The following is a 144,179-nucleotide window of genomic DNA, read 5'->3' on the forward strand; positions in this document are numbered from 1 at the left end:
TCAGTCGTTTAAAAGTTATTTGCCTAAATTATCCAACAACATACATTATCTTTTAGAGCAAACTAAACAATAATACTCCTATTTTCCTCTTATTAATATACTAAGGCTTAACTGTATCTTAACAATTTGTAGCAGTAAGGTAAACAATCTGTCCCAGAAAACCTGAGACATCAACAACAATATGTGGCTAATTTAAATATCAGCCATCAGAATGCAAACAATAGTATATTAGTAATACATGATTGGATAGATATGACAGAAATTCATAGTTATTCTCATGGTTTGTAGTTTATTCCATTACAGGCAGGGCAGTGAGGGGGAGGGTTTAAATACATTCTCATTGTGGGGCAGGAAAGGAGGGGAAGCAAACCAGGTAAACATGGACAAGACATAGTTGAATTATTCTTCTTTCAATATAGACCAATTTTTAAATCTGCCAATAGTTTGAATAAATAACTTTCAGATCAAGTCAATACTGATATCTTTTAATATAGTCATCATCTCCTTATGGTTATATAGTTGTTTTCTAAGTGACTCTATTTGAATTCATCTTTTTTTTTTAGACATCTGCATACATAATTACACATAGAACATGGTGCTGTACACATCATGGTAGAAAGTATTATAGTGCTTTCTTTCAGCAGTGTTTTTAATGTATGACCGGTTTGCAAGCAAAGTAACCGAAAGTAGGAAATTGCTGGCCCAACCTTACAGTGTCTTGTGAGAGTCTACTGGGACTGGCAGCATGACTTGAGTAGTGTCAGACTGTAAACTGGCTGGAACTGTCTGCTCTGAGTAATCACATCAAATCTTAATCCAAATACAGAGACTGTGCAGATCACTATGGTGACTCCAGGCTTGACGGTGGCGCAGCACCAGAGGTCACTGTGGGCAGGCTGTCACTCTGCAGCATGTCTCACCGCCATGAAACATTTGTAAAAAGAGCATATTGTCACCATGCAATGGCAGAATGTCAAGTACTTTTCAACTCGGACAGAAAAAAAGCTGGAATATAGAACTCCTTACATTTGGGGAAAGTTTAAAAAGTTCCCCAAACTGTCCCCAAAAAACTGAGATAAAAACCACTAACATCAAACCAATCTGTTGCAAGAGCAATAAGGATAATAATACCATCAAATATAGCAATAAAAGTGATAACAACAGTAACGGTAATAAATAATGCAAATTGTGAGCCATCTGTTACACCCATTCATTCATTCAGTCAGTCCAACATCAAGGATTTTTTAGATGAACCACATTAAAGGGAAGCAAACACCCTGACGTCCAAGATGACTGAGAGCACCTTGAGAACAAGAGAGCTGAAATCCTGTGACATTTTTAGAATAAACAGTTTGGTCCTGTCTGGTGACCGAGGCGTTTTTATAAGCCTCTATAGAGTTTACATATATTAAAATTTAGATCTTATTTACTGCGACTCAGTAACAAGACATTTTCTATACCAGCCATGCTACTCTGAAATGCATAAATCATGCTTACTCTGACCTGGGCACATTACTAAGAGCTCCCCAAAGAGAAAGGTACAGTAGTTATGAGACTAGGACGACTATTAGCTAGTTATTATTATTATCACTGGTTGAAACCCAAGGTACAGAGGTTGTGGTCTCCAAATGAAAGCCATGGCAGTGTGTTTCTAGGTCAGGATAGCATCTTTTCCGCGGTGTTGCTGTGTAACAGTCTACATGGGAACCAATAGAATGGGAAGGAGATAATGAACTTAGCTTGTGTTTAAATAAAGCAATACCCATATACATATACAAAACTACATCTCATAAATACATTTGGCAATACAATGTATTACATTTTTTGGCAAATATTTTGGGGGTAAATTGAGCAATATGATGTGTGCAAGAGTATCCAAATGTCAATCTAAGTGTCTTCTTGACATTTCTCTTTAAAAATATAGACAAAAAAAACCTTCATGCACTATAAAGAGTAACCAAAAGACTCAAAAAACATCCATAGGCGTCTGTAATAACTTTGTCACAATCACTACATTTTTAAGACACATGAACTCTCACCAATGTAACACACTTACTCTCTTTCTCAAAGTCATTTCTTTGTAGACCTGAGGAACATTTCATAATGTCTTCTCACTTCTATTGATTGATGAATATGTCCATCTTCACATTCCTGATTTAAAAAAAAAAAAAAGAAAGAAAATGAAATAAACGCTGGACAAAATTTCCGGAGCTGCTGAGGGTGCAGGAAGTTGTACAGGACACCAACCCAGATGATGTGCCTATGCTAACCTCTTCTACAGTGTTAGTTTTTGATTCCCTGCTCAGTTAAGTAATCTCCCTTAGATTTTTGTTACGTTGGGGAACTGATGTAATGCTGACGCGTCCCTACGTGGGTGAGACAACATTGTTTTGGAATGGCATTGTGAAGCTACAGTTATTTATATTCACCCAAAAGCAGTACAGCCCCCTGGCATGCAGAGAGAGGTATCTTTTCTTTTTCTTAGTCATTGCAATAGTGTGAAAATGCTATAAACAGCGTTCACTGGGGACACCTGAAGAATGGAAACAGTTTGTGAGTTGGTCCGTCAAGTTCTGTCATCGGATCTCTGATGAGTGACTGCATTCCGTCGCATGCACGTACTGTGATATGTTTTACATTTGAAATGACTGCACCTGTCAATCTAGAGCAGAGGACACTGGAGTCTTGGGAGAATGCTACACCATAGATGACAGTGTGTTCTCTTCAGGACAGTGGCAAGGGCTAGATGTTCGTAGGGAGTGCATGGCTGGCAGTACGCCCTCGCCGGGGGAAAGGTCGTTGAGCTCCTCAGACGACGAGAGCGGGAAAGAGGGCGACAAAGAGATGCCTGAAGAGGGGTCAGCGGATCCAGCAAAAGTGCGTGGGGGCTTGGGGACTAGGTTAGGCTCCAGTGTCGCTCTGGCCAGGAGTTGTTTGTCATCCAACGGCTGTCCGTCTGCCAGACACTCTCCCTGTCCGACGGAGCCCCGGCCCGACTCGGACTCCCCGTCAGACAGCTCCAGAGGCGGTGAGCTGCTGCCGTCCAGTCTGAATAGAGAGTCTAAGTACTGGGCGAACTCCAGCACCGCCTGGCTGGGGTTTCCATTGGAAAGTTGGGGTGGAGGAGTAGAAGCTGCCGGTCTGGTCTCTGCACTGAACTGTTTCTCTGCTGTCTCCAGCTCCCACTCTTCATGATCTCCATCCATTGGTCTAGAACCAATCTGTGGGCTGAGTGGAGAATTAGGAGTGCTCCTTGGGCTGTAGACACCAGGCATCTGTTGTTGATCCCCGTCAGGAAGCACTTTTCGGGTGGCGTTAGGCTCCGGCTTTAAAGGCTGAGCCAAGACGCTCTGATTTAGCACAGCTGGGGAATGGTTTCCACTGTAGCGAGGGGTGGCAGGAGACAGCCCCATGGGGTAATCCGGGGTGGATCTGGATTCCAGTGGGGTAAAGAAGGGCCCAACCTCACCCAGGTGCTCTGGCGTGTCCTGGCAGAGGCAGTCAGCAGCCAGTAGTTCAGTGCGGGAGCTGAGAGACGGGTTCTCCTCGGGGATCGGGGCATCCAAAGGGAACGGGAGGCAACTCAGCATCGGGGAACCCCTTAGCGCAGCTGAGGAGCGTCGAGAATCCAGACTATAGAGGGATTCGGCGTCTGAGAGACTCTCCATGACAGCCAGCGGTGCTTTGCGGTCCCTCAGCTCCACTGTCAGGCGCTCCCGTGCTCCACGCAGAACTACAGGCACTGGAGGAGGAGGGCACTCAGAGAAACCATCCAGAGATATTTCAGACTGGGCACACGAACTAGAGGAGAGGAGAAGAAGGGGTTGGAGAGTAGTGACAGGGAGAGGAAGGGAGAGGGGATCCAAAATACAAGACAGATGTGAATAATGGGTCAAAACAACTTACGGAGGGTTAAAGAAGAGAAAAACAGGAAGGTGTTAGTATGTAAATCATATCTAGATTCTACAGACTAGGTGGGACACCAGCAAAACATTACATAGATGGAAGGAAGAAGGAGAGGAAAGGAGAAACTGGGAGGCCAAGAGTGTGTCCTAGTGCTCTTGTATTAGTGTGTAATACAGGAGAGGAAACATCGCAAGTCAACCATTAGTAGGAGGAGTTCACACTGACTTTGGACAGGGGCTAAACCAGAGCGGGCGAGGTGGGAACTGAATACTACCATACGTTGCAACTGCTCTGTGGTCAGACAGCGTGCATGCGTGCATGAGAGAAGGGAGCACATTATGCAAAATTAGTATTAGCATGTAAAACGCTGGCCCCAGCCCCACCTTCTGGCGGTTAGGATTTAATTTTAATTGGATATACATTCCCAACTTCACTGTAAGATGAATTTAAAGCTTTAGTTAATAAAATGATCAAATGAATTCAGTGGCTCTCATAATCTGTCTTTTTTGCCGGGAAAAAATGTGGCTAGTGGAAATTCTGATTGGCTGGTAACTGTACCAGCCACAAGATGTTAATTTAGCCCTGGTTGCAACTGCTCTGTGGTTGACAGTGCATGAGAGAAGGGAGCACATTATGCAAAATTAGTATTAGCATGCATTGCTTACCGTAACAATGGTTTTTGTCTTGTTTTTTTTAAACCAAAAGGAACAGACAGAAACGATGATTTTGAGAAAACAATAAAGTAGCAGTTAGTAGCAGTAGTATTGTTTAGTATTGGCTAGAAAGTTAAATTGAAATCAGACATATCCCCATGATTATCCCTACAGTTTAGGAAGAGGTTTTAGAGAGGCTCTATTCTTTATCATGTTATAGGGGAAACTAAGTATAGAGAGGATCAAACAAAGTGTTTTATATATGTATTTTTTAAGGCTGCAACACACCCACAGTGGTGCCTGGTGTACTAACCGAACACTGCTGTTCCTGCGGTGGTGGGTTGTAGGCGTCGGCTGCTGAGTTGTTGATGTATCCACGAACATGCTCTCTGGGTTCAAGTCCACTTCTGTGGGGCTCACCATGATCTTGGCTGCTGAAAGCAAAGCTGTTTTCCCTTTGTTGTAGTTCTCCAGCACCTGTCACAAGCACAACGGTGAACAGACAGGTTACTTAAAGATAAAGGCACGATGGAAGCAGGAGAGCAGGGAGGAATGGAATTGAGAATCAAGTTAAAATGAGTTAACTGCTAAAATGAATGAAACACATTAAAAAATATTTAGCTTGCTTGCTTAGTTCTGCAGACCAAACCAATATTTTTTCTATGCTGTTCTCAAAAAAACTGGATGAAGAGGAATGTCAATTTACAGACAGGAGTAAGATTTTTCAAAGATCTTTAAAAAAAAACCACATTGCTCTTCTAGGTATAACAGGTGGGATTTAAAAAAAAAAAAAAAAAAGGTTTGTGTAAATTATTAGATTGATGTATAATCTTCTGGCCATTAATAGTTTGGAAAAAACACACACACGCACGCATGCACACAGACAGTCAGTTCTACTAAATCTATATTTAACTGCAGATATGATTACATATATTATCATAGTGTTAAAGAAGCACAGTGTAGTTCAGATAAATGTAAGTGCAATCGAATAGTGAGCTAACACCTACTCCAACTGACATTAAACACCCACAATGGAGTCATGACGCCTGAGCAAGAACGATGCAAGACCTACAATATGATAAACGGATAGTAAACCATTGGCCAACTGTATATGCAACTTCAAAAACATACAAGAAAACTCTGTCCCACAAAATATTAATGGTTTGTGATAATAATAGTTAAAAATGAGATGAGAACAAACACTAACAGCAAATCACATCAACACACGATTACTTTGGTTAACTTTAATGAGTTTAAACACTTGGTGGAAGCACATCATGGTATAAAAACAAGTTGACCAGTGAGAGGACATGAAAACACACAAAAAAAACGTACAATTAATGTGACAATGGCAGATAAAGTGGCTAAACTAAATGGAAATGAATGTAAACAAAGACTGAAAACAATTGGGACAGAAGCCCTTTAAGTTGAAAATGCCACTAAAACAAACATGTTTATAATGTTTGGGTTATGCAGATGGTTATAGATCACACAAAACATGACAATGTTACATGGGTGAGTTTGTCAGATGATACACGAGGACAAGACTGCTGTGAGTGATAAACTGCAGCAAATATTTGGCACCAACAATATCAAAACATCACCTGCACTTGACTTAACAAAAAACAAAGCATGAGACTGCAGATTAAGTACCCGGAGACATAAATCTATACTTACAGCTTATACTTGGAGTTTTGCATTATGCAATAATGTACTGCGACCCTGCCATAGATTCATACGACATATATAATTTATGCAAGAACATTTTGACTTGGCATTATAAAATGCACAATGGAGAACATTTAAATGTATTTACAGTTTTCAGTCTCGTTAATAAAAGCCCTCCACTGTACCAAGTCAGTAATAAGAGAAAATTATGAATTTCTTAGATTCGTTGAGCAGCAATTTTACAGCAGGGCAGTGGAGATGAGCAGAATACTCCATATTGACACATTTGTCCCCCCTTGTTACTCCATCTGCTGCTGATGAGTAATTGACAATTTCTTGAAGGGATTTTTGAGAAGAGGCTAAATATGTGCTTTCAAAAGGCAAAAAGGGAAAAGAAGAGAAGAGCTGTAGCTACTGAAAAACCCCAGCCAAGAAGGAAGAAAGAGCAGTTAGGTTACCATGGAAACTTTGTGCATACAAAGAAAAACTTGTTAGCTTGAGGAACAGGGTTAGCAGGTTCATGCCACAGTACTTGACCAAATGTACCGTAGCTGTGAGAGGAAAGGAAAAGAATGAAGGGTTGATATAAGGGGGGATGAAAGGGATTTCCTATTCTTGTACCATTATATGCACCATAGACCTGTGATGCATTCCAGGGGCTACGTAGTGATGACGTCATCACATTCTCATGTACACACAGTCCTTGCCTCAACTTGCTTTGTGAAAGCTTCTGGACTACTTGCCTGGACTTTTGGCACACAGTCACCAGTTTTAATGTGTAAGTGGAAACAGCAAAATTAAGTCTTAATGCAGCAAGAGAGAACAATTTTCCAGTTTTGTTGAACTGTTGATATCAGTTGAGCTGCTGTGCATCAGTTTTTTGTGACTTCATATAGTGGAGGAACTGGCAGGCTCTCTCCACCTCATCTTTTGTCACTTATTTAAATATAAGTTCCAGTCTTTTAGGAATGCCTTTCTCTAAGAACCAACACTAAACCCTGAGTTTTAACATCAGGCTAAATGTTTCTCCTATTAAACCTCATGGGCAAGAGGTCACGTCATCAGTCTGGCCAGTCACAGTATTAAAAGTATCACTGACAGTTTTCAAACGTTCCACCATAAATAATTCCTTTTACAGACTCGACTACATTGTTAATGTTTTGTGCTGAGAAGCTAATGAAGGTCAAGTGTAATACCGTAAATCCATTAAGTCTATACAAGAGTATCACAAGGTCGGTTTGGCACTTGTAAACTACAGACTTCTTGTTTTTGCGAAGAGCTATGCGATATTACTATCTTGCGGGGAGAATTTTCTATCTGATCACTGTTAGACTCATCAGATGGGATTTCAGAAACAGGAGCAGCAATCACATCTACGCTAAGGTGAGAATCCGGTGGCTCGGATTGGATTTGTGGTTGAATGCATGAATCATTTTCATCTAAGGGCGAGTGAAGCGGAGGGACAGACATCGAACACGGCTCTGAGGCAGAAGTACCGTCCGACAGAGGAGGAGGAGGCAGAACAGACTCGGATTCTGAAAAAGAGGAAGGAGCAAGTACAGACAGAGGGACGGGAACAGCCTCAGTCCCTGTGAGGGAGGCATTTAAAGACACATCTGTGTTGGTTTGAAGGGAGGATTGCGAGGGTAGAGGAATAAAGTTTAGTTCTGTTTGCGAGGTTATGAACACAGTGGTATTGTTGGTGGGTTGATTGACTTCCAGTTCCTCCGGTCCTGAGTTTTCCTGCTCAGACACGAGACAAAATGGTTCCAGTACCTGCAGAAACACCAGAGGTATCATACGACAGACTAGGCACAGCAGACGTTAACACACACACACACACACACACACACACACACACACACACACACACACACACACACACACACACACACACACACACACTCACACACACACACACACACACACAGCACTGATAATCATCCACCCAGAGACATACTGACCCAAGGCTGATCAACAAATGCAAATGCAAAACAAAGTAAGAAACCCAAGAAAGAGAACTCCCCACACTGGATCCGTCACATGCAAACATACAGGTCAATACCCTGTTATCAGATGTTCAATGCCTGTGAAGATAACGCTAATAAAGACCACCATTAAACCAGGAGAGAGCAGTCCCCATGCTTTGCAACTGGAAGAAAAAAAAGCTGAGGTGAGTTATACCTTCATGGAGAGATGCATGCATAAATTGGCCATAAAGTAGGATTCATTTTCCAACACCCTCAAAAAGATTTATTAACTGAACACTTAAGGGGCATACCATTGGAAATAGCATCACTGGAAACCTATGATTTCCTTCTGTCTTTGAAATAGTGCGTTTTTTGTATTATTTTTTTTTAAATCGCTGCGATGTTGAAATATGAGATGGGGAGATTTAAAGGCTTAAGAGAGGATAAATGTATCGCCCATCTTGAAATGAGTTTTCTTTAGTAATCTCAAAGCTCTTGTCAGATGACAGAAAGCTTTCACTTCTATTACTGATGATAACTGAAACCCAATGAAGAAAAAACATATGCATAACTTCATTACATTTATAGTGGTGTGTGGCTAGATGACCACTGGATGTTGTAGTTCAGTGGATCCATATTCAATTTCTAAAATGAATGTCCATCTATGACTCCAAATGTTTCTGTTTCTTTTACTACTCTAGTCAAACCTGTTAGCCTCAGGAGCTACTGGCATTTACTGCTGGCACAATTACACTGTAAAAGCAGTAACTTTGTAAAACAATTATTGAATTTAACACGATTTAATAAATCTATTATATTTCAGCTGAACAGCAGCAAAACTCCGTTTCAGGTCTCTAGCTTTACTCAAAAAATGTAATTTTTAAAAAGTGGTATCCCCCTTTATGAACAATCGTTAAAAGATTTCGAGAGACGATTCACAGCCACTCAACATCCACCAATTAAATTATCCAGTGTTGGAAATCATGAACAAGCTTTAAAATTCATTTCACCACCATTTCAAACACCACCTGCCAAACCCATTTGCATCCACACAGATCAAACAGACCTTGTTTAGGCCCTCCATCACCATGTGGGGCATGTGCTCGTTAAGCATGGCGGGTGATATGATGACCTCATCGAAGGCCTTGTTGTCACCCCACAGAGCTGAGTAGGTCGGCTCCTCCTGGCCACAACTACAGTGAAAGAAAGAGTCTGTCAATCACGGTACAAAGTGAACACACATGTTGATTTAGCAACAGCATGCCTCAGTATCCATGTGGGAGAAGCATGATCCAGGCTATGACACCACTGAGTGGAATATCTTGTGACAGGCTTTGGAAATGAGCTCATTTTAGAACCAGAAAAGACACAAGTCTGAGCAAAAAGATCACTAGCTACATATGGCAAAATATAAAATGACTCAAAGTAGAGCAAGAAGATAAAGAAGAATAGGAAGAGGAGCCAAAGATGGCAATGAAGAACTAACCAATAGCTTCATTGCAGTGTTTTTTTTAATTCCACTATCAGACATAATGGATCATTGTTAGGATAAACTGGCCGAACCACTTCTGCCCCATGTTTTGCACCGGCTTGCAGAAGGTGGTTAAAGATTTCAAGGCTACTTGCTTCCGTCTTATGGCCAGACAAACACAGCATCACTGCAGTAGTGGTGAACTGCTTCATGCCAGAGATCAGATTGTTGCAAACCAATGAACTTCCTTTAAATGAAATGGCTTCCTGTGGTGGTTTGCAATGCAACCATCAGTGACCTCTGATTGTGTTATAGAAGCCACAAACACTTCAACCCAACCAGAAAGCGTTATCTAACTCGACTTGAAGTGAATAAAGATAACAAGATATTCAGAATCAACATTTCATTAACTCTAAACATTATTGATCAAATATTTACATTTTCCCCTATAAATATACTCCACACAGTACAACATTAAACACACTAGGTATTAAGAAATGTGTTTAAGAGACAGGAAGATTATGAAATAAAATACATTATTAGACTGCACAGCAGCGAGTGCAGATAGAGGAGTAGGGGAGCACCATGTGACAATCTGTAAACACACACTGTCCCCAGTATGCAACGTACAGCGTTTCCCACTGAGCTGCCAGTTCTTTTGTGTGACAGGGGTGAAACAATGTACACTAAGACTGGCTTTGAATTAACGTTTTCCACGCATCAGTTATACAACCACTTCACCATTTGTGCGGTGGAGTTGTGTGGTAAAAGTGTATGTTTTGTTCAAAGACAAGCTTTAAGGGCCAATACCAGTCAACTGATGACTGATCTCGCTGCTGGAATCTAACACAGGTAAAACAGTGACAGTAGAAAGCATTTGGGGGATTTAGTTGCTGTAATCTACTGACAGCTTTAGAATAAATTCTCTCACCATGTCTCTGGAGGATGGTTGTGCACCACATGGATGATCCTGCCAGGAGGGTAGAGGGGGGTGGAGGCTGAAAGGGCAATGCTGAGGTCACTGGGGTGGAGCCACAGGCGACTGCTGGGGGGCGCTGCCGGCTGAGTCTGAGGATCATCGTTCTCCACTGGAAGCTCTGATTTGGGGATGCATTTGGTGCCTCCCGCTATGATCCTCCACTGTTGCAAAGAAAAAAAAAATATTTTAGTTATGTAACATGACTTCTGAATCTAAATATATCTCCTGCACATTGTATGTGTTACTGCAGCAGCCAGGGGTTAACTCCATGAAGCTTTAATTACAGCAGAGATTTTGTGTTGTGAGAGGTTGTGTGGAAGCCTGCAGTTTATTTCAATCAAGTGTGATGCTACTTGTAGTTGATTTGGTTGGGTGAAAATGCAAATATGTTGTCATCTGATGACTATTTAATCATTCATTCGTTTTTGTATGGTAGAAATGTTTTTTGTCAATAGTTCTTGGCAAGACCAGCTGGTATCCTACTGTATCAGTTTCCTACTTTTTTCTTTGATGCTTACATAGTACAACAGGTCTACTAGTCTATTTGTCATCTTCTACTAGTCATCTTCTACAGTGTCAAGAGATCAAGTCACCTTTGGCTTGTTACTTTTCTGCAAGACTTCCAGAAGGTGGCGTCGGAAACCCTCCAGTTGTGACAGGCCGAGCCTACAAGAGACCAGCAGCAGATATGTCTAATGTGGTAATACTGCAGCAAAGTGAAGCTTACCTCAGTATACAGGAGATAGTAGGAGACATACCTTGGTACCAGGTCTTTTCCTAATACCACCGATGTGACAAACTCTTTGGAGTACTCCATGGCATCAGCACTGGGTAAATAAAAGAAAGAAGCTGATAAATAATGTGAACCGGACATGTGGATAGAGTTAAGGGTGTGAACTGAGAGGAAACTAAGTTCTCTGGACACACTTCAAACAATTGATTAAAGTTCTTCAAATATTGGAATATGACGCACAGTACACTCTTCTTCATCAAGTATTTAGGTAAAGCATTATAACATTATATTTTAAATAAAATCAGAAACCAAATAACAGAGTAGACCCTCCTTTCCTATGTGACGCACAATAAACAAGTGTAAACAAAACACTTCCACATACAAACAGGTTGATGCCTTTTGAATGGGTATTGGCAACCAATAAGACTGAACACAAGAAAACCATTTCATTTTGTTAGGTGAGCAATAGCTTTTGATTGATCAAGCCAAAATAAGTCTACAACACAAGAGTAAACAGCATAGTGCAAAAGTGTGTCACAGTTACAGATTTTGGTAAAAGAAAACATCTCGCCTTTGATCTAATAGTTTAGAACTGTCGTTGACTGGAAAAAGGTTTCCTGGTGTAATTAATCAAGGCTGAATCTATAATGACTTTTTCTGCGTACTGAACATCTGGTGACTTGAAGGCCAGAGCATAAGGTTTGGATCATTATCATACTCAAATCATTCAGTGACATCTGTATGGAGGCCCCTGAATTTGTTAGGTTTTATTCCATTTTTCCCTATATTTAGTCACTTTTTGTATCTTGTGAATAAAGTCTGACAGATTAACTCCTCTTGACTTCAATAAAAACACCAGAAGTGCACTGCAGCATTTAGTTATCTCTTGGGACAGAGTCTGTTCCTGCATGATTTGCATATCAAACACATTTAACACTGCAGCCAGCTGTATGGCAAGGTGTTAGCTAGTGCTCAAGTGTAGACAGGCAAAATGTAATATTTAAACCACTGGACTAAAAATGAACTATACTGTTAAGGAAAAGAAGACAAATGAAAGCACAACAACAGCCTGTGGGTAAATGCGCAAAAAACGTTTCGGGTCTCTGTACTTCACCGTTTTTTTTTTTTATAAGCATACCATGCATTTTGCAAAACAATTCTGTGTGACGTGTAAGGATATACTTTTCAGACTAATTATGTGGGTAAAAAAAATAGAATGATTGTTTCAAATAAATGTACATATTTTTAGTCTTTTAGCTCCTCACCTGGGCTCATGGCAGGTCTACCACTGCTCTGCTTTGTTATACACAGGTGTACACATATTTATATAATAATTAATTAATTAATTTAATAATAATAATAATAATAATAATAATCAATCCTTTATTAGTCCCACAATGGGGAAATTATTTCTCTGCATTTAACCCATCCCGGAGGAGCAGTGGGCTGCAATGAAGCGCCCGGGGAGCAACTTGGGGTTAGGTGTCTTGCTCAAGGACACCTCGGCATGTTGCCGGTAGAGGGGCTTGAACCACCAACCTTGTGGTTACGGGACAAGCGCTCTACCTCATGTGCCACAGCCGCCCCGTGAATGAACTGTTCAATTAAATAATTGATTAAGGCGCATAAAACAAAACTGGTGTGATTGCAGGGGACCTTTGTTGCAGGTCAAAATATTTATATTAGGAGTGTTATAATGCTGAAGTTTACCAGTGCAGTGTACTGAACAGCAGCTACAGACCCTTCAGGGCTTCAGTAAACAGTGATCACCAGGGTATAACCTGCGCCAGTGGTCTGGTATGAAACAGTCAAACTTGGGTTAAACATTTGTGGGATTTATACACATTAACATGGGATTTATGCATTAAAGTGGCAAAACAGGTTTTTACTGACTTCCTGCACAATGTAGTCAAACTGAGCGACTGATCTTCTCTTGAATAGCCTTTTGTACATCCTGTAAACACACAGATGGACTCACCTAAAAAGGCCACCAGGTGGAGAGTAAGAGTAGCAGTGAAGTGTTGGGTACTGAGGTCTCAGCAGGAAGGAGAGGATAGCAGCAGTGCCTGCACCAAGAGAATGCCCGACTATCACCAGCCCATAGTGCATGGTGCCCTTGTTCTGTGAGAGACAGCCAGAGTCATTACACTCACAACAGCACACTTTTGTAACCACAGTGAAGATAATCGCTTAAACAAATTGCCTCTGTTGCTATTCGCACACTGCTTTCTATAGAGTAGGGTTAGTTAGGGTTAGTGTACTGTTGCACAGCTGGCGTAGCCTTGAATAAAGCACTACAGTGGTGTTAACACACATTCAGAGTGAAAATTATGCAAAATGTTCATAATCGATTGCAATTCTTTATAAAGTATACGGAGTTGTGTACCAAGTCTCTTCCAAAGGCTTGTGACAAGATCATTTCCTGCTCCAGTTTCTTCTTAATGTATTCTGCTGAGTAAACCATCCCCTTAGAGTGGAAAGAAAGAGAGACAGACATATTAACAGGAAGTCTGCGTCATTAATCTCTTATTAGAATATTCATAGCAATTGTTTTACTATTAACAACTGAAATGACTTCTGGAGTCTGGGATAATGGAGAACAGAAACACAAAGAGGTAAAGTCTCATAGGAGACTGTACAGAGGAGTATACTCAGTGTATTAATGTATTGTAGGAGAGGGTTTTAAAACATCAATCTCTCTGACCTTGTGGCCAAGCCAAGTCCCGTGCTGCTCCTCTACAGGCAAACGTTCAGAATCCCCCGTCAGATCAGTCAAGGCGTCCTGATACACACAAGACAAATTAAAAAAAATTCTACAAAAGACAGCATAAAGCAGAGAACAAGAGTGGATGAAGTGAAACAGGGGGATTAAGACCGAGAAATCGAAAAGAACATCTTACTAATTAAAGCGCACCTATCAGGCAAAGCGATTAAATATACCATTCATAACCATTCATAATATCATGGTTATACTGTATTTACTGTGGCAAGAGCTATACAACTACAGATAATGTTATATGCTCATATACTCCATACATCATCCTTACTTTAATGCTTTTTTCACCAAGCAAGGTTTTCCTTTGCTCCAGATTAGGCTACAGTGGTACCTAGTGTGTGGAGAACCACCTTCTTGGAAAAGGTATTTCTTATCCTGATAATGCATGTCAGAAGTTTGATGTTTACCCTGAGAGCAGTGAGAGCTAAACACTTATTTACTTAGAGTTACATATTCAGAAAAAACTTGCAAATGCTTCTTTAAATTTCTACTGTAATTGTCATCAGAGATTATTGTAATATGGCCATCATTAAGCCCTCAGCCTTCAGGACTTAAAACACTACAGGAATTCTCAAATACTCATGGAAAAGAAATAAAAAACAAAAGGACATTTATTTCTTAAAGAGGACAGTCACGTTTATTTAAGCGTGAAGGGTGTAGGAGTTTGAGAACACTGCACTAAGCTATGAGGACTTCACCTGCTCTGGAGGTGTTGGTGTTGTGAAGTACTTAAGGGAACATGGTGCACGAATGTTTAGAGGGATCTGAAGATATATTACTGCTAAAGCAGGCAAAGAACAATAAAATTCACCTTTGGCGATAGTGTTCCTCGGATACTGATGACAACCTTCTTTTTCCCATGATCCACTGCCACAAAAAACGGGGTCTCATAAACCTGTGTGTAAGATGAAGACAGGAAAGAAAAAAAGGTGAGAAAGTGAGAGGAACTGGCAACGGACAAAGTGAGAAGGGGAGACAAATACTTGTTCGTTCTCTTTCCGTCCCAACAAGCAGAGCAGTCTTTGTCGTCAAATATTTCTCCACTTGGCACCGCACACATAAGTCATATTCAGTCCCTGGCAGTGATTTATAGTTGGAAACTCAGCGCTTACCTCACCAAGAAGTGCTCTGCTTTAGAAATCATGTGGCTCAAGTGCTAGTGTGAATGCTTTGGAAATTCCACGTATCGATAGAATTAGGTAATTGTCTAATAATCTGATGGAATCAGGAAACTATTTAACAACTATTTAACGGGAAAGTAGTAGTTTAAGTGGGAAAGTGATTGGAGTTATGCATGTCTGGAGTGAAATGATTTTGACTTTTAAAACTACACGAAATTAGTGTGGTTAAACAGTTTTTCTTTTTGTGTGTTTTAACTTTGGCCAATACATTTTAAAAGTTACTGATATTTTATCTAATATTTGATCAGCTTGGGACTCATTTTTGTAGTAGTGACCATCATACCAATCAGTTTGAACAGCCATTTTTACTCACCAAACTAATAGAGACAGACCACAGCAAGGGAAAAAACAATTAATCGCTCCCCATTAACTTTTATTGCTCCAAGGTCCCTCCTTCGCGCAATAAAACTAAATTCTGTCTGCTAGCAAACAACAGAAAATGGCCTTAAAGCTTCTGAGTGGTGGGAGGCACTTCCAACAAGGTAAAGTACCCAGAACTTAGTGTTTACCCTCTGCCCCCAAAAAACTGAGGATACAGGCAATAAAACGAGAGGTATAGGAAGGAAGAAGCTGTGGGATCCTTACGCTCAGTTTCCATCAGGTTACGTAAGCAGCAAGTATTTTGTCCAAATGACGATGGTAGAGTGCAACTGTTAAAGTAGAATGTTGTGCTTGCATGATGGGACATGTTACCTGTGGCTTGCTAACAGCTAACATGTCCTATCATGATTTTAGCTGTTAAATGCACCCCTTCGGATGCAATAATAATCCTTTGACATGCTGAAATCTGGTGTTTTTAAGCAACCCTCCGGCGGACGTTTTTGTCATAGTTTGAGACGTTGCGCTCTGTCTCTGTTGCCTTAACATGGGGATACAGCAGCTTTACTAGATACAGCTTTATAACAGAGTTGTATAGGCAACTACCAAGTAATGACGTGATGATTACCGACTGTTACCACTCACCAGGAAGTGAAATCAAAAAGTGAATAAAAAATGTTTCCCCCCCCGATTTCTCCACAGGGGAGGAATCTCCCTCCAAATCATTTCAACCTGATCGAATTTGACAAAGTGAAATGTAAATGAGTCAGTATAACACTCTTGAGACAATGCACCGAAAGCCTGAAAGACTGTATCATCTGTTAGGAGCGGAAATGCAATTCTGAGGCCACCAAAGTGGACCCTCTCCCCTCTTCGGCCGCACCTTAAGAATCTGTCCATGCTGGTCACAAACAGCCTTGGCGGAGTCCAACACCTACTGAGAACACACTGGACTTGCTGCGGAGGATGTGGACACAGCAACTCAACTCCCCATATCTCAGCAACTACACTGGTGAGTAAAGTGTTATCAAAACATTTACAAATGATGGCCAAAACTACAAAATAAAGCGACTAAATGATCAGACTGGCTGCCAGTTTGTGGATGTGCAGCAGTGCACAGCGGCTCTGCGTTATGTGAGGTTTGTTTGACAAGATTACCGCGTGGTTCGCAATCATAACAATGAATGCAGGCCTCTTTTTGAGGAACAATTTCAAAAAGGACTACAATAATTCACCTCAACAGTGTATTTTGCAAAAAGTATTAACATCGAAACAAAAGCATGGACAGATGAAAAGAAAATCCTGACGCTGTTCCCGATGCTTCTCCACACAACCCATCCATTGTCTAATTTAGGAAGGGAAGGCCAAACACCTCTGACTGCTCGTAAGCCAGTTGTCTGGTTACTCACAGCATCGTGGCAGGATGTGTAGACAATCTGAACCTGCTTGAGGTCCCTGTCCAGGAAGTGTCTCCGTATGGCCAGGACATTACAGCCGCAACAATTGTCCTCCTCCACTGTCACAGAATGAGACAATCGAGAGCCAGATACTGAAGTACAGCTGGGGTGAGAGGGAAAGATAAGAAAACAGGAGGACGTGAATAGAACAAGACAGATGAATTCAAGATAAAACAGTAAACCGCTAAAATGAGATTTAATCAAGTATCACAGTGTAGGCGATGTGAAAAGGAGAATGTGATTAATTCAACAATCGGCTTGTGTCGGTGAGTGAGTATAACTGGAGTGGTATTGTCTCAGTGGATTACCACTTTGCAAGTGTTGATGCATGTGAAATTTGATCCGCACCGGAGAGGCTCAAGAGACACAGAAGCCAAATAGATCAAAACTGTGCAGGTGTATGTGTGTCAGTGCTTACGGGCAGGAGCTGGCAAGTCGGCACAGCCCACAGGCAGGCTTCCTCATTAGGTACATGGGCCAGCCGTACGCAGCCAGGGCAAAGAGCATGTAATAGCACACATCCTTGTACATGTTCATCTCGGTCTGGGCACACACACACACACACACACACACACACACACACACACACACACACACACACACACACACACACACACACACACACACACACACACACACACACACACACACACACACACACACACACACACACACACAGAACAACACAGGTGAGGAATCAGAGCAATAACACATTCAGAAATCTTGAGATATTCAAATATGCAGATGTCATTTTAGATTACTACATACAGGTGCACACAAACAGATAATAATTGCATAGGAATTAATTGCGCACACCTGCCGAAAAACAGATTTTTAAAGACGGCATCGTCAAATCAACTGGTGGTGTGGTTTAGTACCACCGTTTTGTTTTTATGGTGTGAAATATACACATAACAGCTTTGTATGGAGCTAAAAAGCAGAGGGTACCCTGGGAAGTTCTTTAAGTCTTTAAGAATGAGTTCAAATGCATGTTGTATTTTAATGATCCAGTGTTTTACTTTGTCAATTCATCACACAGATAGAAACTTACGGAGTTCTTAAGGTCCAGGTATCGAGTATTACGAGTGACAGGCATTCCAGATAAGAAGGCTAAGATGTCATTGTTTGCCTTAGGAAGAGAAAACAGAATAGAAAAGTTGTTTTCATTACAGCACATGTCTACGGAAACTCAAAAAACATGGACATTCATGTGTTATTAAAGACAGTGATACCTGGTCCAGGATGGCAGATCTCTTAGACCTCTGCCTCTGGCGGAGAAGTACCAGGCCAGCAATAATATCGCTAGGCACAATGTCCAGGTCTCTGAAGAACTCTGCAAAAAGGCTGGCCACTTCTGAATACGCATCCTGGACAGGAGAGCAGCCGATATTAAGACATGTCGGCAAATCACAGTGAAATCAAAGAGGAACTGTTTCATTTAATTATGCAACCTCTAAACTGTCTGACCTTCTGCTTTTTGTGCTCTGATCAAGTGAATGAGAAAATGGAAATATGTTTATTCTTCACCCCACTTGTATTTTTGTTGGCTTATAGGTAACAGCTTTAGCAACAAGGTGAGGCAACTTTGGCCTCTCAAATTCACAAGCAATGCTGATTAATGTAATCACATACTTGGACATCACCAAGTATGTATTCATGTGTGTAATGTAAGGCGCTATAGTATGACTGCCTGGATATTTATAACGCTTCAAAGCATGCTAACCTGAGGGTTAGTCAATTTGTACCAATAGTCAGAGAGGAGAATGCTTTGGAATGCTGGCTATGAACTAATGGTAATCCTTCTGTGTTATATGACTTTTATATTACTATTATATGACTGCAGTTTTTAGGACTTTTTTGCAGACAGCTTCTAAATTGATTTAGACTGAAATTAAATAATTTTACATTCATGTTTTATACGAAAAGCTTAATGTTTCCGGTAAGTAGCTGAGAAGTGAGCTCCTTTGTGTCACAGTCGTGACTCAGGGATTATTTTAATGACTGCCTCCCTAGACGTTATGCCTGACATATTTATGGTTTCATTCCTCTCTGTTTTACTTTAACCGCAGAGAGGAAACGGATAAATGTGTTGTGACTCACTGATTGTGTATCCTGGGCTCTCGTGCAGCACATGAAGAACTTGAGTCTCCTGCTCCAGCTGCTGGCTTGGCCTTCCTCTAGCCGGTGTCTTATGGAGAGAAAATGGAGAGGGATACTATCAAGTTTGAATTTTTGTGGAAAAACAGATAAGATGTGCACGCCTAGCTGCTGCGTCAAGACAAAACAAGATAAAAAAGAAACTAAGCGGCTGTTAATACCTGAGTGTGTACGTAGTGAGGTTGCGCTGACGCCGACGGGTGGCCTTCAGTTTGACAAAAGTCCGACCCGTAGGATCAAAGGTGCACGTGAGGGTAATGCAAACGCTGAAAATGACTAGCCAGTTGCATGCAACGATTCCTGCAGAGAACATTAAAACATCATTCACATCCAAGCATGACAAACCACTTTTAACTTGAAATGTCCATTCTCCTTTGCATGCTCTTTTCTCTCACCCAAAGCCAGGTTTTTGGCAGTGACATCAGAGCATGGCTGATAATACTGGACCAGCCAGGCAATTCCCACCACAGCGTATACTAGCTCCACCAACAGAATAGCTTGAGAGAGAAAAAAAAGAGAAAGAATGTGGTGAATAATGATCAATATCTGTCCAATCACAACCACAAGTGATCCTCACAACCACATCCTCCAAACTTCACAGGCATAAAGAGGTAATCTTGTTTAAAGTGAGCCTCAGAAGAAGAGGTGAGTGTGCCCGTGTGTCTCACCTAGCCGTATATAGATGACATACTGCACAGCTTCCCTGGGCTGTGTGTACAGAATGCTGCCTCTCATGCTCAACCACATAATGGCGCTCTCACAGATGAGGCAGCTGACCAGGATGCCCAGGTAGCCTCGGCCATGGTCCACCAGCGTTACAGAACAGGACTGTTCGGAGCCATACGGGAGGCCGAACAGCACCACGGACAGAACCACCAGCCTGAACATGAAGTAGATAAGGGTGAGGAATAAATATACGCTGATATGTTAAAAATGAAATATACAGTATATGCGAAAATATAAAAACGGTGACTCACCAGATGCAGTGCAATAGAAAGAGGAAGAGGGCGGGCAGCACCAGGTCATCACTGCCTACTGACCAGCGCCGCCGAAACATCACCATGCCAGGCATCACTGCCCTGTGGGGAGACAGAGGGGAGAGGGACAACTTTAGGGACAATGGACGTCATTTTCAAACTGGCGTCTTTGTCTAAATAGTCATTATGCTTCAATTCTGTCTTCTCAATTCTCCACAGCTATTTTTGAAAAGGTTTGAAAAGTGTCCTACATACTGTACATCATAATCTCACATGAAGAATTTCCAACAACTAAAGAGGGGAAACAGAGGACAGTTGAACGAACACAGTGCAAGTTTATACTGGCGTGGATTTCTCAACAGGTCAAGTATTGCTTAAAGCTCGACGACATGATTGGGCCAGTGATTTTTACTTCCTGTTTATCAAACTCTCCTTACTGAAACTGAGAGAGGGCTGCAGGGATTATAACAGAAATAGACTTGCACAAGAGGAGAGGAGTGAAAGATAATGGAATGTGAAGAAGATGAGACTAAGTGGGTGAAGGGATGCAGAGAAAATGCACCACTTAATGAAGAAAAGAAAGAGAACCAGCTTTGATATACGATGGAACCAGGCTGGTTACGGCCACGTGAAAAAGCTTCCTCCAACGTCACTCTGTCCATTCTCTTCGTTGGAAAAGCATTGTCAGTTTACTCAAGTGGCCTCTGGGCTTTACGGAAATGAACTGTAAAAGGCCTGGAAGGGAGGAAATAGTAGGGAGAAAAAGAGCCACAGAGAGGCTGATGTAGGCCTTATGGTGCTGATACAGGCTGATACAGCCTTTTATTGTACACTGCTCCTGTATATTTTCTGAAAGCTAAAGGACAGATTTTACAGTTTTGTCCAAAAAGTATGCCATCCATCATACTTGCCAAAACCGTCAACCATAAAAGATAAAGCTAGTTAGTTTTAACATTTATTGTTGATCGCTATCCAGCACTCCTCTGCGTTTTAGTATTGTTTCAGAACATTTTTTCACATTTTTTAGTGATTGAGGCACTGGCAGCACCCTCCTCGTTTCACCCTTAAATACCACAGTCATCACAGTTGTTAAAGTCTCACTTCTCACATCGTGCCTGCATGAAATAGCCAACAAGGGAAAGTTGCATCATATCCTGTTCAAAAGGTATCTGTGGTATTATACAAGATCTTCCTGTTTGAAATTGACAAATATCGCTGCAAAGATGCAGTGATCTACATTTGTACAATCGGTGCAACTGCATAGGCATGAGGGCCGGTGTCTGAGAGGACATGGGAGATAACAAGTGTCCTCATTTTCCTGCACTAACATGAGTAATTTAAATAAAAAAGCATCTCTAATACTAATTAAAAAATGTAAAAGATCAGACCCTGGACAGACTGCTAGGAGTTTCCTCTTTAGACAATTGCAGAAGACGTGCCTCCAACCAAACCATTCCAATGCTCTACAGTGAACAAACCATGTATGACATGTATTCATTATACTAGCTCAGCACATGAAGAGGCTTGAAATGAGGTCTATAGTTTGATTAAGACAGAGGAAAGGACATCATCAGCAAAGCTAACCCTGAGAAATAACCTTAAATTCTGAACAAAACATTCTTCTGCAGAAAATCTACTGTTGTTTGTACATAAGTTCGTAATTACCTCTGAAGGAAGGAATCAGGCAAAGAAAAAAAACATTCATTGAGGCATTTGTGCTACCACCTACATAGCTCTCAGTAGGGACGTGTGGAGTAATACAGAAAAACACTGGCATTTCCTCTGAGCTGATCTGGAGGAGAAATACCTGTTCACAAACCCTTTTTCTTTTTTCATTACTGAACACACAGGAACACTGAAGACATTGCTCTCAACATGGATCCTCATTCCCCACAGGTTTACTTTAATTTTGAGGTTTATTCAATATCCACAGTCCAAGAGCTTTGCATTTGCAACATATACTTTAAGTTATATCATGTCTTCATGACAACTCTGGACAGATTTAAAATCTTAAAATATGTCTGACTTTGCGGCGCCTTTTTGTCACCAATGTTTAGCTGTGTGCCGGTTCCCTCTTTTATTTCTGTGCTTGTGGAGCGCAAAGAACTGCGCTGATTTGAATTTTGTCTGAATACTGACCAGTAGCTTTGCATAATTCCACTTATCTACTGATTTATCTGCTAAAGTTTAAAGATTAAAAAATGTATTCAGCATGTTTTTCAGGTCTTAAATATAAACATAACGTGTTCTGGTGAGCACATTGAATGTAAACATATAAAATATCAACATTATATTACCTGGCTCTATTGTTGAGTTGGAAATGAGCATCATGGACATTTGCATTATGACGGGTGTCAGGATTTGTATAATGACAAATAGAAACTTTAAAGCTTCAGCTAAAAGTGGATCACTTCTAAAAGGGTGACAGGACATGGCAATAATTAACTTCTTCTCTCTTCTATTGAGAGAAATAAATGACTGGTGAGGTAGTCTGGCCTTTTGAATGACAATAATCAAGCAGACACCCACTATTCACCGGACTGTGAAATGCTTTGCCTGGTTGAAATTGTACAGCAAAGAAAATTAACTGCTGACCTCCAAACAGTGGTCACAATGATTAGACCCTCACCTGATACCAACACTGACTGAAAGACACTTAATACTATGTTTTCTTAACAGCACTAAACTACAGGCTCAAAACACAGCTATGCAGTGCAATCTACACCGTGAACAGTGTTACGAGATTTATGAAACTGGTATTCCCTGTAGGACTGCTACATAACATTTTAAGATGCTTCTGTTATCTCATGCATCCCTGTTTTAAAACCCTGACATGTTTGCCATACGAGTCACATTCATATAGTAGAAGCACAAGAGTAATAGGAAATATGAAACTCTTATACTTCTTTGTATAATAATAATAATAATAATAATAATAATACAAAGTACAGATAAAACAACACACCAAGAAACTATGATTTCATGGAGTGGGCACAAATATTACAAAACGATTTATGCCCAGTAACAATTTATCCCTTCAGTGTTTTAGTGACACGAAAATTGTTTTCACAGCAACTAAACCCGAGTTGTGTTGGCAAGTGATTGCAATTGGCCAACTGTAGGGTCAAACCATGAACAGTGGAGTGACAGTGTGAAGGTTTTCTGTCCAATCAAAGCACTACAGCAGGTGGTTTCACTGATTGGCAGACTTCCAACCAAAGAAGAAGGAAGTCACGGGTTGAAATCAGCTGGAAGACAACACTCCTAAGCTTTGCTACTCGCTGTGATTGTTTGTAAAAAGCCAAAATCGCCAGAGGAGACTTGAGTAATATATCGTACATTAGGTGTGGCACGACTCTTGACCCACAGATTACAGTTCTTAGTTTCAGTGTATTATGTGGCTCCTCAGCTTTGAGGTAATGCCAGAGAGTGGAGGAAACAAGGGCATGTGAATGGGTTCATGTGACTGAAGTCACCTCACAGCTACTTGTAAAACTCTATCTGGGTTTGAGTAACATTAAAGAGGACAGTGGGAGGAGGGAGGGAGGGAGGAAAGCAAGAGGGGAAAAGAAGTAAGGGAACATCTGAACTCCCCCCCAAAATCTCATTAAGGCCAAAACAATCAGGACGGTGAAATCAAGCAGATCTCTTTAATGCAGAAGGCACTCACTTGACCTCCAGGGACGCTGTTATCAGCCCTCTCCTCCAGGCCTGTTGTTAAGATTTGGCTCAATCTCCCAGCAGACATCTCAACAGTGGAAAATAACATTATGACATAATTATAAATTAAATGGGATTACAGCAGAGAGTGACAGTGTGACCTTGTAGAAGTGTTAACCATTAAAAATCCCAGGTCAAGAGGATGCAGCCTATCCCATCAAGCACTGGGTGATTTATGGTTTCCAAGTTAGGGATTTTTGTGGCCTGCAAACGGCCTTGTGGATAACCATTGCCTTAATCCCTCATTTAAAACATTGTTAATCTTGCATTTCTTTGATTTATTTTTGACTGTTTGTTCCTAACTTATTCCTTTTTTTGTAAGTGCCTATTGTGTTTTGGGTCTATCTGGTCATGATAAGGGCTGCATATAAGTATTATTTTCAAAATTGATTATTTTATTAAAATCTGTGAAACGTTTAAAAAAAATAATCATCAAAATGCTCATCACTATTACCCAGAGTGTGGTGAAGTGGTGCCTTTAAATTGTTGGTTTTGTCCAAGCTGTCCAAAGATAAGTCTTTTACATCGATGTGAACAAACAGAAGCAGCAAAACCTCAGTGTAGTCTCATAAATCATCTGTAATACAACCATGAGCATGCCGGACAATGTTACACGTATACAATCTGTATTCAGGTTGTATTCTCACTTCTGAAGCCTCTGTAAGGCAGCAACTCTAACCACAGATTCTGAGGTCAGTCAATATTTCCGATTGATCTCCATTGAACCTTGGGAGTGATCAATGTGCCAAGAACACTTCAGAAAAATGTCCCTTTAAGGACGTGGAAGAACACAGCTGTGACTAGTCTTCAAGATCAGACTCCTCCCCTAAGTCAACCTTGTCTTTTTTGTAGAGTCAAACCCTTACAGTAGAGAGAACAGTAGCCTCATAATCTTACTATAGGTAATCTATCAAACTTCAGTGTGACAGACACAAATCAGTTCTGTGTACAACTAATTAGCTCTGACCTCTGGCGAGAGGGCTATGCAAGCTTCATTTCATGGAGGAGGAGTCTGGTCATCAGTCCGTGTCTCAACCCCTCATCCACACCAGTTGCCTCTTAAAGGGCTCTCCCATCCATCACCCAGGGGATGTTAGCCTATTAGTGCTGCTGTAGAGCTTCTACTGTAGACATTAGGGGATGCATTTAGGCGGTTTTCCCCACAGTGATCATTACACTTTAAATTCGACATTTGGAATTGCATACTTACATAGTCAAGATATGCGTGATAAGGGGGTTGTTAAGAGTGTGAAATACAACATTCCTGTGAAAATGACGGCTACATAAAAAAAAATACACACAAATGCTTACAAGTCCTATCCAAAAAGGATAACAGAATATTTATTCTGTGCAATAATTAATTATCTTATAAAAAATAAACTTAACAAATGTTGCATTGTCAAGGCCTCATGGAACACAGTTGTTCTGAAGGAATTTTGACTGTTTCAAACCGGCACAGAGCAAAAATAGACTACAAGCATAGCTGACTAATTCAAATTTCACTGCATACAACCACTAGCTCAAGCCACACATGAACATTTCCTTTTACTGTGATGAGACCCTTGCAAATCCAATCGACGTGACAAGTAGCTGGCCAAAAAGAAAATAATTAACACTATCAGGACTCGTCATCAGTTGGATCCTACCGAGCTCATTATTAGCAAAGTTTAAATATAAATTGGTAAGGCATGTCATCTCTGCCTATGTTTCATGCAACCCTTTCCTTTCTGTGTAAATATACAACATTTCAGCTCCGACACAATCTGGATTTATGTTTTCATATACACTAAATGGACATCTGCACTCATTCATGTCTATCGTTTGGATCAACTGTGGGTGGAATGCTTCATCTCAACCGTTTTAATAACTATGAAACTGATCAGTGAGAAACTTTCTTGCCTGCATAATAACAATTCGATTTTTAAGTCTAAGACAGCATATTGATGCAACCAGCTAAGAAAGTCTTCCTAACCTGCATGACTATTTATTGAAATTTAAGATATGACCACAAATGTGTTATTCCACTATCCAAGTAGACTTTTTAATATCACTGTGAATATTGATTCAACAAACATATACTCATTTAATGTAAATTATAGCCCGATGCAGAGTCAGGATAAAAGCAAACACTGAGCCAATCGCTTATTAATGTTGAGGGAATAGCAGAAACTTCCTGATGTTGTTATGAGGTTGAAATTTCAAACAAGTTTGTATTTTTAAACCTCCTCGAGCAATATATACGTTCAGTTCTAGCACCTGAAGCTGGCAGACACCAAACACACCCTGTGGTGTTTGTAACCTGAGATCAAACGAACATTCAAATGTCTAAAAAACCTGACCTTTAGGGCAACTCTACTACACAGGCCACTCCAGGCTGAGCTGCAGTCCCTCTGTTTACTGCATTCGACATGAGTCATGCCAACTCTCGACTCTCCTCCCAACCCTAGTGACTCCTTCTGAATCCAAATGACATGTGTTTTGTGAAAAGACTGTGACATATTCCTGCATGCGAGCAATGCCTTTGTGCTCCGCGCAGCGTGCTACTGTGTGCCAGGCCCAGGCACGTACCCACGTGATGCACCAACAATGATGTAACAACAATGACAGCGCTCCCCGTCCGTCATTATGGCTTTGTGCTTGACATGGACGTGAAACAAACAAGGCACAGGCATGCAGAACAGCATCAGAACTGTTTTACTGAGAGGGATTGCTTTTGGATGGTCTGATGGATCCCCTACACATGCTGTAGCTTAGTCAGATACACTTACTTGTCTTTTACAACTGTAATTCTAAATGTAAATCTAGCTATCTTGTTATGTCTTCGTTGGCACACACACACACACACACACACACACACACACACACACACACACACACACACACACACACACACACACACACACACACACACACACACACACACACACACACACACACACACACACACACACCTTTGCTAACAAAATGTAAAAGTTAAAACTCACCTGGTCCCACTGCTCAAAGGATAACACAGAACACTGTCAATATATCAACACATCATTGAGTCCCATCTGATCTCAACATTGGTTGTAGATTCCTTGTTTCACAGACAGCAGGTTGATCTGGTATGACTAGCAGCAGGTGTTTTCATATCCTACTCTTCCATCTCACTCAGTGAGTCTGCTGCAGCAACAGCAGCATCGAGCCAAACTGTGGCACACAGCCTGTTGGTTGCAGACTCTTTATTTTCTATCACATTCTCTCCCTGAGAAACACATCTACATCTATCAACACTGAACCGAGCTCAAAAGGAACTTATTTTGTCTGTCTCCACACACACACATACACACACACACATACATAGACACACACACACACACACACACAAGACAGGGCAGCTATTACAAACTGGTTTGAAGACAAACAAAAGTTGGGGAATTTGAATCCAATTACAAACTTCAGGTGTTTAAACATTAACATCATGAGATACAAAAAATGTGTCCAGCCATAATTTGCAGTATAGTTTGAGTTACAGAAAAACACTCTCTGTTGGCTTAAAAGTTCATTGTGCAACGTTTTTCTTTTTCTCATCCACAACTTGCCTTTTGACGTTTCAGGTATCCAGTTTTTCAGGTTGCAAAAAAAGGAACCTTCCAAATGTGCACATAAACCCGAAGCTGCAAAGCATTCAGCCATTTACAAACACCATGAGCAAACGCATGCACAGCAGAGAATTGGATTATGCTGCTAGGGTGGTTTAGGAAGTTTCTACGGACGCTTTGCTTTGAAAATGTGTAATCTGGGGGATACCATTTAACTTACAGGCGAATCCAAGGCCTACAGAGGGTGTTTGTATTCAACAATTACAGTTTGAACAGATATATGGTGGTACAGCCACAAACAAACAATAGATGGGTTTTTTTTGCAGGTGAGCACCTTTGGTCTGACACTAAAAAATTCAGGATGCCCAGTTGCTTAGAAATAGGGAAGCTGTGCCAGTGTAGCAATGTGTTGTATATCATGCAGCACTTGATTTAATACAGGTGAAACATCGTTCCGCGGTTGCGTTGTCAAGTGGGTGATAGTACTACTGGATGCTGTTATGGAACTGTGAGTGCTTTTGTGGGTGTCCATCCAAAGTCGGGGTGATCTGCTCTGATGTTTCTTGTCAAACTTAAGCCAACTGATACTAAGCACTTTTGGACGTGCTTCAATAATCCGTAGGGGTGTGATTCTTTATTTGTCTCTTGTCATACGGTACATCTACCACTCTTCACACACTGGTAAAGTCAGCTTCAAATACAGGAGTTTTCACTAACGTACTGGAGGTAAAGAGAGTTATGTAAACTAAGGCGTATCCAACAGGACTCCTACTTTCGCTTCATCATCTGAAAACATGCTGAATGTATCTGACATCCAATGCAGCACATTTAGTTTCTGCAGCAAGTATGGCTGTCCTGTGCCGATCCATGGGATGTAAATATACTCAGATGGTACTTTTATTTGGTGAAAGAAAAATGTGTATATTTCAAAAAAAGCTGGGAGTATTTACTTTTTACATTCACAGACCAATATCTTAAATTTTATGTATGCGGTCTTTACACACAAAATGTAAGGATGCAGCTCTGGCAACAAAGCCACATCATATCAATATCATGCTATAACTATCGGGGTTATGTATGTTAAATGGTTTTACAACTATTGCACATTTAGTTGGTGAACAAACATTAAAGGGATGCTCTGTTGGCACACAAGTCTGCAGCATCTCCTATGTCCTGCAGGAAGCTGGTTGTGGTGTCAGAGTCAATAGGAATCAACGAAAAGGAACAGTATTAGCTCAGGGGTGTGGGGGCAGTTAAGGCAAGCTGAAGAGGAGTTGGCACACGGTGAGGTGTTGGGTACAATGTCTAAAGAAAATGCTGCGGTTATGCCCGGTTGGCATGATGGTTCGACTGCAGCACAGCCCTAAAATCTCTCCGTTTCCTCTGCCCTCTGTCACACGTCCATCTGCTCCAGTCTCTCTCTTTTCCTGCCTGGGTCACTGTTACACTCTGCTCAGATCAAGATTCTCTCCAGCATGTGTCACATCCCTGGCTCTGCTCCTGATGTCTCTAATGATCCTGTCTCTTCCCATTCTGTCACACTACAGCAGTACTGTGTCCATCCTAGACAATCTCGTCCATCTCGCCCTTTGCCTTTCTCATCTTCTGCCTTCCCATCCTCCTGTACTCTCCTCCTACCCACACACTCATTCAGTATTCATATTTTAGAGGACATTTATGAGCATGAAACCGAGCGTGTGCATCAGCACCATTTTCGGTGCAGAGGAAACCTACATTTTCTCCTCGAGCCTTCCCCTGTCCCCCCCTCCTTTTCCTTATCTAGCTAATCCAGATTCTGGTTTTGGTTTCGTGTTGCTCATCTTTTTTTAGACTGAAAGCCATGTGCCACTCACTCCTACTCTCCCTCTGCCTCTTTCTCCATCTTTTTCTCCCACTGCCACCCACTCAATCCCTTTCACCTCTTCCCACTCCATTTTCTCTTCGTTCAGTCGATGTGATAGTATGTGCACTGCACATTGCATGTGTGTGTTTGTGTAAAGATGAATGTTTTTTGTGTGTTGGGGTGGTGACATATGTGCTCTGCCAACCTGTCTGTGGCACGCTGCCACAAACCATGTACCGATCTGTTTGTCATTGCTGTGTCAGACACTGAAAATAAATGCAGCAGTTTTGTCCATGCAGCACACTCCTGCAGCCATAGGTTGTCAGCAGTGTGCTGAATGTATTGTGGTACTTTAAATTGGTGTTTTTTCACACATTGGTATTTTTCACACTTGCTGCAGAATCACTTAATATTAGGTCTGCAGCTTATAGATTTCGCAATATACACATATACACATCTGCCTGACAGCACCTTCCAGATCATCAATGCTGCCTCTCTGGGTATTATCACAGAGTGATGCCCTTTTCTATATGGCTTATTTGGATCACATGTCCAATGATGCACTTGAAAATGTTAATGGCCTGGTTATCTCTCATTAACTTACATTTCAAGCTCTATGTTTAACAACTGAATACAAAGAGGTAACTGGTATTCTTATTTTCCAAGAATCAAATTCATACCTGAGCTGAATATTTGAGGTTTAAAAGGTTTCACTCAAATTACTTCTCCCAGTTGGGCTGATAAATGTAAACATATCAATTAATGGAAGGTAGTTTCTCCTAAATGAGTACAACATCTGTTCAAAATAGAATTGCCTTTCTTCTCACACAAGCACTCATCTACACCTCATCTCTGCTGTACAGGCGGGCTGCTGAGATTTTAAAGTCCTATAACTACATACAGCTTTTGCTACCAAACTTATCCCCGTCGTTAGTTTAGGACTGCTGCTTATTTATACCCGTTACATGGTAACTGTAACTACATAGAAGTACATATATTTTACCCCATCCTGTAGACAAACTCCCTATTCTTGATCTGAACTCTAACCATTCCTGATTTACACATGCAACGGGACTTCATACATTCATTTAAGGCTGTTGTCCGAATTATAGGAGAAGTAATTTAATACTGAAAAAGGCTATACTTTTCTGCGCCTTCATTCCAACGCTGTGTTATACCTTGACTACCTGTTAACGCCCAAAACACCAGAAATGGGCCCCGTTCAATCAAATACTCTAAAATAATGAGTAAATATTAGAGAAGAGGAGCATGTTTTCTGGCACGAGGAAAGGTCACACATTGTGTGTGCGTTTTGGAAAACGAAGAGACAACATACTGTATCTGCCAGGACTCCCTGGAGGCACTTGGTTTCCACTAGGGTTGAAGCCTACAGGGATGCCAGGGAACAAAGCGTAAACACTGGTGTTGATGCAGCCTTACATGGATGGGCTTGGGTCGGTTTCTTATTTTAAAATGATTCTTGTGTAAGCTTTTCTATACCCAATAGACTTAAGGTCAAAGGCAGGACGCAGAGTAGAAATGAGAATAAAATAAGATGTAAATGATAAAAGCTGAAATATAGTCCAGAACTCATCTGTGTGCCATGAACCCTCTGTGCTTCTGCCCCCCAAAAAACTCATCTGGTACCTTAAGCATAAACAGGACACGACTTAAGGTCTAAACTAGAGCATGTGTCACTTTAAGTGTAACAACTAATCCTTCATTATCATCTCTTGTTTTGCTCAAAAACTGTACAACTATCTTGGACTGTATTATGACATTATTAAATTACAAAGCACTTAGAGCTGTCCATTATTCTCGTTGGGACAGCTTGGCACCTCATTTATGCTGAAACGTTGCTCGATTGCACTTGCACGGACATAGAAAAAAACAAAAACGATATCAACAACTGTAAGTCACGAGGAAAGCAGAGCCCTAATTATCAGCCAAATATTCTCAGTGTGAGTGATAAACAGGTGTGACATTCCCCTTACTGTTGCTGTGCCTGGTCCTTTTCTTAAATAGAAAACATGTCATCTACTCACCAACCAAGAGCATATATGGTCTGCATAGTATATGCTTTAAGTCTGCTTAGTCAAGTCTCATTCTAGTAATGGAAAGAAAACAGCAGTGGAGTGATTATATAGCTACCAAATAAGAATAAGCAATATGCGTAATGGGGTCCTGTCATTGTACTTACTTCAACTGAGTACTTAGGAGAACTGGCTGTACTTTACACCAACACAAACTGTCACATCACTTTAGACTCTTGCAGCTTGTGATTGGCATAAAAACAAGGGAAAATACACTACACCTGAAGCACTGAACTACAGTTAGCTGCTCCCTAAGTGTTTATGTGTGCAAAAGCGTGATACCAGAAAGTGGATCAGCAGCAGCAGCAGCAGCAGTGGGTAGTAGAGTCTAATCTCTGTTGATCAGCACGGCTGCCTTAAAGGAGGAATCTCTGCGGGCCTAGTTAAAGGAGATGTGGCCTAAGAAATGTGCATCAAACCAACCAGGCACCTCAGCGAGGACTGAAAAGCCGGGTCCCACTGCTCGTGCCGCGGCGGACTGTGTGAGCTGCGTGTGCGCACAGATACAGGCAGCTCATCAGTCAGTCAGTCAGTCAGTCAGTCCCGCTGCTCACCTGTATTTTCACGGTGCCTTGCCAAGACCCACTGCATCGGCTCTGCTCTCTCTCCCATATCCTCCCGACGGCCGAGCAGCGTCTCTCTCCCCGACACCGACCCCGGTCTGAAGGAGGAGGAGGGCGGATGGATTCACACAGAAACCTCACCGATAAGATCTTACAATAACCGTGCGGACGTCATTGCACCGGGAGGATGAATGGACCCGGAGCTTCCCTCGGGGTGTCAGGCGGACCCGCTGCATGCCATCTGAAGAGCGTCTTTACTCCGCCGCCCGCTGCAGCTTGACGCCGTCTTGGTTTCTCCGCTGAGCCGCAGCACGTCGTCGGCTGTGGCGGCTCACTGAGTGCGGCTCGTTCTCCACGTCAGTCCGCCGGAGCTCCGCATGATTGATTGATGTAGAGTATTTGCTCCTCTCACGGTGTGTGTGTGTGTGTGTGTGTGTGTGTGTGTGTGTGTGTGTGTGTGTGTGTGTGTGTGTGTGTGTGTGTGTGTGTGTGTGTGTGTGTGTGTGTGTGTGTGTGTGTGTGGACCGGACTACTCCCGGACCCCGGAGCGGGCAGCGGCTAAGCGGAGGCAGCGTTTCCACAGGAGGTCTGGCCCAACCCCTCGGACATTTCTCCCACGGAGAAAAAAAAAAAAAAAATACGTACGAATAGGCTATTCCCGTACGTTGTGTTTGTACGCACACCTGACAGGTTTTTTTGGTTTTTTTGTTGTAAATGGCAGCCCGCAGCCACTCCGGAGATCCTGCGGAGAAAGAGCGCCACCGGTGGTTTCTGAATATCAGGCAACCTGCCTCTGAATCCAAGAGGGCGGTGTTCTCCAAGAGGACGACGCTCCGTCTTTGTGGACTAAGTCACACGGAGAGTGCCCCGAGGGGACTTGACACTCTTGTTTGTTAGTTAGTTAGTTATTCGTTTTAAAAAGGAGGGGCGGGGCTGTCTGTTTGTTATATAAAAAATAAAACATTGGACTCCCTTACTGCTTAAAAAATGTGAAACGGTGTATTTGACTTGTATTTGTCCTGTTTCGTCTCAACGCAATGAGCAGTTTAGAACTTACGTAAATCACTGTTCCAGATCGTTGTAACCATAGCTACAGCGATGCAGCCGCAAGATTGACTTGTGGTCTAAATACGAATATATAGCAACATTTTAAACTATCACAAAATCATGTTCTGATTTGGCCCCTAAGCATAGGCCCTGTAGTCATAGTTTAAGTGTATGCCCATAGTAAGCAGTTGCTTCATATCTCCCATCTTAAAACATTAAATTGTGGTTTTGAATGCATCAGGGGTATTTCAAATACATTTGGTGAGAATAAAGTTGTTGACATAAAAAGGGGTAGGCGGACTGGTTGAATGTTTGATTTTCGAGTTTGAGTTGTTTTTGACAAATTTGGGTACAAATCCGATCCGTCTTTCCCGTCAACCAGTGTCCATGTCACCGACGTCTCCGTACTTTACAGATTACCATCTTGACACACTACGATCTTCTTACGACGTGTACTGGGCGTGGACCAGCGTCATCTCATAACATGCACACATGAAAGTAGGTATTTGTCATCTGTCAAAAATGCAGGCGGAAAAGCGAAAGTTATGCCAACAAGATTTTAAAAAAAGAGATCAAGTTCGTGTTGAAAAACCTAATCAGAACATGTCCTCGTCCAGTCACAGAGACTTCTCACTTTCACACAGACTGCTGACCTCAGGCCTTCAGGTTATATGTCTGAAAATAGATGTCTGTCATTGGCGTGTCAATTGCAATGGACTACACCTAGTTACCTAGTTATTATTATTATTTTAATTTATTTTTTGTTTTATAATACTGCTCACATTATATAGCACATTTGTATAGACAATGGCAAACGTGGTGCAGGGTTACTCCCCTTCATAGAGAAGAAAGCGTCATGACTCACAACAGGGCTGGTTTAGTGTCCAACCCTCTTATGGGAACTGACAGAAGAGAAGATGATGGAGGGTGCTGTCACTGGAGAATGTGCTGGTGGGGAAAATGGGTCTGTTTCATCAGTTTAACTCTGCCCCAATTATTTAACAAGAATCTGTCCTTGTACCGCATCTGTGACCTCTATGTGTGAGTGCAAGTGTTGTCAATAAATGTCCCTCTGACATGTTTTTTTTCTTCCAGTTAGATTAAAGAGAGCTATCACTCAATGTTGATCCCTCTGCACAGGACATGCATGTATAGGCCTATGAATAGAGGGAGAGAGCTTAGCTTATGTGGTTAACCACAGCATATGTACATTTAACGTTTTGTTACTGTAATCACTGAAAAGAAACTCAACAAATTAATAAGTATTTATCAGAATTATTCTCTGAATAGTGCAGACTGTATTGTGCTCTTGCTCCGTCAGTTGTGATTCCTACACAAACCAGAAGCATCAAAGTCAGAAACAGGTTTTTGCCAAGTTGGTTCTCACACACAAGGAATTTGCCTTGGTATTTTGATGCAAATATCTGGGTTAAGTTATTGAAAAGAGCTTTACAGTGTTTAAATGGAAGATGATGCGATGTGTAAAACACCGACTGTCAATACTATGGACATAAACACCCTCAAACACACCCAAAGGTTAAAGTCAGCATTTTAATCTCAGTTATTGTTGAATCTGAATTTAAATGTGCCTAAATACAGAGCCAAAACAATGAAATGATCTCTTTCCTACTGCATCATACCTCAGAAATGACCAGATTCTATTATTTTTCAGGAGGTCCAAAGTGTCCCGCATATTCCATCTGTAGATATAATCCAACACTAAGATTTGCCAAATTGAAGTACATTTATTCTAGCCATACAAACTCACTGGAATAAAAATATTCTTTTTTTAAAAAGCTCTTAAACCCAGGATGTGATTTGATTACATCCTGGGTTTTAGACTAGTAGAATAGAAACCCCCTGTTTTTAAGGACTAGATGGTACATCCCAGTCTCTCCTTCACTCCCTCTCTATTTCTCCTCCCTCCTGCTTTCAGTGTCCTCCATCTCTCATTTTCTTATATTAAGGACATTCTCACATCCAGAGACTGTTGCAGTTCCTCCTCCATCTGTTATTCTTGAAATCTCGACTGAGCAGCTGGAGAGGTATGTAATGTCCTTATTTCATCTCATCACATCAGTGCCGGATTTAATTGGAAGCATTTTTTTTTTTACATGTCTAGCCTACATTCTGTAAAGAACGAGCTGCTTTGATGTAGATGCTTTGTGCAGTGTTTATTGGTCTTCATTTTCTTCCCCTCATTTGCATTGCACTGATTTCCTCGCAGTCATGGTGGTCCTTATTTCTTTCCTCCATCTTGTCCTCCATTTATAGCACATATGATTTATGCAGTTTTACAGAGAGAGCTAAGGGCGAGATGGGGGAAAAGATTAAATCCACACATTATTGCATCTAGATAAGACTCTTGTTGGGGTCAAAGAAATAGAGATTCAGTCCTAGACTCTGAATAAGCTCTGCAGCTGCAGTACTGTCTTCAGCCATTACAAAACTGATAGATTTAACAAGGAAAAAGCCTTACTCAGGAAGCTGCTGTAACATTATTTTTTCAGTGGAAGGTTATGTCACAGCTGCGTAGACCAAAATAAACTATTCCCTGTCCTCTGTGCGTCAGCGTGTTCCCATCAATGTCATCTTTTCCCAAGGTCACATATAAGGCCCCACCACCACATGACTGCTTCACCGCTGTACAGTGAATACTTCGATTTTAGAGGCCTCCTTCGTGTGCCAGTGTATCTAGATAGAGCAGAGCAGATAACATGCTGTCGAAGCCTATTTCAGAGGGATAATCTTGCTGTGTCTGTTTGCTGTGTTTCCTCAGTGAAGCAGCACAGAGCTGACCTAATAAAGACTCCTCCTGACCAGACCACACCTCTGTCCCTGAGTCGATGGAAGCCAAGGCCAAGACCGGGGCTCCGGCACCCAAGGCGGCACCTAAAGTGGAGAAGAAGGAGCCGGCAGCCCCACGCAAGGCTGAGCCTGCACCTGCAGCCCCTGAGCCCGAGCTTCCCCCTCCCCAGGACGGGGCAGCAGAAGCTGAAGCAGCGGTGGCAGATGAAGAGGCTGCAGCCTCCGCCACAGACTCTCTTGAACACCTGAAACCCTTTCTCATTGGTGGTGCCGTTATTGCTGCAGGAGCCATCTTGCTGGGAGTGTTGCTACTGGCGAGGAGAAATTAAGACCAAATCATTATCTCAAATTAAAGTATGTATTGGGTGATGAGTTAGAGTTGTGCTGCTGGATGGTTTACAGACTATTATGGTACTGATGGGGGAAGGGGAGCCATTTATTCTTTTAGTCTGCTTTCACTTGTAGTGAATCCAACCATTCAAGTTTTGATAAAGGCTGTATATGGGGCATAATTACACATACTTTATGCATGAAGTTGCATCAATACCGCATCTGAACTGTATTAATTCATTTCATAAAACAAGTCAGACTAGTAGTGAGCTAAAAGCCTAAACTCTCTAAAGGTAGCTACTTCAACTGCTCTTTCTTGTTTAAACACGTTTGCACAAATATTAACGAAAGCTTGCAATATATGTAAATTCTTGCTTCGGAAATCAGCCTGGTTCACTTTGCTAAAAGATAATGATTGATAAAGTTGAAACGTGTATTAATACTGACTTTCAAAGTTGTTCTAGGGTTCATTTTAATTTTTAAATAAGACAATTGAAAGAGTAGGTTTGAAAACAGATGGAAATATGCTTTATGACGTTTTGCACATATAAAATAAAGTCAAATAGAACAGCACAGTGCAATTTAAAAAACAAACAACAAAAAAACATGCAGTGGTAGGAATGGGATGTAGCAGATTGTAACAGATGAAACCTGTACAGTATGTGTCAGAGAATTATATAGTGAAGTTACCTCTTGCTGTAGAATAAGAAAGAGTTTTATTTTACTGTCAAAATGATGTCACAAATCAATAACCTTTCATGTATCACACAACATCCACAGCTGTGCTGGTCCGATCTTACAGTAGATAGCTGTAGAAGGCTGAACAGCCATTAGTGTTGCATTATCCGGTTTAAAGCCTGCTACCAGAACATGGGAGTTGTTAATGTCTTCACTGTGATCCACTTATGTTGTGTAGGAAAAAAATGTGATAACTTCATTCAGAACCATGTACAACTTTACTGTAAAGAGAGCAATGTCTGAAAGTGGGGTGTAGATGAACTACTGTTGTAAACTTAAAAAAGTCACAATTTTGTTTCAGCAAGCTCTCACCTGTACAGCTGTACACAATAGAGTCCACTCATATGTAAAGGTCATGGGGATGTCCCTGTTGCATAAGTAGATGGCAGAAAGACAGTTCTGGCCAATATTTGATTTTATTTGTAAGGGCACTTATGAATTTTACAACACATTGCTGGCAAGAAACTATTGTAAGGACATATGCCATTCCTCACAGTCAACACCCCAAACACATCAAAAAGATGGTATGCCAACACCTAAACAAACTTCACATTACATTGTACAAGGCAGTGTACCAAAAAAAAGAGAAATCCTATTTTCATAATTTCAACAGCGTATAAATGCAATAATTCAGATAGGACTCCTCATTTAGCACATGTGCTGTAGCAAGTTAAATTACATAAATGATGATGTAACAATATTGTTGGTGATGATGATGTATGAAGTTAGTGATGGCAATGACGGTGATGTTACAAATGATGATGATGATGATGATGGCAATGATTTCCTTTTTCATGGTGACTGTGATGATGATGACGGTGGTTATGATATATTTTTGATATATTTCTAACATATTTTCCCTTATGCACACTCCCCTCTGCCTCCAAACTCCTAAATGTAAAAAAGAACAGGTCGTAATCCAACCTTTATTAAAGACAGTGAACCAGCTCAAGTGAATTTTTCTTCATTCGCATTTATTCAGAATCAGGGATCATATCTTTGCAGACTTTGTCAGCTTGGTGAGTTTAATGTTTCAAATTTTATGAAGGGGTACTATGGCCCTTAGCAAATTCTACAAGCAAACAAATGGAGTAACATGAACAAAAAAAGCAAAACACTCAAAGCTGTTTTTTAAAAATGTTTTGAAGTTAATCATTTTGAAGTACAGACTTTGCATTTGACAACAGCAGCAAATAACCTGAAAAATATCCACTAACAAATTAAATATTTTATGTTCATGAACACTGAAACAACATAGTTTGACTACTTATATTCTGGGTGTGAACTACTGTATTTTGTTTTCTTTGACAACATCTATGGTTTAATTGTAAAATATCTTGCATCAGCAGTCGGTACACATCATTAGTCACTCTTTAATTTAAGGTATACCTGCTAAAATATTTGAGTGTGTTGTAATGTTGTGGTTAACTTCACTCAATTATCAATCTCTCTCATTATGGGTTGCACTCTACCTGCACACCCACAGATATGTTTCATTGGACCTCTACTCAGGTAGGGGCTGTGTGGGCTATGCTTGGAGTTCGCTAGGGTCAACAAAAGATATAGGCTATTACTTGGCAAAACAGGTGCAACAAAACTCACAAGAATGAGGGAGTCAATGATGATTTAGGAACAGGATGTTATTAAAATATGTAATAAAGCAGGCACGGTGCGTCTGCTCAGCCAAAATGAATGAAAGTGTCACTGCACAGAATGGTTTGATTTAGGGCGAGTCATTCTACACATTAATAGAGTAGCAGCTTTTGAAATTTACAGTTGCATTTTATTAGGTACACCTAGATAAATGTAGTGCAGTCTAATACAGCAACCTTGAAAGGAATCCTGCCTTCATGGAGGATATGTTTGTAAATGTAAACTGTTTTAGAGTGGTGATGAATCTTGATTGTCTTTTTAAGAGACTTTAGTGTGTGGTGTTGTGGATATTCACGTTATACTGTGAGATACTTCAAATACTTTTAGGCTTCCTATTTATATCAATGAGTTTGTATGGTTTGTATCCAATAAGCCTTTGAGTAAGTTAAGCTTTTATTTTGAAGGACCGGGCCGGAAACGTTGCTTCTGTTTCTTCTGGAGAGAACGAGGGAAGCGACATCACTGTCTCTACTAGTTCACCTCACACTAACACAACATTAAAGCTTTTGGGTAAACTAGATAGGTGACGGTGAGTAAATACGAGTTGACATTTGTATTCTTTGTTTTGACTTGTAAATCACTAACATTGATGTGCATTGGTGGCAGCGTGCTATTGGCGGCTAACGTTAGCTAACAGTGGACTGTTGTGCTAATCGCGTGGCTACAGCTAACACCAGGATGTGGATCGAGTTTATCCTCCATCCTAAACTAACCACAGTGCCTCTGTCCTCAGGGCTCTCACAATGATCATCCCTGTCCGGTGCTTCACGTGCGGGAAGATCGTGGGTAACAAGTGGGAGGCATACCTTGGCCTACTTCAAGCAGAGTACACTGAGGGGTGAGACACACACACACACACACACACACACACACACACACACACACACACACACACACACACACACACACACACACACACACACACACACACACACACACACACGTGGGCTTAAGTATGAAACAAAGTACATGTGCAACTTGCAACAAACGCATCAAACCTTTGAGCCTTTTCATCTATTTTGTTAATTTGCTCCATGGTTTCGAGTTGTCTTCATTCAGACTTATTATTAGTTAAATCATAGCAATTATCTGAGATCATTTAGGATGCTGTCCTGACTGTTGTCTGCTGTGAATGTTGTTCATTCAGGGATCTGTATGCATGCATTAGGACTAACATTACCTCCTCTCTCCCTCTTAAAGTGATGCCCTTGATGCCCTGGGCCTGAAGAGATACTGTTGTCGGCGGATGCTTCTTTCTCATGTGGATCTTATTGAGAAATTATTGAATTATGCTCCATTGGAGAAGTGATTGTAACTGGCTACCTTCAAGAATGACATGGACATTTAGGGGCTGTGGCGTGGACTGATTGAGTGTCCATGCCACAGCCCTGTTAAAATATTTATGTGATAACAAATGGCAACTCAAGTAGACTTCTGGAACATTAGTTTGTGCACCTTTTTTGATAAAAAAAGTTTTTTTCTAAATAAAGCTGTTGAATGAAATTGTTACCAGTATTACTGTTTTATCCAGTTACCACAATCTTGCTGTCAGAACTATATGGTGAAAATGAGTTCTCACACGGGTGTTGTTAGTGCGTGGCGCATTAAAGCAAAGCAAAGAAACACCTAAAGTCTTGTAGAAAATGACTGCTGGTAATTTGACTTAACTTCTGCTCTTTATCTAAGTATTAAAAGGACCCAGTACAGACTTTCGGAAAATTGGGTTAACCAAAAAGTGTTTTTCAGTCTAGATGAATCACCGTCTTAGATTCTACGGTACAGGTGTCAGAATGATACATCAATAGAAACATAAGTATTCAGTTACTAAGGTGTGCTGACTGCTTCAAGTCCAAAGTTTTTACTGTCATACTGGTAAATAAAAAATACAAATATAGGTTGCTATCATTAGATATTTGTGTTCCTCAGTGAGCAGGTGAAATACGACCTAAATGTCAGAGGAAATAAGACACGGATAACATTTTCAGGGAATGTGATTTTAATCTATAGATTTAATACAAAAGAAAATGATAACAGTACACTGTATTTCATAAGTTATTAAGAGGCGTTCCTGCACATGCAAGCATTGGAATCTGATGTTCCAGCAGCAAATCTACAACCACATTTTTTTCTTAAAACAGGTAAAAGTCCCAGTATGTACAGACAACGGGTGAAAAAAAAAAAAAGTACATTTTAGACTTTTGGAGAAACAACTTCAGTCTCACCTTCGAGTCCTCAAGATTTTTATGCCACAGCAGAAACAAAAAATTGTGTCTTCAATCGGCTTCACACTTAAACAGTCTGGGGAGAAAAAAAGGCATAATTTTCAGGATGTTTTTTAGAAATGAATCACATGCCTAAAATAACTATTGGCCTGAAGCATTTCTTTTACCAAATGAGACAATACGGACATCCATAAAAAAGTTGAGCAAAGAAAAATAATATGCATGTGATTTTATAAATTATTCTATGTTAACAAAATGTATTCAATCACAATAACTAATATTTTAACCTCTTTTAAATTTGCTATCAGTCATATTCCAATGATTTCTTAATTCTCTACCTTAAAGACTAAAATTAAAGCACATTTTGAATCGTGTTTGTTGAAGCTTTTTACAAATATAGACATTTTTTCAATCAGGTAGTCTCATTGAGATCAAAATCTGTTTTGCAAGAGAGACCCGAGTACAGCAGAATAAATAGAACAGAGCTAAGACACAACAGGAACACAAGCTCATACAAATAGCATCAAAAACAATGATAGACATCGATTAAAAAGGCCCAAAATAGCTTGGTTTAATAAATAGCTGTGTTTAAATTATTTCAATGTGGTGACACTTTCAAGTTTAAGTCTTTTCAAGTTAATTTTATTCATATGTGGCAAATTACTCGAGGCAGTCTGCTCAAGTTCAGTTTCAAGAGTTAGTCAGTCCTTTGAACATTCATTTTACATTTGAACTGAGACCCGATATACTGAGGCAGCCTAGGTAGGAGACATTTATAAACAAAAATGATGGGTTTACGTGACGCTGTAAGATCATGATTAAAGTCCAGAAGGTTGAGCATGGTGACCTTTGAAGAGATACAAAATCTGTATGAAGTAGAGCTACTCAATAACTGTTTTAACTATATGGTATGACAATTCTACATTATTGTGGTCACTAAGCAAGCCAGCTACATGATGTCTTATGAGAAAAACTAACAAACACTGTATGGCTCTGTGATATTAAACCCCGTTACATTTGGTCATTTTTGGGCAGTCTTCTCTGTTGTGGTCTGGATGTACTTCAATATGATACAATATACTAAGAAACCCAACAGTGGAACTAATATTGAAACATGCACCAAATAATGAAACAGTCTGTTGGATATAAAAGTACTAGCATATTAATCAGAGGGAGGCTTACCAGGTTAGCGGTATCTGTCTCTGTACTCTCTGTGCCTTTCCCGTTCTCTGGAGCGTTCCTTGTCCCTCTCCCCGCTCCGGGAGCGTTGTCTGTGTCTCCGGGACATTCCTGCACCTTCCCAACCAGAAGAGTCTTCTCTGTCACGTTCTCTTTCACGATCACGCTCTCGGTCTCTGTCGCGACCCCTGTCCCGGTCTCGTTCTTCTTCCCCAGAACGACTGCTACTCCTGCAGAGAAACGTGCATTTGTGACTGACTGATCCTCAGCGTCGGTCTCTGAATGGAGAACGAGATGTCTGAGAGTCCTGATGCATAATTATACAAACCTGTAGCCATAGTTGCCCTGGATGGAGACTAGACAGTCCTTCAAAGAGGTGACCAGGGCTTGGCAGCGTTCATCTCCATACACTCTGGACTGCTTAATGATGGCAATGGCAGTTAATAGAGTCTCCATGGCAACCCGCAAGTCTCCTGAATTAGCATTGGAGAAGTGAGAGATTAGAGACAGTCAAGTAGTTAAGCACTTCCAACACTCTTTGGGTTAGGTTTGCCAAAAACAGATTAAAATGGGATGACATTTACCCTCCACACGAAGTTACACTTAGTTACACTCACAGATTCTGATCAGTTGTACTTACCAGCTGTGGCTCCAGACACAGCCTTGCTGATGGCACTGCTGGCAACGGCTTTATTTCTGTTCATCAGCTCCTCAAAATCTCTATCTGTATTTCGTGGTGTGTGTCTGAAAAATGTAGATTGTTGACAGAATTATTAACCATCAACAGAAGTAATTACTAAAAAATAACTTTTGCCAGAAAAGATATTTCCATAATTGCTGTGACAAAAGATGCTGAATCGCAATCTGTTGTATTATCCTGAATATGTTCCCTGTGCTTTATTATCTTAATATGTTATATTGTTTTGCATTCTTCTCTGCATCCTGGTCTTTTGCTGCATAAAGATTCACTTTCCACAACAGTATTATTATCTTATCACATTGTGAAACAGAACATATTACAGTTTATGGTTTGCTATAGCTTTAAATATAAAACAGTTTGTGCTCTCACTTTTGTTGGCTGTAGGCTTGGCTGCTGTGCCCGTCTGGTGCCGGGTTGAAAAATGCCGGATTTACATGCAGACTGGGCAATGGTTGGCTGGGAACATGGATTGGATGAGGAGGGAACAAAGGGGGTGGCATGGGTGGAGGGATGTTTGGTGGCATATGTGGGAAAGGAGGAGGTGGATGATTTAAGTAAGGGCCGGGAAATGAGGGAAACCTGTTTGCAAGTGGATGTGATGGAAAAAGAGGAGGTAAAGGGGGAGGACTGGGCTCCTGTGATAATAAAGAGGGAATCTTATCCGAAGAATCTGACTCCTTAGGATCTTTGGAATTAACACGCAGTGGTATACCTACAGAGAACACAATGTTTTTGTGAAAAATGACAGCAATTCTTTCATTTTGAAATATATTGTGAATTCAATAGTGTTTTAAAGATTTGTGGTGATCTTACGTTTATTTGCTATGTCCTCAAACACACCGAGGTTCTGGCGAGTAGCAAAGCGACAGTCTACCTTATCCCCATTGAGCTCACAGTGGGGTATTTTTTCCAACAATATTTTCAATGACTCTTCCGAGGTTACCACCACTTCTGCAAAGCTGTGATACACAGAAGAAACAACACATGTATGGCTATCAACACCAAGTCAAAGATATCCACATTTTTTATAAATCGAAAAAAAAACATGCTTATATATATATTCACAGGAAATGCTTTTATTTTTTTATAAACATTAGATCTGCAACCACTCACCCTCTTGACTGGCCATTAATTTTGTTCTCAGCAAATTTAATCTCTTTGATGTCCTTCACACCCAATGTTTGAGCCATGTACGTGATGTCCTTATCAGATGTCCACTGGACATAGTAGCAGGTAACAGAAGAGAAAATTATAGAAGGGTATAGATAGTTACTTGTGATCCTAATTGTGATAAGGGAATTTATTTCTCAGTTCCGTTTCATGTTATCATTACTCTGCAAACCAATGTGGACAAAACAACAGAAATGGTATTAGACAGTACCATAAAAATGTAATGAATATTAACACAAAGTGGGTGTTACTCACCCAGGGGAAATTTCCAATATATAAAGACAGTCTCCTTAGAGTGCATCTTCCTTGTTGGCTTTTCACTGTTGTTGCTTTTGACTCCTCTTTAGGTAGTGTCTTGTTAGGAGGCACCACATTTGAATTTACTTTTTTGTCCCGATCGACTGAGCCAGTTAGAACAGCATCAAAAAGTTCATTTGCTTCAGCAATTCTGTCCAAATCCTGTGTGGGATAGAAAAAAGGCAACAATATAACATTATTTACTGTTAACCTCAATCCTAAATGTAAAGCCCATAAATAAACTGTATACTGCCAGAGGAAATACAAATCCCCTGTCTCTTCAGCAGATGCAGGAAATGTGGAGTAACATGGGATTATTTCGGTATTTTCTGACATTGCCTGTACTACAGGGAGCTTGGCAGAACATAAAGGTTACAGAAACGGTACTTGATTCAGTGCCTTTTCTTTACTCTGGGGAGGAAAACACACAATATAGCATCACAACCCACAATGGAGACTTTTCTAAGAAGATGGACCTTGCATTGACACCTGAGGCAATGGATGCCTGAATAAGAAGTGAAAAGTAGTGTTTTTATGTTTGACTGCAAATAAGCGCGTGCAGACTCAACGTTTAGGATCAGTTCACACGGATGCCAAACGCAAAACAAATAGTTAAATTCCACCAAAGCAAGGTGCTGACAACTTACATCTCGTGTTACTCTCCTATGCAACTCTCACTTATGCATTTGCTTCTATAAAAAAAAAAAAAAAAAGGCGAGACTCACCTCGTCGTTTTGATTGAGGTCACCGTAAAGATCTAGGAGGTCCGTGTTGGAGGTGCTTGGTCCGGCTGCAGGTCTAGCAGCCATCCCGTGGGCCTAAGATGAGCCAATTGATTCAACTGCAGCAATATAGTTACGGGTTGTTTGTTTTCAGTGTGGTTCGCACATGCACACGTAGCAAAGTATCAGTGCATACCGACAACAGGTGCACAATCACTATTCAGGGTTTGTTGTTCACGTTAACCAGCGCTCCGCTCCGGTCCGCACACAAATGAAAACCTCACGTTAACGTTAGCAGAAACCAGATATGAGGGTGAACCGAGAGTACGACACGCGAACATTAGTCAAGAAATAATGTTTTAATTAACACTTTCAAAATGCATGGCCGGTCTTTCATGTACGAGTTAAAAAACAAACAGTTTCAGGCTACTGCAGGCTCGCTCTCTTAACAGCTAATGCTAGTGATGCTAGTGCTATGGTGCTAACGCTAATCGTTCGGTACGTGAACATTTGAGTGCATCAGGAAAATGTCCCCGGTTACCAACAACAACAAACAACATGTGGTTCCGTCTGCACGTTTCTTTAAATTCCAACTACACTGACTATCACAAAAATACTGAAAATACACAAACTAGGTTACAGACTTTAGCAGAATGTATTTCTGGGGCCAATTATGGATATTTAGCCAAGTATGGATAAACATTATTCGTTACCTTAGCGCTATGACGTCATGTGCGCTCTGTATCCGGCCCCCCCCGCGATAGTTCCCCGTGTGCTGCTGTAACGTGAAACCTGCTTGTGTAATTCTACTGTTTTGTGACTTTGAGACATTCATCTGCAACGTTTTCAAGGAGGAGAAGCAGTTCACCGAGACGTCTCTAGACGGTTATTATAATGCTCTCTTCTGTTGTTGCGAAAAGGGTGAGTTATCTAATACACCTTGTGACTAGTTTACACTCCTCATTTGCAAGAAAGATTAGAAATGTAACAACACGATGCAGCAGCATTGTATACGTGGTGTTGTTAAATAACCAGCTTAGATTGTTGAGTTCAGTCTTTTGATATATTGTAGCATTATAATTGTGTCCTGCTGGAGGACAATTGTACAATACTGGGGTAAGGAGTTGTACAACAGGGCAGCTTGGGGTATTATGTCATTCCCCTCTGCTTCGCTCCCTTCTACGGTGTAATGTTATTGATGTTAAGTTTAACTCAACTTCAGGTTCTTTATCTACTACAAGCCACTGAAGCCGCATTAATGAATTGAAGAATCAAAGAGTAATTGTTTATTTTTAAGCCTACTTGTGCATGGTTTTACATTGTTACAATTGTATTGGTATCATTACCTTAAGCTCCTTTTCTAGACATTTCGTTATTCCACTGTGTCTTTGCACAATCAGCCAATACATCTAACTCCCAACAATTTCTTGTTGTTAAAAAAACACATTCTCTAAAACACAAAAAACTAAGTAATGAGAGTTTGAAGACAGAGAGGACCAAAAACACCACACAAGAGATGTAAGGGGGGATTTCTACCAAAATATCTGAGTAAATGGCTGGATAAATAAATATATATCGAAATAAAAGAGCAACCCTGAATAAAATAATTTGCTCTGTGTGGCTCACATTTTCTCTATGTAATCTACATAAAGCCCCATTGAGACATGCACCTCGTTACGTTAATATGTGAGCAAGGACAAAGAAGGGAGATATGTCAGCTCAAAAACATTACTGCCTTCTTCAAAATATGTTGTACTGATTACACAGTCAAATATTTTAACCCCTCACATTATATTGATGAAACTATACAATTCAGTGTACTAGTATTTGCTCAAACCTGTGTGTTTTGTTGCCTGTCAGCTGGTGACAGGTATTTGCCAGGCAGCATGGAAACCAGCAGCCACAGGCTTGGTATCATCTCGTAGTTACCGTGGAGATACGGCTGATGACACCAGGGGAGACCTGATTGAGATCCCTTTGCCCCCTTGGGAGGCGAGGCCTGATGAGCCCACTGACATCAAGAAGCGACGTCTGCTGTACGAGAGTCGCAAGAGGGGCATGTTGGAGAACTGCATTCTGCTCAGGTTGGTAAACCTATCATGGTCTCTCTAATCTGTCTGTCATCCAGATACACTGGTGACACACTTTAGAGCACTTTTATAGTACAGGTGTGTTTACATTTCATTTGAATCTTTTTGATATACTTTACAGTTTACCAATTTTCTCATTTAAATTCAGAGTGTAGATTAGGGTGAGGGGCGTGAGAAGTAGGGGTCAAATGTAGGAACATTTCATTGTCAGCAGTGTCAGGAGGCAGAGATAGTAAAACATATATTTATATCTTGTAGGAACTCTACATTAAAAAGACGTTACAGAGATTAGGGTTATTAGAGATCAGTGTCAAAAGTATTTAGGGGAATAGCGTAAAGATGACTGCTTACTGGATACATTGACGAGGACTAAAACCAGAAGGAGGCAGTAATGCAACGATAGGGAACCCTAAGAAGAATTTATTACCAGGGAGCAGTCCATTCACCAGCCGCTCAGATAATTAACAGCAACCATGACTTTTCATTTTTTGAAAAGACTCAAATGAACTCTCCATCTCTCTTCCAGCCTTTTTGCCAAGCGATACCTGAACACAATGAATGAGAACCAGCTGCTGCAGTATGACCGACTGATTAATGAACCAAGCAATGACTGGGACATCTACTACTGGGCAACAGGTGAGAGAATAGCTTATAGTTTCTCCAAAGAGATTTTACATTGCCTCTCATTCAGTACAGTAGAGATAATGCATTAGAATCATTAGATAGAGAGCTGGCAACATATTTCAGACACTGAAGAGAACTTGGATATACTTTAGATTCTCAGTGCAAAACACTTTAATATTTAATGACAAAAAACATTTTGGCTTTGCAATATTAATGTTTACACAGATTGCAAATAACAACTAAAGACCATCTTGCTAAGGGATCACACCAGCCATGATGCAAAATCAGGCCAGGGGTGTAAAGATCGTGCATCTTGCATGGTCTTGACGTTGCCGGAGACAAATTCTGTCCACAGACGGACAGAAAGATAAACAACAAGTGCTCAAATCCACTTCTGTATTAGTTCCTGCTACAGTAGGTGTCTCCAGGACAACAATAATGACACACATACACAGACTCACAAGGTGAAAACAATTTCCAGAGTTGCTGGTAAACATTGGCTGTCACTTGGGGTTTTGTGTTTACAGCGACAAAGAAAGCAGACTTGCTCCTTTTTCAATTTAGTCTGTCACAAAACCAAATATAGAAAACTCCAGTGGGGAATAATAGTGCCTTGTCTAATATCCTTTTTTTTTTTTTTTTTTTACTGTTAGTCATTCATGGTTAATGATGCCAAAATAATTAAAACATTGCTCTGCTACAAATGAACATCAATTCTGTTGCTGTTTTTCACCACTCCTTTTGGCTCGGACTTCATCCTGGGAGCTCATTCACTGTCCCAATATAACTAACCACTTTATTCTTGAGATTTTCCTCTAATTTGATTCAATTATGTGTCTGCTTTGTTGTGCAGACCCTACAAACAACATAATCAGTGTGAGAATAGAGACAAGCGCATACAATTGGCACCACCGCTCTGGAAAACCAAACAAAAACTGTTGCAGGCAGGCTTACTTCACTGAATCTAATTCTGCAAGAATACTTTTATACTCTGAAATTATTAGCTGAAATAGTTTCCATCTTGAAATAATAGAAAAAAGCTTGTAATGAGCCCTGTACGAGGCATTCAAATGATCAGATGAGACCTGAGAATCAAGAATCTTCTGCAGAGACGCTGTTGTTGCTTGTGGGGAGGATTGTAATTGTGCTTTCTCATTACTACATCACAACAAATATAAATGCTCAGGTGGATTTTCTTCTTAATTATTCATAATCAGGAGTATAAAATCATGTTGAATATGTTCTCAGCTGGTCCTAAAATAAATCAAGGTGATGTCAGAAGGGCTCCCCTCTGTGTGCTCATTGTTCCTCAGCCATCTGTCATAGTTAAACCAGTTCTCTTTGTGCTTGCAGAAGCTCAGCCCACCCCTGACGTTTACCAAGGGGAGATCATGGATATGCTGAAGGAGTTCACGAAGAACCGCAACCAAGAACAGAGGTTGGATGCACCCAGCTTGGAGTACCTGGAAAAGGAAAGCCAGTGAGGTCCTCAGCCCTTTGGACCTTCTCAGAGACTCATTTTGGGTGGGGGCACGAGGTGAAATATCAGTGTCATAACCCACCAGATAAAATCTTCAGAGCCCGCTGTCTTTTTAAAGTTATTCACAGAAGAATGAATAAAATATTGTGGCATGAAAAATATTTACTCTCCATGAAATATTCTTGCCAAAAAAGCCTCCATTCTGTATTTCCTCTGCCAACTCCAGTCAGTCATTATAGGGGGAAGAAGATTTATGCAAGCTCAGGGAAGTTGGTGGATTGTGCGAACATTGACGCAACACAATATTGTCAAGGTGCTCTGAATATTTTACATGAAGTGTAATGTAAATTTCTGATTCAAGACTGTACATTACAACTGATGAATGTGTGAGATGCATACTCTGAAAGATAGATACCAGCTAATAATCTGTTTCTACACCAGACAGTTAAACAGAGACATGGACTCACACATTAGTGTAGCTTGTTGAATTGTCATGGTTGTGTTCAATAATTTTACTTTGCCTATAACAGAAATTATGGATTATTTAATAAATGTTGATGCTTTACTGTCTTCTTCGTCTTCCATTTACTATTTTCACATACCAGAGGGTTAAATAACATACTGATGGTATGAATGGTATTTGTTGCATAATGAAGGTTGCCTGCAGTATCAGTACATGGACACATGGTGGAAGCAGATAACCTTACTTTCAGTGACGGTCAAACTAAAATACCTGCTGATCTTGGTATCATCTTGTGGAAAATGGGTCACATGCAAAACACACAAGTCTCACATACCTTATCATTCACGCAGGATACAATGTGAATACATCATTCCATAGTTGCCATATTTGTAGGAATACTTAGAGCCTTTAGGCAGACTTAAAAATAAACCTGCTGCAACTAGGCTGCTGCATTTAAGGATGAAAATGGCTTTCACGAAGCAAAGCATCAGTGAGTTTCCAAATTCAGCACATATATTTTTGCTTAAAGCCATGTAAACAACAAGGTTATAATTCTCACCTCCACCACTGGATCAGTGTGTGTTGGCTGTGGGGGAAATTTCTTCCCCGGCTGTGTGTCATGTTGGTTCAGTGGGACCTTGTACTGAGAGCAGGAGGGAAATGCCCTCTGGCCAGGAGATGTGCACAGAATCTCAAAACAGATGACAAGCCTGCTTGTGTACGCCCAGAGAATCATAATGTGCACATGGTCCACCGCCTAGGTGTTACATAAACAAGGAAACCGTACAGATATGAGACAAATGTTAGCTTGTATTTTCTTTCTTTCTCATCACTTCTAAAGGAAAAAACATGTTGAGTAAGCATCACCACCTTAAATTTGTATGTTCTCAGCTTTTCCTAAAATAGACTATGGTGATGTAAGAGGGGTTCCCCTCTGTGTGCTCTTTGCTCCTCTGCCATCTGCCTCACCATATATCTTAATCAGTGGTGGAAAGAACATTTACTCAAGTGGAATATGCTGGTACTGATTTCCATTTCGGTGACTTTATACCTGTACTCCATCACATTTCAGAGGGAAATATTGTACTTTTTAGTCTACATATGTTTTATACTACATATTTTGAAAACTGTAGTAACTTGCTACTTTTAAGTTTAAGATTTTGCATTAAAAGAATATGATACAGTGATGAAATACAATACAAGATTAACTCAGTTCTTTCTCTAAAAGGTAAAAATATCAAATATTTCACAAAAAATAGTAAAAAGTTTAGGGGAAAGTCAAAACAGTGAATACAAACTTTTTCTCTTTTTTTTCTCTCATTAATCATCTCAAGACCTCTCAGATTTACATTGAGACCCTTTGGAAGAGGCCAGACCTATAGGTTGGGAATCAATTCCTAACCTAATAATGTCGTTGAAACAAGCTCCATCTCAACCACCCACAATAGTAAAGCTGCTTACACATGGATGCTTTATTGTTATACATAATGTGCACAAGATGTCATATAATTGATTAAGTAAACTCTACTGCTAATACTTATGTTCTTGTATTTGAGTAGGCATTTGAATGCACGACTTTCACCTGTAATGTAGTCATTTAAATGCTTGTATTGGTACTTCTACTTGTATGTAAATTATCTGTATACCTCCTCCACCACTAATCTCAGTGCATAAAATAAAACAGTTTGAAACAGAATCTGTCACCTAATTGTTGCTGTGTGAATGTCCTGCACTACACACTACTATTCATTTGACAGTAGCTAAATCTGAGTTACTGTCACAATTCCCTGCTGTCAAGAAAAAAGGATGCCACCTGTGGATCCCACATGCAGGGCAGCACAAATCATGTCTTTATTGCTCTGAGTGTATGTTCATTTGTTGCCCACGCACACCCACAGTGCCTCTCTGCAGCCAGGCGCTCCTGTCATCCTACACTGCTGTTTCCTGTGTCGTGACAGCTCTCTGTTTTATCCTCAGCCCCGCCGTCTTCCTCTGCTCCCCTGGAATTTCACTCCATCTCATGTTCTCTTGTTTCTTCTTTCCACCTCCAGCTTCTCCCGCCTTCATCCTGTCTTCACATGTCTGCTGGAGAGTCGTGACCAGAGGAGCGCAAACACAAAATGCTCTCACTGGTAAGAATTACTATATCTGCAAGGTTCAACTTTGGGCATAGAGGTGTAAGATAGGTGGAAAATGAACACACAACATGTCTTAACATAACGTACACACAGTTTATCTGTTAGATGTTATCTTGTGTTGAATTTGCAGTGAAATGTAGTGTTGTGTAGGAGGCACAGCAGGCAATTTCCTTTATTCTAGACATCAGCACCAATTCCAAAGATCCTTGTTAATTACCCTAAAAATCTAGGCCCAAACTTGAAGAGAGGAGGAAATAGAGAGAAAACTTGTGTTTCCTGCTGTAACTTTATCACTTGAACCATGTATTTGCAATTAAACTTCAACAAAGGGAGTGGATGATATCAACACCTGAAATCAGACTGAACTGAGACAGTGAGTTAGCAGCACGTCTCTGTGAAATTAGTTACTTTGATGAAACTGCACTTAAAGTCTCCAAGTTTATACTCAGATCTTTAAGGTTTTAGATTTAGCATTCTAGGGTTGTAAGTTGGGTTCAACCAATCAGTGGAAAGTAATTACATTTACTCAGGTATAGTTTTACCTCATTTTGCTACATTTCAGTGGGATTATTAAACTTTTTACTCCACCAGATTTACTTGACAGTTGTAGCTACAGTATTTGTAACTTTTCAGGTTAGGATTTTACGTTAGAGAAAAGCATATCATAAACTTATAAATTATGTATTCTTTGATATTAAACCACAGGTTTACCTTACAAAAATCAGGGTCTCATTGAGACCCCTTGGTTATAATTGATTCGTATGTACTTTTCTTGAGTAAGATTTTGATTACAAGACTTTCACTTGTAATGGAGTATTTATATTTACGTATGGTACTCTTAGTTAAGTAAAGGATCTGATCTATGCCTTCCAGTAGAACATATTGCACAGAAAAAAACTTTTTGTTGTAATATAATCGAAATAATAAAAACAAGCTTTTGAAAAACTCATAACAATACCAGAAGTATCTTTGTTTTATATACACATCTATATTTTTATATACACTGTACAGATTTCAAAAAAATAAATGGTTGATATTTAACATTGTGCACCCCACAGATGTGTAACTACAAAGAGAAAAGGGTGTGAAAGAGGGGGCTGAGTGATACCAAGGACAGACAGATATCAACAACCCCAGTAAATACTGATGATTTTTTTTTTTCATACAGGACACTTCACAATCATTTGTACAGTATATAAATTAAAATGTTGCTGGTTAACCTCTCTTTGTCTCAAGCAGTCCCCCAAGAGAGTGCCCTAAACCGTATGGCCAGTGAGGGGTGTAGACATCCAAAATGCAGCTCGATTTCATAAAACTAAAATATACCAAACCCTGACTGTTATTTAACCAATATTTAAGTTGCATTGATTAAAGTGACTTTCACAAAGCCTTTGGAATGTAATGCTTTGTCAGCAGCACTGATAGTAATGCCTTGATTCTCACACAGGGCCATCAGGACAGACAGATGACTGTGTTCCTGGTTATTTTGGGAAGCTCTGATGCTCTGCTCTGACCTGAGACGTAGCTAACAGTGATGCAAAGAGGTGATGATTATCTACCGTCTCACCTTTTTTTCCTCCTCCCCCCTTCCTGACACTTGGAGAGGGGGAGCACATATGGTGAGGAGCAAGGCGTGGCAGGGTTTATAAGGCACACACAGAACACTTTGTGCCAGAAAGCATGTGTGCACGACGGGGGTGTTTTGGGGGGGACGTCAGCTGTGATGGTGCCACCCTACATTTATTGGATCGGAAGGACATAAAGGACAAAATGTTAGTAGCTGCTTCTGTCTGAACTAAACACTATTAATGATGGTCAAAGAACACAGGTTTTATCTGTTGTAAAGCTTGTTTGTGACATTTGTCCTTTTTCAGCTCACGTATAACAGATTTGTCTTCCTTCCGAAAACCATACGCCCCTTTGAACCACACACCAGGAAAATAACCCTGCTATGAAGAGAGGTTTGTTCCAGCATCGTCAACAAGTGCAGTGATTCTTAAAGAAGTGACAACTTTAAAAAAACAAAAACATATTTCTTTGTACATCTGGTTTGTTTCATACAGAATAAAAACGGTAAACAATGTTCTGTATTAAACTGGCAAAATAGAACTCAGTGCAGATATATATATACACACACAGAGGGACTCACAGTAAATACAATCACACATACTGAAGTTCAAATATCAACACTCACACACATACACACACACATCCAGTAGACAAAAAACGAACAGTGGAATGTAAAGACTTTTTTCCTCTCTATTTTGTTTCATAAATGTCTCTATGGGACTTGGGGGAGGTCACATTCAGGCAATGAAGCAAGCAACTGGAAGACTGACTTGTTATTGGTTCAAATCCCCAAAAAACAACACAAATAATACTGTCCTTAGACTCATAGGGCTCTGTAAAAATGAAAAAGAAAATGGTTGATAGTGTTATGTAATGGCTATTCCAGGTTTAAAGCTCAGATAGGTTGTTTTGAATTATTTATTTATTATTATCCGATTTCAACAACATATTCAACATTAACATATTTAACATATTATCCTCTGTTACCCTAACATAGTCATTTATTGCCTGCATACATAAATTGTCAGTTCACCCAAATCATAAAATATTGATTATATCAAAACTAAAAGGCCAATTTCTAGCTTTTCTCTCCTCAGTGGTTGCGTTATTTCCGTTGAATCCAAGATCTCACGATAAAAGAATCACAAGCTGTTCAATACCTGGTTTGCACAGAGTGGCAATGCTTAAAAACAAACCAATGGTGGGGGTGTTGCTGGGCTGCCCTGGCTTCCAATGATTTTCTTTTGGTCTTCCTCAGGGTGTTTTGGTGCCCTCACCAATGTCTTGGCTTTGGCACGTATTGGTTCAATGCCACTGTGTGCAAGTGGGGGGCTGAGCAGTCTGCTTACCATCCAGGTGATCCTGGACTCAACTGAGTGAACTCCATCTGCTGAAGAAACTCTGAGTTGTGGTTGAAAACATAAGCAGCAAAAAGCATGTAAGGGGACCTTGAGTTAAGATTTTGAATCAAAACGAGGAACATGTTTTGCAGACTAGTTAGATCAAGCCATGCAGGACGTTTCCAGATTTAGATTCCATGATGGAGGTTGTGTTCAAATAATTTAGGGATAGATGTTGTTGTCAGCTGTTTTCACAGTAAAAAACATTCAGTGAGGGGTTTGGGAAAGAAAAGCTGGTACAGCTGTTGAATTTTTCAAAAGCTATATAGAAATCCTTTTTATCTTCTTTGTATTTGAGGTGGCAGCAGTGATTTTAGGGGATCAAACTGCAACAGATACATCTGAAACTATCCTTCTGGCTAAATACTACTATATGCATACGTCAGAAAATACTATATGTGTGTCTGTGTTTTGGGTGGACTGACCCTTTAACCTCAGTGACCTCCCCACGCCTCCGCTAACTTCAACACGACAAATTCTAACAATACCTTATTTTCATCATCATTATCAGGAGCTGTTTTCAACGACATCTTATCTAAATTTAGCTGTTCAAGCCCAAAATACTCCCTCATTCACTCACTCACTCACACACACACACACACACACACACACACACACACACACACACACACACACACACACACACACACACACACACACACACACACACACACACACACACACACACACACACACACACACAGACGCATTAACCCACACTTCCCATGGAAGCTGGCTTTTTAGATTATTTTCAGTGTCTGGAAGAACAAGTTGATTCTCTAAGTTCTTTTGAAAAACAAAACACAACATTAATCACTTGACTCTTTTTTTCCTGTCCATCGGGATTTCTTTTCCAAAGAAAACGTTTTGTTTTTTTTGGGACACTTGCCCTATTGGACTAGCCATAAATGTTCATATCCTTTTTTTTGTTGAAGAACTTCATTTTGGGGTTACAGCACATCACCCACAGCACGCACATACAACGAAGGGTTCCCGCCAAGGGATAATTATTACAGTGGTGCCAGAGAAAGAGTGAAAAAGATCAAACATGAGCAGAGTGACAAGAGTCCAATTCCAGTCCATTTCCTTTTTAAATAAAGCTCATTACTCTTCCATTGCCTGTGTCGGTTTTCCTGGTTTTTCAGGCATTTTAATTGTTATGGAGGAATCGTTACAGTAAGAGGACTTGAACCAAGGTGGAGAAGGAGAGTGGAAGATTCCTCACCGCGACACCGAAGGAAGGTGGTAAATGAGTCGCACAGCCCAGGTGCATGTTTGAACGCAGCCCGTCTTGCCGCCACAGAGGATGGTTGGAATGTTAGTTTGATCCATTTTTGGTTGGTAGTTTGTATTCATGGGTGGCAAGAGGTGCTGCTCTGATGTTAAACACTGGGAATGGTCGACACGGTGGAGTAAAAGACTGAGGAGTTTAAAAAAAAAGAAGAAATCTAATAGAAAGAGGTCACGAGGAGGAGGTGAGTAAAGACATCCAAGACATGTTTAAGTTCAGATAAAGAGATGAGACGGGGGGTCAGGTGGGAATCGGAACTTGACAAGGGTGAAATTTAAGGATGGTGTCACGAGGACTGAGGGCGGAGGATATCAAAGAAGCCTGAGAACAAAGAGATGACACACATTGCCTGCAGCCCGAGACTACAGTTAGAGGGTAGAGGGGATATGTGCTGAGGGCAGGGATTGAGAGGCTGATGTTGAATTCTGAGGGGGGAAACTCTGCAGGCAGGTTGGTTGCTGGGTCCCCTCAGGCCTTAAGAGCATGCCACTGGGACACTGGATTACGAGGACGACCCATCATGTCTTTCCAGTGTTTTACCTCCGCAGGGCCGCTCTTCCATGAAAGGTAAATCTGTGAGAAAGAGAGAGTCAATGTAAGCCAGGTACATAGATTGATTTTTATTTGTAAAGAGCCTCCGCCTACAAAAACATACAGGTAAGTATTAAGTAAAAAACATCACTGTGAGTCTTAGGTCTAGCCCTGCTTTTACCGCTAAGCCTGCCACTCTAATTGGAATTTAACTCAAATCCGGGGCAGAAAAAGAGCCATAACAGGAAGAGATTTCACTCTCTACAATACTCTGAGAAAGGCTAATGCTGCTGCTAATGAAGATCAAACGCTGAGTCTTTAAGTAATTCCTAATGTAGAAAGAATATCCTGAGCCGTACATGCTGCAGGAAATACTGTTCAAGTTTTCATTGTCCTCCGACCGGTTGCACGTTATTTATGAGTGCGGTTATAATCGGCAACATATTATTACTGCTGTGTGTAGGCAGATAATATATGTGGTTAGGATGGCAATTACTGGAGATGTGTATGAATGACAGCACAGTGGTTCATCCATGCTGTACACGGCTCAGAGATGATTATTATTACAGTGTCTGAAGGAACAAGGATTTGATTTGAGCTTTGGGTTCCTTCAAATAATTTAGACAGAAATGATTTATGATTGGTGTTAGAGCTCTATTCTCCAGTTGAGTTGAATACTGATATGAATCAGTAACAGGGTAAAATAATGGAATAGCAGAAACTAAGACAATGCTTTATTTTAGGAATGTTTAAATTCTTAATAATTTCCTAAGACGTTTCCTGAAAAGAACTGTCTTTTGGTAATAATTTTAGCTGGAGCAGAGAGTTAAACTGGTACACTTTCAATTAATTAATTTAAATGAACTGTTGAGCAAGCATAGCGGAGACTGTCTCTCAGTCAGTGAACAGCAGGTCAGCTGAACTTGGAAAAATGAGACTTTGTCTACAGACAACTATACAGTTGAGCATGTATAAAGAATTATGTTTCCTATGATGAATGAGTAATTAATGAATATTTAAAACGGAGCAGTTCTTTCTGGGAAATTCTTCCGGAAAACCAGTAACTAACCAATTGACCATAACCATCTAAACACGATGTTCTCCATTATTAGCACAAGGAAACATTCTGAAAATGTTTGGGGGAAATAACAGACTTTATCCAACCAATAAAAATACAACAACACACATATATTATTAACACTGAAATCTAAACATTTACAGGTTCATTCTTAATCTTGGTGTGTGCAACTTCAATAAATTGAAGTTGCTGATTTTCTCAATTGTTGTGTTTTTCTTAGAAGCAAACACATAATTTGCAGATTAATCATGACGAACATATTCATTGTATATTCATGTGACTCATAGTTTGGACACTCCTTCTACATCTAGTGAAAATGAAAAACATTCATTTTAAGGACTGTATTTACAAAGAAGAACATGAACCTGTATTTGCATGCATGTCATGCTTATTTGTTGTGGGTGGAAGACCAAATGAAATAAACTGATGAACACTCAAAAGGAAGTGGTTTCAGTTCTTCTCATTTATTCATTTACAACACACAAGATGGGTCTGCGTGTTCCAGCAGGGGTCAGTAGAGACTGGCTCAGTGATCAGCTGCTGATGGTCTGTCACAGAGTCAGGAGAGCACAGAGAAAGAGTAGAAGAAGAAGAAGAAGAAGAAGAAGAAGAAGAAGAAGAAGAAGAAGAAGAAGAAGAAGAAGAAGAAGAAGAAGAAGAAGAAGAAGAAGAAGAAAGCAGTTACCTTTCCAATGACATCATTGCGACTGAGCCTGTCCTTGTCCATGACGGTGATAATTATGGTGGTCTCCCTCAGCACGTGGGCAGGCACGTCAAATGGGAAAGACTCGTTGAAAACAGGGTTCAGGCAGCGCTTCATCACCACTGTCTTCTTCTTCTCCACGCGCTTGTCCTTGTGCATCAACCACAGTTTTACATAGGGGTCTGAGGAGAGGGAATGTGCCATTTGCTTACAATATCTCATTCTTGTGTTACCATAGTTGAACGCCATGTTAGTTTATGTGCTGTCATGGATGTGATATCAAAAAACAAAATTTTCTTATTTTTTTAGTTTTAAGCAGCAAATGATGTAGAAGGGCAACAATAACAGGTCAAGTGAGATGAAGGAGCATCTATACCAGAAGTGCCTCCGATGTCCATGGCTTTGAGGTTGCGGGCTTTGATGATGCTCACAGTGATGGTGTTGGCTGTGGGGTTGTAGCACAGAGACACCAGCAGATCCCCTCGACTCCCCTGGAGAAATCACACACAACAACAGCGCATCGTTTACTTTTTCATCCCCTTTTTCACATTGTTGTACCTTCTGTTGCTCACTGTGTATTTCTGTTTTCTCCCTCTGGCTGTCTGTGTTGTCTCTGTCTACCTGTCAGCATCTCCATATTCCCTTCTTTCTCCCACCAGCACGCTGCCACATTTCCCCTGAGAGCATCACGGCAGCCAGGAATGACGTCACTCGTTACATTCTGTCCCATCCTCCCTCTCCTCCCTGTTCCTCCCCCTCCTTCCCTCCTCCCCCATTTTCCCGTGTTACTCACGCTGCCATCGCTACATGGTTTAAGCTCCTTCCAGAAAGTCTGCATGTTGGCCAGGTCCAGTTTGTTGAGGGGGACGGACACTTCTCCTATGGGGTCGTTCCTGCTGAAGCGGTCGTAGTCCAGAACCTGCAGGTAAAGAGTCCTCTGGACCACCTTCTCATAGGGGAACCCTGATAAAACAACACAGTCCTGATAAGTCACAGCGATGCACATATAAAAGAGACAGCTAGAGAGAGTGCCTGCATGTGCTGTGGATTGTTAAGTTCATGTATTATGTATGTGTTAGGAAAGCTTTCTCTGTCGAACCTTCAAACAAGAAGGTCTCATTCCAGTGGGGGTTCAGATTCTTCCTCTTGACTTTGGTCTCCAGCTTGTGCTTCTTGTCTGGCAGCAGGTAGAGTTTGACAAATGGATCAGAGGTGCCGGAAAAGTCCTTAGCAGGCAAATCCTGGCCCTTGAGAATTTTGACAGTGAGGGTGGAGTCCTGAAAACTGTATCCAACACTGAACTGAACACGACCCAGCTTCTCACACACTGGACCCTCATGGTCATCTTCCTCTGAACCTGGAGACAACTAGAGAAGACACAGGAGGAAGAGGAGATTAATGTGATGTTATTTTTTTTATTCAACTCCAGGTGGTTGATACCTTGTAGCTTCATGAAGCAGTATTTACTGGTTCATTATTCTATTTTGAAACAAGATATTACAAGATATAAATTTAGTGCTGCTCATAAGATATGCACATTCAATTTTCAGGAGCAGCTAAATCCTCAGAGGAGAAAACGATCCTTTCTTACAAAGAACATCTCTCAGAGATTCATGACAAGGTAAGACCAAATAATTTCACTTGAGATTAGTTTGCTCTAAAGATGATAAGTATTATTTATTCATGAAGTAAACCAGGAGAGAAACACTCCCCAGTCACTACCTTATTGATTATCTTCTATGATACTTAATGATGTGAACAAAACATTAAAAACACCTCTCAGCATAACACTACGAAATCAACAGCCTCACGTACACTTCTTTCCCCCACATTGCAATTTAGGGCCTGTTATGTGATAAATTACAGTCGAGCAACAATACATCTGTCTGTGATGACAGCGCAAAATGATGATGTTTCTTAAGAGTCTGAAACGTTGATTTACTGCTCACTATAGAGTAAACTACTAGTGTCTATACTATGTTTAATAATGAGAAATGGATGAGTGAATGGGGCAGTGATTTGGCATTCAGCAATGTACAAACCCAATTTCTTCACGAGGGCCGTGTGATACAGTCGAAAGCTCAAGAAAAACACAACTGAGAGCACCTTGAGTTTCAAAGCTCATCCCTGAAGTTGGATCATCACCTCTAACAGTAAACAGACGATGTATTAGCTTCATGAGGAGGATTTATTGTACGTTTGATGTATTAATCTGTGGTAGTTTTAACCAGGATTAACTAATGAACTAACAGTGGATTGTATAAATGTAAATACAAAATGTAACACCATGAGAACTGCACCTCTATCAATAGACCGCTGGGCCACATTCACAGCATGTTCACAGATTAAACACTCCAGTCCACAGGGGGCACTAATTCTGCCCTTCAACATTGAAAAGTCAGCTCCCAACTGGATATAACTAGCATAATGTTTTGTCACATGGCTGCCTTCTACTGTGCCATAAAGGCAGAAATCGTCCACGGCTGTGTGGAGATGAGAGGCAGATTATCTGTTGGTAGACAGACCCTTTGACTGATGGTGGCTTGGCCCGGGGGAAGGGAGAGAAATCCGGTTTAAAACGTGCTATCTGATGAGGGAAGAGCTGGAGGCATTACTCAAGGAGCAGTTCTAGAAATGTAATATCCAATTCTGTATTCTCCCACATATTTCTGATGGTGCTGCTCAGTCCCTTATTCTCTATGATGCATATGATCACTTTTCATTATGCAATCCTCCACCCAACAGCTGGCCTAAATTGCTTTTCCCCATTTTCTATGTTGGGCTCTTTTTCTGTTTTTTACCCAGAGTCCTCCATTCTCTTTCAATTCTTCAATTCTCCTCTCTAATTTATTTTCTCTGAAACCCAAACATCCAACGTGCAGTAGACGCTAACAAATATTGTTTGTCTTGCAAAAGCCGTTGTTGACCAAAAAGTACAAAGATGAGCCACATGTTGCATTGTCTGAATTTTGCCTCCATTACAAGAAACATGGGCACTTTAAGTCAAGACCACATACGCTGTCCTGCTGCTGCAAATACTCACTAGTCCACACAAACTCTGTATCAATCAGCAGCTGAAAATAGTCCTCTTGAAAAGCATCTACTATTGTTTGAGTAACATTTGTTAAAAGCTACAGTGCACTGCTGTTTTAGGAACTTAGTTTGCCTTTTTAAAAGATGAAAGTATATATCCGTGACTCATTTTTAAAACATTTTTGTTTTCTGTAAGAATAAATGTGCTTGGTACTGAGTCCCACAGATACTGTAAGCGGGTAAAGTCAAAAAATATTGAGCGAAAGATTAACACATTGCTGGTTTTGGTCTTTTTATGGGCTTTGTTGACAAATCCCAAATGAAAAAACTAGACTATCTCCAGCCTCATCCTTTGAACAAATAAAGCACATAAAAATCTCTGCCAATGTGTGGATGTGTGTTGACACAGAGGCAAAGACACGTTCACACCACACTGTCTGACGCTCTGAGAGCAGCTCAAAAAATGAAAGCAGTGTCAGAGTACATCTTGATAAGAACCATGTGATGCTGACAGGACCCCCACCCATCCTCCCCCAACCCCTATCACCTGAGACGCTTCAGGGGGATGGATGTATATATACTCTAATGTTCAATGCCATCTCTCTGCATCCCTTTCTCCTCAGTTACAGTCTGTGAAATAATGACTGTACATACTGCCACTTCTTTTTTTCTAAAGCAACACAAGTGGCTTAAAAGTGCAGGATGGATATTTTCAGCATGAAAGGAGGGTTGTGTAATATATAGGCGCCGTTGGCAAAACTGCCCAGAATGAGTATTATCATTAAGCACCGCCACTGTGAATTCCTCAGACACACCACGAGAACCACATAATTACACACTGCTCATACCCATCTCTGCCATACTCCTGCAGCACCCACAGCACTGCGTGTTCTTTCACAGCTAATTACCGAACCCCGCTGAAAAAGGCTCACGTTCCCTCCCCTCCCAGTGTGTCACTGCGGGGTGATGAGTACTGTATGTTTCAGTTAGATGAGATACTGTACGGCAATAACTAGCAGCGATGCTCTACAGGTGGGTGAGCTGAGTGGGATGAAGACACTGCTTTTTCTGAGTGATGAAAGACTTGTGAGGAGGAAACACTTCTCATAGGACTTTGCTCAATTGAACTGAAGTGTGTAGGCTTTCTTTTCTCGCTTTCTTCTCCAGAGCTGACACAGTGTGTTTTTTACAGTAGGTGGCGGACAGATAAATGCAAACACCTCATGCAAAAAAACTTTGAAGGGTGATGATGGTTTTTATTAAAACTTATTTTTGTAGCAATGGCCATCATTTCACTTTCACAAATGAAAACATTGCACTCACCAAAGTAACTACTGTGATCTGGCAGGCAAAGTTAAACCAGGAGGTCATTAAGTAAACAGTAATAGATGATTACAACAGACAATTTTTAGGTTTTCTTCTGAATATGTTGGCTTACTACCCACATGATGGTCTGAATGCTTGTGTTTTCTCGCCCCAAAGGAGATCTCTTGAGCAATACTGCCATGTTCACAGATCACAGCAATTAATATGAGAATTAAAATTACATTATTGCTGACAGAAGTGACGGCCAAAACTACAAAAAATAGACCAGTGTTGTAAAACAGTGGACTTGCAACACTGAACTCCAACTTAATCACATATTGTTTGAGAGAGCTCTCAAAGATTAAGAACATAAATATTAGCTAAATTAAAAATACTAAAATATACCATATCAGGAGGAGCTTATCTGAAAGTTAAAAACAAAGCTGATGGACATAAAAAATACAAAGTAGGCTTGTTTGTAAGCTAATAAAAACCTGCTTTTATTATAGTGTTTACAACGGTGATTAATTACTATTAATTCATATTTTGAGTGTTTTACATTGTTTTTTCAACACCCCTGATTTATCGTCCGTCCCAGGGCCCTAATGTAACTTTCATCTAAGATTAGGAAATATGATCATGAAGCACCACTCAAGTCTCTCAGCCGTCTCATTTATTATGATTTAAAAGGATTTGCTGACAGCAGTCCCCCCCCGTTTTAATATAAATGAGGACGGCAATGTAGAAAACACACCACGGATGAGTTAGTGGTGAATCATTAAAACGTATCTCATGGGGCTTCAGATATACCGTGTTGATATTGCGTGTTACCATGAGCATGTCACTGGTGACTGAGTTGGCCAAGTCAGAAACAGAGGAGTTGGCATCGTGTCGGCGTCCGCTCTCGTCTGGGGTCTGACCTCTGGGGCTGCTGCCTGCTTTGTTACCTGGAGTCCTGTTAAAACAGACACAAACACGCACATATTCACATAAACATGCACATATGTAAGGGTCTTTTGCTGTCGCATAATTATATTTTCTCTGTGAACAAAAAAGAGGTCCATAAACATTCCCCAGGGTTGGTGTGGGAGAACTTGACCTTGAGCCCATCCAACACCAAATGTAAGCTAGGTTTAACGACCCGTCATCTATAACACTCTCATAGCTGAAAAGAAGCAACAAGGTTCAAAATGGTTGAGGAAGCCTTTGCAAGAAAATCTTCGGAGGGGAACGCAAAAATTAAAATGGAAAACATGGAAAAAAAAGATTTCATAGTCTCCTGGAAACTGCTGTTTTCTCACTGTTTTGGATTGAGTTGAATGAGTGTAATGTTCAAATGCCAACATACTACCATCTGTAGGAGCCAAAAAAGGACAATTAAATTTTGTGTTGTGACGAGAGATTCTGTTGGGCTGTGGTTGGTATTTCTGCTCCGTGTGGCCAACCATGGCATCGAAATGTTGATAAATTGGCACCCGTTAATGGCATCCCTCTCTTTTGTTATAGTACCAGCTGTGCACAAGGCATGCGGCGTAAAGGAAATATTTTTTTAACGGCTTCATATAGGTTAAATAAGTTATTGTTCATGTAAGCGAAAGGTTTATGATATCCTGTTTGGTTTTTTTGCTTTAGGTTGCTGCGGTATGTCCTTTATTTTTATTGTTGTAGCGTAGTTTAACACTCACATAAACATTAACCCACACACACACACACGTTGTCCTTCTATTCATTCATCCGCTTCGTCCACATGACTACCCCTGGACAACAAACCGTGAGTAACCTAAATGGACATAGCTAGCGAAACCTTTTTGAGCATGTTTCTTGGTTATAGAAATATGGCTTATTAGAAACAGGTAAGGAAGCCATCACACCATCTATCGCTCCAGGGTCAGAGGCTGTGGTGAGCCTCACTGCTTTGGACTGCAAAAGTGTTCAACAAACAATGTCTTGGTGTATTACTATAATTAAAACAAAACATATATACCAATATGAAACTATCTCCATCACCACCTGTCACTTCACATACAGGCCATCAACCAAAACCAAATTTACAGTACAAGACTTGTAAAAATAAACAACAATATATCTGACTGATAATCTTTATAACACAAAAAGGAAGAAAAAAAAGATAATACTAAATTTAGTAAAGGGAAAACATGGCTCCTGGCTTATATTATGTAACAATTTGGTAGACGGGTAAATTATAAAGATCTGGTACCAATCGAGGCATATTGACAAAAAAGACTAATGAGCACTTATCGCTGTGAGAGAGACGACCCAGAAAGAACAAAACTGAAGGAGTCAGAGAGACAGAGATAGTGAACGAGGGAGCCGGTGAGCTGTAAAACACAAAGGTAATAGCAGAAGTGAGATTAGAAGACGGTATTGTTGTAAATATCTGAGAAGGAAAGACGTATCTCTGCACAGAGGCTGAGAAAAAGTGAAGGAGAGGATTCGCGATTGTTAAGATTAAGAGGATTAATAGAATGAACAAAGGGAGGTTACAGACAAATTATTGTGAGACACACAATGACTCACACACAAGCTGAGAGAGAAGTCGAAGCAAGGAGGCAAAACAGATCTGATTTGGGTAAAAGAGTCAGATGAGCTAAAGTAGAGGAAAAGGAAGCAAACTGACATGTTACATGAGCAAGAAAAATGGAAGGAGGCTGTATGTGAGGAGGGGTGAGAGATGGACAGGGTTTGAACAGCAAAGAGACAAGTAAAAGCAGAGCGGGGGAGAGGGGGAGGAGAGGATACGGTGTGGAAGAGAAAAGAACGGATTCGTCACTCTGCGTTTATTTCCTGTGATCTGCAGGTCAGAGCACTAACAATGCAGCCAGGCTTTATTCAAAATGTGAAAGTTTGCCGTTTCGGAAGCCTTCTATTTCAAACTGATGAACGCAGGGAAAGCTGAAAATGTTCAATTACAGCTTCTAACATCAACCTCTAACACATCAGGGAACAATGTGTTACCTTCAAAATATTACTTAACACCTGGTCTCGCTTTTCCAACGAGTTGACTCCCTCCTCTACTGTGTTGCTCAGTGTTCAAGGACCGTCTTTTAAGCCTTTTCACAAAAAAATTGTGTTCATGCACAAACTTTTGAGATCATTTGTCATTGCTTTCAGGCAGCCTTCAAGAACCACCATTGAAAAATGAAATAAGTTTGTTGTTATCATCATCTGTTAAAAAATATTATTATTATTGTGTGCTTGTGATTGTGCCATGATTATGTATTATTGCACAGATACTAACAGTGTTGCTTAATTTGCCCACATTATTGCAAAGATGATCTTAAGCCCATAGAAAGATCATCTTACAATGCTTTTGGGAATTTGGGTGGTGATGAACTGGTTAAAAGAGTGGAAAAGAGATGTTTTTTGACCATTATGTATAACAGATACAGAAACAGAGGAAAAGAGAAGTTTGTTTTTTCTTTTCTAAATGTGCTTTGCAGAGAAAATCTCTGAGGGGATTTACTTTTTTGGAAGAAAATGTAGGATTTGAATGGATATGGAGGATAGCTAATAATACAATCTGATCGCCATCCTTCCCCCAACCCAGCTTGTATCTTCAATATATTTACATCAAAATGAAAATCAATGTGCAGATGTTTAAACCGTGCTTCCAATCAATGAGTGTTTTGTCACCAAACATTAATTTACCATGTGTGGGGAATAGTTAGGACTGGTCTGAATACTGTTTGAGTGTCTGCTGCCAATGCAAAAATCTCAGCAGCGCTTTTATGATAAATTTACATTATCCTTTTCACAATGGTTGTTTATCTTCTAGGTAGAATTTATTGCACAACAGTAGCCACCAGAAGTTTTTAAGATGAGGATCTTTTTTTATCACTTCCATCACCTTCTCCCATACAGTTCAATTACAGCTCAGATACATAGACAAGCCTTTAAAGGCATTCCCCACACTGACTATAGAGCACATAATATATATGTCAGCTGGGTCTCTACCCAAAGACTCTATAAAAACGTACTTAAAGGAGGATTTGGCTCATTGACAGCCAATTGAGCCGTCCTTATTCAACACCCAGCAGACAAGACAGAGGCCACATGAATCTTGAACAATCAACCCAACATAAACACAGCCGGGAACTGTCTTCGTTATATTCTACTGTGAATATCTGGCTATAAATCATCTCAGCCATACAGAGCACATGCTTTACTTTAATGCAGTGCATATATAACCGTTGTAGTTAATACTGGCCTGCATATATCATGCAGTGTCTGTAAACATATACACTGCTCTGTATATTCCAGTTCATAGAAGGGGGCACTGAGCCTACCAAAAAGTCTGACTGATATAGAGTTTATATAGATTTGATGCAAAGTCTACTATGAAGCAGCCACAAGAAACCACATTATGTAATGTGCGAATACATCTTATCTTGTGTAACAGTGATGTCATCCATGTGTGTGTATCTTGAGAGAGGTAATGAGTTAGGAAGCAGGTGCACTGATTTTTGTTGGTTTCTCTGCCTTAAAAAATGACAACAATATGTTTCTTTTATTTTATTGTCTATTTTCTCCTGCATTGTGGAACTTTTTGCAGGTGTACAAGTGCAATTGTTTACTTATTGTTTACTTAAGACAAAGGTCTCATGTCACATTGTGTTATTATGTTATTTTTTCTCTTTTCTTTTTCCTAACTGGAGTTCCTGCCTTTATTGTTTGATTTAGTTTTGGGGATACAGACACATTTAATGAAGATGAATCAGATTGATAATAACACACTTGTTGCATCAAAACCCTGCATTCTCAGAGGATTTGTATCAGGCAAGTAGAGTTGTGGCGTCTGCTTTTCATAGTCACCAAAGATTAACATTTTTTGACATGAAAGGCAAATAAAGACCTGCTGCTGCTGGACAGAGTGTCCTCGAATCATGACTGTTGACACGGCAACGGCCTGCGGGACGTGAAGCAATTGGGTGTGGTAGTGAGGTGAGTCCATCCATGCGTGTAAATATACACTTTTACTCACCGTCAAACACACACACGGACACACACACACACACACACACATACACACAGGATGCAGAGCACTATTCTTGCACATTTCTAAACCAGTTATGATAACCTTTTAAATTTAGTCAGATTAAAAGAAAATAATAAGACATTTTGTAGAAATAGTCGTGTGTGACACTGAGGAATTAAAAAAAAAGAAAGTCACTAAAAACAACTTAATTATTCTCACTGCAGTTATTTTTTGATTCACTGTCAAACAAGACATAATGTCAACATTTTTGTAATTATTAGAAAGCAAAAATTGAGTCTATATATACTGTATCATGCTGCGGTGGTGAACTTATGAAAATGTTTTCTGCCTGCTGGTGACTATCTCTTCTAAAACACCAGTTACATAATTCATACTTTAGAGGTTGTTGTAACCATGACTACTGAAATGTGTGCTCCCACTTTAGGTTGTACTCGCTACCATCATGGATTTTGCACAGGGTTGCAGTAACCATGGTAACAGGAGCCTTCAAAAGAGGGTAGTAAAAAATCCAAGGAATTTCCACAGAGAGGGGCATATATTAAAAATAGCTAAAAAGGCTGAGGGGCAAAGGGACCACACTTTTAGAAAGCCTTTGAAACGCACTCCTGGAACACACTCTTCCCTCATAGCTACACTTCTCCAATCCCCTGTGACCCTGCGGAAAAACTCCACAACACACACCACTGGGTATGTGTGAGCTCATGTCGAAAATGGCTGATTCATAAATGATACTCAAAACAACAGGCAGCGACAGAAATGAGCAATTATGGAGTAACCTTTTTCCCCTGCTAATAAAAGAGTTTGGATCATTAGACTGAAACCAGCTCTAATCTAACTCTGCACCTCGCTTTTTCGATGGGAAATGCAAATTATCTGCCAGCAAGTCGATTACAAAACAAATGAGCACACACACACTCAATCCTGCCGGAGGTCGAAGGGAATGTCCCTGTAGAACAACCACTCCATTCTGACACTTTTTAACTCAAACCCTGACATTTGACCTTAAGGCCTCAATCTGGGACTGAGATGTAAGCCATCTTTGGTGTAATTGGACAAAGCAGGTCATTACATCCCAGGGGACAATGCAGAGACACCTTATCTCCTCCTGTGTCAAACGTATACAGGCTGTTGGAAAGTCTGTTTCAACATTGATTAAGAAAGACTGAATATATGAAAAGAACATGCTTCATTCACCCAGCTTTGATAAAGGTATATCATGTAAGTCATTTCAGAGGGAGCGACGGGATCAGAATGAAAAAAAAAGGAAAATTCAAGCAGAGGTCTGGCAGCAAGGAATATGAGCGACAACGTCGTTACAGAAGATTCAGAGCAGGGAAAGCAACGTGCAAGAATTGTAATCATCGCGTTTGTGTTTTCACAAGTCATAACCAAATCTTTGCCACCATATTGTCCTGCTGCATGCCTCCTCATAGCTGGAACACAAGAAACTCTAGCTGCCATCTGTTTGCTTAGAAATGGCAGTTAAGTATCTATGCACATTTAATGAAACAAGCGTGGAGTTTTTTATTTTCTAAATATAACCAGACTGAGGGGCGAGAAGAACCGATAGGAATAAAAACTTTATAACATGCTGAGTAGAGGAAACATTCATCTTGAATGATCCATTCCAAGTGCTTCACTACATAAATGTGCTTATGTGTGTGTTTGTTTCACTTACTGATCTAATAACTAATAACATATTAAAGGAAGGAGATTTTTTCGTGATTTGTCTTGACCTGTTTGTAATTTGAAATGAGACAACCATTTGTCTTATAATTATGTTTCTATACACCTATTAACAAGAACAAATTATTTAGATTATTTAATTAACATTATTAGCACACGTTGGTGTGCTAATTATGTCTCAGTCTCAAAATGTCATAGCAGCTGAAGCAGGATGAAGCTTTTCTTGGTTATGTTGAGGCACTGCAGCATTTGTTTGAGCTTAGGGACAGATTTTGGTCTTTAATTCAGAAAATCAAAAGTGACTTGAACCATGTGACAGAATGTGTTTACTTAATTAACATTTAACTGAGACCACCAGGTTTCCCCAACCCTTGTGTGCTTTTGTGGCCTGAACCAAACCACATTAGACTCAGGGAATAAGACGCAGGGGATGGTTTGACAAATATTGTAGCCAGGTCTGTAGTCTTAGGCCAGTCTTAATTTTGCTCTTATTTAAGTCTGATACAAGTCAGGCAGTTTCACAAAAATAAACACAGACACAGGCTTTAGTAACTCGTTGGAAGTCTACAGCAGTGAGGACATCGTCAGTGGGTTTCGTTTGCCTAAAGATACTAAATATGTGCCTGACTGATGGGATGGCAGAAGTAATGAGTCCTGTCACATTGGGAAGCCACAGCATCTCAGCTCTGCAAAATTTTATGATAATGGGAGTTTTATTTTGGTATTGTTCCACCCTTCACTGAATTTTAACAGTAAAATGTCCTCATACTTGTTGAAATTCTGCAGAAGGCGAACATTTTTCTGCTGGAGTGAACAGAGAGCCGAAGGGTTTGATGTGGGGAGCTCGGTTCATATATTTTAAGTTTGGAAAATAATTCATAGCAACTACTTAGTCAAAGTTAGATAGCTTTGTGCAATGGATGAATTTAGACTATTGGTTTAATCCAGGCTATAGTCAAAAGTCTCCAGTATCAAAGTCCTGTGCTTTAAACACCAACCATCCACCCTGACTTCCTCTCCATGACTTATGTGTAACAATGTAATGGGTTGCCGGTGAACATAATCTCATAATGTTTCTTATCAAAATGTTATTGCCAAAACAATTTAGTTTAGAACAGTAATTTCGAGGAAATAGGGTGGAATGAGAAGATTCTTCTCTATTTCATACATGTCAATGAAATTAATAAATATTTGTTTAGTCCACTGTACACTGACTGGATACAGATAGCAGAGATGAACTGTTGGTTTTTTACCCTCTATCATCTTTGGTTATCATTCTCTAGAAGTCATGCAAAAATAATTATGATAATGCGCCTTCGGATATGAGATAAGCTATATAGTGACAAAGATTGATTGCGCTTATTTTGATAGCAGGCTTCATGTGGGAAAACAATATGAAATAATCTTATTTTTTATCATTTAGGCGAATTAAACCAGCCAGAAATAGAGATGGGATTGGGTATATAACTGTGTTGTGTTTCTATATTTAGGAGCTAAATATTATCACATGCAACTAGCACAGACATCTAAAGGTGATACAAGGATGTTACAGAAAGCTCATGGGCGTGTGAGCAAACATTCTGTATACCAATGCATGAAAACTGCCCACATGGAGCAGATTTATCAGAGTCTGGCCGAGCTGACAGTCATCTACGCTGACAGAGGAGCGTACCGTGACATCATCCCGTCACAAATCCAGTCAACACCCTCGGGAAAGGGGGTATCAGGTGAAAAAAGGAGATAGTGGAATGGAAAAGGAGAAAGAGAGAGAGAGACAAACTGGCATGAGAACAAAAATATAGGTTTAATAGATGCAATTAAATAAAGCGTGAAAGGGAAATAGAGAGAGAAGGCAAAGGTGGAGAGCGGGAATGAAGGAGAGATGAGGAGACAACGTCTTATTGAGAAACAAAATGAGGGCTGGGGAGGAGAGAGGAAATTGATGAGGGGATGGGGAGAGGAATGGGAAGCGGAGGGGGGAGGGAGGGAGAGTGGATGGACGGGTGAGAACATGAGGGATGAGGTTTACCAGCGGGGCCCTGGATAGGAAGTGTGTCTCCATAAACATTACGGCATCTGGGTCTTGCTGATCATACACTAGCCCTAGGAGACCATGAAACACAATATAGGTCCCACGTCCCATGATGGATGAGACCAAGGCTCTAGTGTCAGCCCACTCAGCGCTCCACACCAACAGGGACAAATCACCCGGCCTCCGCCCCCCTCAACACGCAGGCTAATACAACTAATGGAGCCATCTACAGGGTTCGACAGACTTGATGCTCTTCGAATAGACTTCTGCGGCCTTATTCTTGAGATTTATCCACTGGGGAGTTGCTGTTTTTGTAAATAACGTGTTGCGTGCATAAATAACCTGCAGTGATGACATATCTGTTTCAGAATTTGAGATAAAAGTCAACAAAATGTGTTAAATTACTTCAAGAACACAGTTTTTTTTCCTTCTTTTTCCACTACTCACTGTCACCTTCGCCGTGACGTCCCCCCTCAGTTTCCTTTCATGGGCTCTCTTAAATCAGCTCCCTGCTCGTAGCCACAAACAGGAACCAGGGAAATGGTGAATGAGCTCCAGACTGAGATCTGACAGGTTTTTTTAAAAAGATGCCTCGTTTGTGCTGACCTACATCGCTTTTTCTTTCCAATCATCTTTCCTCCCGGGGCCACTGCCGGCTCCAGAGGCTGCCATGGGGACCAGAGGCCGGCCTGGAGACTCATTGGGAGGCTTGACTCTCTGTGATTGCTGGCTCAGACACACAATGAAAAGAGTCAGCTATGTCAGCTGATAAAGGGTGGCAACAACTTCTTGCTTGATTAATACTGTACAGCCTGGCGTTGTGCAACTCAGCAGGATGACGATATACCTCTGCCAAGATTAGAGCTCTGATTCCCACTGAGACTCGACCAACAATGGACACACCCACAGTTTGAATTACAGCGCCCATTCAATGCAACGTACTGTTGATCAGTATTAAAATGAGACAGTTTCATACAAGTTAAAAGTTCCTCATCGTAACTTTAAAGGTGATCAACATGGAGTTCAGATCTATGGCCTCCACGCGGCTCTCAACATGGCGAGAGCTGCGTTATTGTTTTTCTCTAAGAGTGATCCGCTTAGTCGAGGGACGCTACAATTCCATGACAGCGTTGTGGGTCGATACAGCGACACAACAGATAGACTCACATGCACCAAAATGCTGGCACAAACCGGCTCGGTTCTGTAAAGAAACCACGGAGAAGTCCGGATCACAAAACAAAGAGGGAGAGTGACTTCATTGTCATCTGAGGTAGACCCTAACCCTGGATGGATACTGGACTATATCTTATTAAGTTCTTAATGTTGTATGGAGAACCTTTCAGTGTTTATTCTCATCTTTTTTATTCTCTAACCAAATAAAAATCTATCAAAAATGTTTCTGTTTAGACTTTGGCTGAGAATATAAATAATAAGCCTTTCAATAGCAAAGTGGGTTTCTGTTCATACAGCGAATGTATGTTACTATAATATATAGGTGTACTATATGCTAAACTGTTATGTTTGAGTCTGTTGAACATAGTGCTAAGCTGCACTATGTTCAACAGACTAGTTTTAAATGCAGAAAAGACAGAGTACATGGTATTCTCCACCTCCATCATGACACTGACTTTCCTGCCATTTAAACTTTAAATGGCACTCACATTACTATTGATGAGTCATACAAATTCTCACTTGACAGCAGACTGTCAATCAAATTTCATATTTACCATTTGACTCAAAAAAATGTAATCACACTCTTGTATAGAATTGAAGGATGTCTGTCTTCTTCCAACCCTAAAGTGTTGTGCAGTCAACCTTCATGTCTGTCCTTGTCTATGGAGATATTCTGTATTCTCATCAACACTTCAGCTGTGAAATCCTGAGTATCGTTGTACATTACACTTTATCACAAATGACAAATTTCAGACTCATCGTTGTTCTCTGGATCAAACGGTTGAATGGACTTCCTTGCAGCCATCTCATGTTGTATATTTATAACGCTCTGCTGTTGAAGCATCTAAACTACATCACATCTCTTCTGTCATTCAAATATAGCAACCACACACTCCAGTAACTACTTAACATTAGATATCCTTCATGTACGCGATCATGTTGGCAGATCCGGAGTTTCAAACTGCTCCTCCATTCCCCTTGGAGACTTTAAAGCTTTAATATCTGATGTCTTTCTTGTGATTATTGTAATTCTTGTAATTCTTGTGTATAGTTTCTGTTCTGCTGATTGTATTCTTATAAGTGTTTCTTGTTTTCAGGTCTATTTTGAAAAAGAGATCTTAATCTCAGTGAGACTGCCTAATTAAAAATTAAAACAATTATTTTTCAAACAGCTGAAATTAGGGCAATGAGAGTGAAGCAAAACAATGTTGTGAGGCGTAAAACCAAAACAATGAGCTGAAAGAGGGCTAGAGAATATACAGCTGACGGGAACTGCAGTTATAGTGAAAAACCCTGACTAAGGATGTTAAGGAAAACATAGTCTAAGTGTTGACAGTGTGCGGGAGCTTCTTCTTTTTACTCATAACGTATTCTATATAAATGCTGTTTGGAAACAGTGTGAAAAGCTTACTCTTCATTCTTACTGCCAAGACATTTATCCAAACGATGATGTCTGTGTGGTTTGTCTCTTTCTTCCCCACGAGAATTTCCAGATTCTCTCAAGCGTACATTTTTTAGTGGTAACTTGGTTTATGTTTCTCATTTAAAAGTTATAAATGGTCAATCACACTGAAAGCACTTACTGTATCATACCACACCAGGAGTTTCAGCAGTGTTTAAAATACAACAAATATCTAAGTATCAGTGATTTATTGTAGAAGGACATGAGTATCAACTGTGAAAGCAACAAATGCATAAATATATTATTATATTCTAGACTTCATTCAGAGTGGTCCAGCATCGATATTTGAACGTCACATCATTCTGCATGGATACAATGTATTCTTGTGTTACATTGAAAGGAAGCAGACTTTGAAATGCTCCATTTCAGAAAGCTATGCGCATTTTACAGCTTTTACAAACTCAGTGTTCAGAGTGGAGGTTTTCTAGGGACAATAAGCTCTTTTGGGTTTATTCACATTTATTTCCCTTTTGCGTCTCTGTGTGTGGCGAACCTCTGAGCTCATTAAGATTCAGCTCTGCCGTGCAACAGCAGCTTCAGAGCTTCCATCATGGTTATCTGCAGGTGGGTGATTATGTCCAGTCCACCGCAGGGCTTTGACCGGCCTACCACAGTGACCCAAACCGACTTACATAACAAGACGCACATAGGAGATTAGAGGACCTTTCACTTAGCGCAGAGCCAGAAAAACACTGGCTTTGTCTGTAGATAACAGATCAGCGAGAAACCAAATGTGTCCTTTGAGAATAATATAATTAACTGTAATCACAGCTGCATGGGTATCTTCTGGGATTTCATCTCTAAGATGTAATAAGTACAAGACAGCTTCTGTAGACAGCAGCTTGGACTATTTCTGCATCCCAAATTGCAGATTAACGTTAAACTTCGCACACAAACGCAACACACTGATGATAATGAACTCAGTAAATTTGTTCAGGGATGATTTTTACTCAGCAATCTGCATGTGTGTTCAGCTGTTATAGATTAAAATGATTATTCTGCAAGTGCACTGAACAAAAAAAAGCAACACTTTTGTTTTGCTCACAAGTTTCAAAAGTTGAAATAAAATATCTAAGACTCACAAAAGGCTTATTTCTTTAAAACTTTGTTTTAGTTAGCAACAGGATAATCCATCCACCGGACAGGTGTCGCTTATCAAGATGCTGATTTAACAGCATCGTTAGCATACATGTGTGTCTCCGGCTGGTAACAATACAAAGCCAGTCTAAGATTTGCAGGTTTATTTTGAGGAAAAAAGACGTTTATTTGGATTTAACATGACTAGGGCTAAAGAAATGCACTTTTTTGTCACATATGCCCCCTAAATCAGTAAGTATCTAATGTGGCCACCAATCACCTCATGCAGTGGGACACATCTCGTTTGCGTGGAGTCTATCAGGTTGTTGATTGTGGAATGAGGCACCCTGCTCTTGAATGATCGTGAGAAGTTGTTGGATTTTGTCAGAAATTGAAACATGCTGTCAGACACACAGATCTAATTTGCGAACAAAATTTTAGAGAATTAAGTCTTCTGGCTGCATAAAAATAAAAAATAAAAGATAAAGGAGAGCAGAAAACAAAAGGGTTGTGTTTATATTTTTGTTTCTTGCATTTGGTTTCAGGCTGTAAATTAGTTACAGGTAATGAAAACAGATGATATCTTAGTACTTTGCAAGCTTTAAAGAACATTTCTCAGATTCTAAGGGCACACCACTACAGGGTCTGCCCTCATATCACCACTGATTTACAAACTCACAATACCGTACAAGTCATACACATCTACACCTATTTAATCATATTTTACTTTGAAGAAGGGATACAAAACCGCTTTTTTATGAGGTAATTATGATTCCTTACAACAAGTTTCCTGGCACCTGTGATTAGTGATGACTGTGTGGATTCCATAAAAACATTCAAGCTGCATTAATCAACATTTTAATGACAATAATGGAGTAATGGTTGAAATGTGAAAGAGATTGCTGGTAGTGATGAACAAAGAACGATCACCAACTAGTTCCTTTTATAGCCTCTTTTAGCTCATTGTGTTGAGTTTACAGCCCCAAATATGTTATGTTCTGTTTCAGTCTCACTGCTTTCATCAACTTTGTTTCCAGCGGCAGCATACAGCTGTTTTCTGTGAAAAGGCTACGATTACCCTCCGCACATTATTTGCCCAGCACCAAACCAAAGCTGGTGAACATAGTGGAGCATTTAGCACCTAAATACCTAAATATTTCTCTCAGGTGTTCATGGAGACGAAAAAAAGCTACTGTTTGCTAACATGTTCACCATAACAACGTCAATTTTGTGTTAACAGCTTGTTCTGCGGCCACCAAGTGGCCAAAATAAGATCAGTTAAAGGTCCCATATGTTATAAAGCAGGTTTAGGTACTATATAAATACTGTGAAAGTATTAAAATACTTATTCCACAGAGAAATGCTCACAGCCCATAAAGTCAAAACTACACAGTCAACGAAGCCCACTAAACTGTGTCCTCTGTGAGATGTCTCATGGCTAAATAAATCTATACTAGAGAAATGTATACTGGCAGACAGATATTATGAGAAAAATTAAGTTTTTCTACATAATGAATTTAAACATGTCCAAGTAGAAACTTAAAATACAAGTATGAACCTGAAAATGAGTCATGACATGACCTTTAATGCAGCTTTAATTACAAATGTCTAAACATCCAAGCAAGAGTTCTACTTGGTCTGCTTGGTTACTGTCCATATTTAGACCTAACACAATACAAAGCGCACACGGCTTTTATCAAATCATATCTCCAGAATCACATTTGGTGTTTGTAGATATTTGTGCTGTGAGCTGTATTTGATTTCATTAATAAACCAACAGAATCCAAAACCTCTATGGGACTGTCTATTTTTATCTCGTTGCATATTTCTCTAGAAAGCTGAGAGCAAAGGTGTCCCACTCTTTCTGTCTCTCTCTCTCACTGTCTGACAGCGTCTTGTCTCATCACATATATTCTTGACCGGATCATCCTGTTACATCGTTCTCAGTCTGCTGGGCTCCACGAAAACGGCCGGGAGCAAGAAAGCAGAGGGGCCCAGTGAGCTTACTGCCTAACTACAGAGACACAGAGATGAGAGGGACGGACAGAGATGATGATGGAGAGCTCTTATTAGTTGTGGAAGGACACTAGACGACTTGGCCCACGCGACCCCTCGGGGTAGAGGCTCGCTGGCTGGCTGTGAATACAGTTAGGTGCTTGACAGACCTCCAGACAGAGAGCGGCAGAGAGGATGATGGGAGGGACAAGAGGTAGCTGGTCCTCATCCCCTGACTGACCCTTTGACATTTTAAATTAAATTTCAAAAGCATAAAAAAAGATCATAATTGTTGCAATAACATCAATAACAAGACAAATACTATTTTCTTCCAAGACAGAGTGCTGTTTTCCTCAACAAAAAAAAAAATCTGAGTTGACCTAGTTAGAACTTGGGCGCACTGCAGAGAGGTTTTGGAGAAAACTTGTGATGTGGGACTACACCCAGGTTTATCCTCAGCCTACTAGTGTGAAAACAGCGGGTTAAGCACTTTATCCCTATAACACTCTGATATGATAAGAGGGCAGCCGGTTTAGTCCTTTGTTCACCAGCTGAGAGATCGTGTTAGTCTCTGACAGCTGCTCTGAGATCGCTGGGAGATGAGAGGTTAGCATATTTTTAGACGAGTGTTTCATGTGAGGAACCTCACTACTAAATAATGAGGGTGCCCTTCTCCCGTGCCGCCGACTCACAGTATCAAAACAGTAGAGAGCTGGAGATAAGCCCTTCAAAAGGTCTGGATGAAGAACACAGATAGAGAACATGAAAAAAAGTTGATCTAAAATGTGGGGCACATGAAGCTGAACATAATATCAAAAAGGAAAACAAACAGAAAGAAAAGGAGTCTTTAGTTAAGAAAACATTTGTAATTAGAGGAAGAGAAAACCAACTAATATAACGGTTTCAAGCTGTGCGACCAGAATACCAAGGTCATGTGTGGTTTTAATGGTCGGAGGACTGGTTTGCAAATAATTGCATCAACAGAAGATTACATATGGTAAAAAGTCCACCAGAATTATATTTCTGGCAGTGTAGAAAAGGCTTTAAAACATAAATAAAATCTGAGGGGAAATTGGAGGCTAGTTAGGACTTCAGTATTTCTAAAATCCTGGCTAAAGCAGCCCTGGTATCAAGCCATGTTGATCTTAATGGAAATAAAAAAAATTCTATCACATTCAACTTCTTAATTGCCAAAAAAAGATATTGAGCACAGGTGAACAAGAGACAAATTTTTCAAATCATATTTTTGGAATATTCTTCAATTTTGAAAAATGTGGTCAAAATTGCTTTTCATAATAATCCTATAAGTAGAAAAAAACAGCAATTTAAGCAGCTAAAATATTTATTTTGTTTTGAAGGACAACTTGAAAATGACTTCATCATTTCAGATTATGAAACTTTTATCTTTCTAGTCACCCTGGACCACTACATCAACACAACAGGGATAAATAGTCCTGCAAACACTTTCAAATACATCAATGCGTACCTCATCTACTTTTCCTAACCAATCACATTCCTCAACTTCTCTCTCTTTCTCTCGTTACCTCTTTTCTGGTGTGGTTTCGTTTTCTTTGCTTGCTGGCGCTTCCTGCAGGTCTGGGAGGTTGGCAAAGTCATCCTGTTCAGCTAGCCCGATCGCTAGAGACAGAACAACCATCTTCCCCTCACTGAACACACAGACAAACGAGACGTCACAAGACCACACAGGTGTGTAGACAAATCGGCACAGGGACACACACACACAAATACACACATACTCCAACATAAACAAAGAAACAAGCAGGCAGTGACAGAAAACACACACAGAGCACACATTCATTTCACGTACACAGAGAGAGTGGGAGAAAGGTGGTAGACTGTTGTGAGGACACTATTTCATTTGAACAAACACTAAATCCAGACCTAACACTGCAGTGCATCTCAACTACAGTTGTGTTCTATGGAGTAAATTTAGATTACAATAGAGACTTCTCAACACTTTAGTAACACTTTAGTAACACTTTACCGCATGCATGGTTTGTCATTGTGTGTACTAATGTATACTACAACGATACGAACATTAAACTTTCAAGTCGTCCAAAATGAATTTGGCTTTATCTGCGACAGGTTTTCAAATCAAACATTATCTGCGATCGTCATCATCAGTAACGGCCCACAAATCATTAATGCAGCTGTCTCTTTTCTCTCTTCTTGCATTAGCGAGTTCGACTGCATTTCTGTACCACTCCCTTAACCAACTCTGTGAGGTTGAGGGTGTGCTATGAAAAGCCATCCAGCCTTTAAATGACTACAAAGTCTCACTCTCACATTTTGGATGATGTGTAGTGCATATGATTACTTAATGTGCCGACTGCTGTAACATTAGTTTGAGAAACAGGAGATTTTGCTGCATTGATTCATTCTTTAGTTTTTTTTTACACTGACATGATGTTGTATTGGTCATATAGTACCCCATGCATTTCTAGAATGTATTGTCTTATAGCAAAATACCGTTTCTAATTGAAATACATTGGAAGATACCAGGGATATTCATCATGGGCCAACATGTGCTTTATAACCTGTTAGAAACAAGGTTCATTCTGGTATAATTCATCATTATAATATATGAGGTTGTAAAATGCACCAGTGAACTGTGTGTGTTCTGACAAGAAACAATTTCTCAGTTTTGTTTTCTAAATCCACTGCCGATATGGTATTCATTGATTGTGTTTGGCTGAAATGAGCGTCATTAGCAGAGAGGCTTAGAACCACTGATGCCTTCATGGCTTTATCATCCTCTGTTATCTGTTTCCTAGAATAATACATGAGTAAAAATAGAAAAACAGAAATCCAAAAAAGGGCTTGGATTGAGTCAGAGAGAAAAAATAGAGGCAATGAAATGACATGCTGAAAAAAACTGAAGGAAAAGCGAAAGAAATCCATGAAAATTGAGGTTGCCTTAACAAAAACCTGCAACAAAGAAACATATCAAGTTGTTTTTCAGCTGTTATTCCCCTCTTAACATGCCTGAGGTCATTTAAATTACATCTTACTGAAGTATGCTGCACCGTGAATTCGAGAGGTCATGCAAACAATGACCTAAACAAATAAACAATTGCCCACAGCTAACCTTGTAATTCACAGTCCTAAAATACCAACCCATATGTAAGCACATATTTACACTATTTTGGCTTCTCATACTTTCCTCTCTGTCTCTGACATTCTCTTTTCCTCTTTATACAGCCTCTAACAAAGCATGCTGATCCAAGGACAACCTTTATGAAATTACTTTACCGCATTTCTTAAAGGGCAATTTTGATGATTTTGTTCATCTTTAAACATCGCCTGATGGACAATTTTAAGACATAATTATAAAACATTTAGTGCAATTCTCTACTTTTATTTTGCGGATAAGCAGCAGTCTCGGAAGGTTGATAATTACTCTATGTTTTATTTTAGAAGAAAACTAATTGAGAAATGACTCTCGATGTTCAAAACTTCTATCATCATGTTTAAATTCTGCAAAGATGAGACAGAAGCGATGGCAGGAATGAATGCGTAATGTGTCATTTTGCACATAGCCATGAAGTCCAATCAAATAGCAATAAAATCAACAGATTATGTCATCCTTATTAGCCTTTGACAGATTGTCAGTTTCATCAGTTTCTCCTAATTTTTCTTCTGATCTTCTTCCTCTCATCTCTCCATATGTCACACTTCTGATCTAATTTTCCAGCCTGTATGTGCTTTCTGTAGTGCATTCCCCCCTTAACAAGAGGCTGTTTGTTGGAGCAATATCGACAACAAGAGGAGCGCATTAGCACTTGAGAGACCACTGGGGACGTGTAAACAGTACCAACATGGCGCCCGTCGATAAGGTGAATGGATTTGTATAGATGTCCAAAAAAGACATGCGCACTCCAACCAAAGGGGCTCTGGAATCATTACCACCTACACCGGCTCTATTGATCTGAAATGTAAGCGAGGAGGTTCAGCTGTCACACGGTGTGGCAGACATGGACACACGTGGAAGGTGAAACTGATGGATGCGGTTGTTCATACCCGACTGACCACATGACATTCCCACTCCCCACAGTGTGTTTCCGCCCCTCAGGGTCAATGGCTGACGTGTTTGGTCTAGTGAGATTCATGAGGGCAGGGAAGATGGGTGATTTCACCTCCCCATATATGTGCCCGGCCTTATTTGAATGATGATTCACATAGGCAGGGAGGTCACTGGCCTGGAGACACTGCTAATGGGAAGACACGCAAAAAGTACAGGGGTGTAGAGCTGTGTGTGTGTGTGTGTGTGTGTGTGTGTGTGTGTGTGTGTGTGTGTGTGTGTGTGTGTGTGTGTGTGTGTGTGTGTGTGTGTGTGTGTGTGTGTGTGTGGATGAGTGTGAGTGTCTGTGTTCATGGGCGGGATGGGAGATGGGGGGGGGGGGGGGATGTATACGTGATGCTGCTTTGTGGAGCACATCATCTGTAATGTATCATTCAAGTCAAGCGGAGGAGGAGAGCTGTCCATGCTCGCTGTCCATGCTCTGTATCGCAAACAGTGAGTAGCCTTGGCACACCAGCAGCCGTCCAACTCAGGAGTGAATGGATCGGAAAATCGTTGGCGTCGTAAAAAACGAAATGATCTTTGCTAACTGTAGGGTCAGGGGATACTTCTATCGTTTTTTTTTTCTAATTGTTGTTAGCTTATGGATCAAGTCCACAGTATGTAGACAGTGACAGTACATTATTTAAGATGTTTAGGAATTAGTATTTTGACAACTTTCCAATGCGACCCAGCTGTTTACACAACTTCATACATCCTCCACTGTAGAGTAGAATACAGCTGTGCATTTTATGTATGTTGTGATGATGCACACATGAGAATGATAGAGAAGACCATTCTCTAAAGCTTGGTTTCATGAAACGTTTTGAAATCCAGTTGAATTCTTATATGCACTTTGGACAAGTTGGAAATAAGTTTGATTGTCTTAAGATCTAGGTTTTTGCAATATATACCAGACACTTGTTAAATATAGGATAATAATTACATGTTACAGTAAACCTCTACATTCAGCGGTCTGTTTTCAATTAACAGTGCACACAAACAGAAACAAACATACAGACTCCACTCAACCACACAATGACAAACAAACAAAGGACTGGATGGCCTTCCAAAAATCACTATGCAGCATACTCACAGAGATGAAACTGTGTCTGAGAAAAGACAATATGATATACTGATGGTGGACACATTGACATGACTAGCTATTAATGTGCATAATGAAGTCAAATCTGTAACATCTGACACGAACATCAACAGACTACACCCTGAAAAATGACCACAGTTGACTTGAATCAGTATCTCTTGCAAAGCCTCAACGACATTTCAACGTTTTAAGTTTTGCAAATGAAGCAACATTTGCCAGAGTAGAAAACCTCAAGACACTCACAAGAACGACTTGACGTCCAGCCCTCTGTGGCGGATCTGCTCCATCATGTGATCCCAGCTGCCAGGGTTTGACCTCGATCGACCTGCCCCTCCACCTCTGTACCGGGAGGCTCCAGCCGGACTTCCCCGGACCCCGCGCGGGCCCCCACGGTTGCCCCCGCCGCCTGGGCCTGTGTGCAGCTGGCCCAGACTCTGTGAGGTGACTGGGGGGTCGTTTGGGCCCGGAGGGGGCTGGTGAGTGAGGGGCTGTTGTAGGCTCTGCTGCCGGACCAAGGGCCGTGGGCGTGCCACGGCTGAGGACGGGATGTGCTCCAGGGTGGAAGCAGACGAGAGAGAAGCGTCCCCGAAACTGAGCACACACATGGGAGCACCGAGGACAGAGACGGATACAACAAGGAAGACATCGGAGTTAGAGATAAAATGAGACGTACAGGACAGGGAAGGTAGTTTTTAAAAGGATTTAGAAGAGATGAAATGAAAAATCAAAAGATATGATAAAATATCCAATAGATGATGCAGAAGATAAGATTGTAAAAACATACAGCACAGATTGGAATGTGGGAACGCAGTGTTTCGCAGTGAACATCAAGGGAGATGGGATCAAGAGAGAACAAACAACAAAGAAGATCAGTGAAATAGGGAGAGAGAGGAGGGAGAGAAAGAACAGAGTTGTCAAAAAGCTAAAGATTACTGTTTAACAGCTGTATAAAAACAACTGTGTAGGATTTCAAGCTTATGCCGCATGACAGTGGATGAGTTGGCATGCGATATGCAAACACTCAATTATATTTCCTCAAACTGGTGTCAAAACAAACCCCAGCACTGGAAGTGGAATTGAACTCAATCTGAAGTTAAAGTATCATTAACACTTAACTTGAGTCTCTGTTCTCCATCTGCAGCTCTAAATTCTTTCTGTACGTTACCCTTTCCCTTAATTAGCCTTGACCTACTTCTAGCTTCTTTCCTTTTGCTTCCACCGTCTCTCCCTAAGGTCCTGTCTGCTCCTGCTCTGTTTTCCCTTCCCACTCTTCCCTTTACCTTCCTGCTTCTGAGCTCAACTGCTCTCCATCTCCTCTGTCCATTCATCTTTTTCTCCACCCTCAGCCCTCACATCAATCCATCTCAACACCACCTACAATCACTGTTCTTTAAGCCGGCTCTCTAATTACCGGTCTGCTGCTCTTACAATCACGTAATAATGCTTCTCCACTTATCCTCCTTTCAATCACTGCCCTGCCTGATAGCTGTAAGCTTGTGCTAAACAGCTCTGTCTGGAGCTAATGCTGTGAGGGAGGATTTACTGCCTTGACTTGAGTTGTGTTAGCGCTCGTTCTTCAGTATTAACTTGGCTCTAACTCTGCTGGAGAGCCAGGAGACAAGCCCCCTGAGGAGCGGAGCAATGCTGGATCAAGTAAATACAAGCCAGAGCTCATATACATGCGGCCATGCATGCAGGCTTCCTCTCATAAACACACACACTCACTCAAATATTGCACGCCATTAAGTCTTTCCTGAGGACAGGCTTTGATGGGAATGTTTATTTACTTGTGCATAATATTGTATCTGAATAAATGTGAATTAATGTATAAAAGTAATTTGCTGCATTTCTGTTGGGCAGACATGTCGTAGAGTTTTGAGGTGGGAGAGGAGATTTTAGGGCTCCAGAGGTAAAAGCGTGGTTTATTTTCTGCAAAGACAACATTGGGCAGCTGTTTGTTGGAAAACTTCCAAAGATGCAACTCCAAGTTGAATCATGAGAACAAAAGATGAGCAACTTGTTTCTATGATAACAAGATGATAGCCTGTGTACATAAAAAGCTAACTAGAGAAGTCAACTATGATTCCTTAGATGTATTTTGTTAAGTAATATTTACAATCAAGTAGCTAACAATATTTTTCATTTTTACATCCACTCATTTTGGGATTCTTTGCCAATTTTGGCACTTTGTTTTGTTCCCAAAGGCAACAAAGAAAGTGTTTTGAATTTGCTACAGCTCTGATTTGCACCTCTGACTGGTTTCTTCCCTATAGCTACTGCAGCTGAGGCTCATGGGTATCGTTGTTTTCCGAGGCCGCCGGCGTACTAAACTGACACGGAAACGACACACTGGGCATAACATAAACCTATGTGATTGTAAAATGATCCATTAGACTCTGTTTAAAAGTGATGAGGAAAACTGAAACATTTCTTACAGCGGCTCCTCACACTTTTCACTCTGTATGAACGATGTCACAATGTTTTTCAAATATTTGTTGTCTATCACTGAAGGCTGTGTGCACATACATTTGGAGTTGACTCTATCATCTTCATGCTCATTCATCCTAAAATAAGTTGAAACGCTATATATAGTTTCATGTCATTAATCTTATCTGAACTTATTATTTGAGTGTCAGTGAACTCCAGATCTGAGACAGTTGAAATGAAATGAAAAACAAAAGGAAAGGAGTTAACATCCGAGCACATAAACCAAACAAAGCAGCTGCTGTATGACAGAGTCAAGTGTAAGTGTTTAAATGCAAGTGTGTTTGCAGGTTAAATAGAAAGCATTCAGTGGCACACGTAGAGAGATTATTTATGCGTCCGACAAACATGTTATCATAACTGACATCATGATGAATCAATACATCTGGCTGGATTTATGGTGGCATTCGGCCAGACAGCTGGAAGCGGGTCCATGTTCTAATTCAGCCTGTGCAGTGTCACAGATTTGGCAAAGAATTTACTCATTTAAAAAATGTGAAGTCAGTACAACAGTTGTCCTTTCATCAATTTGTATATCTACTCGTGCTTTCAGGTGCTGCACATCTGTATTGTCCTCCGTATATGTCTGTAAAGCACAAGCACCAGTCATTCATATTCTCTGAGCATGAGCCCTCTTTATCTGCTGTATTCTATTACTGACTTAGAGGGTTATTTTCACATTTCTTCTTGCTTGAAAGTCAATTAAGATGACTATAAACCTTGAATGATTTTGTAATTAGAGAAAATTGAGGAGGGTGAAGAACAAGGAGAGAGGAGTTAAAGCGAGAGAGAAAAAAACTAACAGATTGAATGAGGGAGAGAGAGAGAGAGAGAGAGAGAGAGAGAGAGAGAGAGAGAGAGAGGGTGGAGAGGTAAATGCCCCAAAATAGAAACCAATTCCAGAGGAGGTATTGAAATACAGATAGATCTGAGAGAAGGAGTGACAGGACAGAAGAATAATGCATTTCAAATTCTAGTCGAATAATTATTTTGCAAGTCTAATTGTCATGTTGTTAAAAAGCCACAAAATGTACATGATTTATTTAACTTTGTGAAAATCAGTCAAATATGAAGAATGATTCATTCATTATGCATAGAAGCAATTTATAATGTCTATAAATACCAATTCTGATGGCAGAGTTTTGCTCTCTTGTTTTTAATCAAGCTACTATATCATTACAAAGACACAGTATTATAGATACAAAGTTGGCTAAAGATGAATGAATGAATGAATGGAGGATGACTTTTACTGTAAACCCACTGTAAATCTGCATGCTTCACTTGTTTATTAATCTATTCAACAATATTTTGCTCTAGATTCACTGAATGAACTTTAGGCGATACAGTACAAGAGTGTTTGATTATCTGGGCTACGATTTACATACAGAGAGATCTTACAATTATTATTCATTATCTCCTCAATGTGCAAAAATATGCAGCTTTTACCAACCACCATTTGTTTTTCCACATACAACTCACATATGTAATATGGAACAGATTATTATTTGAATACAGAGCAAATTCTGCACAGCTGGAGATCAGTAGGTCATATAAAAATAAAAAAATAATTGGGTTATTCTTGCTAAATGTTTGTCTACAGCCACTTAACTCTGGGAAGCTGGTGTAACTGATTGTGTGATTTGTGTTCTGGGATCAGCTGAACCATATGGAGCACAGCAGTGGCAAAAAAATCTACTTGGTTAGGTTTAGGAAAAGACCTTGGTTTGGGTTAAATTAGCACATTTTTTCACAGGGAATGAGAACAGGCTGGTTCCCCAGCTCTATATAGCACATAACGGGAAACTGAAAAAGATATTCCCTAGCTCTATTTGCGTAATATGACATGGGCTATTATTATAACTCATCAAAGGAGTTCCATGGAGTTGAACACAGGGAAAATGAGTCTCTAACAACATAAAACCTTTTGAAAAGTTTACTTATTGTGTGTTAACTGAAAATTTAACTGGGGAACACAGGACACTGGGAACAAAGATACAGTCCCCACAAAACTATTTGTCAGTCATTTCTACAATAATTGTTAATCCTTTTGTGAAATATTAAATACTTTTACCTTTTTATGGATCTAAGAATTACAGTCTAAGTGCAAACAATCACTCATTAAATACTGCTTTAAATCTAGGATGAGGGGTCACTTGTGAATATTATTTTGATTTGAGTATCAACAGTGACAGAAGTTGTGAAGTTGGAGGAGTTGCTGGTTCAAGAGAAATTATTTTTGCTAATTCCCTATTCCCATTCTGGATTATGTAACAAATTTATATTTCTACAAGTTTTAATCATTTCAACTTTGTTTTGAAATATCATGCTTGGGCCGTAATCTTAGCGAACACGTTGCTATCCTACAGTCTTTGTTGACGCCTTCCTCAAAATGTTTTTACATTTGCAGGCTTATCCCTTTGCCTTTTAATCAAACCACACGAACCTGAACCATCTTAATCTTTTCTACTGATGATTTAATCAGGAGAGTTTCATGCAGTTCCAAGCTGAATTGCTCCAACAATAATATAGTCATGGGAAAATTGAATGGGACTTTTACTTCATGAACCAAGGATGCCTAAAATATCTCCTCCCACTTTGCAACTCAGTTATTAGTTGTTTTGGTTTACTCTATCAGCTGATCATGTTGAATATTAGCAGATTAGCTGGTGTACACACCTACTGAGCCGTTTGCAGAGGTTAATACACAGTGAACGTTGATAAAATTAAGAAGCATTGAACCCTGTTTTTGGAAAGGGTTTCTTTTTCTCTCAGTGGCCTAATAAAACTGCTCTCCCGCTGTTTGTGCAACCCACTCTGAATTTAAAAAGCTGTTACTTCAGATGAACAAGCATGCCATCTTTGAAGTTTTTCTGTGAGCATCTGTTTTGTTTGAGATTCTTGAAACTGTCACAGCCTTCAGTAAATTGGAGGCTGCAGAGGAGCAGCATTGTCTGAGGCTGCCCTGACATCAGCTGGTGGAGGTTTGGCAACTGACAACTGAAAATAGCATTTCTTTATGAGTGACGAAGCTCTCTGTAGTCGAGAGACTTCAACCGACAGTTACTCATGCATCCCAGGTACACTCTGCAAAGCAGCTGGCATCTCTTCCAGCCTGTCCTTACATTATCTTCATCTGCGTGGTGTCAGAAATAGCTTCTGTTGATGTCCATCTTTCAGTGTACATGCAACAAGGCCAGTCACTGTTTTGACAAACTCACACTCTTCCTTCCTATCCACACCATGCTGTTGTGGTGCCCCCTGTGGCCCCTCATGCGTGCCCCCTGTCACCATGCGCCACTCACTTGCCAAACCGTAGACCTCCGGCATGCATGTGGCTCTGGACCGTCTGCCAGCGCCCGGCCTTGCTGCCCCCCATCAGCATACTTCGAACGCTGTCACTGCGACTGGGCCCAGCCCCAGAGCAAGCACCAACCCCGCTGTCACTGGCCCCCGGCGAGGGTCCAGCACCTCCCTGCCCACCCTTATCCACGGCCCCGCTGGGAGGAGACACGGACAGACAGAAAGAACGAACCAAGGTACAAAGAGAGAGAGAGAGAGAGAGAGACGGACAGACGAGAGACAGACGCACAGACGTACAGGGCCGGAGAGCAAAAGATTCATCAGTACAGTTAGTCAAACTGGTGAGTGAGACACTTTGTGAGCAACAAGTGTCCAGTATACAACAACAACTCTGAGGAGCCACTACTAGTCAGTCAGTCAAAATCAGTGAAGAGGTTTTGAGCTGAGAGCCTTTTCTGTTGACACTTGACTGAGACACATATCTTCCAAAGTACAATAGCTCTATTCAAAGCTGCAGAGCATTGATGGCCAACGGATTACTTGATCCGTTTGTATTAAGACGATTTGTGATGCCAAATTCACTTGTATAGTGCGAAATGCAAATCAAAGTAAAAAGCTTTAGCCTTAAGGGAGCTGTTTCTTATTGCAGCTTCTCACTTTGCTAAAATATTTTGTTTAAGTAATTCTATTTGGAAATAGGCCAAAGACTTTTAGGAGTGTGGGGATGCAGCAGTTCGGCCTCATTTCACACTGCACAGGGGACAGTAATGACCAATCTGCTGGCTCTGTGAATTAGGAATAATAGTTGGGTAACATGACAGATGCATCTTCAGATTTTTTAAGATGCAGATGATGATAACAGAACAATAGTGTCACTGATCTCCCAGCAGCTCACCTGCAGCTCACAATAAGAAAACAAAAGCCTGTTTATTTAATGAGTTTGTGCAAAACATTTTCATAGTAAAATGGCGCCACCTAACCCACCCCTGACCTCGACTTGAGATGTCACAGAGACGAGACAGAACGTCGACTTCAGTACAGGGACCTTCTACTGAGTGAGGACAAACCACACAACACACAGCTGCACAACATTTAGACACTGAGTGTATCCTAATGGTAAAATGAATGACTTTCCTCTGAACAATGAGATATTGTTGTGGGCTACTCTCATATACGATATATCAGCACCATAAAAGCTCTCCTGTGCATATGAACAATTTCTCTACAGCCCTTTTATTTTTCTTTGGGTGAAATATTACTGCAATGCAACTACCCCATAACTGTAATATTTGTCTTTTTTTTGCAATTGTATTTTATTTCATTTTATTTATCGGATTTTGTTCAACGTTTTTATTTTTTCATTTACCTTTGATTGTGTTTTTAAATGTTGATCTAATGCATTTCTTCACCTTATGTAAAGCACTTTGAATGGCCTCTGAGCTTGAAAGGTGATAAACAAACAAACCTGCCTAAAAGCATCATTATCTCTACAGTAGGGAGTAAAAAAGGGTTGACTCAGAAACGCCACTATCATCAGCTGATTAAATGCCGCTCAAATATTAATAATTATCTCAATAACATAATGCAATGCAATCACAACAGTCGCTGCTGCTCACTGATTCTAACAATAGTTTCAACATCACTGCACAGATACAGAGTAATTGATCACCCTGTGGTAAGTCAAGTAAGCTGTGATTAGATTGAGAATGAACAGGTTCACTTAAAGCCTCAGTGACGTGTGAGATGCATCTAAATGATGCAATGGAGGTTGATAAGAAACAGATGATTTAGCGCCTAAACTCCTAATTGCCGTACTGTACACAGCAGAGACAGTGTCTCTATTTTTAGAACAGGGCTCAGGAGACCAGACTCAGGAGAGCTATCAGGCAGCCTTAAAGCACTTACAGTACTATGAGTGATAGTAGTGGGAGTAGTGACAACAAATGAGCAGAAAACACAGAGTGAGTGGAGGAAGAAGTGAGAGGAGTAAGAATGCACATATGACTTTACACAAACACAAAAAACAACAGTTAAAAAAAGGAGAACAGGAGCCAACCCATTAAAGGAAGAGTTAAACATTTGGGGAAATAAGCATAGTAGCTTTCTGGCGGAGAGTTAGATGATAAATCACACACCACTCGCACACCTGTCTGCTAAATGTGAAGCTATCTGCCGGTTAACTTAACTGAGCACAAAGACTAGATAAATGGAAAGAGGTATTCCAAGGTCTACCAACACCTCTTAACCTCCCTAATTAACATGTTAAAAAACTAAGTGTAAAAACAAATATTCACCATCTTACAGGGTTGGTTTTGTGCTGGACTATTTCTTGGCCAGGGGCAGTAACTTTCTGGCATCTCAGCAAGTTGCCTGGCAACAAGAAATAGTCCGGTACATAATCAAACTTGTAAACCAGTAAATTTCGTTTTAATACACTTTTTGAACGGATTAAAGAAACCAGATATGATTGGTGGATTTTGTTACCTTTGTTTGGACAGACTTGCTGTTCCCCGTGCTCTAAGCCTTTATGCTAAGCTATCTGCCATATTATATACCTTATATTTTAAAATACAGTATAAGAAACAGCCAGTGGTGTTGATCTTCTAGTCTTACTCTGTCTCCTTATGATTCATGTCTTTGTGCTAAAATAAGCTAACCGGCAGCTGGCTGTAGCTTCACAGATATGAGAGTGGCATCCTTCTTCTCATCTAACTCCCAAAAATGTCACACTATTACTTCAAACTAACCCACTCAGTGATACATCAACAACAGTCACTCCTGATGGTTTAGGCAAGTATACGTTTAAGTAAATACTGCTACAGCAAACTAAAGAAGCAGATTTGAATACGAGGGGTGGAGAAGCTGGGCGGTATAAAAGGGAAAAAGGTTCAATTGAAACAGTGAGATCTGCTCTCTGAGGGTTGTCCGTCTCCATGGTAACACTCTATGGGCTGCAGGTGAGAGGTAACGAGGGTCTGATGAGGCCAGCAGGGCTGTAGGGAATGGGGCTATCAAACATTTCACTTGTACACCCTGTACACTGTGCAAGAGAACAACTAAAATGTTATTTCCCAGATTTGATGTTCTGTGTTTTGAGATTTGACTGTTGCAACCAAATGGGATTCAAAAAGGAGGGTCTCCGTCATATTCTCTGTAATCCTCTATCTGATAAACATTTATTATTTAGAGCCTGTTATCAGATATATCCATTAACTCAGTACGGCTGTCCGCAGACAGAAACCCTGTCATTCTACCAAAAAGCGATCATTTGGAAAATGGTCGTAATTTCTGTCAATGTTAAGGCAGTCCTAGGAATCACAGCAATATTGAGGGATGGTGCTGCACATCTCTATCAGGTGCTGCATGGCCAGCAGTGCATACTAAACACCACCCAGCTGTCGACATGCCTGGAAGCAAGAACACAAGGATTACCAGGGATGAGAGGAGACTTCTGTTAAAAAGACTATGCCAGGTAGCATTACAAAATGAGGCTTTCTGACCCCCTTCAGGCTTTTAAATGTGACCTTTTCAGTGCTCAGGGTGATTTATTGATCAACCTTGGCCTTTGATTCAGAGTATATTTTGTGTTATTTGTCAGATACTTAAGCACACAAATAGCTGAACACAGGCCTTTATTTAATTTTTGATTTAGTGTTCCAGACACATCTTTACTGTGCTAATATTGCTTAATTTGTTTTATGTCAAACATCTTTGGGGGATTTTTTCAAGGTGCACACAAGCCCCTGTTCATTACAGCCCTGCCCAGATTGAGGGTCCCTTACCAGCCATGACTGAGACTCACTTGGGCGTGAGGCGAGGGTCTCCGTAGGGAGCATATGGAGACATGTTTAAGAGGAACTCCTTGGGCGGGTAGGAGCTCCACCTCTGCTGCACGTTGCTGCTGTCATTGTTATTCCAAAAGTCTCTGTCCAGATCATTGTGGCTAGAGAGAGAGAGAGAGGGGGAGAGAGGTGAGACAGGTGAGAGCCCAGAGCAATCAAAGACAGTTACAGAGAAGAGAAACATGACAGATGAGAGAAGTGATGAGGGGGAAAAAAACATAAAAAGAGCAAAGTTAGAATACTGTCTTATAAATCTAAAGGTGAAGGAGAGAGTGTTAATAAATAGGAAAAATGTGATAATGTCAATGGCTGTCAGGTTACATCCTAAAACAGGTGCAAGATTTACTTTTTTTCCACTTTAAACAGAGGTACTGAATACATTATTCATAATACAAGGTGATTATAACATTAAGTTCATTATACGGTTCCACAGGATGAAAGGGAGACAAGTCTGTTGTAGTTATCATGTCAAAATAGTGGAGAAACAAGAAGTGACCTGCACGCTTTATAACTCTGTCAGAGATGAGGAAACAAATAAAACAGAGGAGGAAGAAAAGTCAGTAAACAACAAAAACAACAGCTCATTGAAAAAACACACATTGGATATAAAATGAATTAAAATAGTAACAAATTAGTGATTTAAATGACAAATTGTCATTCAATTAGTAGTTATAATAACAACATGAATTCTCAAGTTAATTTTCAATGTTAATATTACAGTCCAAAATAATAAAACTACAGCTATGCAAGATGGCAGCACAGTTCACGTTCACAGTCATTCAAAAGAGTTGTGCATGTTCTGATTCTAGCAATTTCTTGAGTATAATGTTTTCAACTGCACAGTAAATAAAAGTGTTTTAGTGTTGTGTAATAATGTGTGACTAATGCATTTACATATTTGCGCAAGTTTATATTCCAAATTGATTAAAAGAAATGTCATTTGGAGGTAAAGCTTTTTTATCAGAAACCCAACCTTTGATTTATACAAACAGAATATACAAGTAACTTTCCTCCGCTGTGTTCTGAAGAGGCTGCATAATTCAACCTCTTTGATAGATGAGAAGTACACACATATAACACTGTCTTCAGGGCATCATTTCATAGTGGACATTTCAGACCGTGGAGGGGGGCGGGGGCTACAACATTAGCTTTCCAATCAGAGAAGGCGGCTGTTAAAACGCGATACTATCACCACATCATAGATAATTTCCATACGCTTCCATCTAAACCCTCCCTGACACCTACTTGATGGCTTTATTTTCCCCTCGACCTCTCACAGATTCTGGAGAGCTGGCAGCCTCCATCCCGGGCTTATTCCTCTTCCCCTGCAACGAGACAAGAGGGAGACAGAGACGGATCTTAGAGCTGTGCTTTGATCATTCTTTACAAAAGCATTTTTTTGCAAGTGAAGTGCACATTACAGAGGCTTTGGAACCGCATCAGGTCCCGAACATGTTGACAAAGATGATGAATGACGGAAAAGCAGAATTTGGTGTGATGCCAGGACTACAGCCTGCTTCTGAGGATCACAACATGACCAGGGACCACTTAACTACAATGAGATACCAAAACACACTCTCACATGCACGGACACGTCTTCACACACAAGCAAAGGAAATGTACATGCTTACTACACAACAAAATCAGACACAGAACACATGTAATAATAATTTAAAACAGGAAGACGTGTAAACAGGAAGACGTGTGGACATTTAGAATCCTTTCTATCACAATGGTTGAATAGCAGCTGACATAGCATGGTGTATTACACTTGTAAAAACAAAGTTACAGCATAGCTACAGAGGATAACACCATCACAACATAGCTGGGCTCGCTTGAGGGGAGGAAGGCAAGGGAGAAAACAGAACCATGGGCGGGGCAGATTGTCAGACCCCGCTGCAGTAAAGCGAGAGGTTTTCTAAAGGGACTCTGGTGCTCGAAAACAATACTACTTTCTTCCACAGGGACTGCAAAAATCAACACAAAACAAAAGTACCTTGTTGTAGCTGTAAATTGAAGATAGTTTCAGTAGTCCTCTTCTTTTAAGGAAAACACATTCAAAAAGGCAATTTCTACTTCAAATCTTCTGCTCAACACAATCGCTGCTCTCTATCACGGTGAACAATTTGTGGGGTGCAGTACTGAAGCAGTACACAGTCTGATCATGTATGATACATCAAACGTATAGCGGTGTTGTTATCTACGGGTGAAATCTGACGCTGAACTTTATAGCACAAAACTGTGGATATCTGCAGCTGGACTAACATTTAACCATGGCATCAGTAACATTACATTACATTACATTACATTACAGTCATTTAGCAGACGCTTTTATCAGATACTTTACAAATCACAATCCCAAAATTAGACACAATTCTTTCCAGAGCTCTTTTAGGCAGAAACATGATCATTTGGCGGGTGAAAAAATTCTAGCTAGGCAGCAAACAATGCATACATTTATATTGTAATATATTATACAGCTCACTTTACTTGTTCTCTGCACATTTTAGGTCGTGCTTTCAGCAGAGCAATATATCCATAGTTATGGGGCTTCACGTTATATTGAACTCTGTATTTATTGAACTCTTGAGGGTGATAACACGGAGCTCTCCACAGCTGAGTCACACAGACCCTCTACTCTTACATAATGTTTTTCCATGGTAACCTGACAACAAGCACATAAAGAGCACATATGCCATAAAATGTCCACTAAATAGGAAAGATCTCTCTTCATTTCTCATCGTGAAGTTTTGTCCGTATTCAAGGAAGAAACATTTTGGATTCTACCCTCCTTGGAGATCTCAGCTACATTACCATCTGTTGCTGTGGATAATTATCATCATCAACTTGACTGAGTTTTAATCAGATATGCCACATTTTGATAAAATATGCAGAACATCTCAAATGACTCCTCTAGCTTTTTAAACAAAATATGACGTTGTGCCAGACGGATGAAAATAAGATCGAAACTCATGACTTTTATCAGCACACTTGTCCGAATGACAAACTACGTTATGAGTATTATTTGCTTGCATTAGGAAGAGTTTTATATAACAATAATTTCAAGTCCTGCAGATGAGAAACCATTATTGTTTTTGCACCCATAGAGGCCTGCTCATCCTGCTTGGTGATGAAGGTGTGTCCTGTTTCTCTCCTACACTCTTGCTCCTTCGGATTGGTTCACTTTGCTCTTTGAAGTGTCGATCTAACTCCTTCCTTCTTCCTCAAAACTGAGATTTTTCAGCAACACACTCTGCAGCAGCAGCCACAAATACACCCCATGCAAGCAGCTCAAAAGAAGGCGTGTTGTAGGAGGCATGTTGATGCTAAATAAGTGATGCGATCTGCCATGAAATGTTAATTGTGAAAATGAAATGACACAAGAAGAAGATGATTTGTCTTTTATTGTTAGTGGTTTCTTTTCTGCTGTCTGCTGTCAGCATCTGCTGGTGTGTATTATTCACAGGTGGCCATTTTATGGTGGAGTTACTTTAACAATCCCCCTTTTTTTCACAACACAGTGTCTTGTGCAGGTCCTAATGGTTTTCCAGCAGTGTGGGGGGGTTTAGCCTCTGATTCAGTAACACCAAGTACTGTAGACATTGGTTTGCAGTCACATCTCCGACAGTATATCTGCTTCACGTCACATGCTATAACTGTTTAATATTCACACCTAAAGGCTATTTTTAGTTTTCCGTTTCACATGACCTGCATGTCTTAGGGCTGTTGGAATACACTGGAGAGACCAATACACATACAAAGAGAGTATATTGATCGAAAAAACACAGTTGCTGTGTTTAGATTTGCTAATAAACAAGTATAAACCCAATCTTGATATTATGACACTTTATAGGAATATGAGTGAAAACCATATTATATGAATGTGACAAAACTGACAAGACTCCACAGAAAGACAAAATTTGAGGGGAATGTCGAATTGAAGACTCTGGGTGGAATGAGGTATGTATGGATGGATTTTAAAGCAACCTTATAAATATTTAAGAGCTGTCTGAAAAACCTCAGAACAGATGGTTCCGCCAGATGCAGACAAAGACCACCTCGAGTTTCTAATTTAAAGACAGACAAAACCTGTTGTCACTGTTGTCAACAATGTTCTGGCGTTAAATTTTGGTCCAGTTTAAACATTCACATTTTAACGAATATAAATGTCTGCTGTTGCTAGGGGATAGTTTTTCCTCTCACCACCAGCAATAGATTGCTTGTCAGGAAAACATTCAAATACAGTAGATTGTTTTAAGTTGACAAACTACCAATGCTGTGGGTTTTTCTGATGAGGACATCTATTTTCCATGACTTCTATCATTTTCAGTTCCTGCAATTTCCTTCTACTTTCAGTATATTTGGAGTCTTGGAATGCTTATTGCTGCTGTTTATTTTTTAGGTGACTGACTTTCTTATCAGACTTTGATGGAGGATTTCTTTGCTTTTCTTTGGTTGAGAGATTTGTTGCAAAATTTTAAACTCAATGATGAATGCAATACTTGATCTCAATGAAGGATTTTAAGCAGCCTGCAGGCTTTCAGACACAGCAGAGTGCTGAATGTTTATCTGAATGCAGCTTTCAATGTCCCGCAGACAGGTGGCCTCTTTATGTATTCTACTGTATCTCCCTCTAATGCATCCACAATACACTCTATTATTTATCATGTCACATCTCATGTGTCCACCTCGGCAGAAACATTTTCAATAGAGAGCCAAGCCTTGGGGTCTGACCTAATCTGTACCTACAATCATCTACTACACTGTAAACACACACATATACACACGGTTCTGCATACACACAGCACAGAATAATATTAGATTTGGGGACTCAGGGAAGCATGGATTTCTAGAAGTCAAGAATATGCTATCAAGTGCAGCTCATCAATCATTTAGCAGAATCATAAAATCTGAAGGAGGCTGGAGAGGAGAGGGTGGAGAAGGTAGAAATGTTGAGAGAGTGTGGGCGGATGTGAGAAACAGAAGGGAAGACAGAGAAGAGGAACGGGAGTACGACGACAGAGAAGAGGGGCAAGTGAGAAATGCGAAGGGACAGCACAGAGGAGCTTTGAAACAGACTCCAGAATAATGAAGGTGCCCAGCTGTGCAGAGGACACACACCTGGATGTTCAACACCGACCCGCATTGCCTTCTCTTCCCGCCTGTTTGTATGCCTCTGTGGCTGTTTCTGCCTCTGCCTCTCCCTTCCCTCCTCCTCCCACTCTCCTCCCACTTCCACTCCCATTAAACAACCAATGGCATGAGACCAGATCCAACGGTTTCATCTCTCCCAGAGCAAATGTATTCATAAGGATGTTTATTTTTTCATGGCTTGAAATGTATCATTCATGTTGAAGTGATTCATCAGATGAATAAGAAAACAAACAAGTTAAACCTGACTTTAACTATCTCCTAGAAATGATGTTTATATGCTTCTAATTTGTTTTTCAAATTACTTTTAGCATGAAATACAGTCGCTGCCAGCTGGATAATGTTCAGTGGAAACATTTAGTAAACAAAAGCACTTTGGCTTAGGTTTGGGAAAGATCGTGGTTTTGGTTAAATGATAAGTAAACCATGGGCGTCATCATCAAAGGGGACAGGAGTTGGGATCAGAAGTTGGTGACTATACAGATACAACACTAAAAAGTCCAAATGTTACTGCTGTTGTTGAAGAATACGTCTGGTCGAGTGTTTTTCAGCAGTTACCTCAGTTACCTTTTTTAAAACTGGGACAGAAAATTAATCAACGACTATTTTGATAATTTATTAATTGTGTATTTTAACAATGCAAAACATTTGCTGGTTCCAGCCTCTCAAATGTGAAGATTTATTTTTCTTATTGTATGATAAATTTGAGATCCTTGCAATTTGGACTATTGGTTGGACAAAACAAGTTGAAGTAAAATTGTGACATGTTTCGCTATTATCTGACATTTTCCGGCCCAAATGATTCATCAAGAAAATCATCAGTAGATTAATACATGATAAAATGTGCTGAAACCCTGTTACTGACCTTTTTAAATTCTTACTTCTTGCACATTCTCTATTTCACCTGTAGGTGTATATATATTTAACCTTTAGGAGCGTTACACGCAAAACAAACAAAACACAATATGTAAAAAGGAGACAGGACTTTGGTGAACCACAGAGGCAACAGAGACGAGAGGAGAGCGGAACAATCCTGGAAAACTAAATCATTGACATTCTTACAAGGACATGTAGATAAAGTGACGAAAGGACAAATACAAACCAGACTATTCGGTTTAAAAGGAGAAGGAGGGTGACACAAAAACAAAGACAGAGACAAAGATAACATGAGGGTAAACAAAGATAAGGAATGGGTTTGTTTGTCAGGTTCAATTTTGTTTTGTTTCTCCAAAGCAATGATAGCTATTTAGATTTTAAGGAGCACTTATCATAGTTTATAACTCTAGTAAGTGATCATAAATGTTAACTGGAGAATTATGTCATTTAGCTCAGCTGTTACTTCTGAAAAGCCCAGTTAACTCTCAGCTTGTGTATGTTCGATCAACTGCTGTTCTGCAGTCACTCCTCAAACTGAGAGACAGAGATGAGGGAGCGGGACAAAAGGGAGGCAGGGGGGGAGGAAAGCATGACAGAGTGTAGCAAATGGCAGCAGATCAGAATGTATAGGAGGAATTACAGTTGCTCCAGCAGCAGCCAATAGCTCAGAGTGATGCTCATTAGCATATGAATCATTAGCATGGCGCTGGAGGCTAAAGGCAAGCAGCCATGATGCACAAAGCCGTGTTTACAGAGAGCACAAGGTCTCTGATCTTGTTTGCTGTCATGGCCAAACATACAGCCTCTCTCTGGTTCCCATTCCACAGAGCACAGAAAGCAAAACACTATTCAACAACAACAACACAGCAGGCAAATCGGTGTATACATTCAGTTCAAGGTCATCAAAAGAAAAACCTGACTGCCCACACCACTGCATGACATCTTCAGTAGCTTTGTGTTGTACAGAAACATGGTAGACTATAACATTTAAAGGACCATGCGTGTACAGGAGAGCCATTTGGCCTCAGTCAATAGGCTGGGTATTGACCCTCAACTGTAACAAGTAACAAGGAGCATCAAAACCTTAAATATACAGAAAGATGACAGTGAATGATGAATTATATTTTGATCAAACAGGTCCTGATTTAAATCACAGTATTTCTAGATTAAAACAATTTTTAATTTGGGCAAAGTTCTGATTATGTTTGATTAAGACATCATGATGAGTTTGGATTATTTTGTTGACTAAAAATGACGTTTTGCATTTATAAAGAAAGGCACCACAAAATGTTTTGTTATGGAATAGGATGGAATTATTTTCATTTTCAATCAGTGATTATTTAATTAATCATTTTCAATAACTCAGTGTGATGTCTTTAAACTTCTTGTTCGTTTCTGATTAACAGTCCAAAACCCAGTTTACAATGATATAAATCACAACAAAAGCAACAAATCTTCACACTGGAGAGCCTTGGCGTGTTTGGCATCACTTAAATGATGAATCAATTATAAAATCAGTTTGACTAATCAATTAATCAACTTATCGTTGAAGCGTTATTTTGGTATCAATATCAAAACTCAAATATTATATGAGCACTAATATTTAAAAAAAGCTTCAAACACTACCCAGCCCTCCTCAGTGGCTTATTCCATCTGCATTACTTCTTATTCACGACTAATTGTCCCATAAAAGAAAAAGAAAAGATTAGTAAAAGAATAAAAGATTGCATCATTATTATTTAGTAGTATTTGTTAAGTAATAGCAATTATTAAGAATTATCATACCTAACACAAACATTTTGATGTAAATGTGCATGGAAGACACTGAGAAAACTAGGTTGAAGTATTTTATTTTAGAATTGATAGTTAATAATAACTGATTTAACTGAACCAGTGCCCCTTAATGCTACTTTTTCCCAGTTACAAGAAGAATTAAGCCAATAAAGAAAACAATGAGCATTACATGATAAACTGAACCAATGTCAGATGTAAAAGACTTTGCTCCTCTTTATTAAGTGCAGCTGTGTTGTATGAACTGTTTCTGTTCCTATCCATCCCCAAAAAACAGAATCAAACCTGGTCACAAAAAAAACAACCAACAAAGTGTTGTGATTCACAGAGGGCCTCAGCTCAGTTGAAATAACCTACTCCCAATCATTTTAAATAAATGTCATTATCGAAATGTGACTAATATGAACTGTAACTTACCAGTTTACGTTGACACCAGGTGCAGACGCCACATAGAGCTACCAGCCAAACGGCACATACTACGGACGCAACAGACACCAGGAATACACTGAGAGACACCGAGCCTGAGGGAGAGAGACAAAGACACGTATTAGTGCATTTAATATGACATTTGCACATTAGGTTTGAAGTCTTAGTCCAGTGTTGAAACCCCACACAAGTTAATGTTGGAGTTAAAGTACAGATCGTGACTAAAACGCCCCATTTTGGGGGAACATGTAGGTATAATAAGGAGCAATGCCTTGTAATGTGCCTTCCTTCCTTTCCCCATTCATCCTTGTCATCTAGCATCTGTCATCTGTAAGACACAAAGAGAAATGCAACAGGAGTGCGAGGGAAATGACATAGAGCCACTGAAACGGCTTCATGCTCATGTTGCTTCATGTATCAATAGGAGACGCGCACATGTCAGGGGGAGATAATATCATGGGGCCAGAAGCCATGCAATTACCAGCTTCCGTTTTCTCTCTTCTATCTCGTAAATCCTTCAACAACTTTGTTCCCGTCTTGCTCCCGACAGATGAAAAACTTCTTCCAGCGCCTTCTATTCCTCATCTCTACGTCTTTGAATTACTGTTTCTCAGCGATGCCGCTCATTTCAGATGTCTGCCAACTTATCTGCCAAGTGATTCAAAATGCAACGGCACGTTGGCAAAACAATGTCTGCAAACAATGAGCTCATAACTGTGCTATATCCTTTCTCTCAGCAATACAGGAGATTTTTTTTCTGAGTCTCTCTCTACCTGAAAAATTCATCTGCAGTTCTTTATTCCCTTTATCCCTCCATTTCACTTTTCATCCCTGCCTGAGCATGTTCTACATTTAAAGTTTTTTTCGGGCCAGCAAACAGGGGAAGTGGATTAGCTAAACCGATTTAATCATCCCTATCCATCCTCTGCCTTCACATTTTATTAGCTTCCTCTCTGCGTCTCCTTCAGGTGTATTTTGCATCTACTGAACAAAGTTATGTTCCCTGTTATTCTCTGGTACCATTGCTTTTCCTACATTTCTTCAGTGGCAAATAAATATCAATAAATATATGAAAAAGCTCACAAACATTTCTAGCATACCTTTTATTATATGGTATTATTGTTTATTTGTTTGTTGTATGTTATTCCCCATCTCTCTTCCTCCCCTCACTTTCATCTCTACTACTCCTACTACTGCTGCTATTACTACCAACTAAAGACACATAATGCCCAACAACACTAAAAAAGGAAAAATCTGTGCTGACTGCCTTTTTCCTAACCTTTTAAAATAAAAGAAAGATAAATAGAAAGTAAAACCTGAAAACAAGGTTACCTGAAGAAAAGTTTCAAATTCACTGCTTGAGGTACATGACATTGAATAAATATAATTTATCAGAATGGTTAAAAATGTGATTTGTTTTTGTTCACAAAAACGACTAACTGCAAGGCCGGGTGGTACAACACAACATTGAATCTATCCTTGTTTTCTCCAACAGGCTCCAGCTAACATTTATGCAGAGGTTTGAATCATTTAGCAGTTTGAATGCCTCCAATTATTAAAGTGTCAGCTCCTTTTTACCCACCAGCCTAACCCAAATTAAATACTATTCGCCTCTTTGATAAGGTATCAGATTTTCTTTCTGAAAAATTAGTCATGGCAGAATATGGTGGCTATTAAGATCACAGGGTTGAATTTGTTCTTGCTCTGAGCCTTTCAGTCTGGCAGCAGAGAATGTTTAGTGGTAATATCACTTTCAAAAGTGTTTCAGTGCTTAACAGATAAGTGGTTTCAATCTTACAAGTGTTTCCTTGCCAGTTGAGAGAAAAACATAGAGAAAAACCCAAAGCTACCTCTGTTAAAACAGCAAAAAAAGCTGATATACTGTGCAGCTGGAGGGAACAAAAGCATAGGAAAGAGGAATGACTAGACCTCCGTGTGTGGACAACCAAATTTTTCACTTTGTGGGGTTTTATCAGCAGGTGGACAGGTGGATTTCTCTTCACATGCCACAACATAATATCATACATGAAATACCAGAGTTTAACAAGGTAAATTATGATTGATAACAATAAAATCAGGTGGTTTTGTAACTTTTGTCATTTTCATTCTGTAACTGTCTCTCTATATTATAGTTTGCATTGTTGCTGCTGGTAGAATGCACCTTTCCTGCACAGGATTTACATAGCGTGCTGAAGTTTCAGGGACTCAAAAGATGCACTCATATACTTAATGATATCCACAAGATAAAAGCCAGTGCATGCATGCAGTTTAACGGGCGTCCTTTCAGTCCACACTTTGTTTGGTGCACTATGAACAGTACACAAGCTGTTACTCTTTTGTTGCATTTCTCGAAGAAAAGATGTGTTTGTTGCCCCGAATGCTGGATACACAGGCCATTTCAAAAGGAACTCTGGGGCCTGTATTATAAAGATCACAGATGCTACCAATTCAACAAATCCTAAAGTTTCCAACTTTAAAATAAAAACTGCAAGTAGCAAATTTTCAACTGACGATCAGCATGCACAACCTTGTTTGCTAGTTGAGGCAGTTTTTTTCTCTGGAATAGTCATAATTCAATAGAAACAAAGTTCAGCACCATGGACAGCGTCCATCCCCACTGGCCTTCAAATCCTCAGGCTAAAGTGAGATCTGTACACCTGCTGGGCGCGCTGGGCAGAGCTGCTACGAGTACAGCTCAGGAGAAAGTATGTTGTCGGATTTCATCATTCAGGTTTCATTGAACATATATTAAAAAATATCAAGTCCCCTGCAATGTCTGGTCCTTGAATCTATATCACACGGAAAAGCCCTCTTTGAATCTTGACACAAAAAAGAGCATGTATGTTTTTTAGGGGCATGTTTCCTGTCACAGAGAGAAGCCAACGACCCTACATACAAGGGTAATTGCATTACATATTTGCAGTTTCCTGTGCACATTCACAAATCACACAAAGTTTGAGGTGCACTTTCACAGTTTACTTTGTTGTTCAGCTCTCACTTTACAATGATGGTCGGATACAACACTCAAATTATCTCAGCTGCTGCACCCCAGTGGCAATCTTTTCTCTTTTACCCTCACTTGTGAACACGATCTTTGCCAAGGAGTGAGCGAGTACACTCTAAAAATCCACTACCCACGGTCACCTTTCTCCCAAAATGACCAACTGAGCATCTGTTGCAGTAACTGGCCCCATTAAAATGTACTAATCCTCACTGACCAACAATCTGAGCTTTTAAAGTTTTTTTAATGACTTTTAAAGTCATTAAAAAAACTATTACGTTTGCTATTACTGTTTGTTTCTGGTTAGGCTGTTGTTTTTTCTGTGTCTCTAATTGATAAAGTTGATCATCTAAAAGCCATCACTGTATTTCCAGTTAACTTCTTATTATAAAATATGCTAAAAAAAAGTTCACAGAGAGAAGGGAAAACAACAAATTGACATGTTAACTTTAACAATTCATGACAGGGCGAGGAGCTCAGTGAACCAAAAGGACCTCTTTGTTGAGCAACTGCTCCTCCACTTTAAGGAGAGCCAGCTGTGGTTGTTCAGCCACCTGGGAAGAATACCTCTCTTGGAGTAGTAGTGGCCTCAACTGACTGCAGGGAGACCAGAGGACATGACATGATTAATCTCCCATGTGAATGCATGACGCTGCCCCTTTGACAGTCCAGTGGATTTGGAGTTTAATATTATGTAATCTGGATTAACAGCTGAGTAACCTCAACAGATTGTGCCTTTAGTTTCAGCTAATTTGTTTTATTGGTTACTGTAGGTATCAGTCAGGAAATGCCATTGTGGTTACAGCTGGAACAATTACTGGGTCAACCTAAGGAGACATGTTGGGAGAGAAGGAGAGGACACAAAAAAGGAAGTTTTAGCTGAACAGGAGAGCAAATGGAAAGAGAAATCGGAGCTTGTGATAAAGCGTTTTGTGCAAGTGTAGTAGGGCCTGATAGACCTGTCTGGGAATCAAAAAATCAGTGTGTAGATCTGGAGTTGTTTTAGATAAAGTACAGGAATAAGACTGAAGATTTAACCAGAGAATACTATAGTTATGGATGATTATCGTGTATTGAGATGTTTAAAGATCAAAGATCAAAGACCCACAAACAACAGGGTCACTTTGCCTTGTCTAATTGTTTGAATGTTATAATTGTTTTCCATGCTGATGGCATTAGAATGGAGTGAACAAGTTAGTTGCAATAATTAAATCATGATCTGTTTTTTGAAATCTTGCTTACTAACTCAAGAATGGTTAGGAAAAGGAATAACATCACGTTCATGTGAGTCTGAGCATTCAGGCATCCTGGGAAATGAGAGAGCAGATACGTTGGCAAAAGCAGTCAAAAAAGGAATTGTTGAAATGATCAAAGTCAGATGTAAAAGGCACAGTATGTGGGAAAAGGTAAATCAACAGTGGCAGGAGCATTGGGAAATGCAATTAAAGGGAGACATTTACGCTCAATCTAAAACAGAGTTAAAAAGTAATCGGACACAGCAACCATAACCATACACCTTTCATATTTGGAAAAACATCCAACAGGTCTTTGTGATCTTTGTCATGAGGCTAAGATAGTTGAGCATATTATGCAGGTAATTTACACAGGAAAGACATAAATGATGACACAATTACGTAAACTAGGGCTGGTAGGACAATGTTAAAAGTAGGAAATATTAGCGTAAAAAGTGTCCAAAGGAGGAACTTGTTATATCATTTTTAAGTCTCCTGATGGCACCAGGCCAATCGACTCACTTTTTATCTGTATTTTAGATATGATACAATTATTTAACAGCTCCACCAGGACTAAACAGAAGGACTAATAATCGGTTGAAATGCTCAGAGACAGAAACTGGCTGCCAAAATGAATGTTTTAGGACTCAACCCAAGCCGAGAAGCAAGAGATCTGGGGGTGAATTTTGACTGATGTAAACTTCAAGGCTCACATGTCACATATCAGAAAAACAGCATTTTATCATTTGCAGAACATCTCTAAAGTGAATGCATTTCTCTCTCTGAGGCTGATGCATGTTTCTATAACTAGCAGGCTGGTCTATTACAATGCTCTCCTCTCTGGTCTACCAAAGAATACAATAAGTCCGCTACAATTCAACATTCTGCTGCCCGAGTATTAACTGGGATCAAAGGGAGAGCACTTATATTACACCTATGTTAAAACCTTTACACAGGTTACCTGTTAGTTTTCATATTGATTTTTAAGTTATTTTATTAGTTTATGAGGCACTGCATGGCCTTGCACCAGTCTACCTCTCAGAAATGCCCCTCAGATCCTCTGGTTCTTCTCTTTTAGCTGTTTCTCAAAGCAGAACGAAAACATTTGGCAATGCTGCTTTGAGTCATTATGCTCTAAGCCCTTGGAACAGCCTTCCAGAGGATCTGAGAGTCACTGAAATATAGATATTTTTAAACAGAATCTAAAACCGATGAAGTCTGTCTTTAATGTGGCGTATAATTTTATGTTTTTTAATTATTATTGCTTATTGCTTAGTTTTATTATATACAATGTGTTTTTATGATCTGGTTTTAGTATTTATACATATTTTATTTCACTCTAATTATTCTTTATTAGCATTTTAATGTTTTACCATGATACATTTATTCAATGTTTTGTTTTATTTTTGTTATTTTTATAACTTAATTTGGTGTGCAATAGTCTCTCCATTTTCGTCTTGTTTTGATTTTTTAACCACCTGTTTTTTGTTACAATCCATTTGTAAGCACTTTGAATTGCATTAAAAAATTTTAAGGTGCTATTAAAATAAAACTTTATTGATTGATTGATTGATTGTTTGATAAAGAACGACTGGACTTTTAAAAGAATGGATACTGAGGTACAATAAACCCTGAAGGTGGTAGCGTTGCAACATCGTGGATATCACCTGCTGTAAAACTCAAATAAGGATAAGAAGAAGAAACATGTGCCACCTGTGGTAATTGGTTGTAGGTCAGGAGGAGGGCGGGAAAAAGAAAAAGAAACACGGAAAGAAGAAACATTGGCAGACACGTGGATCTATTAAAGTAAAAAGAGCTAGGTCGAGTAAATAGAAAAAAATGTTGCAGTAGTAAAGACACCTTCTGTTACCCGGCCGTGGATTCAAGATCAGACCCCACGGTGAACAGGAATGCTGTGTGGATCCTCTACGCTCCTCTGATGACGACATCGGGCCGTTGCCATGCTACAAGGTTGGATAAGGCCTGTTGGTGTGCGCTATGACTCGAGAAGTTAGGGATATGACCTCCTCCTCCGTCTGGTTTCATCTTTCAGACCGTTTCTCTAGGACTGACGTCAAACTGTGAGTTGGACTTTTGTTTGGGATTCTGTCGGCCGCACCTGTGCAACGCCCAGGCCTGCAACTTCTCTGATATGTGTGCGTGTGTATGGGGTTGCCCACTGTGAGAGTCAGTGGCAAGAGGGTTGAGAGGATGTGAGTGCTTGTAGTAATGTTTTGGTATAAGCTGATTTAGTTTAGCTTATTTTGTTTAAGCCATTAAGTGATTTGCTAATTTTAATTGATACTCCTATTTAATATTGTTTCAATGTTTTTTATTTGCTTTATTGATGCATATCTATTTATTTTTTTTTGGACCTGAGGAAACCAAACCCAAAAATCCCATAATTCCAGTCTTTAAATTTAGTTATATCAACTCAGGCATAATACAGTGTTGGAGTGTCACATGTTATTTCTTGACCAACTATTATTTATATATATATAAAGTAATACTGTACATAAAGGGGGGACATGCAAAGAGAATCCCTCTCAGTCATCACTCATGACCCACTACAAGTGTGTGGTAGTGTCTTTATCTGCAGAGACCCTGTCCCCGGCCGGGACTTTTTCTTTCGGTCTTGCAGTGTTTTAGTCTGGGCGTCAGCCTTTGGGCAGTGGGTGTGAAGCCCCCAGCCAATAACAGTGCGCAGGTGAGGTCAGGACTTTATCAAAATGTAACAACCAGGTCACGTTGCTGTCTCCGTCTCTCTCTTCTGCTCTGTGTCTGTGTCATGGATGTTTAAAGAGCTGCAGGTCTGTGTGTCAGTTTGACCCAGAGCAGACACACCACAACTCAGCAGAGTCGAGCTGACAGGATGAAGTGTTAACTTCAGCTGCATTCATTCAAAATCCGGCAATGCAGCTCCTTCTTGGTGGGTTATTCGGAGGTGTGGGTTGTGTTTATTTTTGCTTTAGAACGTGAATGCTTTGCAATAGTTAATGCTGCATGAATACCTTTTAAATCAAGCTCTATTTTTCACTATTCTGCCATGATAGCGAGCCAGACAACTTTGTCAAGTCATTGACAAAGTTGTCTGGCCCTTAGGTTTAATGAAGTTCTATCTTATCTTATCTTATATATTTTGGAGTCTGCATATATATAGTCTCAGATCATTTATGCACACACTATTTCATATTTAATTATAGTCAGAAATTTAGTGCCGTTCTCCATTTTCTCTTAATTGTTATTCCTGTCTACCATCTTCCTACTTGCAGTCTCTGCCAACACGCCAATATTTTCACTCGTGGTAATTATATAATTTATAACACAATTGACTAGAACTGCTCATCTGAAAAATAGCCTTCACAAAAGGGCTTTTGTCTCTCTTCCTTTCTCCCCACATGCATCCCCCCTCTCTCACCCCCAGTTCAAGGCCGGTTATTCAAAATTTTGCAGCAATTTACACCCAGGATTGCTAACACTCAAGTACTATTAGGAAGGTTTATAGCCAGGTTTAGTACTTGTTAAAGTTACTACCAGCAGATTTTAACTGGTTGTGAAACCAATTTAATACTGATGCCTCTATGTGAGCGAGAAGTTTGGCTATTTCTATATAGTTATTCTTAATGTCTGTGCCTGGGTCTGATTTCCCGCAATATCAGATGAAATGGTTCACAGCACGCAGACTGGAATAGCTTTTGTTTAATTTTTTTGTATTGGTAAAAGTACTCTCAACAACCTTTCAGTCACCAGACTATAATCACCTTTTGGCAAGTGCAAAGTACATTTTATTGGTTGTATTGCCCATTTAAAGGTATTTCCACAGGTAAAAAGGAGTGGGCTATGGGATAATCTTTAAAATATAATCATCAGGAGTGAAATCGAGTCATTTTGAGGCAGACACAACTTTCAGTAATAAGGTTCTATCAACAAGCAGCGCTTTACATGAAGCTGTTTAGCACAAGGAAAGAGGAAAGATGAGATGTGAGATGTTTAGCTTGCCCAATAGCCAGATTTACTTGTCTGAAATGGAAAATGTGGGCATATTAAAAATGAATAGAATCAAAGGTGATTAGACATTTGGACAAAAAAACCCTCTAAATGTTATTCTTTTACTTTTTTATATATGGTGGTGAATTGTATAAAATAATCACAATTCAAATGATTAAATGCATGAAATACATGATTTACTTTAAATATTTGCTTTGATACATTTTTTTATATTACAAGCTGCTTAGAACTAGTGGAAGGAAGTTAAACAGGTCATAGTTCCCTCATTTTAAATTGCGGTAAAACATCTCCTTCAAAAAACTGCATTTATTCAAGATTCTTTCCAAAAACTAAATTTTACAAGATTACAATTGAACACATCATGATAACGTTGTGATTTATCTTCGCATAATACAATTTATTTTTACTGTTTGGAGCTTGAATGCACCATAGTGTAACTCATGAGATCTAATTCCAACAGCACAAGTCAAACAGTGTGCAGAGCAGATGTATTGAGACAGTGGTTGTTGTGTCTTTTTGAGCCAAAGGAAAGGCACACCACAATGATTTTCTAAATAACACTAAATGACCTCCACAACAAATGTCCAAAAGGATGCTAGCACTGATGGGAGGTGGAAGTAATGCAGAATTGTGGAGAAAAACATGTTTTATGTAACTTTACTCTCTAAACCTACTGGATCAGATTGATTCAGCATTGCATAAAAAGAAAACGGGGATGGGACAGGGATGGGAAGTTAAGAAAGAGTGTATTGCTAAAATGTTGAACTATTCCTTTAAAAGCTGCCTAATGCCTTTTTAGATTTGCCTTCTTCAGAGATCCCAGTAGTTAACTTGCTGCGTACAATGTTAGTATTACAGATAGAAAGGGTGGCCAAATTTATGAAAATAGACCAAGTTGAAATAAACAATGTAATTATCCTTTATGGTGATGCTCCAGCAGGCTCACCTTCGCTCTCAAACAGCTCCCACTCTGTCCTTCCTAATTCAGTCCATGCTCTCTTCTCTTGTGGGCACCGGTGTCTCACTCTGTTAAACATGCCCCTTACTCTCTCTGTGCATCCCCTCTTCCACCTGCTGTGCTTATGTGTTTGTGCTCTGTTCACTCAGCTACTGGTGTTAGCGACTGGCACGACACAGAGAATAAGCACTATTAGTCAGCGGAGACCTCTGGAGGAGCATCTCTATCCGTAGGTCAGAACAACATGGAGAGGGCCGCCACCACGGGAGGTGACCCTTGACTGGCACAACAGACACACTGCCAGCAGGGAGGCGACCAGTGGGAGAAACATGGGCATCCAATTATTCAGTAAACCAAAGGGGAATGAAGGAGAAGAGCATGTCTCTGTTGAGAAGACTACGGCTGTATCAAAGCTCTGCATTGCTTCGAGTTGCATGGAATAAAAACACTAGTTAGGGCTGGGCGATATGGCAGAAATATGATTTGATGACATATCATGACATGACAATTATTTTTTTGCGGGACCATGATCCACGAACTTATCACAAATATTTTTCATTTTAGTTTTCAAGACTGTTGTGCAAGTTATTGAATAGTGAGACCAAACTAATACAAAAAACTAAAACCAAACTAAGCTACAATGGAACAAAACACCTCACCAAATTCCATTATGAAGTGGAACACTTGAAAGTTTCTTTAATTATGTGTTACTTATTTATCAGTCAAAATTTGTCAAAATACACATGAAGCACTTTTCACATTGGCATACATTTGATCTACCTTAAAGCACTTATTTTAAATAAAATATGTCACTTTTAAAGCTGGTTTGCCTGTCCCGCTATTTCTTTTTCCAAAACAGTAGTGAGTTTAGGTTCACTAAAACATGACTGGTGTGTTAACTCTATGCAAAATAAATCAGAGCACACAAGGCCAAATTGCCTCCTAAGTTATTATATCACTGGTCAGTGAAAAACAATGTAGCAATTTAAAGGCTATTTTTTCAAAAAAGTCCTTTAACCAAACAATGAAAGCAAAGCAGCATCACAATCTGTTTTAACTGAATAGTCTCGGGGGTAGCTTAGCAAAAAACTAAAAGCATTCACGACCAAGCCTTTTTGTAACTGGTACCGACAACATTATCTTCACTTCACCTATCTCTTTTCTGCTCCACGTTCTGTCTGTGTGGATAGCACACTAGGTGTAACGCAAGTTTTCAAACAATCAATAACAGACGGCTAAATGGTGGCAATGTCTGGGGGTATTTCATCTATAATCCTCGCTCTTACCTTACTCTGGCTGCTCAAAGTTAAGATAACGAGTTTATTGCGTTCCTTGTACTGGGGTTCATTTTCAAATAGCAGCAGCTCTGCCCAGCTGAATGCAAGGGAAACAGCCATAGAACTGTAACTGATAGAATTTGCACCGTTGCACGATACTAAAGACATCTCTGTAAAGGCTGATTGGGGAGACATTTTAATTGTTCATGATATTATATAGTTACATTACATTACATTATTTATTCCTCTTAAAGTATCAATGGCAGGAGTGAAGAAGAAGGAATAAGCTGCTACCAAAGACGTTTGGCAGGTAAAATAGACAGCTGGCTCAATCTTGAAATCCCAGCAGGTGTGTGTTTGTCTCACATGTAACCACCTGACTGCCTCGTTGGCTGGGGTTCAGTTTTGCTGGATCTTGCTGTTTCAAGTACAAGGTTGAATAGTCAGTAAGCATTTTTTTGTGCTCTAAATAGAAGAAATATTTCCCTTTATTTGGCTCCATTTATTTTTTTCGTCCATCTAGATGTTTTTGATCACACAGATCTATTCTTTATTTCACTCATACATCCCTAAACTCCTTTAGGACTTTTTATTTCCAGCAACTTTCGCTCTAAATCTTTGTCCAAAATCGTTTGTTGCCTGGGGGCGCTCTCGTTCTTTCAACTGCTTTCCCCCAAAGTACAGCCTGAAGCAAGACATTTTTGACAGAGAAAAAAAATCTATTAGTCCTTGGATAATCAAAATGAATACTTAAATCAGGATAACTGACTCATCCAAGGCGGATTTTGAGGCCTCAGGTTTTTTTTATGCTGGTTAATCTAGATATTGACAAGATTTTAACATTTTCAGTATAGCAAACCCAATTTATGGCAACCTTAAAACTAAGTCGTTGATACTGGCTGTACTATGGCCAACTGTGGTCCGGAGTGCCGATGGCGTTTCTGAACAACAAGAACATCTGCTCACTGACATTCATTACGATAGATCATCCTCCAAAATTAAAAAAGTAGCCTTTTTTGCACCTTTTTGCCCAACCAGATCACACTCAGCCTCATCATTTTTCATGATTTGGGCTTATAAACCAAAACTAAACTGAAAACTTGGCCCAATTGTACCTGCACACTACAATGTTTATTTTTAAACAGATTTTTAGAACCAACAAAGACTCCTGGGCTTTACAGATGCAACATTACGAAGGGTGCTTCTACACCCAAACTGATAGGTGTGGTTCAAACAAACTCTGGTCAATCTGCCTGTTTGGTTTCATTTAAGCTGGTGTGAAAGGTTTCATTCTATTGGGTAGAGACCTTTTTAAAAAAAAAAGGGTGGAACGAAATATCGATTGGGTGATATATTGTATTAATTCACCTTGCAATACGTTATCAATACACAGATGACTAACGATAATAAACTTGATTTGTATAGCACTAATTTGTGTAGTAGTAAATTCAACCCAAACCTAAAACTTTCCCTTAAGTACATTTTTGTGCCTAAACCTAATGAAACCTTAACGATAGAGTTGTCACATCATGAAACAGATGTTTCTGTCAATAGGGATTTGTAACACCCAAATGATGTCGTCCTGCAGAAAGTGGTGTCAGATCAGCAAATGCTTCAATGTGCTGTTATAGGGCATGGACAAAGTCTTTTTGACTTGATGAATACTCCTTTTGCATATAAATCAGAACACAAAATGGACCAGCACTAAATGGCGTTACAGTAAAATCTCTAACTGTGAATGTGTAGTGGAAGCACAGTTAACCATAATACAGTGGGACAAGGTTGGTGGATGCCGTACAATGTAGTTGCAGTTGAAAAACAAGCAATTTTTCACATGTTTGTGAATGAGACATGAATGAGATAAATCTCACCTGCATATATATTGTTTACTCTAAGTCTAATTTCCCATTCCACCTGCTCTTTGTTCCCCCTTCTATTTCAGGAAATATTACGTCCCCTTTTTCACATCATTCCCTTAACACGTGCCAGCTGACTAACCATCACTGTGACTCTGTAACCCTGCAACTCATTCAACTGAAACATCGAAAGCATTCGCTCTGTTGCCTGCTTTTAACCAAGCCAAGCCCCACAGTGAATGGGCATTCACAACACTGGGTACTTTCCAGTTTAAACACTCTTTTTTATTTTCAATAAACAACATGTGAGTCTATCAAAAGAAGATGTGTGACTACTGCTGGGATCAAGCAAACAGGTAAACCTTGGGAAAAACAAATACTCGTTCATGCGTTTCCTCGTCGAGTACTACAGTGACTGAACACAGAGCGCCATGTGTTTTGTCTCGGCACATGTGAAGTGCAGCAAAACAGGCTGTTGTTTGCTGTCTCAGAGGGCCGTAACACCACAGAGCCATGACAGACTTATGACCTAATAGTCTTGACTGGCAGGTGTGTTTAACCAGGCTAAACATCTTAATAGTCTGCAGGCAGAGCCATCAAAGTGTGTTTCTGTTAGAACTGTGATTTGTTGTCCGTAATGAGGAGGATCCAGAGGTTTGCTGTGTGTGCTGAGGCCGGCTATGGGTGAATGGACACCGTTGAAGAGTCATTATGACTCACACAGAGATGCTGAAGAGTAGGAGAGAAAGATGGGTTCTTAGAGAGAGGTTAACCACTCTTATAAGGTGGTGAAGGACTGTAGGTGTTTTAGGCAGGCGTTTTCATTTGTCTTTCAGAGTAAAAACACCTTCAGTAAAAGCATGGAAAACAAGTGAGCTCTCCAATCAAACTTCAGTATCAGAGTGCAACATCCAAACACCTGCAGCGCATTGCAGAACCGGCCCTCTGGTCGGCTTAAAGCGTGAGTTTCTTCTTCTTATCAACTTGTGCTGAGGTTGGCACAACAGGCTGATCAAAGTGCGAGTTGCTGACAATCTGGTAAGTGCAAATAAAAACGCCGGAGCTGGAGAACCAAATGCTTTCCAGTTTTATAGACTATGGGACTGGTACATTTTGGGAAAGTGTTTTGTCGTGTTTGTAAGGGATGCACCGATACTGCTTGTACTGTACAAGTAATTACATTTGAGTACTTGCCGATACGAGTAACTAATGCTACCATTATAGCTCTCACAATAACTTTGTTGCTTCTTTGCATTAGGGATGTTCATATTTAACTGTATAACCGTTCTATCAGTTAAAAAGTTAAATAAAAATGCACTGCTACGTTGACGGCTGTAACATTACTGCTGACTTCATACTTTCTGCACACACGCTGGCGGAAGTTGTTAGTTTCAGCACCACTGGCAACAACAGTGGCTACAGTGACTACAGTAGTATTAACAACGTCAGCTTTAACTGACGTAAATTTGTAAATGTACACTTTTACAGTTTATTAATTGTTTATTTGTCAGAAATTGTGTGCCATGGTGTTTTACCCTTTTAAAGAGAGTACATGAACAATAAAACTGCTGATAAAGTCACACAGAATTGTTTAAATCTCACAACAATAAAGTTATACAGCTAAAAAGTGAAATATCAGAGAATACAATGTGTCAAAACATTTACATTCATCAAACATAAGCATAAATATATCCTTGAGGAAATATTTTCAAGGTAAAAAAAATGTGAATTTGAACTGAACTTTTGAACTTTAACTTTCTCTTTAATGTATAGAACAGTCAGTATTTTGAACATGAATAGGTCTCCCTTAAAGTGCAATTTTTTTTTGCATAACCAAGCATCTAATCAATTGAATGCAAATGTAGAGCTGTAATCAGTTGTTTTTACAATAAATAAGATTGACTGACTGTGTGGTTTCATAAGACGTGAATAATACCTACATTATCTCAAAATGAATTCTTTATGCAGTGTGACACCAACAAACAGCATATGTTAAAAGCACGGTTTCGTGTTTGTCACAATTTCTATCACCTTAAAAGCAATGTAAACCCATTCACACCCCTATTTTGTCATTAATGAGTGGAACGGTAAAGTCTGCATTTTCACACATTATTTCCATAAAATCATGCTGCTGTTTGGCAGGTCTGAACTGGTTGAACACTGGTGGAATCCAGCCCAAAATAAATGTTTCTGTTGCGGTTCATGAATCTGTGTTGTTCATTCTGGCCATCTCTGCTGCAGCTTCAGCTTGTGTGAGTTTAATTCCCTGTTGCACTACTGCCTGAGAGAGACACTGCCTTCAGCTCCTCCAGCTCTGAAAATGCAGACTTGTAAGCTGGCATGTTGCAACTTTCTTGGCAAACCTGAGCTTCTGAAATCACTCTGAAATCTTAAACTAAGTTTCTGTGTTTTTAGAGAGTTGAAGACAAATTATTCAGCAGTTGTTGGCCTGGGGTTGCTTACTAACTGGCTGATTTTAACTTTTTCTTTTCTTTCTCCTTTTGCTACTTGGGGGTAGAGGAAACAAGTTGTGACAACATTTCTTTTTTTAAGTTGATATGTGAACTTGTTAGCAAACACTTTTTTTTACAGCCAAGCAATGAGCTGGAGCTCAATATAAAGCTCTGTAAAGACAAGGGAAGTTGCAGAATCAGGTCATAATTCTCTGTAAGTTCTTCCCCACAAGCTACCTATTTCACATCGACACATTGTTTACTCTGTCATTTGATACATGGTAAGTATACAAATATAAATTATAGCTATTTTTAGAACAACTGCTAAGAATAGTTCTTAATTTAGACACTCTTGGGAATGAGAGTAATTCATTAAGCATTTTAGCACTTTACATTGGCTCTTTTAATTGAAAACTGGTGCCTTTTATCTCTGGATATCCCAGTTGTTAAACGTGTTCAATATATCTATTTTTATGTGAGCAAGACACTAAACTGTTTCTGTCGAAGTTGTAATGGAAATTACACCAGATAATATAAGATGTTTCACGAATAAATCACATTTTTTGATCTTTGCTACATGACATTTACCTAGGACTTGTAGAGGTATCACAAAATCCAAGATACATCCTTTTTAATGCGTGAACAAAGCTGTAGGATTCACACACAAAAGTTGACAGCAGCCATGTATATAATTCTGTTAAATACTAGAGCCATTAAATGAAAGCTAATTTGAGGCACATTTCATTGTGTCACTCACAACATTTGTTTGGGCCAGAAGAGGCCTGATGAAAACCAGTCAACTGACACTTATCTCATGAATTCCTTTTTAACTGGACAGACTGTGAAACAAAGGAGCCAGGATAAGATTAAAAACACACGTTAATGACCAAGCATCTCCTGTTCCCTCTCCTTCTCCTGCCTCCAATTCACACACTTAAGTATCTTGCTGTGTCCCAGTTCAGAAGCTCGATCCTTTGAAATCCACATTTCTAGGCTAAATATGTCTGGCCGATGTGGTCTGGCCCATTTCAAAAAGTCCTCCTAAATGCAGCCAATAAATGAAGCTAATTGATCCAACGAGTATATCCTTTGCAGCCTGTTGTTTCCCACAATCCATTGTGTACAGGCCATTATTTCATTAAACACACAGCTTTCTCGGATTTTGATGTCATGTTTGGATGAACCGTTTAGGCTGTGGTTTCTCCCTGTGAAAGGGGGATGATGAGATGGGTGAGGAAAATTCCAGATTTGTGAAGTAGAAACCCATTAGCAAGCTTTTCAATACACACGCCACGATGCAATAACAGAGTACACCAGCACTTGACAGTGAAACCGCAGTTATGCAAATAGAGAAAAGCATACAAACAAAACTGAAATGATGGACAAACAAATGTAATAAACAAACGCTGGTATTGTCTAGCATGCCAATCAGTGGCAAATATGTGCACCACCTGTACTTCCCTAAAAGCAGATCTATGCTAAATTACATGAAGACCAAATATACAAGGTGACCCTGAAACTTCAATTTTGACTTTTTTTACTTCACAAATCCATTTCCAGCCGGCGTGGAGAGAGTGCCAGGAGACTGGCAGATGAATACATTTCACTGCAGCCGCAGCAGAGAGCCAAGTTTGAATCTCTGGTTGGGAGAGAGAATTTGCCTAACAGGAAGGCTCTGTGCTGCCTTCGGGCCACCAGCACACTTTATCTGGGAGAACCTACTGTTCTTCTACGATGAGGATCCACATTTCATTTCACATGTTCGCCTAACAAGCTTCTCGCTATTCAGAGAGTGGTCACAGCTGAGGACCACACTTTCACTGCAGGACCGGTGAACTGAGGAAAAAGTAAATAATTATTTACTGCAAGTATGAGAGGCGTTCGTATTACTCCCTCATCTCTTTGCACTACTGTACAACTTTTCACTTATATACATTACACATGTCAAGGCTTTAAGTCTTAGGTTAAGTACATTGAATTGCCTTTGTTGTGAAATGTGCTTTACAAATTTAATTACTGCATATTTTAATATTCTATCTTCTATCATTGTATGATCCTGTATTTTAAAATGGTAATGAAGTTGAATCTTGAACCCTTGATGAAATACTACTCATATCCACGAATACTCCTAAATTATTATTGCTACCTGTGTACACCTCTACTAGTGCATGTAAAATGTTAAATAAGATTTAATTTCATTATTTAGATTTATAAAATGGTGTGCAATCTGCACAATTAAATCTTTTTTTTATCACTTTAAGGGTTTACATTAAGTAGAGTGAATCTTAAAATGCTATAAGGGGTTTTGAAATGGTAAAACAGTATTACTTGAATTAACTGATAATAAACTAAATAAATGCCCTGGCTTTGACTCGATTCTTTGAAATATACTTTGAAATTGAGTTTAAGACCTGCTGATTATCTAGTGTGGCAAACTTTTATGTCCGTGGGTTAAAATGTCCCAAATTATACCAATATCAAACTTCAGTGACTGAAAATTGACTGAGGTGACAGAAGTTTAATTTAGGAAAAGACAAGGCAGAGAAATGAAAAAATGTTGCAGTGGGTTCAGCCGGCTTGTCTGCTTACAGTGCTCACACATTCAGAATTAAAAGTCCAGTCACTTCTTTATTTTTGGCCTTGAAAAAAAACAAGATTTTTTTGTTATATAGTCCTGAAAATGTGCTGTCAATCATCTCCAAGACCAGATGGGGCAGCCAGGTCTCTGGTGATCTTCACATGAAAGCATCCAGTCTGCTGTAATCCAGCTGGAGGCTGCATATGAGTTCATATATTTTAACCAAGCCACTTATGATCAACAACCTCCCCATACATTACTGTGAACAATGTGTAGCATCATTAACCCCAATGAAAGACCTATTTAAAATGTCTGAGATAAAATTTCTACTTGCGCTTTTTATTGCACAATTTACCTTCATCATTAAAGTGTCTGTGCCCTTAATTTCCGAGCTGTGGATTTCTGCCAGGATTCAAATTCTAATCTTCTCAGTATAACATCACTGCAGCGATAAGATCAGCCTTCCATCTCAGCTCTTCCGCTGTCTGTCCACTTCCTATCTGATCTGTCTTTCTCTGTATCTTGACTCCTTCTCCTTCAAACGCCTGCACACACATTTTCCATATTACACAATCTAGTGTATGTTGAAGATATGATTCCAGACAGCATCCATTAAGAAGGTCATGTCCGATGTTAGACCAATATTAACAATTGATGGCTTTATAAATCAGGCTACATCCTCAGACATCCGTATCACCAGCTAACTGAATCATTGGTTGTAGATGTTACAGAGTTGGGTGTGGACTTGTTATTAGGTTACAGAGAGACACCTCCCCCCACACCCTCTCTTATTTCTAAACAGCTACAGACAGGCGTTCTAGATCATTATGAGCCCTTAAAAATGAAGTAAGCATGCTGCCAACAGTTCAACCAAAGACATTTTTTTTGATAAGGCTTTGAGACCAAAATATATTCAGTATTTTTCACAAAAACAAAAAATGGGATTCTGTTTCGTGTTTACAGCCATGCTAGCGGCCCCGTGAGACCTTAGCAAAGAGGGGTTTTGAGCTAAATGCTAACACCACCATGCTAACATGTTCACAATGACAATGCTGTTTTCTGTCTTAGTTTAGTTTGTAAGCATGCTAACATTTGATAATAACCCCAAATGCAAAGTACAGCTGAGGATGAATGGCGAAGTGTTGTGTAAACCAAAGAATTGAACAAATTCTAATCTTTACCTGATGATGACACAAGATTAAAATGATGATCAGCAAAGTTATTTTAATATATTGGTGCAAATCCATCTTATAGCTGATGAGATATTAAACAGGATTTATGGAAAATTTAAACTGCTGGTTGTGATAGAGGAAATGTCATTGGGTCACCGAAGTAAGTTAGTCAGTAAGATTAATCCTCTGGGAACCATGAATGTTGATACAAATCTTTATGGCGATGGATCCTAAAGCTGCTGAGTTATTTCAGTGTGGACCAAAGACTGACCACCATTGCTAGAGCCATTGCTTAACTGTCTAATAAAAATAATATTTTCTTATAAATTAACTGGATCCTCAAAAATGATATTCATGACACCCCCAGATTGAGAATCTGGACTAAAAGAGTCTGTCAGGCTGAATGCATCCAGGCTGAAAAAGGCTCCAAGCAAATATGCACCTCCTGAAGTTTAACTCTGTCAACGTCTTGTCACCCACCTATTGTTTTCTTCAGCGGTAACGTAGCAACAACTGCTCAGTAGCATACTTACAAGCGTGTACCCTGGAGCAGTGTGACTGGCATTTTTAAACTGCGCTCTCTGACTGCCACCTTAATCACACAAACAAGAGAGGACAGTAGGAACAGAGTCGAGCAGAGCACATAAAACCTACCAACCACAAGTGTAGTTACATACTGTACACAACCTCATACAGCCTAAACCAGCCCAAGCTTATTGGTATATCCTATATTTATTATACATGTTTTCTTTGCTTTGTCACACTGATTTGAAGAACGTAAAGCTGAGGGAGGATTAATGTCAGACAGAACACGTAGGCAAACTTGTGTGAAGGAGCTCAGGATCTCCACAGTGATAGAAACATGTATTCATAAAGTAGAGCTTGACTAAAGACATTTATACCAATATTTATATTTGAGAGTTTAAAATACAATGTCCCTGACAATCATTTCTAATAAGGCCTTCTTACAAGGGTTTATAAGTAATAACTTATTGCCTACTTAACAGTTGATAAACCTTTTTCAAACACTTTAGTTTATAGGTTAGGCCATTAATAAGAAGGACTTTTGGGCTGCTAGATTGTAAAATAAATGATTTAGCTGGTGACTCAGTAATTGTTAAGTCGTTATTAGAAGGTCACAGGTATCCCATTGATAAGCCAGCAGCAAAACTTAAGTCATGAATAAGGACTCATACAACAATTCTTAAACACGCAACAGAGACCTTATCAGTTCAACCGTACAATAAGCAGCAACTGTTGGTGGCAGTCGATGTTTCTGGAGGTGTCGTCACTTTGGGTTCCCTTTGTGGAGTGTTTTATGGCCTCATTACTGACACTTAGACCTGAGAACAGTGTTAACTCTGCCCCACAGTGCTATGATGGACTGCCCAGCTTAGTGGCTTTGACAGGGAAGTCCATATGGACACACATCCTTTAGCCCCTCTGAGCGTCTCTGGGTGGACAGTCAGCTCTTATCTCATCCCGTGTGTCTCTATGTCTACTGTTGTCTCTAATGTTTTTAAGGGACGACTGCAGCCTGCATTGGTATAAAGAAGTATTTACAAATTCACTCGTGCATGAAGACAGACAGATGCAAGACAAAAGACAGGTTGTGATGTAAATGGTCCAGTGGAGCTAGAGACAGCTGTGCAGAAGACAGAGTCATCAGGATGTGTGTGTGTGTGTGTGTGTGTGTGTGTGTGTGGGGATATATATATACGGATGTGTGTGTTTGTGGATGCAGTGGTGAGTATGCTGGGCTCCAGAACAGCCTCAGGATCAGTCAAGTCATCAGTCAGACCGTGTCCCATCTGTTTGACAAGAGAAGATCTTGATCATGGGGGAGCTGTACTGTCATCCTACTCTCTAGTTTGCAGCCGCTAACAAGCACCCTGGACGCCCTCATCACCCATCACATCGGGGGCACTTTTAAGGATGCAAATGATAAGAGACGGCAAAGCTTTAAGGTCAGAATCAGAGACGGGAACTGGATCACATCATTGTTTTCTGCTGACACTGTGTCATTACTGCTGTCATGGAAAATGTTTATTAGACAACGACAACATCATGAATGAGATGAACGGAACATGTTCGCCTTTCAGATGTGGCTTCAACCAGACCGTTTGTACAGATCATAAGAGGAAGGGTCTTTTTGTTATGTTGAATTGGGAGGAAGTGAAACCCCTGCTTTGGAAGTGATAAAGAAGAAAACACAAGAATGAAGACAGATATCAAGTGGGCAACTTCCATTACAGATGTTTTGTTGATGACAAAAACTCCTCAAGGCTCCATTTAAAAAGTTGTGTTATCCCTGAATGTTCACATTCTGCTGCCATATCTTGTATTGATGCTTTTACCTACTGTAGCTCACCAATGAACTCTCAATCATTTTGGACCTTGTAATTTGTCAAAACAACAATACTGCAGCTGAACAAAGGACAATCCCCTCAGCAGCTCCAGAGCTGAATTACACTAACAGAGAACTCAACCATTATATTAACAGAGATTCTATTACATTCACAGCGATTCAATGCAAGAGGGATCTTATTTTCTGTTAAGCTATTTTCAACAAAACACCACCTTACTGAACGACTTCTTCAGATGTAGCTATCTATTGAACAAAGACAAAATCAAACAATGCTGCTTGCCGTCAGAACTTTTTTTTTTTTTAATCTTAACTGTGAAACTTTAATGCAATTAAAAGCTAATTCAAAAAAACAAAAAAACCTAGGAATTGTGAGTGGTTGCTCTTTATTCCACAATGAAAACAAGCACCGCTACTGAAAAAGACACTGAAATTCAAATTACTACACTAGCATACTACAATATTTCTAATTTCACCCATGAACATATGGCATACTATTAATCACAGGATGTTGTGCTCTTTTATACTTTGGAGCAAAGATTGAATCCACATTTACGCTTTGGTGAAGGGAAAAGAATGGCTTGTTCACTGTTTCAGTGGTAAATGTCTCGACAAAGCAAAGGCCATGTGTCATCTGGACAGGCGAGCCAGGCAGAGATTGGAGTTCAAAAATAGTTTATCAAACTTTGCATGGAAATAAATGAAGTAGTATGACACCGTAGACAGAAGCCAGCCTGAGAGAACTGTGAAATATGAAGAATGGGATAACTAATCATATGCTGCCTCATGGGCAAGCCTCAACAACGATCAATAAATACCCGAAATGTCATCTGTGTTCAGACACAGCAACATTTTGACATATCCTCTCAAAACGTACTGTTTAAAGAGCCAAAATCTTACTTTTTAATTTGACCTGATGGTGTCGGCACTGGATGGAAATTCAGGAAATCACCAAAATCATTGCACAGAAGCTAAAAATTAAGCATTTGTTGGGCAGACGGACCAACCAACTTAGCCATCAAAAGTCTAGATATAGTATAGGTCTAATTAGGACAGGTTTCATGGTTAGACATGGAGGTAGAATAATTATTACCTTTTAATAATTCTACAAAGTATTGAACAGGCTGTTGGCATCAGCAGAGTTTGTGTGTTGAGATGGTTGGATGGGATGTTTCAACCCTGCCTGGTTAGCCAGAACATTTCCCTGTTCTCTTAAAGATAGCGATGTCGTTGACTTTGTAGATGGTGCGTTTTGGTGTTACAACAGAATTACAGTAGTAAAAGTGCAATCCAGTGAGCAATTTGCCCCGGATCAGTGCTGAGGAAAGATGAAGTGGTTGTTGTTGGAATACCTGAATCACTAAAGCGATTGAAGGTGTACTGCTCACAACTGCAATATATACCCAACGATATATATCATCACTCAGCTTCAGCTCATTTTTTGTCTGAAATACAAGCCAGGAATATTGGTTCATCAGCGTGTACCGATAGAGTTTTTATTACATCCACTGAAACCCATGAATGCTGTGCCATGTTTAAAAAACATCCCTGAAAGGGTTCAGGGTGAGATATGCCTCAGCGTTACAGCCAACCTCATTTATTTTTAGAAATCAGTAGGTGTTTCCAGTCCAGGACGGTGAACTGCAACTGTTAACAGTCTTGGAGACTTCACAGAGTACAAGACATCAGATGGAGTGCACTGACTTCATGTTTGTAAATCTAACATCTGTGAAGATGCCTTTTTCATGCCCTCCCATCTTGCCTTTACTTGCCGACTTTCCTTCCTTCCTTCCAGCCAGCTGGCTTTCTTAACTCCCTGTTAGTCGTTGGATCCTTGTTGCCTGAGACATGCCCTCTCAATGTGTGAGCCTCGTTTGAGTTATTTAATCACGTATAATCCCTAAAGAGGCTTGAACAGTTTAAGCAACATAAGTTTGACTTAATACTGTTTTCCTTTTTAAGGATGAAATTTACCACATCATCTTTAATTGATCCCGAGTTGGTGGGTGATACAGTAATGTATAATCCATCAGTGCTGCATTATGTAAACACCACCAACACTGTCACACTGTGTCTACGCCAGTCTGCTCCAAGAATTTACACTATACCTCTTCTGTGTTTGTTTATTAAGATATTTTTTAAGAACCTTTAACATTAGCCCACTGCTTATGAATTCATTGCTGGCTAAGCATAGGCAGCCCTTTTATCAGACCGCCTGTCAAGATTTCTTTTTTTTGCATGGCAAATATGAGTTTACAGTGATAATGATGGCAGATTTATCCCTTATAAGTATCCCTCAAAATAATGGGTTCTTGATTTTGGACAGAGGAAGTTTTTTGTGTTAACGTTAGGTCTGTAATTACTCACGCAACTATCGTTAGTTTAAAAATGTCTCATCGCTAATTTCATGTTCCCAGCTAACTTAATCTTGTAAGAGTGGTGTCAAATATGAACTTGATCTTTAAATACAAGAAGCGTACTTGCTTGAGTAATGTTAGTTGGGGTTGCTGGAACTTTGACTTCCAAAAATCCAATACAGAGCAGACGGAGTCGCTAACCTTACCCTGAACTCTGATAGCTTCCGGGACGTGCTTCCACACAGAGAGGAAACACTACACAGAGAATGTGGTAGTCCTTCAGCGTAACATTTAATCAAACAAACAAATGTAACCTCCTTTGATTAAGTGCATGGATGCTCAGCTACTTCTTAAATAGTGAGCTAAGGAAATGCAGCTAACGAATGCAGTTAACTTGAGAGCAGTTAAACATTAATGTTTAAATACCTTTAAACTTTTGCCCCTCTACATTGGTAGACCTGCATTTTATTTTTTGGCCGTGTGCACTGAAGCACATTCATTTAATCTCCAGATGCTGTAACAGGGATCAAATTAATTGAATACTGCACTAAAATCGGTCACCTGGGTGGTTACCACTAATCAGGTCGACAGCCTATAATTTGTCCAACCAACCATCAGTTACATATCTGCTCCTGCGTTTCCTGTGGATTTAACCGATATCTTTCCAGCCAGCAATTACATTTAAATGATTAACTTCCTGCCCTGTTGATAAATATTATATTCTGTGATGAACACACTCATCACTGCACACACACACACACCTCCACACCAATTTATCCAAGCTTTTTCATAGATAGAGCTCAATGAGCTGCCCACTAGGATCGTGCACGCATAATACAGCTAATCAGATATTCTTACCCAAACAATACAGTGTGAGTGCCGTTCATTTTTGTGATTAGTCAGTCGGCCTATTGTGAGCTGAACAGTGGCTCAGAAGTGAGTACTGTTACCTCAAAGCATGAGGGTCTTTGGTATTTTGGTTTTCATTGGGGCTGCCCCCTCTTAGTTTATTAGTAAATTTATCCGTTGACTTGGTCATTTTTTTGTGCTTTTTCTAGCTGAATGACTTATTCCAAGAAACTTGTGTTCACATCTCTATCAAACACTAGATTTAAAGTGTTTTTTTTATTAGATTCTTTGACCAGAAAGTCAGTTATACAGATCTTTTGATCAGATCAACTGATCGAATAGTCAACAAAATTGTGTTAGTTGACTAAGAATTTATTTGATTGAGGACAGCCCTAGTTTTTATGTTCCTCTCATGTTTGTGTGTGTTTCCTCTGGGTGCTCTGGTATTCTCTTCATTATATCCTCTGCATCTTCAACTTCAGCAGGTACTTGTCAATTAACCATCCGCCAACCACCAATGCCACTGAAGCTATTCAATTTGGAAATCTCACCCACCTGTATCAGACAGTTACTACATATTGCCTTACCATTATCTTTTATCAGTATAGGAAGGACCTCCACAATCATAAGTTCTACTGAAGCATAACAAAAATAAATGAAAGTGAAACTTCAGTCCTGCGTTATCACAATTTTATCTATTTTAAAGTAACCAATTTGGTTTTACTCACTTTTCTTTGACCTGCTGCTGACCTGTCAAAATGTCACTGGGATACTTGGAAATGACACAGGTTGCAAAAACAGTAGCTGTGAATGTGAGTGTGAATGTTAGCGTGAGCCCTGTGATTATACTGGCAGCCTTTCCAAGGTGCTTTAATGTCTTTTGCCCAATGCATGGTGGGATAGACTCCAGCATGGATTACAATTACCAAGTATTGAAAAGGGATGAAAGGATTTGATGGAGGGATTTTAAGAGGATCTTTACACATGATCTTGTATGTAGGAAAACCATTGGTGCATTGGAAAATGTACTTACCTAAAGTCTGTGTTTTAGTTTAGATTTACTTTTTTTCTTTCCCTGACTGTGGCAGGTCATGCACATTAGGGGAGTACAATTTTCAATCAATTGTAGGAACTTGGTGGTGCATACATTTTCACTTAAATGCCAGACACTTATTATGGCACAGAGTAAAAATATTCTGGATAAGAATCAGAATTACTTGTGTCCATCATGTGTGAGCAGACAGCGGCCTGAGTGACTGGGTGTGTGATTGGTTCATTGTCTGAGGTATCTGCAGGCAATTGTTTGACTAGAGCAGTCATTTTCAAAGACTGATTTTATTATTTATTTGTTTTACTGAAGAAAGGGGAAAAACGAGAGCCTGTTGGTTGAATTAATTTATTTGGTCTTACTAATAAAGTATTTAACAGGAGTATATGTTTTCAACAACACATGCAGAAAAAAGAAGGACATATATCTCTTCGAAATGGCTGGTTTACCTATTCAAGATAAAATATGGTGATGCGGAAATGGCAGAAAAAATGGTCAGGAATGTGTATTTACACCCAGCTACGCTGACCTCATTTGTTGCAGAAGTGTGATTATAAAATGTTGAATGTGTCATACTGATGGCAGGTCTTCATGGGAGAACAGTAGGGGTGGGCTCACACTAAAATATCCCTTATTCTATCCTGTTTCCTTAGTTAGGCAGGTAACTGATTGTAAATAGTTTTCTTTGTTGTTCTTAGGTAATTAATTTGTTGCATATAGTCTCTTTTTATTATGTTGGCCTCTCTAAAGATACAGAAAAAAAATATCTCTCTCTATATATATATGCCAAAGTTAAGTTGCTGTATAATATCAAGCCTTGTATAATAGTCAGTAATATGAAGCCCGGTAATGAGACGGCACAAGGCAAAGGAATGTTAGGTTCTGTATAACCCTGGCCCTGTAGCACCCTGTGAATAATTAGTCATTATTAAAGGTAGACCGTTTTAATATTGGAATCAAGCTTGAATCCCTTGTCATCATTAATTTAATGCACGCTCTAATATGTCATATCTAATTCATAAAAGAAGTCAGGCTCTTCTCACTGAGCTCTGCTTTGCAACGCCCAGGGGGGCATAACAATGGTAACCTAATGCACCTTGCTACTAAGTGCATGAAGCTGCTGCATATTAGCCATGATTATCTGTGTTCTTCATAGCTGTGGGTGTGTCTGTGAGGGTCCAAGCACAAGATCATCTCCGTCCAGATACACAACGGCTTTGGCATTGAAACATTGAGGCATAATCATATATTTATTTGCCGCTCCAATGATGAAACTTCAACCTCAGCACCTAAAGAGATAAAAAGGAGAAAACATTTAACCCCCATTATAATTTCAATGAGGCTACTCTGTTGACTCACCATGCATGCCAAGCAGTGTGTGCCGGCTAAAGAGTTGCCTTCCAAAAAGGTTGAACCTGGCTTAACTTTTGCAGCAAAACAACGTCACGTCATCTGGCGAGGCGATGCGTTTGCCAATCAAATACATCGCTGAATGATTCAGCGCTTTTATTGTTCTCTGCATGCCGGTGTTTGTACTATTTATGCTAGAACAAAGATGGTTGTGTCCAAGAAGATATGTCGTCAGTTTCATGATTGAAAATAGGTCCAATAGCTATTGAGTGGAAATGACAGACAGCTGGAGAAAATGATTGCTGAAATCTCTTGGTTGAAGTACATTTTACCACAACATATAATTACTTTAAGTTTATCATATTTAAAGAAAAAGATTATTGGTCAGAAAAATCACAATAAGATATATTTTTAAATGCTTCCATTCTGGTAGTTTACTTGCTATTGTGACCAGTGTATTTATACTTTTTACCTGGGCGTGACAGAGAGTAAAATGGCCGTGATAACTTTCCAAATTGATAAAATCCTGTCTCATAGTACTATAAATTGCAGTCCTGTGTTTTGGCAGCTTGTAAACCTTTAAAGTTAAGCATGTAGTACGCCAACCTCCCTGGATTTTCATTCATTGTCTTGGTACTACCTGGAATAACACATCCCCTCCAATACTGCCCCATGCATTTTGAACACAGGTCTGTTTTCAGTCTGAATGCTTCTCTAGTCGTATTGTAGGCTGATGCATCAATAATTTGACACGTTGATCTGATGTTTCTTCAGAATAAATGCTGTTACTTTTGATTCCTATGTAAAGTTAACCGCTAATCAATTTGAACACACACCTGAGTGAAACCTTTGCTTTTAATGGCGGTTTCTCCATTCTAGTCATGGGACATTTATTTATCACTTATTTGATCACTATAAATAAATATATATTGGATACTAATTTTGTTTATGTCTGCATTGTTGTGCATTTGTGCCCCTGTGGGAATGTATAATTACTCAGACATGCGAGGTGACTCACCAATGAGCCGGGATAGATAGATAAAGAGAAAATGAGTAGAGAAAAGACAACGCAACAGGGAGACAGGCGGGTGGGAGATTTGAGGGAAGAGAATATAAATGATTACCTAGGTGTAGTTGTAAAATCAGAGTGTGGACGTACAACCTTTATTTGAAATGTCTCACAAATCTGATTGTTTTCTGAGGAGATTGAAGCCATAAATGTCAAAACTGTTATTATGATAATTATTTTTCTACTATTAAAAATGGAGCAACCAAGTACAATTGATGGATTTACTATGTAAACCAATCAGCAAACACAAGTGAAACTATGCTTATATATACATATATATATATATATATCTATATATATATATATATATATATCTATATATACACTGTTCATCTGATCTACAGGTGGCAGTAGCATACCCAAAAGTACTGCAATGCACCATCAAAGGCAAGAAGGAAGAAGACTTCTGGCAAGTAAACATGGATGTAAACAATGCACATGTTTTATGATGAAGGAAATTAATTCAACATGTTAAGCCTCAAGGATTCACAAGATGCATTTTGGTGAGTAACACTGACTGTTATTGTTTACATAAAACTCTGCGGGGCGGCTTCAAGCCATTCATTATGAATCACAAATACTTTACATTACCACATAATCACATACATAAAATGGAAATGTGTCTTTGGCACTGGTGTATGAGACAAAACCCATCATGGAAAACAATCTGCATTTAAACACACAACAGTACACGACAACTATGTACCTTAAAGTCTTAGATTGATATTTATTACCAATATTTGACAAAAACATAACTTTTAATGTCAATGACATCTAACTATAACAAAAAATTTTAAGGTAATTGTCTGTGGGAACATTATTTCTCCACCAATTGCTGTCCATCCAGTCTTACTGCTAATCAACAAACTGCTGAATATGGATATTTTTTACTTGCATAACCTTTCGATCCACAGCAGAGAGGGCAGATGTATAATTGAGCCTCTACGATATACTTTTCTACCTGTTAACTAATGAACAGTTTCCTGTCAGACAACTTAAGCCCCACCTCAAGTGTCTGTGTGTGTTTAAACCAAACTATATGATAAATGCACATGAACATTAAACACAAGTGAATCAAAGCTTTTATCAAGCAGATCTGGAAGGATGATGTAACATGTTGTAACTTGTTTCTGGGCATAGAGGACGGAAGAAAAAGAATGAGTGAAGCCTATGAAACTGAAACACCAATCCTACATCTACATCGGCTGAGAGGACTGTATTCTGTATTCATACTGTATCTGTCAGCTGTCGATGAAATGCCTTGTCTCTATCTCAGAAATCCTCTATAGTGTCTCTATAACCCCTTTACTCCCTTTCTACATTATCCAGCACACACACACACACACACACACACACACACACACACACACACACACACACACACACACACACACACACACACACACACACACACACACACACACATGCACATCTGTTCCTCTCACACAAGCCCATGCAAGCACACACACAGTTTTCCCTGTCGCACAGTTGCTCATTCCTTCTCTGCCTCTGTGTGTCTGAGTTGTGTGCTCCTGTGATCCATGCAGCATGCTATTGTTTTATGATTCTGGACCAGAGCAGTCTATGACAACGTCACAAGGAACAGTCACTGCGAATATTGTGGCATATATGGAATAGAGAGACACAAAGAGAGTGGGAGAATGTTAATGAATAGAGAGATTACAACATGATGGCTTAGGGTTTTTTGCTGGCACAGTTTTAAGAAGATATGAGACAGACAGTAGTGTGTTGATCTGAGTTAATCTTCATAATATCTGTCTGGAAAATTGACTGAGCATGTTTTCCTCTGAGACCCATCATGTCTCTTCCTCAGGTACGCTTTGTGGAGAGCATGACAAACCTGAGCGTACCCTGAAATATTGAGGATTTGGTTTTGTATCCTCTTCTTATCCAATTTGGGAATATCCCACGTGGTCTCTTGATGGTTCCTCTAAATTATTCAAAGCATTTATTTATAAATAAACTCAGACTGGGCCTGTGCACATCTGTCTGGTTCTCTCTCCTGTAACCTCCAGCAACCAATCTATCCAACCAACCAAGTAAACAACCAGAAAACCCACCAACCAGCCCCAAAACTCCTTGTTATTTATTTCCTGCTCATTGTACTTCCCCATAAATCTGACTCCCTCTGCTTCTCTCTCCTTCCTTTTTCCAATAATTCTCTCCTACATTTTTTTAGACATGCTTGCGGTTTGGCAATGTCCGTCTGTTTGTGCTTGTCGATCTGAAACTTTGGTCCAGACTGAAATATCTCAACAACTATTAGAAGGATTGCCATGAAATTTTGTACAGCCATTAATGTCAAAGAGTGCTGCCATGGGTGGCTTTTCATGCAAGAATTGGCTCTTAACAAATTAATATAAATGATACACAACATGATGCTCTGATTGTGAAATGAGCAGACATGATGGAGGCAAAGAACTCCGCCTTGGAGACAGGTACCAAAGTTTACCTCAGAGTGTATCATTGCGAATACACTGAATCATATCATAAAGTATAGCTGTAGCAATCCTACAGTTCCTATAATCCCTCTTTCAGGCTGAAGCCAAGCAGTGTGTCCAATCTCTGTTAAACCCTGGACAGGAGAACGGTCACAAACACATGTTGATTCACATGTTGATAACATGTTTTATCATGTCTCACCGTCTCTGTCTGACAGGGGTTAAAATGTCAAAGCTTAGTAGCGCATGACGGGAGAACTATTGCATATTTGGCGTCTCAGCTGGCCCAGCCTTGGGCTTTTTTATTTATTTCTCATACTCTAAATGAATGCTAATATATGAACTCCCCTCTTTCTTCAATGCATCTTGTTTTACTCTTCAAATCACCTCTGCTTTGCCTCCTTTCCTCTGCTCTCAAATCCTCAATGGAGGATTGAGGTTCGTTGTGCTCCATCCTCCTTCTTTCCCTCCCTATCCTTTCCTGGCCACTTTCCTTCACTATAATTTAAGCATTTTGAATGCATGATGGTGTTGGATATACAGAGAAAATAAGAAATAAAATCCCTTAAAAGCAAAGGGAAGTAAATTGAAAGAGAAAGCAGTGGAAGTGACGCTGTAGCAGGAGAAAGGCAGCTTGACACTGATGCAGAAATTGATGCGGACACTGTCACACATCATTGCAAACACAGATACACACATATGCATGAGCAAACACCATCATTTACAAAGGGATGGGACCATCCATTTTGCCAACCTGTAAACAAACTCACTCATATTTCACCATCTCATTTCCCTGCACAGGGGCAACTGTATGGATAGCTGATAACAAGAATATGGCAATTACATTCATTAGCGGCGGTGTGCAGGTGGTGGGTGTTTAGTTGTAATGGAAAATATGGGAGGCTGGTATCAAAAGGTTGTGCGGCTCATAATAGGCTTTTAAAAGCGCTTTATATTCTTTATGTGCATTTACACTTTCAATTTATATATATATATAACCTTTCTGTCTTTCTCTGTGGATCCTCAATATAGATACAATGGATGCAAAAAACACTGTCTCATAGTGCTGGCCGTACAAATGATAGATAATAAAAGCTGTGCAACAAGAGTGAGCAGACTACTGATGAGTGAAGGCAGGGGAGAATATATATTTGTAGTCAATAGTAATTTAGGCCTTTGCACACCAAGCCTGTATATTTAGTCCAAAATTATGTCAATCAAGGTAACTCACCGTCTCTGAAACTTACGCCGGTCATTATTTGGAACGGTATACAAGTACAGTATACATTTAAAGCAGATAGTAATGTTCAGCACAATCAGGAAGGAAAATGAAAACGGCAGTGGACAGATTGGGATTCAGTGAGAGAAGAACATTTCAATGCAACATGTTCAGAATTCTCTTAAATGAATTCACTGTCTTTGGAACAGCCTGTTCAGTCTGTTGTTCAGGACTGAGGCTGAGTCACCTCCATGCCCTCGGTGCCTCGGGAGAAGAACACTGCTGCAAATCTTCAGCTGATGCTCAGCGGCCTTGAGACGGACACAGCGGCTGCCCAGCGACCGGGAGCTGAAGGCCGAAGCAGACATCACCCTCGGGGCTACATCCAAGGCAGGCCACCTCATCCAGCAAAGCAGACCACTGCTTTCATCAGTGGGAGACAAACTAAAACCGTGATCGCAAGGCCTCAGAGCAGAGTGAAACTGGCAGCTGAAGGTTGATGGGGGAAGTTACGCAAAACAATTCTCAGACACTACAAGCGTGAACCGTCAGGTCAGTCATTGTGCTTCGGTCTGAAACAGCAAGGAAGGCGTTTGCATTCTTCAGCTGTATCAGCTGATTATTTAATAATAGGGCGGGGCAGACAAAGCACACACATCACTCCATCTGAAACAATTAATTGATTCATTGATAGTCATCAATAGAAATTAATTGATAACAAATTTGATATACATTTAACCTTACCACTGTGCTAAGAAAAGGGTTTACACCTTTAGTGTTGGCAGGTCAAATTTAGAATTCATTACTATTATTTTTGTTTTGTTATAAATTGTGTTTGTATCAATGATAGTTTGGCAACATGTAATATAAATTTCTCTCTTAAACAATCCATAATTGCCAATAAAAAAAAGCAAAAATACAAATATTTGCTTTATTGTATTTAGTAGGCCATTGTTCAAGTCTTGTTTTTATCACCAAAAAAAAGGTATGTTTCACACATCTTAACTTGAAAACAAGTTAAATGTGACCTGAAAACAAACCGTTGTTTAACATCCAAAAAGACTAGGAGTGCAGCCATGCTAGTATCTCTGTTAAGCCGTTCTCAGGCACAGGGGTACTTTGAGATAAATGTTAACTATCGTAACCATCTTAGTTTAGCATGTTAGCAAGGTGACGCTGAGAGATATTTTATTCTGGACCAAAATAGTGTGATCAATACATAGTGTTGCAAGAAAATAAATCGCCTCTGGTCTTTTTAGGCAAACTAATTTATTTGGCAACGCTGCCAATAGAGCAACATTTACATCCCTAGAGCCATGATGCAAACATGGAAAAAAATCTAAATAATGCAAAATACTCTTCTTTATCAAATTGAAAGATTTGTGGCTATATTTATTTATTATTTTAATGATATTGCAAGCTGAACATCAATGTTTTTTTCGCTGCTTTGCAAACTGGTGATGGGCATTTGTCACTTTTTTCTGAAAAAACATTGATTTCGTCATTAACCCTTGTAACTGGCCCCCAGTTCAAACTGCATTATGTTAGTGATGACGTGGCTCGGTTTGACTCTCACTAACTCCATGACCTGTATGTCACCCCGGATTCAACCGAAACCGATAGTAAATAATGTAAGACATCATTCCCCGGACAGCTCCCCTGAAGAATCAAAGACCATCAACATCCCGGCGAGCGGTACATTTACTCAGCCCGGTGCTGGAAAGGTTAAGGCTGATGTTTCACAAGAGGAGAACACTTGTCAATCATTTATTGTACAACTTTTTAAAAGCAAATACTTACTGAGTCTCTTCAGAACTTGAGTGAAAGTTTGCAAGAAAAGTGAAACATGGAGGATTTGTGACAGGGCCAGCAGAATGGTGATGTGTGGAGGTGGACTACAGCAGATATACATACAAACATCTCTCCCTTAAGGGTCCACACCTCCTGAGTATGACGGACCTCCAGGACTCAACATGTAATCTGGACACAAGCCGGCGCCTGCTCTACCCCCGGGTGATGCTGTGGTTAGGAGATCTGATGTGCATCAGACAAAGTATAAACCTAATTAACTGCGGACTAAACATTTGTGCTACATTTAATAGTCCCTGAGAGCTTCTTTGCATTAGCTTATTTAATTATAGTGCCTCTCTACTACCTGTAATGAATAATTTACCAGTCGGACATAAATGTTGTTGCCAGGAACAGGAATCCCAAACTGGATCAAATAAAAGTGCAATGTATCGCTCAAGGCATCAGTGTTTGTTAGCATTCAACTGTATAATCATAACATTTCAAAGTGGCACAATGGAGAAAAGCTGGAGGGTGGATGGAGAGAGTTCGTGGAAGAACATGAGGGTTGGTACAGTAACAGAATTGAAAGGGAAAGGAAACAGAACAAAAGATGAAAGGAAATGAGGCGTTGGGGGTGTGACAGTTAACAGCAATGGAGCCTATGAGATCAGAGATGCTCCTCCATCAAGACTTTTTCAAGTCCAAGACTGTGTTTGTATGCGTCTGTGCATTTACATCCTGACTCTATTCTCTGTATTGGCAGGAAAGATCCTGTCTGTGTGTAGCTCTGTCTCACCATTTGTTCCTGGCTAGACTGCTGATATCTGTTCTTATAATATCCTGTTGGCTTCTCTTAGTCTTGGTAGGGTGCACATACGTCTTATATCTGGGCTGTTTCCTATTCTTTGTCATCCATCCATCCATTGATATAGCCAGCCATTAATCCTCCTCTTAAACAATGAAGTTTATGTCCTGTTTAATAATACGGGGAGAGCCAAGTTCCACTCTTACTCTTGATTCAACAGTGCTCCCCTCTCTCAAGCCTCAATTCTGGGCAGGAGTACAAACCATAAATAGCCCTCTGCCTTACTCATCCGGAGAGCCTTTCAGAGTCACAAGGCCACCGTGGGTTGAGACGGGAGTCCCAAAACATACCTGTCCTACGTATCTACCAAAATAAAGTAATCACCACTGTTGTCTGTTTCCAGGCAGGTTTTGTTCCATCAGCGGCTTAGAGATCAACAGTCATTGCCAATCAGAGGGCCTGTGAGAATCATGACCTTATCCAAGAAGCCTTATGTTCATTCAGCTGTTAAAAAAGCAAAGGGGCCAAAACAAAAGCTATGGTGCCAATAGTTCTCCAAAGATCAACTGACGGTGTCTTGTGTTTTATTTCACCAGAATCTAGTCTCCCTCCTGGCTCGAATAACAGCCTGTTATCCCCTTGTTTGTCCCCACGCATGTAGATAAAGACTTGTTATTGGCCTGTCCAGATCCAGGACGTGTGAGGAGCGTAGGTTTGTTAGTGGCCATTCTCGCCGCTGTTCTAGCAACAACTTTGTATTTAGAAATGTAGTGTTATCGCTGTCAGCATTTTACCAAATAGAAAAGCTTGAAGAGCATCTTCCTCCCGATCCGTAAACACAGATCCAGCTTTCTTCTTTCTGTCTTTCTACTCTTAACTGTCTCTGTGTACAGAGTCTGGAGACCAGTGTGCTTCAATAAGTTCACTGATTTAAAGGAATAGTGTATGTGTCTTTTTCTCCTTCGCTTCCTCTTCAAAAGTACTCACTACTGGAAGGCATCACATAGAAATTCTCTCAAGATCTTGACTGCCTCTCTCTCTCTGCCTCTGTCTCCAATTATCTATTTCTGTCCTTCTCCACCAGCCCCCTATATCTGCCAGTAACTTTTTCAACCCACACTGTTTTTACAGTGGAAGGCTGCTTTCTTGATGCGTCCAGATTGCGAAAATCTCTTCTCCGCAATCTCTGGCCGTCTGTTTTCCATGCCGGTTACTACTCATCAATAATTAGGAGGCACAAAATAACAAGACAAGATGGCAAACAGGGTCAAGCGGGAGGAGAGACAGAAGCCAGGCGCAGGTAGAGAACAATTAGGATGTTGTCTTTAGCATGGACATGCTGCTGCAACAGAGTTATGTAAGAGCGCAGGCATGTCTAACCACACAAAACACAGAAATACCCTATATCTTGCAATGTGCAGGTTTATGATTTGGCATGTGAAGTAATACAAATACAATATTTGTAGAGGAACAGATAACGCGTTATAATATTTATTACCTCCACAAAACAGTGAGCAGAAACTGACAGGCTTAAGTTAAAGACCATCAAGTGTTTGCAAAAACAGAGCTCTTTTTAAACGTTTGTAAACAACTTTTCTTTTTTCACAATCCATTCAAAACATCTTTATTTCTGTGGAGACTTCCTCACATTGTATTTAGAACCTGCTTTTTTAAATCATGCAATATGACCAAATGCTAATGAAGAGTGTCGATTGTGTCGAACCTGTTTCACCTCAGATCACATGCAGGATCACTGATGGGTGTGGTTGGGTGTAGTCTGAAGCTCTGCTCTGCTGCAGATGTAAACCAAACCCAGCAGTGATGTCACAGGGTCCTGGAGTACACTTTTACATCACAGCAGCAAGTTGAGAGGGTAATGCGCTGGAGGTCAACCAAGACAAGATTTTTCAGTTAAGTTGCTCTTTATTTTTTCTTATCTTTAAGTTTTTTGGAGACTGCTGTTTGTTCCCAGTTACAAAACAGCCAGCAGTATATCATTTTTTTTTCAAAAGAATGAACACTATCATTCCGTAACCTTAACCATTGTGTTTTTTTATTGTAACCATGCCGACAGAGGTCCCATAACCATAGAAAAGTAGTCATTTGAACCTAACCGTGGCTGTGTTTCATATAGCATACTAACATATGTGTTTCAACATGACGCCTTCCTCGTAGAAAATAAATGTATTCTTGTTGATTCTTTCATTTGGAATTGTACACCATGAGGGAAATCATTTTGACAGTTTATTGAAACTGAAGAATGTACTCATTCAGCCTTCACGCCACACACAAACTCCAACTCCCTCTCCGTGACACGTTGTGTCTGCCCCCCCGTCTGACTTTTCTATTCAGCCATCATTTTGACGTGATCGTCTATCATATTCGTCTTTGGTTGTAAATATGTGCTCAGCTAAGCGAGAACAGAGCAATATTTCCCTTTTCAGGGCCTCGGCGTCCCGTCCCTTGAGTCTGTAAATCTAAGTGGCTTGCTTCCCAACATTGTTGTAGTTAAACAGGGAAAATAAATACCTTTGTTTCAGATTTATTAATTACTGCTCTGTCTGTCTCTTCTTTCTTGCAGCTTGTCTCAAACCACTAATACGATGCCAGCCAATTAGTTTTGAACCATAACATAATTAAACAATTCCCTCTGAATCTGAATGCTACTAATTTTAAGCAATTATCTCAGACTGTTCACGTGCTGGATTAATAATGATTCTCTATTATACCTTGCATTGAGGCCTACTTGACGCCTGAGATTTACACCTGGGCTGCTCTGGAGAGATTACAACAACACTGCAGAAGGAGCTCGACAAACTAACTTCAGAATACTACAACTCTAGGAATCGCATCTCTGCTTATTCTCCACAATGCAGTCATTCCTCTCATTCATTACACATTATTCCTGGAGATACAATTGACAGTGCTCTTCTAAAGAAATACATTCTAACACCCTGTTGATTGCAGGTGATGTATCTATTGTTGCAGCTTGGACTTGGACTGCCAGATTAATTAGTTAATCAGAAACCACTGAATTTACATTGCTCAATTATGACGTCAAAGTTTAAACCCATTTTAATGACATCGACACAAATTAGGCCCATAACCCATAACACATATGATTAATTATGTGGCTGCTTCAGATAATATATCTTGGTGACATTAAGGCGAGTATTCATGTCAAAGCAAACAGAAAAAGTCAATTCTAATTGACTAAAAAGGTCTCGCTTCCAAATTTTAAACCTATTTATCCCGGGCAGTGTAGCGAGGGGGTTTGAGCCACTCACAGCTCACAGTGGACAAGAAGCAGGATCAAATTTAAACTAGAGTTAACACATGAACACAAACCGACCATTTACTTACATTCACACCTGCAGCAAATCAGAATCTCTAATTAAACTAAACGACATCCATGTTAAGGACAGTTTCTCTGTCAATGTAATTGTATATTGATTCAGTCATAGATGCTCTCTTTCAAGAGGAACAGCAATCCCTAGCTTCATGTTACATTACATGAACATTATCCCAATGAGTTCCACACAATCGGTATGCATATGCAGACTCTAACGTTTCAGAAAAAGATTACTTGTACTTGAGGTGTCAGAATCAATATCCGAAGAGAAAAAGTTGAATCTGTGCATCCTTGTTCTTCCATGTAACTGCACTGTGCTGCCCAATACAGAGCTGCCTTACAAACACACTTATCTGGCTGATCAAAACATCGTCACAGGAATTGAAGTTTAAACGATGGTTTCCTGTTTAGCTCCCGTCACAAACCGACCTCACAAGAGAGGTAGTGGTGTCTTAATGAACCTACGGATTCATATTTTGATGGTAAGTCAAATAAGTTTTTATCATAAATTATGAATATTTTAGGAAACAAACACTTTATACTTTTCCTAAAAATGATTAGTGAAAAAGTATTACACATAGGAAGTTACAATGTTAGAACAGATGTTTGTCAGAGTTACAGATTTACAGGTTAAAGATTGATAAAACAGACAACTTGGCTCCGAGCTTTTCAAGATTACTTTCTTTTTTTGTCATCAAAAATCATGTCAGTTTGATGGCAGATATTTACTTGATGAAATAAATGTATCTAATAAGAAAAAAAAAGGATTACCAGAGTATGGTAATGTGAGCATTTGTAAATCCCAAAAATATCAGTATCAGCACTTCATATCTTTTAATATTATGCATTTTAATTATTTACTGTATAATCCTTAATATTTCATTAATATGATGTGTGTTGTTGCTCTACTTTTTTAACCTGCTGGGGATACACAGTTATTTAATTGAATCAACTTAATGGCTGCTTTAATGCTGCAATTTCCGTTAATAAGATACTCTATCAAGGTCTTTATCGTTATTATTATCGGGAGTAGCAGAACTGTTGTCACTGATATTAGTTTATTATCAATAAAATTGCTTCAGCTGCATTTAGAGAAAACTTTTACATCAGTATTTTAAAGGAATAAAATAATTTTAATCAATGTTTTTTGACTTGTACACTTCTCTCACACATTATCTCTCTTTCAGATGCTCACACTCCCTCTCTCTCTACCTCTCTCTCTCTCTCTACCTGTATCTCTCTCTCTCTCTCTCTCTCTCTCTCTCTCTCTCTCTCTCTACCTGTCTCTCTCTCTATATATATCTCTCTGACACACAAATAAACACACACACACCTGTCAAGTTATCATGAAATCACTTCAAGTTGCAGATGGTGACTCATCTTTTGTCCCATATCTGGCAACGGGGTCGTAAGACATTTTGGATGAGGGATGATGCAGAGTGCCACTGTGCAGGGCTCCACTCACTACATGGGGAACTCCTCACCGAACAGCATGCTTTGCAGCTGGTAAAAACAAAGATATTAGCCGACCATAAAAGCCTGACAGCTGCACATAAAAACTGAAATGTTGTATTCCCTTGCCAACAATATTACATCATTATCCGCATGCTTCTCAGATGTGAGAAAAGGAGAGTTTATAGAGAGATTTCAAACACCTACAGCGTGGAATAGTCTTCTTGCTATTTTAACTAAAAGAAACTGGGATTCTGTCCAGAACTGCACTACTGATATGACGCTTATTTTACATTTGCATCAACATTTGGAGAGTTTTGGGACATTACATTCAATAAATTTGATGACTCTGATACCAATCTGCAGGTTGAGCCTTGCAGGTGATGGTCATGCTTTTCATAGAATGATGCTTAACTCACTCCATGTGGGTGTGGTGGACACAAGACAAGACCTATTGGTGTTTATTTAACAATACAATAATAAGGCACAGGCTACGTCACGTCGACAGACATTCAGAAGCGAATCTCCTTCAGCATCAGGTGTTAGTCAGTGACCTCGACTTCGGTTCAGAAATTTGGGAGTAAAAATACCCTGCATGGCTCTGGCAGAGACACCAGAAGCTATTTACTCCATCATTACTATCCTTATGGAAGGGGGGGCTCGTCTCATTACACACCGTCTGCTCTCTAATTCTCCCCTCCGACCACATCGGAGGACACACATCCGAGGCGTCCTCAAGTACAGACAACGGTAGCCTCGGAAAAGACGCGCCTCGTCGCTACACCAACACGGCACGCTGCCCGTCAACATGACCGAGGACGGATGACCTTGTGCGTTTACGCTCGGGTCACCTGGTGCGACAAGTGTTGAAGTGGCTGATCTCTCACAGACAGCCACCACATTGCCACCTTGGGTGTATGCAACAGCCCCTTCTGGCTGCCACGCAAGGCTCGTTGGTGAAAAGCAGACGGGCAGTAACAGAACCGTGACGGCAGTGACCATCAGCCTGTTAGGATGACCCCCAGCATCATTACTGGACATGAGTATGGCACACTCAAGGGCATCTGGCAACCAACGCGAGAGCTTTGAACTATACAGAGAGTCTATGGATGTATACCATCTCACTGATGGCCGCTGAAATCTTTCGCTCACCTTTGCTGTTATCTTCCTCTCTGTTGAGATGCATGGCTCTTCTCACCATGTACTCACATGGGCTGTCTTTGTTCTTTGTAGCAAAGCTGTGCTCTTCTCCAAAGAGTTCTCAAGATCAACTCTTATTCCAATTTTGGTGATTTTGCAGTCTTTGCATGCGTGTTTATTTGTCTTGTTCGGCTGGTCTGGCACGCACGGACGCGCTTGCACTTGTGCGTCCTCCTCCCCTCGTTGTGCTGGACGGAGCAGGTAGTCTGGGTGGTGTTGGGGGTCTGCGTGTATGTTGTGCACTCTCTCTCTCTCTGTCTGTGTCAGACTCCCTTTTTCTCTCTCTCTCTCTCTCTCTCTCTCTCTCTCAGCCCAGAGTCGCTCAAAGGGATGGTCACAGCCAATGTTAGGGAGGAGACGGGCGGGGTGACGTGAATAAGTCGGCAGGAGGTCGTCTCCTCAGACTGTTTCATCCGAGGTTACAAAGAGACATTTTGCGCACACCTTTACTCTGAAACTCAACATTGATGAGCAGCTCATGATGCCAAATGAACCTAAATAAACCAAAGCGGGACTTTCATATGCGTAATTTGTTTTTCTGTTCAGGCCATTATCGCTCATATGTATCACAAAAAACCCGGCTTTTGTAGCCCTTTTTTGGTAATGGTGGTAATGACAGAAAGACAGCTTATTATTTTTAAAGTAGTCTGCCGCTGCTCTGTGAAAAAAGAAAAGAAATTGCTCCAAATGTGAGCAGAAAAGATAAGAATGTCATGTTTTTCACAATCAGTCCTGATCATCGATCCTCCTCACACTGTGGATTCACAACAACCTCAGGGATCCACATGTGCATCTTTTACGCACAACCTGCCGAAGTTGTAGCTTCCACGTTTTCATCTCTGGCTCACGTGCTGAGTCTCTATCGCGCTTTTGGTTAGTGTCAGTGTCACGAGCAGTCTGTCTGCTGTCATCATGACCATCGTGCCATTAGAGCCGATAGGCCCATACAGTCGATAAGGCACATTGACTCACAATCCACGTTCGCCCGGAGAGACGCGCGTATCGTGGCTCACTGGCGGCCTCTAGTGTTGCACATCAATCAGTGGCAGTCTGTTGGGTGCTTATGGGGGAGATCTCTCCCACCCGTCCATCATCATAGGCTGTTAAATCTGTAAGATAGACCAGTTCAAAGTTAGTGGTGTTTATACTGTTTGACTAATACAATTTACAATGTGTATGTGTTTCTATAACAGTGAAAGGAAAATGGCACTTGCTTATAAGCTTGTTGTGGTCTGCTGGTAACTGAGGCAATTGTACTGAAACAAAATATTCACTTTTCTTAACATTTTTTCTACTATATAGCCTACAACTTGTATTTCATCCTCTATTAATGTTGCCTGTTGTTTCTGCATTTTCTCTTTAAAGGAATACGAAGCTTTTAGTTGTCTAAATTGAGGGTCTAAGAATAGAGGGTGTCACGTGCTACAAATTGTAAACTGCTTTGAGGAAAATTTGTACCGAAATAAAATTGATGTAACTTGACTTGATTTATTTTTTGCATCGTAAATAACTCGCTAAATAAGCTCTGGAATATGACACCAAGCTTAATGATTATTGGAACAACCTTCTCCTTGATACAAACACAGTTAAAAAGAACTATATGAGTTATTATAAAAGATCTTGGTTAATCATCTACGCAGTATGTATCATAGGAAAAGCCCATAGCATCATGCTTTGTATGTCTCTATCTCTGAGTGACTTTTTCTGACTGACGAACAAATGATTTCAGGGAGAGAAAACCCCCCTATGTTGGATTCAGTACCAGTTCAGTACTCTGCTGAGTTGAGTCTTTGTTCCTTTGTTCGACCTCTCAGATTTCTCTCTGCCCCCTCTCTTGTGACATCACCTCTGACATCTTATGTGTTTTTTCTGTATCTGTGTAAAGCAGATTGTCATGGTGAGTGTGGAATCTGTATAATCTATTACATACATAAAGCAATCATCCCTGAAAAAGGATGCTCTCTGTGTGTATCAGACATGAGACACACTCAGCTTTTCCTCTTCCTGGCTTCTCGTTGCATCAGCTCTCTTCCCCAACCTATCTTTTTCCTCACACAGTCTTTGTGATGAATATTTATTAGCCTGTCACAGTGTCTTCTCTGAGCTCAAAACATCGTATTCATCAACGCAATTTGAGCCATCCTTTAATCCTCCAGGGGTTTTACAGTGGCGTGATTGCGTAATTTCTTCACAAGATTTGCTCAGTGTGTGGGATGTTGTTTTATTTCAAACTATAATAGAGAGGTTCGTGAGCACTCACATATTCCAGGTACTTTTACCTATCAACTTCATAATTGTTGTAAGTGTTAAAGTACCCAAGCAGAGCAAGTGCACAGCAGCCTTGGAAATAATGAGCTGTATTTTTACAGCAGATATGCCTCAGATAGGCACAAGTCAAAGTTTGAACTGCACAACAAACAGGTTGGCCAACAAATATGACAGCGTATATGATTTTATATATAATTGTTAAGCTTGGATGCTCAATATTGTGTAACTCATGTTTTTCCATCTTCAGACCAGATAAAAAAAATTAAAATACTCTGACAGATTATCAGCAATTCATAATCAGATATGGAAGACAACCTTTGACCTGTCTCACCCGAAAGACAGTTCTATTGTGTTCTATGGAGAGGTCTATATTATAGCGTGAGATGCCCTAAAGTCCTTTGAAGAAAAAAAAGCATAATCTTTTTGGGATTGCAAGCTTTCTCTTACTAAACATTTTTGTTAATAGAAATGTAACAATAAAGAGTTATGCAATGTGCTCCAAAAAAGAAAGTTTCAATTTCTCTTCTTCTCATAAATCAAAAATTGATTAAGAATATATAAGCATGGTTTAAGCACAGTCAGCACAACAAAAGAGATTTTCTTCCTTCCACTGATGAAGAATTTGAATTAAAAGATCCGTCTGGTGCAGTGAAATTTAAATACTCTCAGTGAAGTGTATGATGTTTTGTTGTGCCGTGAGCCATTGACAATTGGATCAAAAGTCATGTCTGTCATGTGTCACAAACAAAATACGTATGTATGGGCGATATGTACGATATAGGATCTGAAATATGTCTGACTGCAGAGGAAATTTACACTTTGAACCTTTGTTCCACTGCAGAGCTGTGCTTTACGATACTACTTTTTATATGGTGGAATCTAATAATATAATTCTAGATTTAAATAAACCAAAGTTCAAAATCCCCTGTAACCTTAAATCTTCATTAAATCCAGGTCACCAAAATGTTTTTGGGTTGGAGAAGCTGTGGGAAAGAAAAATCATACATATGCAGAGGTTTTTCAACTATGGAGCCAAAACTGTCAGACAAGAGCTTGTTCTCTGATGAAAATCCCTGTTTTAAAGCTCAGGGAGCTGGTTCAACATCACAGCTGCACAAAGAGCAGTTTCAGTGAGCATGTGATAAGAGGCTTAAAGAGCACAGACAGGTCAGTGCTGTCAATCAAGCTACAGTTTCAGAGGGTTAGTGAAGAATCATATTGGTTGGACATTACTGTAATGTGTGCTCTGCCATGAAACTTGTTTTTTCAGAGTTGCTGAACAAAACATGTCACTGACTGTTTTAGACAAGAACAAGTTCAACTGTTCATATCATTTTGTCAACATTTATATAAGTCGCACAAAATGATATCTTGTATGTAGTGTGTCTTTCTCTAAATATTTGCTCCTTGACAAAGAAACAAACACAAAGTCCTTTGGTTAAATTTGATTGGATTTTTAGGATAATAATTATGTTTTAGTTTTCTAGATAAAAGTATTCATTGCTCCCCTGAACTATAACTATTTATTTAATACTTCAAAATAATGCAGAGCTTCTATGGGCTACAGCTTTGCCATTATTACATAAAATACAAGAAGAGTCGTAAATAATCAATTGAAGGAAAAGTTTGCAGAAGACTGAAAAACATATGTACAATATATCAAGGATGCACTATACTTTGACCCACACACCATTTTCCATTTACCACATACCATTTTACCACAAAAGTTTTATGTTTTGATATAAAGAATATAAAGATGAATATGTTGTGTATACAGTATTTATGCTTGTTCACTGTTTAAAGTATAGGAGTCTTTTTCCCTATATGCGCAATACCTTCATTAAAATATGTAGAATGAGCAAAGCTTACTTAAAATATGTTTTTGTTTAGTTCACAGCTGCTAAAGTCTAAAGACTCAAGGCAAATACTCACAACTAAGATA

At 39.9% G+C, this 144,179-nt stretch overlaps 5 protein-coding genes across 9 annotated transcripts; 2 read left to right on the forward strand and 3 right to left on the reverse strand.

Annotated features, from left to right (window-relative positions):
• Positions 1–285: 285 nt before the first annotated feature.
• Positions 286–32,970, reverse strand: dagla (diacylglycerol lipase, alpha). Of its 2 annotated transcripts, XM_054613068.1 has the most exons (21): positions 32,038–32,970; positions 20,247–20,348; positions 19,938–20,149; positions 19,665–19,766; positions 19,431–19,569; positions 19,213–19,300; positions 18,345–18,479; positions 18,164–18,241; positions 17,531–17,655; positions 17,065–17,215; positions 14,968–15,051; positions 14,085–14,162; positions 13,767–13,847; positions 13,359–13,501; positions 11,406–11,474; positions 11,241–11,313; positions 10,600–10,808; positions 9,264–9,390; positions 4,873–5,036; positions 4,572–4,589; positions 286–3,801 (listed from the first exon to the last, which is right to left on the reverse strand). In XM_054613068.1, exons 2-21 carry the CDS (start codon positions 20,339–20,341, stop codon positions 2,697–2,699), a joined length of 3,276 nt encoding a protein of 1,091 aa, XP_054469043.1. In that variant the 5' UTR covers positions 20,342–20,348; positions 32,038–32,970; the 3' UTR covers positions 286–2,696. The 2 variants fall into 2 exon arrangements, with proteins under 2 accessions (XP_054469043.1, XP_054469050.1); XM_054613075.1 differs by lacking the exon at positions 4,572–4,589.
• Positions 32,971–39,040: 6,070 nt separating this feature from the next.
• polr2l (RNA polymerase II, I and III subunit L) lies at positions 39,041–40,131 on the forward strand. Its single transcript, XM_054619114.1, has 3 exons — positions 39,041–39,151; positions 39,356–39,460; positions 39,823–40,131. The coding sequence occupies exons 2-3, from the start codon at positions 39,366–39,368 to the stop codon at positions 39,929–39,931; spliced, it is 204 nt and encodes a 67-aa protein (XP_054475089.1). The 5' UTR covers positions 39,041–39,151; positions 39,356–39,365; the 3' UTR covers positions 39,932–40,131.
• Positions 40,132–40,610: 479 nt separating this feature from the next.
• On the reverse strand, positions 40,611–45,683 carry LOC129100423 (cleavage and polyadenylation specificity factor subunit 7-like). 4 transcript variants are annotated; one of them, XM_054610057.1, is made up of 10 exons: positions 45,626–45,683; positions 44,916–45,008; positions 44,149–44,352; positions 43,837–43,940; positions 43,537–43,682; positions 43,093–43,435; positions 42,664–42,767; positions 42,352–42,496; positions 42,027–42,253; positions 40,611–40,920 (listed from the first exon to the last, which is right to left on the reverse strand). In XM_054610057.1, the coding sequence occupies exons 2-9, from the start codon at positions 44,997–44,999 to the stop codon at positions 42,031–42,033; spliced, it is 1,353 nt and encodes a 450-aa protein (XP_054466032.1). In that variant the 5' UTR covers positions 45,000–45,008; positions 45,626–45,683; the 3' UTR covers positions 40,611–40,920; positions 42,027–42,030. The 4 variants fall into 4 exon arrangements, with proteins under 4 accessions (XP_054466032.1, XP_054466031.1, XP_054466028.1 ...); XM_054610056.1 differs by lacking the exon at positions 45,626–45,683 and adding an exon at positions 45,109–45,594; XM_054610053.1 differs by lacking the exon at positions 45,626–45,683 and having other exon boundaries at positions 44,916–45,593.
• A 59-nt stretch (positions 45,684–45,742) lies between these two features.
• On the forward strand, positions 45,743–49,676 carry sdhaf2 (succinate dehydrogenase complex assembly factor 2). The gene is made up of 4 exons (XM_054618903.1): positions 45,743–45,833; positions 46,773–46,996; positions 47,529–47,638; positions 48,980–49,676. Exons 1-4 carry the CDS (start codon positions 45,807–45,809, stop codon positions 49,108–49,110), a joined length of 492 nt encoding a protein of 163 aa, XP_054474878.1. The 5' UTR covers positions 45,743–45,806; the 3' UTR covers positions 49,111–49,676.
• Positions 49,677–56,435: 6,759 nt separating this feature from the next.
• Positions 56,436–106,297, reverse strand: syt7b (synaptotagmin VIIb). Its single transcript, XM_054617279.1, is given in 14 exon segments — positions 56,436–56,540; positions 58,262–58,461; positions 58,656–58,770; positions 59,073–59,242; positions 59,379–59,646; positions 63,449–63,572; positions 78,604–78,726; positions 82,489–82,836; positions 88,032–88,226; positions 89,014–89,080; positions 91,812–91,972; positions 93,117–93,196; positions 100,107–100,210; positions 106,219–106,297. Coding segments are annotated over 14 exon segments (2,139 nt in total).
• Positions 106,298–144,179: the final 37,882 nt, after the last annotated feature.

This window comes from Anoplopoma fimbria, chromosome 2 (assembly GCF_027596085.1).
Source record: "Anoplopoma fimbria isolate UVic2021 breed Golden Eagle Sablefish chromosome 2, Afim_UVic_2022, whole genome shotgun sequence".
Classification (NCBI taxonomy): Eukaryota; Metazoa; Chordata; class Actinopteri; order Perciformes; family Anoplopomatidae; genus Anoplopoma; species Anoplopoma fimbria.

What these genes read in the sequence shown, in the direction of transcription:
- dagla (XM_054613068.1), bottom strand. Translation starts at nt 20,341, where the DNA reads ATGCCTGGCATGGTGATGTTTCGGCGGCGCTGGTCAGTAGGCAGTGAT. An exon ending in TGTCATCTATATACGGCTAG is followed by an intron (nt 19,767 to 19,937) that starts GTGAGACACACG and finishes TTCTCTCTCAAG; the next exon opens with CTATTCTGTTGGTGGAGCTA. An exon ending in AAGCCTTTGGAAGAGACTTG is followed by an intron (nt 13,502 to 13,766) that starts GTACACAACTCC and finishes TGTCTCTCACAG; the next exon opens with AACAAGGGCACCATGCACTA.
- polr2l (XM_054619114.1), top strand. Translation starts at nt 39,366, where the DNA reads ATGATCATCCCTGTCCGGTGCTTCACGTGCGGGAAGATCGTGGGTAAC. An exon ending in CAAGCAGAGTACACTGAGGG is followed by an intron (nt 39,461 to 39,822) that starts GTGAGACACACA and finishes TCCCTCTTAAAG; the next exon opens with TGATGCCCTTGATGCCCTGG.
- sdhaf2 (XM_054618903.1), top strand. Translation starts at nt 45,807, where the DNA reads ATGCTCTCTTCTGTTGTTGCGAAAAGG. An exon ending in CTTCTGTTGTTGCGAAAAGG is followed by an intron (nt 45,834 to 46,772) that starts GTGAGTTATCTA and finishes GTTGCCTGTCAG; the next exon opens with CTGGTGACAGGTATTTGCCA. An exon ending in CATCTACTACTGGGCAACAG is followed by an intron (nt 47,639 to 48,979) that starts GTGAGAGAATAG and finishes TTGTGCTTGCAG; the next exon opens with AAGCTCAGCCCACCCCTGAC.
- LOC129100423 (XM_054610057.1), bottom strand. Translation starts at nt 44,999, where the DNA reads ATGGCTGCTAGACCTGCAGCCGGACCAAGCACCTCCAACACGGACCTC. An exon ending in ATTAATGGCCAGTCAAGAGG is followed by an intron (nt 43,683 to 43,836) that starts GTGAGTGGTTGC and finishes TGTGTATCACAG; the next exon opens with CTTTGCAGAAGTGGTGGTAA. An exon ending in CAGGGCAACTATGGCTACAG is followed by an intron (nt 42,254 to 42,351) that starts GTTTGTATAATT and finishes GTTTCTCTGCAG; the next exon opens with GAGTAGCAGTCGTTCTGGGG.